Genomic DNA, 144179 nt, shown 5'->3' on the forward strand with positions numbered 1-144179 from the left:
GTTAAACACATATGTCTTCACTGTGAGGCAACCCCCCCCCCCCCCCCCCGATTTTTAAGTTTACAGTATTTTTTTAGTAGATCGCCTAGCAAGATCTTCATGTATACATAAAATCCTTGAGTTTTAGTAACATATATATTCTGTAAAGTTGCTAAGTCGTGATTTGAAAATACCGGGAGAAGGAGAACCTGTTTTCCTTTTGTAAGAATTTTATTCTGGCTCTGAAACACTTCTCAAAAAGACAGTTTCTTATATCTGCCCACGTTTAATTCTGGCTGCTCCTTTTTGTTGTGTCATCTTCGGGCATATAACACAGCATGTGGCACAGCAGCTCTCTATCTCTACAGTCTGAGTTCTTAAATTTCCATCACTGTCACCTTCTGCCAAGTTGTAGGTACTTTTCATAGATACTTTTTACACAAAACCTGGAGGCAGACCTCTGAAAAGTGAGTGATTTTGGCTAGTGAGGGAACATGATCCCAGAGGATAACAAAAATATTCAGTTTACCTGTACAGCTTTTTTATTTGCAATTGATTTATCTTGGTGTGATGCCTGAAAATAATATTCTTGTGAACCACTGTTGAAAAAACAATCACTTCTTATAACTGTTCATGGATTTGCTTTTTGCCTATTTAGCAAATTGGACTGGTTCAGCACAGGGTGAGACAAATGCCAGAGCCAGCACAAAAGACTGAGAGACATGACTAACAACGCTGGTTTATGGGTGTTTATGTCTGCACATGGCAAAGCATGTGGAATCTCTCCTTTTGGTAACAGCATGCCTTAAATCAGGTCACCTACCTCATGGAACTTTATCCTTTGACATCCTTGCCTGGCTCTAACCTGACTTGTATCTTCATGTTACAGGCATTAACTGTGCCAAGAGCCTTATCACTAGAAACTTTTCAGTAAAGACCTTTTTTTTTTTTTTTTTTTTTTTTTTAATAAAATAAAAGGAGGAGATAGAAGGAGACAAAAAAAGACATTAAAGAGTTTTCTCTATTCACCCTAGAATCACCACTAGTTTTCTTACTATGCTACCATAATCTTCCTGACTTGTAACTCAACTTGTGCACTTGCCTGCCAAGGTGTCAGATGCAGGATGTGTGCGATGCAAGAACACTGGCAGTGAGCACACCTGTGAGAGGTGTGCTGACACAACTGTGGGGAGAGGTGAGTTGATTAAGAAGCATCAGAGAGTCTGAGTGAGAGACAAACTACTGGAAAAACCTCTTATCTTCCCAGGGACAAATCTGCAGGGAGACAGGGTGCATGATACAGAGATTCCCTATCCTGTCTTTAATCTCCTGATCATGACTTGAGAGATAGGAGGGAAAGGGTGACAATTTCCTGCCTTGCACACCATTACTACCCCATCCTCCCAGGTGCCCTGGCATAACAGGTACAAGGCTCTGCAAGTGCAGCTGAACAGTAACAAGAAGGACTGCTCATCTAGGTCAGAGGTGTCACTGAGGTTAAGTCAGACTACTCCCTGCATCAAGACTGCTTCTATACAGAAAAAGAAATGTTTCATTGTCACAGGAGACTTTCTTCTGAGAGGAATGAAAAACCCAATATGCACACCAGACCCACTTCTTAAAAAAAGTCTGCTGCCCCTCAAAGCCTGTGTTAAAGACATTAGGAGGAAACTTTCTACTCTGGTACAGCCCTCAGATTATTAACTATTAATACTTTTTCAAGCAGGCAGTGATGAAATTGCAATAAGAAGTCTAAGGGCAATCAAAAAGGGAATTCAGCACCTTGAGAATAACTGGTTACGGGATCCGGAGTACATGTAAAATTCTCTTCTATTGTTCCAGTTGCAGGAATGATGGAAAAAACGGGAAGCAGATCAAGAGAATAACAGATCAGTATCTGAATCTGACCCTGATCAGACTAGTCCCTGGCAGAATTTTGTGAGTTTTGATCATCATGGTGCTCCCAGGCTTATTTCTAGTGAGCCAGTTTTTATTCCCTTTCCTCCTCAAATCTAGTTTAAAACTCCTTTAATATGGCCTATTAAGTCCTGAGGGAAGATCCTTTTCTCACCGTAAGACAGGTGCACCCCATTTGTCAGCAGCAGGCCTGATGATCAAAAATATTCCAGGGTGGTGTGCAAGTGGACATAAGCAGATTGGATTTTCCCCATACTAATTTGTGCAGCAGGGGTGGAAGTGTTAGAAACCATGGAAGCACCTGAGAACAGTCACACAGGAAATAGCTTTTCTTCTCCTGAAAAGGTGGCAGGATTGATAACCCAACTAAAATGCATCTACACCAATGGAAAACATTGTCAAGCCCAAAAATTACAGTTTAAGCAATCATAGAAAAGTGGTGTGATAACTTGCGCTTCTGGAATGCTGCAAGAAGTGTCTATAAACTATTCAGAATCAGCAGAGAAAGAGAGCCCTTTTTAGGAAGTGGAGGGGTTAGGGAGTGTTTTGACAACCATCTAGAGCTTGACAATAGTGATGAAAGAGTAAAGGATGCTTTCTTGACATTTGTTTTACCCTTTTCTAAATGCACTTATTGACTCCAAACTAAAGGAAGCTCAAACAGTAGGGACAACCTAATGACCCTCACACTTCAATAAATGTACTAGACTTGGAAAGGCACCTAAACAAAACAATATCAAGACAATGCTGGTATCAAAAAGTTTTATATGTTATTGCTATTCAGCACACTTCTTTCTAATAATTTGTGAGACTTTTTAATCTATCTGAAATGATACAGATTAAAACCCCAAGATACAACTGTAAAAAAACCCAATCCTCTGAGAACAAGTCATAAAATGGCCTGTTTCCACTACAGTCAGTTTCTATTACATTACATGAATATGTTTTTCCATTTTCTTAGTTTGACCTTTTAATGCATAGTCAACAAATTAATGTTATTATGCTTCTCTTTTAGAAACAGAATTAGAACTGTAGCCCTTAAAGTATTCGTCAATTTGTACTCAAATTTCTGTGAAGTAGAGATTATCCAGTATATCTTTTGCTTCATTACTATCTTTACGTATCCCACATGTCTAAGGAAACAACATAGTTAAATTCAGGTGAATACATATTATAAATTAGATCATCAAATCAAATCAAGTAGTGAATGCTAGGTATAATGCTTAAGTTAGCATTGGTTACAATTTTTTTTAATACAGTAAATGGTTAAACTAATTATTGAGTTAATAATTTATGAGTGCAATTAGTAAATGCTTTGATCAACACTTTTTATGTTTATCTCCTTGTTTAGAGCCTATTAAGTTTTAACAGTTCTTTATTATTAAATTACTTTTCTTGGTATGGAAGCTTTGCTTCCCATGGACAGGACATGTCAGTTTTTTCTCCATGTCTTTTCTTATACCTCATTTTACAAAGTTATTAATTCTGATTTCTTTACTTCATTCTCTTCAATAAAAATTTTAAATTGTGTTTCTATTGACAGTGAAAGATTTTTACTTGCTGCATTTCTAATTGGTTTAGGATCTTTATTTAGTTCTGATTTCACCTGTTTAGGAACTTACACTTGAGGATTGTTGATGCAGAGAGAATAATAAATTTAAATTGCAGGTAAGTGGAATATGTGTTCTAAAAATGGTCTTCTTATGGATGTTTGGTTACAGTTTGGAATACTTTGGAAGTATATTTAAATGTTCTTTCTTATCATAAAACAGCCTCAGTAAAAGCATACTTTATATGAAGTTGGGATATGAGAGATTAATTTTGAACACTGCCTTTAAGGCAAAACTCAGAACTGGAACTACTGATCCACAGTGTACCACCTGGAGGAGAAAAAACATCATTTAAGAATTTAAGAAGAAGGAAAGCTGAAGGCTCTTTTCAAAGATTAGATTAGATTAGATTAGAAAAGGAGTAAATTTTACTCTTCTGAAAATGGGAGAAAAAATGGTGAACTATACTTCTTCAGAAAAAGTCATAAAACATTATTTCTCCTCCACTGACAGCTGTGGTATATGTACATGGTGTAAATGTCACCGGACAGTTTATTGTGATGCCTAGTTCCATTCACATGAACTATATGGATACTATGTATACCTCCACATGAATTGTATTTATGGATACCATGTATACCTCCACATGAACTCTATGGATACCATGTATACCTCCACATGAATTGTATTTATGGATACCATGTATACCTTCACATGAACTGTATTTTTGGATACCATGTATACCTCCACAGGGGAGCAGGGGTCCACCTACAGCCTCTGGAAGGTGGAAGTGCCTGAAGGAGGCTGTGACCCTATGGGAAGCCCCCATGTATGATGAACTGACCAGAGCCCCCATGGTCTACAGCCCCCATACCCTGTCCCCCTGTGCTGCTGTGGGCAGGAGGCAGAGAAGATCAAGAACCTGAGAAAAGGGGAGGGGTGAGGAAATATTTTAAGACTTTGCTTTTATTTCTCATTCTCACTCTGATTTAACTGGAAATAAAACAAATTACTTTTTTCTTAATGTTGAATCTGTTTTGTCCCTGTCTATGACTGGGAGTGATCTCTACCTGTCCTTATCTCTACCTACGAGCCTTTTGTTACATTCTATCACTGCTGCCCAGCTGAGGAGGGGAGTGATACACCAGTGGACACTTGGCAATGCATGCCCTGGTCAACCCACTACAACTGTTAGAAGAATTGTAACTGTAAAGGAAGCAATTACATACATGAAAAATTAACAGAAAGTATCTTGTGGATACTTCCAAACTGGGGACAAAACACTGGCTTTGTTCTTTTTCAAGCCTAGGACTATCTAGAACTCTATGACGAAAAATAAGAGCATCCTGAAGAATTTTGGAATATATTCTGCATTTCTCTTAAGCATTCCTATGCTGTGACACTTCTAGGACTGTTCATGTAGCTTACCAGATTGTTCCTGTTAAATTGTCAGACCTTTTCAGTAAAAGTAGCAGGTCAGATCCTGTGTGAAATTGTTGGTGATAGAAAATTCTAAGAATGAAAATGGCTAATGGCTTTGAAACCTAAACATGCCTTCAGTGGGTACATGACTGGTCTTTGGTCTCATGGTCTCCTACTGTTTGGCTGCTCACTACTCACCTACTAAATACTGCTAATACTGAAGAATAAAGAATTACCAAATCCTAATTATTTGGAAGGAGGAAAACTTTCAGTCAACATTTGAGAGGGGGAAAAAAAGATTCTGTAAAGGTAAGAATATTTAATGGACTCTATTCTTCACTTTTAGTATTCTTGTTCTTTACATTTTTCAAAGTTTATTGTACCTAGTTAGAGGCAAAATGTCTTAAAGATTTTTGACTGATGAAGATATGACTGATACTTAAATAATTTCAGCAAATGGCATCTCCTTATGATAACATTAAAGGAAATATCTTATGTCATCAGTTTCCATTTATCACTTTAATTCCCAGGAAACTCCTTGCATCTTGAAAGACCTAGTAAGTTAAACAAGTTAAACTAAGGATCTGATTCAGAACACACATGAGTTAATGAGAAGGGATGTTGTCCTTTTCTTTGAAGAGAGAACTTCAGCAGATTTCAGATCTTGTCCCAAGTGACTACAAACATACTCCTACATCTCTACAAGGAGAAAGTTTATCAATGCAGTTCAGGTTGTATTTGAACAGCAAACATAGTGGATTTTTGTCATTTAATTAAAGAGAATATTATCATCTTGGCTTGCAAAACCTGGCAGATCAGTGAAAAACTGAGAACCTTGATCTCTCAAATCTTTCATCAATAGTTCTTTCATCTATGCATTAGGCCTTGCTGGTCTTAATGTAAATCAAGACATTATTTTTCTTTTTTGAAGAGAACATTCATGAAGCTGAATGTGCTGTATAATTTAAGAGTGGAGAAATCAAAGACAAAAACATCAAAATACATCTGTAGTCTATGGTAAGTGGCAGCAAAGATGCTAAAATGAGATATTTTTAAAGAGAATTTTAAGAAAAAATAATTTGGGTGTGGTATTCCAGTTTGCTACCAGATCCACTGTTAATAATGGGATATATGCATCTAAATAATTTATTTAGCTTTCATAACTTAAGAGTAGGCAGGAGCACATCTAATGAAAAACAAAAGGGAAGATGGACTCAGAGATGACTTGGAGGCTGCAGAGGTGTTTGGATCAGCTTGTCTGCTAAAGGCACATAGTAAGTATCCTTTGGACATTAAGCGAAGAAAAGAAAAAGGAAGTGTGTTCAGTGCAATAACTTTCTTTCTCAATTCCTCTATCACAACTAAAAATGTAAATGTAGTTATAAGAAAGCAAGTGGAAGTCTCGGAGTAGACATCAACGAAGTAGTTATATAGTGCTAATGAACTAATTATGATAAAAAGCACAAGTGCTGTTCTACCCTGAGGGAATGACATTAATCAAGAATTGCTGGCACTCAGTCATTTTTCTACCATATTTCTTCCCACAGATACTTGATTTCTAAGATTATATCTGTACAGATGCACAACTTAATGTTGTTGGAAAATTCACTATTATCCTGGGACACTCAGGTATACAGAAAAAAATAAAAATGTATGTCAAATACATCTCTATGTGACACTAAAATCTAGTGATGCAAGTCACATTCAAGTATCTATGCTAGACTGTATAACTTCTCACAGAGAATTAAATTAGAATCTAGTCTGCTGTTTTCTTTGAATAACAGAATATGACAAATATGTATATAGCAACTGCCTAACAAAAAATAACAGGTATGAATATTACAGTACCAAAGACCAGAATACTGAAAGTGTGCTAAAGCTGATCCTTAAGGCACGTATAGATGATAGAAAGTGATACATAGAAAAGGCCATCTAAATCTAGCAATCTATATAAAAATATAATAATATAAATAATATATAAAATCTAGTAATCTATAATCTATACTTGAATTCCTATCATTTGCTCACACAAACTATTTCTGTAACTGGTAACTGCCACTATGAGTTAACATCTGGTCTTAGATGGACCAGATGGACAGAGAGTTGAGACAGGTTTAATCCCTTTATGAAGATGGATAACTTTAATAGAAGGATTGTATACCTTGTCCATGGATGCTTGGAATAATAAAGACATTAGTTTACTCCTTCACGTTCCATTATGATGTCCTATCCAGAACACATTATGTGCAAAGGTACTTTTGGAGCTAATTATCACATGCTGTGAAGTTCATTTGCAGTGTTATATATAAATGGCTGTTATTTTTTTCTCTTCTAATTTATGTACAGATTGGAAGTGATCAGTGTTTTAAATTTATAAATTCTCAAAATTGTGTAAAAAATTGCAACAAATTGTCACTAAAGACAAGTCATCTCCTTGAACACCAGCAGGCCTGGGGCCACTTTCCTGTATTGCTTGTTCCAGTGCTTGACCAGCCTCTCATAGAAGAACTTTTCTCTAATATCTAGTCTTACCTTCTCCTGATATTTCTTATATCCCCCTTACCATTCCCTTGTGTCCTATCACCAGACATCAGAGAAAAGATCACTCCTCTCACGCCTCTCCTTTAGTATCTGTACCTAAGTGTTACCCTCAATGTGCTCCAGGAATTTCCTGGACCTCTTTGTGTCTGCTGTATGACAGACCCAGATAACCCCTGAGAATTTGAAGTCATCCGTAAGGACCAGAGTAACTGCTCTGGCGAGTTCCATTAATTCAATTTAGAATAATACATTGGTGGCATCATCCTGGCTGGCTGATCTACAGGAAACTCTCACAAAAGCATCTTTTTATTTGCTTTTCCTTTAATGCAAACACATTTTCCTTTCATGTGAACACAGTCCAACCCCTCTGCTCCTCCTGCCCCGCCTGTTTCTCCTGAAGGGTCTATAACTGCACATCCAGATCATCCATTGAGCTTTTTTATGTTTCTGCTCGAATGTTCCAAAGATATAAATCCTTTATGTGTACATTAATTTTGCCACCATCCCCAGAAATTTTGTACATCCTCCCTGAACAGAAAGGCAAAATCAAAGGCTTCATTGCATTTCAATTGAAATGACACTAGAAATATTTTTTGAAGCAGGAATTTTGAAGATCCATTTGTTTTTCCTACTTTATTAATCCAAAAATGTAATGAAAACTTTCTTACTGGTGCTGTGTATTGCCACAAGGAACATGCAGCAGCATTAGTGTATGAGTACCAGGTATTTTTGTTTTATCTGCTTTAATACAGATAAATAACCTACACATTATGGATAGATCTCTTGAATAGAAAAATTTACCTTTTAATTGCATGTAACCAGTGCTCCAATTAAGAATTTTTGGGTCTGAAGTCAGGGGCACAATGCCTATTTACACTGATGGTGGTGGATTCCACCCGAGGCATTAGGCAAGATCAGAATCAAGGGCTAAAGTGTGTTATTGAGAAGAATGTTTTAACGACAAAAGATACACTGACAAATGTTGACTGATGAGATGATACTGAAACAGAAAAAGCTGTAATTTAAAAAGATTTACTTTTACTGGATACCTACATATTTAAATCTGGTTTATTTGCATCGGGTTTTTACTGTATTGTATTCTGGGGATAATTGATATATTTTTGTGATTTCTTAACATTAAGAAATGCTTGCCTTGATTATATCTTAACAAGTGATTTTTTAACCTCATAAAAATTATAATCCTTACCCTGTAATGCCTGAAAAATGTAAGCAGTCCCAATGAAGTCAACAGAATAATTCATGTGGAACAAAAGCTATTCATATGCTTGGGAGTGTTAAGGTCTTAATTTTTTTGGATGACCTCTTATCAATAGTGAGAATGCATATAACTTTACAGTTAGCTCACAGTAGTTCTACATGGTTGAAAAATGTATGTCCTCTCCAGAAGTCAAAACCAGTTATAATAGGGAAGAAAATGGTACCTGATGACTATTCCATATTTTTATTCCATGACAAAACAAAGTAATTACATATGTTACTAGAGAAAAAGAATTTTACATGAATAGAAATAATTATTTTTCAAGAGAAAAGTGGATTAAATCATCAACGTGAATGCTCGGCAGCATTTCAACCTTTCACATTTTTCCTATTGACTTTAAAAAGGTTTTAGATTGAGACATGAATTACTTATCTCTTTCAGATCAAACTACATCAGAATTAACTCACACAGTTCCATCTTCTCCTTTTTTTCACCACAAAAATTCACCTGCAAGTATTGATTATATACTTTATCTAAACTTATAGTTCTATCATGCTTTGATAGAGTTGGCAAGCAACATATTAATATAAATACTATCCCCATAAAGAAGATGGGGATTTTTTCCCCCTAGTTTTCAGTAGTATAGAATTTATAGATTGACATAGTACTAAAAGTAAGGGTGAGTTTTTACCCATTTGCCCAGTTTTATGGCCATTGGAAAAATTAGACAACCATTGGCATGAATTAATGTAGGTGTAGTCTTGAGATAGGGAATTGGAAATTGTGATCATTATGGGCCTCTTAGAACATTATTTTTAAAATTTAGTTGTATCTAACTGTTACATACCTACAATATGTGCATTGACAATTTAATGTTTCTAAGATTTAATTAATTTATGATTTCAAGAAATTACTTGAGTATAGATCACAAAATTCAGGAACAAATTTATTAGAAGTGCTAGAAAAAGTGAGAAGAAAAAGTTAGAAGCGTTAGAAAATGCAGTGTTAGACCGTTTTATCCCACTGCAAAGTAGGAAAAAATGCTGGTATATTTTCCCAAGAAGGCCAAAAAGTTGGGGGGGGATGATTCCTTTGAATACTAGAATACTAGTACTACTTCAGATGGAGGATAAAAGAATCTTTTGGCTGAATGTTAAAAATACACTCGGTAAGCAACACTAATTAATTTTGGCAACATTATGTGCGGACACAAAAAGTAGTTCCCCTTGCCGTAATTGCTTAGGGTTATAATTGTTTTTTTTAATTTGGTTGGTTGGTTGGGTTCTTTTTTTGCTTGTAGGTTTGTTTCATCACAATGATCTAAATAACTGAGTACCTAATTGCTATCAAAATTTTTACAGTGGGTTGTTGGAGAATGGATAGCATTTTAATGGCATAACAGGAATAAGAGAAGATTGCATAGTTTCTTCAAATTCTCAAGGTTCTACTTTTGCTAGCCTTGCCAGAGAAAAAATAAAACACAAGCAACCAGTGAAATAATTGAGAATTTACTCTATACAACTATAATTAGTATAGAATATATGGAATTTCACAGAATTTGAAGAATAATTATAGTAGAGTTAAAGCTATCAGGATAAGTGTAAAATACATATTTATCAATATACAATGTATATGTATACCACAAGCAGTGCTACAACTTCTTGTTCAGATTTTGTTATCCTGAGCAGTGTCTTGGTAACTCAGACCCTCAATTTTTTCTTTTTTCCTTCTTGCATTCCAGACTGTGATGGGAAGTAAAATGCATACACTGCATGCTGCCTGAGCTTTTAACTACACTAAGAAAAAATGAGACACACTTCTCTCACAAAAGAAGTATGTTAGTTCAGGCACCTTGAAAGATTTCCTTCCTCCACTCTTCTACTGTCCTCCCAGCAGAAAATAACTTCCTATAGTTTCTTTTTCTTAACATTTATCTTCATTTTTCCTCAAATTCAACAAAGTCAAAAGCTTTAAAGAGTGACATCCTGCTCGACAGCTTCTATTGTCACTGTTATGAATGTTATTCTTTTTTTCCAATTTATCAAGTGACAAGATCAAATTTAATAGTAAATTTTTAATAGTAACAAAATGAATACAATCAAAGTATTGGAGATGACAAAGTATTGGAGATGAATACAACCAAAGTGCATATATTTGTGAATATACAAAATTTGGCAGTAAATAATTTAGTATAATTGAGGTTTGGATAAAGCATAAGCAAAACCGACCGGGGAGTGGCTCCCATTCCTCACGTACCAAAGCATCCAGGCTAACAATCCCACTTATATACTGTAGGCTACAGAAGTTTCTAGAAAACTCCTCCTAGTTTCTATTCCTAAAATCTACGTCACTGTGTGTACAGCTCATGCTCTACTAATCCTTTTGAGGGTCTTATTTCCGATGAAGGTTCGTCGTCTTCCTCAGTGACCGAGGTGTGACCCGCAGGTAGCGCAGGCGCCCTGTGTGACTGAGCAGATGTTTTCCATAACAAGACTCTAATTAAATCCCATGCTTGGAATCATCCCATTTTGGCCCATTTCAAGGTCGAAACTTTCTATTTCTAGATGCTGCTTGTCAGACCTACATCCTTCTACTATTCTTGTTTGACTTTCTTCCAACCTCCTTCTTCGACTCCCAACATCTGGAAGATGTCCTTTGTCCTGCCTCACCCATCTCCCCCCTCACTCTGTAACAATTATCTTCTATTGATCTAAATACAATTTTGTTAATATAATTACAGTTTAAGTATCACGAATCACATTTATCACATCATGAAGTGGACATTCACACTCTTTCGAAGCTTTAGGTATGCAGTGAAAATGAGATTAAATATCTTTATGCTGTGTGGGTTTTTTCTGAAACTATATGGCCGGGATTTTTTTTCCCACATTGAAAAACAAAGATATGAACTTACCATCAATTTAAATGGGAAAAAAACCCTTACTGTATTGTTTTGAAAAAGAGTAAATTGCTTACTCTTTCAAAAGAGTTGTTGAGAGTTTTTTGAGTCAGATGCACAGAGATAAATCTTCAGTGGTACAATAGCTACTATGGCTTTCTATACTATACTTACTGTGATGGAATTTCCATTTTTCTTAAGATAAATGTCTTGTCTTTTGCCTTTTTATCCTATAATATCATTCTATTTTTTCAAAACAAAAGATAACTGAAGCCCAAGCTTGACCTGTACTTAAAATGCATCTTAGAAATGTGCACCAATCTGATTTTTTAATGATCTAATAATAAAAATTCCTGCATTTTATAAGACCAAATTGCCTAGCAGCTGAAATGCAAAACATCAACTTAATGCTCTACAGAGGCCAAAAGAAAATTGGAAATTAAAAATAATTTGAAAATAATATGGAAAGAACCAAGGAGGATCATCCTGATCCTCATGCCCTTGATCTTGGAAAAGAGATATTGGAATTGCATAAGATTCAGAGGAGGGTTACAAGCATGACTAATGCATGTACCAGTTTCTTTGAACTTCTTTACAAGGAACAAAAGAATGAAGTGTGATTTTTCAGTCTGGTAAAAACACCCGAAACAAACCAAAGAACCCAGCTTCCCACCAAAAGAACAGTTTAGTAAGGGTTATGTCAGAGGCTGTGGAATCATTTGTGTCATAAATTGAGACAGGAGCTACATTTTCTGTACCTCCCCACTACAGGATGTTGTCAGTGCACAGACTTGACATGAGTTCAAACAGAACCTGGACTAATATTGCAAAAGAGACCTATTGAGGGCTATTACACAGAAAAAGCAAAGCAATTCCCTGACCTGAAAGCAACTGCTGACATGGAAAATACATGGAGGCAGTCTCATATGTGACTGCTGTGTTCTTACTAATCCTTGGGCAGTGATGATTTGTGTCCTTTGGACAAATAACAAAGATCCTGTGGAATGCTGTTCGCATTTGTTCTCATATAAAGGCCAAGTGCTGATTTCAAAAGATGCTACAGGCTTCCAGTCTTGCTACACCAGTCTCCACTGGTGCAGGTGGAAATTCCTCAGTACACTTTTTAATCAGACTGATGTTATCTTACTGTTAGAGTTTCTTCAGATGGGGTTTCTATGAATACAGAGTGCTTACAAGGTACCTTATCAAACTAATTTCCATAGGGGAAACCTTGGGAAGTATTGTAAAAGTCAACTTTTTTTTCAAATGGAAATTGGATGATACTCCTGGACAGTAATATATCTCTGTCTTCAGAAGAAAGAACAGTGGAGGGGAAACTAAGAAATATACGAGCCAATCTGTTCAGGGATCCACCAGCTGCTTCAAGACACCATATTTCATTGTCTCAATTGCTCATACAAGAGTATAAATCAGGATATATTTTACCTTAGCAACTTTTAGAGACAGACTACAAACAAATATAAAAATATGATTCTTAGTACTAGGAATTTGCTTGCATGATTTTGGATTGACAAAAAAATTCTCTGAAGTTTAACTGATCACAGTAATAACTCCATTACTGGGACATCAGCACCACCCCCCAAACAAACAAACAAATGAAAAAAATTACTCCAACCCCCCTTCCCCAGACAAGTAAACGCCCCCAAAACTCAAAGAAAACAAAACAACCTCCAAACCTATCTAATAACTTACGCATAGCAACTATTTGTAAAAATAAAAAAGCTCACATTGCATTTATCTTATCTCTCTACCTTTCCACACACAAACATTTTTTCCAGTACAGCAAGAGCTACCAGAATTTGTGGATTACAAATGCAAAGATTTTTCACAGAAACGCTGTTCATAGAAATGTCCTTGATCTTGTAATAATAATCATCATCCCCTGAGCTTAGTATTTTGCTGAATATACTATTATTCTCCATGAATAATGAGGAATTCTGTGAAAATACCCATGTTTTCAGCACATCATTGGCAAGCTTCCAGAGAAAATGAAATAATAGCAGCAACATAAAGCACATAAGCAGCTCTTAAAAACAGATTTTTATTGAATTAATGAAAAAGCAGTGATGTTAAGGAAGCCAAGCTATTTCAATCTTTATGTTCCATCTGATGGTAAAAATGGTTTCTGTTTCTGGATTGAGCAGGAAATCTTATTTTGTCCTCCAAATCCATGTGAATCCAATTTTCAGAAATTCTTACTTAAGAAGACACATAGGGCTTTTTAGGGTCAAAATTAGTGAAATAGACTCTTAAGAAATCAATAGCATAGATAGTAATATAAAGCCAAGAGAACCTCATTTTGAATGTGATTTAACAGCAAAGTTGTTTTTTTAGGTTCAGTTCTTCCTTGATTTTCTATCTGTAAAATAAAGTCTACTGATCTCAATTTTCAAAGAAAATGGAAAATACCATGATCAATCCAGTGCAATATTTATATCTGAAAAACCAAGCAAAAGCAATACAAATCTGAGCATGCATTTTACTACTGTAAAACTAGTTACTTACAACAGGAAAACATGATTTGAGTAATGATGGATATGAGTTGCTCCTCTTTAACATTTTAATGAGAAACACACATTCCCATTAATTTTCATAAGAGCCAGTACAGTTCATAATAGGATACAAAGCTTCAGAGAATTTTCTAGCTTCTACTATACAAAGACCACTTGGTCTAGGTAGCACAGCCATAATTTTGCCTTGTAGTTCTGTATCTGATCAATTACTCTATTTCAGGAAAAAATTTTAGTGCCAATGAGCAGAATGATATTGATTGGTCAGACAATTAGAAAGCCAAACCCTAATGTGACTAATGTACTATTGATTTTCTAAAGTAGCATTCGAACAATTAGTAACCTAGAGAACGGATTTGAGGGCAGAATCTTGGGTGTAACAAAGGTAAAAATCTGGATTCAAAGGACTATTTGTTGCTGCTCTTCAAGTGAAAAGATTGGGAAGAACTAAAAATATTGGCAATGCCAAAACATTAACCTTTTAGAAGCTGGCATAAAAATCAAGTACAATTTCTAGTGCAGTTTGTAATATATTAGCGAATACAGCACTTTAAAAACCTTGAACCTTACTAACTACTACTATTGCAGAATATCTTGAAACACATAGTTTATTTGTAGTTCCTTACTGTTACAGTAAAAGAGGAAAATAATCACAAAGATGTGATTTCAGTGGCTGAAAAAGATTGAAAAAAAATTCTTCTGGGTTTTGGTTTGAGTTTTTAAAATTAATTTTCCAGAATTACGGAGGCATTTCTAAAACATATCGAAAACAGCAAATGGGATAAAGAGAATATAAGGAAGCTTACACTGCTGAAAAAGGAAAATTACTCTTAAAAATACTCTATATTAATAAAAATCAATTTTTTAAAAAAGCCTGTATCAGCTTTAAATTAAAATAATTACAGTTGGAATCATAGAATGAAATCAATAGATTTATTTCTTAATATTCTGACAGAAGGGTCTAGTCTTATTTTCAAAATCTACTGGGAAGCTCTGCTTTAAAAGTGTTTATGAGACAGAAAACCTTTTCAAATGCCTCTTTGATTTTTTGCCAACAACTTTCCATCGTCATGTTTTCTTGTCCCTAGATTTTGAACTTTGATGATCACAATTATATTAAAAAGTATGTGTGTTCTGTTCAACCTCTTGGATAAATAATAAATTGATTACAATAGGTTAAGCCGGTCTATGATTAAATGCTTAAAACAAACAAAATCCTCTCTGTACATGAAGCAGGTTTAGATAAACAATTAGATCACTGATCACAATCTCAAATTCCAGAATTCTAGCATTTTGCCAAAGTGCCCCATTTTCTGTATCTTATCATGTGGTTCTTACGTGTGTGGCCTTTTCAGTGCTTTCATTTGACCTGACTTGCATTTTTTTCATTATACAATTTAACAGAATAATTCACCAGTTGTATGGAAACATATTTAGATGCAGTTGAGGGCATATCACCAATGAAGCTCTACATGTCCTTATGTCTCTTTTTTGTTGATGTTGTTGCTTCATTTTGTTTTGTTTTTGGTGCAACTCTGATTTCTACCAGCTTTTAAAAAGCACATTAGTATGGAGGGGATCAGCCTGATCACAGAACTTTTCCACATCTCTCCCTCATGTAGGAGTACTCTTGGTTATAGGAAGTTTTTCCAAAGAAAAATGGTGGTGGACAAACTGCTAAGGACTTAGCTTGACCAACAACTTCAGGATTGTGAAGAGAAAGTAACATAACATTTGTATGTGGGTCAGATGACATAAACAGCTGAAGTGAGTTACTGTTTTTTATTTAAGGTAATGACATTCTACCAATTTTTTATTGTTGTATGATGTATGAGATTGATATATTAAAGAAATTCTCTAACTGGTCATGTAACCATCCTTAGCAATGACAGCACTACACTATGAACTGCACAAGCCTCACATTTCTCTCGTGTGGTATTAACAAATCCAGGTTCTTTGCTGTGCTCTCTACATTCATGAAAGAACTATAAAATGCTCTTTGTGGTCCTAAAACTTGGAACCTACAAGTGGACTCCAGTCTGCAATGTGTAAGTCCAGACAGGTAAGGCTTTATCCTTCACATCAGCATTGCTGCCAAACTTCATGAACTTTAGAACAAATGAAAGGTACCCATGTTTGTTTGTTTTCTCTGTTTGTAGGCACACATTTGCAGCAGCCAGGAACAGATTCCCTCCACACTCACTGTGTGCCTCTCCACACAGCCCTAAAAGTTGGCAAAGTCCTGGCTTGTGACTATGTACTTTACTACGTCACAGTAATTTTTTTATCACATGCTGGTAACTTTTAGTCCAGAACAAAGAACTTAAACTAAAAGGTAATTAAACAGAATTTGGATTTACTGCAGCAGCTTATATTACAGCCTGTTCAGCTCTATTTTTAGGTGTTGAGATTTTCCTAGGCATATACATTCAGTTACAGGATCATGAATGGAAGAAATTTTAAGGGACTCTGTTTGAGAAACCACAGTGAGAAAAATAATTCTAAATGAGCTTGATTGGCTCAAATCCTATGCCAGTGAAAAAAAGACCAACATTTAGAAATCGATATGAGTTTAAAGCACAGGGCGGAAGGAGGAATCACATTTATTTCTTCCACATGAGTGAAATAAACAAAGATCTTAAGAAGCTGGAAGAGCTTTTAAGATGTGAAGGAACCAGGACAGAAGGGAAAGAGGAACTATAATACTTAAAAGCCAGATGTTATGTCTGTGGGTTTCTAGTGCAAGAATTTAATTTATTAGTATCCAATAATTAAACAGTTCAGCATGGCAGGGGGGAATAAGTTAATTAGAGAAACACAGCATAAATAAAATGGTGTAGGCTAATGGAAACAGTTGTTGAAATACTACCAAATGGTGAGTATTAAAATGAAAGCTGAAATATTACAGGGAACAAATTTCATGTCCCTTTTAAAATAAAGTACCTTTTAAAAAGAAAGAAGTTTTGGAAAACTAAGAGGTGTGGTACCTGGCAATTTCTGTTACTACGCTGTGTGTGCACGAATTGTCAAAGGATTCCATGAGGGCAATACTGCTCAGACTAGAGTTAAGCACGGGAAGTACTTCTTCCTTCACTTAGAACAGCATCCATATGTATACACAGCAAGTTATACCACTTTTTGGGATGTTCACGTGGTGGTTTTGGCTGGGATAGAGTAAATTTTCTCTGCAGTAGCTAGTATGAGGCTGTGTTTCACATTTGTGCTAGGAACACCATGTATTTAATATGCATATGGTTAATGTTGAGCAGCGCTTACAAGCAGTCAAAGCTTTCTCCGTCTGTTGCTTGTAGCTGCTTGGTTTCCTACCTCTATCATTAGCATGCTGCAGGTCCACAAGGAGCTGGGATTGGACACAGCTAGAATAACTAACCCCAGCTGACCACAGCTATCATGTGCTGTCATGCTCAGCATATACATCAGGCAGAAGAAGTAAGAAAGGGAGATGTTTCGAGTGATGGTGTTCATCTTCCCCAGTCACTGTTATGTGTGATGTGGCCCTGATCTCCTGGAGATGGCTGAACACCTGTCTGTACATGGAAAACAGTCAATTAATTCCTTGTTTTGCTTTGCTTGTGTGTGGCTTTTGCTTTCCCTATTAAACTGTCTTTATCTCAACCCACAATTTTTCTGGCTTTTAATCTTCCAATTCTGTCCCTGATCTTACTGGTGGGATAGGGAATGAGTGGCTGACTGGGATTAAACCATGATAATGCTATCAAGTTTAAGCTACAGCACGATTTTTCTGTTTTACGTACTTGATACATGGCATTGCCCTTGGAGATTAAAATTATACATAGCAATCATCCACCTTCTTCACCACTGCAGCTCAACTGTAATTCTAACCACCCCAAACTGATGCCTCTTTCTGTTAATTCCAACATGTGGAAGAGATCTTTCTCAGAGATTTTGCCTTATGCTCATCACCTAAATCTTAGAATTACAGTTTACTAAGTAATTTGTTTTGTTGAACTAATGATTATGAGCTAACTACTTATTTTTTTTTAATAAAAAATCATAACTTGAAAAATATGCTACAAAAAAAATCTGCACTTATTGTTAGGTTTATGAGAGTGCATTTAGAAAAACCAACGAGAAAATTGGGAAAACCAATACCAGTTAGTTGTGAATATGTGTCCATTTCTGATAAAAGTTGATAGGAAAATTCAGGACAATTGTACAAGCTTAACTTGTCACCACAGTAAAGCAAGACTTTTGTCTCTGCTTAGTTGCTTGTGAAAGTGGAATGCTTGTGTCCATCAGGATCCTGCAAAATTAACTAGAACTCAGTATATGCTCACTCCTCTTAAGAAGGATTAAAGCATCTTTTACAGAGGGAAACTGTCAGAGCAGAACACCAGCTCTCTGTACTGTCCTAAGACTGCATCATGTATGATGCTAGAGAAATCGACATTAATTGCCGGAAGAGAGAAGTTCTGAAGGTGAATCTGTGCTCCACAGGGTAAGCAAGGAGTTACACATTTCTGTGAATGAACGACAATGATGTTCCTGAGGCCTGCTCTATATACCAGCACACTGGCAAATACTTAGCATGAGAAAAGAGCAATTATCAATGGGCCCAAATCGCAAGATCACAGTTAAATGTCACCAAGATCCTTCTTAATAGGACTAACAGCACAGATTGCCTATGGAGGATTTTTGGCAAAAGTAATTCAATGTCAACTGAGACAAGGAAGTGAAGCTTGAGCAAATGACTTCTGAAAGGTTCTTGAAGCTATATTGCTGCTAATTCTCTTTTTCTACAAGGACTTGTAGAATGTTCTGGAATGTGCCAACTTTGCCTAAAAAATTATTTGAACAAGCAATAATCCAAGATCTGTCAGAACTTCCAACACTTATCCTTTGCATCCGCTCTCCTCCATATTCATAATAATTGTAAAACAAGTTGCTAATAAACTTTTAAAGTTATTTTTATGTATTCAAATATTAAAAAGGTAATACTTTTAGTTAAAGCCTTAGACCCTCAGCGGTCTAAATGATACTCAAACTTCAAGGTTTTAAAAATGCCACTCTCCTGACTGGAGAACTAGAAAAGAACCTAAAGATCTTCTCTTTTGCACGAGTGTTGGCACAACGTCTATTATGTAGCGTTTAGAAGTTTGTTGGTTTTTTTATATATATAATTACGTGGCAGGTCTTGCAGACATCAAGTGAGAGCGGGGTTCTGATTTCCCCGTTTCCTGCACGGACACCCAGGACAGGGAATGCAGGATGCCCGAGTGTGACGGGCAGGGTAACCTCACCCACATGCGGCGACAGTGCCGAACCAGCGGTGTGGCAGCTGCCAAGCGCACAAGAGGGGCAGAAGGGGGGCACAGCATTCCTGTGAAATTGCCAGGCGCGATCCGCCCGGCGACGAAGGGCGTTGGCATCAGGGGACTGTGACCCAGCAGACGATGGAAGAGGGCTGCGGCTGCAGGCGCCCCGTGGCTGCGGTCCGACACTGACTCAGCCGCCGCTGGGCACAGGGCAATCCCTGGAGGCCAGCCCTTCACATATTAAACAGGTACCTTTGTACCTATAAGGAGAGGCTTGAGGCGGGGTAGGCACTCAGCGGCCTCCTCTGAGCGCGATCTCTACGTTGTGAGCGCAGCAGCAGAGCCCGGCCTCGGCCGGCTCCCACCGGACCCCTCCGGACGCTGCCGCCGGAGCAGCCCCACCACGGCGCGGCCCCGCCCCCGCGCTGCCCCCCCGCGCCGTCATTGGCTGCCGGCTCTGCCCACCAGCAAGCCCCGCCCCCTCCCCAACCTGACGTTCGCTTCCCGACCCCCGAGTGGCCGACGCGTCCTGTCAATCACCCGCGCGAAGGGCGCGCGGCGCGTCCCGCCCGCCCGGGCGCCTGTGCCGCGGTGGGAAGGGGCGGGCGCTCGGGGCCGCCGCCGCTTCCCCTCCGCCTCAGAGTGCCGCCCCGGCCGGCCCCGCTTTGGAGCTCCGCGCCAGGGGCGGGGCGGGTCGGGAAGCTGGTGCCCGGAGGTGAAGGGCCGAACTCCGAGCCTGTGCGCCGCTCCCCGGTAGGTTGCTGTCCCCGGCCGCCTCTTGCAGCCGCGGCACTCGCGGCGGTCGCAGCACCTCCGTGGGCCGAGGCCTTGGGCTGCCTTTGCCCCTCTTTCCCTGGCGGCTGCGGGGCGTGCGGGATCCGCGGAGACCCCTGCGAGCGCGGCAGGGACGGAGGCAGCTGCCCGGCCGGGGCGGAGAGAGGCGGGGCCTGTGCGGGGCCGTGCCGGGCGGTGTGCGGAGCCGGGCGGAGCTGGCCGCGACCGGCGCTGGGAGGGCCCGTCGGCTCCGTGGGGCCGCGCTCCTGCGGGGCAGAAGCCGTTGCTGTGAGACCTCCGAGTGCCTTCTCCTGCAGGAGCTGCTTGTGGCCGTGGGGTTCCCCGTCTGGCGGCCGGTGTCTGTGCTGCTGGCAGTGGGTGGTCCGACCGAGCACTAAGCTCGGTTTGTAGGTACAAGTAGATTTGTTTTCCTGGTCTGTAGAAGCAGGTTGCTGGAGTGCGATTGTGCTGGATTAGCAGGTTAGAGGCAAACTATGCTGTAAGTGCTCTTTTATTCTTACCTTTTATTTTGCTTTTCAGGCAGTTATTTATAGGCACGCTCTGAACGCAGTGGTTTTAAGTTTGATTAATTAAAATCTCTAAAAGTGATATTTTCCACTATGGAACTCGGCCAGACATTATTTTCAGGCATTCCTGTTCATTTTACTGGTACACGCTTAATGAGTGTTGAAGCGATATGCAGTGTGTAAAAAGGAATTTGAATATAATCGAGGATTTTTTTTTTCTTACTGAATTTTGTAGTTACGATCATTTACAAGTGCATACACAGATACTGTGCATGTCCTTAAGCATGATTATAAGTGAAGCACACTGTTAAGCATATTAAGCCTTGCTGCCTGGGTTATGACTGCTTGTAAGGATAAACAACTTGCCTGCTCTTTATACTCACATCTCTTCTGAATCCACTTATCTAGTGAACGCATTTTATCCCGAGCTGCATTGGGATGTTCAAATCCAAGATAGGAGTATTGCTTTAGAGAGAAAACATGAAGTAGAAGTTGCTGTGCTAACTGTATTTTAGGAGATGTTTTCTCTTGATCTTAGTATCCTTTAGTCAGTTTCTTTTAATTGAGACGTTTCAACACTAAACAGTATTTGCAGTGGAAAAAGTGGCATTTTTGTTGTACTGGCCTGAAATGGAGAAATTACCTGGGAAACGGCAGACTATTTACATCATCTGAGAGTGACTTTCAGCTAATGAAATTAATCTTTTGCCACTGTGCATCAAATAGATGTATTGGCTTATAAAATGTAAATAAATTTCAGAATCTAGAGTACTAGTTCTGATACATAATGTTTTCTATAGAGCTTTTTCTTCTGTGTGATCAAGATAAATATATTCAAGATTAGTTAAGAGAATTAACCTGTGACAGGGCGTGTCTTAACCGTTCTGAAGCTGTTCTTCTGAAAAAAAGAGAAACTGAACCTACAAAAGAGTTTTTCCCTTGTCCAGCTTATTAATGCACAATTAACAAGACTGAATTTACTTTCTGTTCTAATTTTTTTCAGTTTTTAATAGTCTCATAGTTAAATTAATGGCATTATTAAAGGTTATGCATTGTGTCAAATCTTAGTGTTCCCAGTCTATCCACAAAATTTGTCCTAAGGAAATAGAGTTATTCTTGGTAGTTACTGTGCTAAATGGTTCTGTGATTAAAAGCATCGAAGTTACATGTATTTCTAGTATTTTTACTCTTGTCTTGAAAATCTGTTTAAAAAAAGACTAGGAAGTCTTCTGATGTTTAAGAATAATTTGGTGTAGTTATGTCTACAACAATAAATGGAGAAGTGTCAGTGGTTACTTTTCTCCAATATCTAATTAATAAAACGAACTTGCTAAAGATCAGGGTACTGATCAGCTGTGTTCACTGAGTTTAACTTTTCTCGAGCTGAACATTTTTTCTGTTGTAAACAAAACATAGTTAGGTCTCAGTCCTCAAGCTTTTCTTCTAACTTTTAAGTGATTTTTTTTTTTTTGGGATGTCCTACATAAAAGTAATAAGGAATTAAAACCCTCCACAAATCACAGGAATAACCAAGTTGTAAGTCTGACATACTGTTTCTTCACAGTTTAAGCTCACTGATCCAACTGCAAATTAATTCAAGGGTTTCCAGTCAATCCTTAATACCTCACCTGAAGTTGTGTGATCAAAATACCTGACAGTGCCTAAGGGAAGAGCAGAACAATCCTTTTCAGCTGTGGTCTGTGTTTAAGTGATCTAAAACTGACTGTGATTCTTTGGAGTCATTTAATAGTGTAAATGGAATGGTATGTTTCCAATACCAAACACCGGGCCTTTAACACTCTTTCAAAAGTGTTTTGAGACTTCTACATAATTGATTTCCCTGATCTATTGAAAGGTAAAAAAGTAATTTTGAAGCAATTGTTGTATGTTTTCTGACAATCATTTTTTTTTTATGCTATGCGGGCATTTTTAATGCTTCCTCAGTACTGCTGCAGAACCTATGCAATGAGATCAAGCCTGATGCTGCTGTGCTTGGTTTTTTTTAAGTGTAATTCGGAGTAGCCTCCTAAACTTTGTCACTGGAGTTCTAGAGGTTTGTAAGTAACAGCTGGTGAAGAAAAATGTGTTAAAGCTAAATAGTTGGTTAAATGAAAGCAGACTAGTGAGCAGGTAGTTAAAACCTAGAGTGATGATCACAGATAAAGGCAGTGACTGGAACATCTGTCCCTCCCTGTGATCTTAGGTAGCCACTTATAATTTAATATTTCCTCTTTGGCATAGGGAGGGTGTAGAGGAGGAGACACCAGGCACTGATCCATGCTATGGAATTGGTTTAGGTTGTGGTTACTTAGGGAGCTTTCTGAAAGCAGTGCCTTCAGAGGAAGTTCTGAAACTTAGGAGTAGAGTATGGAATAATTTATTTTGGTGAGATTTAGCTCACCTGTTGTATCTTTAGTTCTAATGTTTTATAGATGATATATTCATTAGCTTAAATATATAAAAAGGTTTCTTTCTAACAAAAGGGGCAGAGAATATTTTATATTAAATATATATGTATGCTAATAAATATTTGTGGTAAATATATTAAATATACAACAGTTTTAGACTATTACAAATGTGTTTATCAGTGTATTCTTCTAGGATGTTTATTGAACTGCATGCTCTGTATTTCTTACAGAGAACGTTTTTGACGTCTACACTTCCCTCTGTTCACCACCTCATTTGCCTGGTGTTTTAGACTTTTTGTAGGAAACCTTTTCAATTTAAGATAGATTAAAATCCTGGTTTGGCTGTTCAAAGGAGGATATTTACTACAAAATAAATACATTCTGTTTTCATATAGGTGTGAAAAGCTAAAACAGTTACCTTGCTATTTGTGCCTGGTATCCTGCCTTGTGCTGTGGAGTTAGGGATGGGAGGAGACATACTGATCAATCAGAACTGTGTTTGTCCAAATGTTTACTCAGGTAACTGTAGGTCACAGAAGCCCATGACACACACGCAAGTAAGATTTGCATATTCAGGTAAATTTTTTACTTAATTTGACTTCGTGTGTGACATCATTAATATAACTAAAACCGTTTTTCCTATGCTTTAGGATCTTCTCTGTGAGCTTGCTAGCCAGCTTAGCTTTTAACATGCCGAGACTTTGTAGTAACAGTTGTACTTAACTTAGTAATTTAATGTGATTTTCCTAGAATGGATTTTTTTTTTCTCCATATTCCCTGGCTGGTAATTTATATTCTTCATCAACCATGTGTTTCAATGATGTTATTTTCAATTAAGATAAGATTTGGACTATAACAAATGGAGTTTGTTGTTTGGATGAGGTCCTTTTCAGTAGGCCAAAAATACAGATGTCTTATGACAAGTGGAGCCTAGATATCAGTTTGAAATCTAAGTTTGAAGTGGTTTGTCACAACTTCTTGTATTCTCTGTAATTGTTCATTGAGTAATTTGTGAATTGCCATGCTCTTTATTCAGTAAACCATGTGCAATAAGAGAATGTAGATGGAACAGTTTGCAGCAGAAGCAGAGTTGAAGGTGGCGTTCAAGTGGCAATTTTGGGGTATTATGTCCTCGAAGGGATGCACTTCATGGGCTGTGGAACACCAGTCATTGTGGCTGTGCTGCTTGCTGTTGGAAAGGCCCTTCTCTCTAATATGGGGCATTCCCCTGCTCCATTTCTGGCTGTGCAGTTTTGTAGCTCCACTCTTGCTCTCCATCCTGTCTGTCGTATCCTCCACTGAGTTCATTCAGCTTCTGTTCCGTAGTGAGTTACAGAGTTTGTGAGCCTTCGGGTACTCTGAGTGAGTCATGGCTTCACTGAGGCATAGGAGTGCTGGGGGTGGTGAGCAACAGGAGCAGCAGGCAGTGTGCCACATGCAGTAGGAGAAGAGCCATTCTGCTAACCTGTCAAAGTTGTCTAATTGCATTTTGTCTTTTGCATTTGCATTTTGCAAATTTTGGACTTAGGTTCTATTGTACCCATAAAACTGTTCTTTCTGGTTCAGTTTGTCTTTGAGCTTGAGGTGCTAATTACCTAGTGAATGTTTGATCTATTATGTTTTTACAATTTTATTGGCTGCATTTTTGTAGAAAATGCTTTAAAAGCTTGGGCTTCTTGACAGGTTCCCTTCGTGATGCTGGAGGTGTGATTTAGTCCAGGACAGGACACTTCTGCCTAGAACAACGTACTATTTAAAAACTGTGTTATTATCTGTTGAAGAATCCTGTATCTTTCTATATTTAAGGCACTAAGCATTTTACATTTTATACCTTTATATTTGAATTTAATTGAAGTAGTTAACATGACTTAGTATGTTTCAACAGCTTTTTAATATAATGATATAAAGCAGTCCTTAAAGGCATTCAGTATTGCTTTAGAGGAGTTTTACTAGCTTATAATGAATAACATATTTCATTTCATGTAGTATTGATAATTTTGATGTCAGTTTAAATGTAGATAATGTCCATACAAATGCAGCTTTCTTAAATCTTAAGTAATTGTGCAGTAATCTTGGGAAGATGAAGTAATGCTATAGAGGCTGAAGTCAGTGACATGATTGCTTTAAGGGTCATGGGAGACATGGTTTCACTTCTAATCTTATTCATTTGTATTTTCTTAGTTGCACCTTGCAAACGCTTTCTTCTGGGAACAGAGAAGTTCGGTATAGAATGTTTTTTACTTTCTGTGGAAGATCACCTCGGTTGGCACTCATTCATTTTCTTGCAATGTTCCAGGAGCAGGTTGCTCAGGGTATGAGGTTATTAAAATGTCTGTGTAACTTTTGCTGATGGTAGGCTGAGGCCTCTCTAAATCTGGAGAAATAAAAAATGATGAAACTTGAATTTATGGTTAGCAGTAAAGAGGGAGGGCAGAATTTTTACAACAGCCAAGAGGAAGACAGAATAACTAAATTTGCTCAAGCTTTTGTCAGATTGAGAGATGTCTTTACAGAAATGCTCGTTTTTACTTTTAACTTTTCCAACAGTATTCAGTTTTGTTTGTTTTTATGTAAAACGTTGGTAGACCTTTAAGTAGATTCTGTTGATTGTACTTAGACTTTTTCCAGGAGAAAATTCAGTTTTTTAATGAAATGAGGTATTTTTGACCTGCAGATCTCTCATCTGCTGCCTATAGAAATGTGGAACTTTTAGGGGAGTTTTAACCGAGCTTAGATTGTTATGCCTGTGAAGATCAGTTCCTATAAGCTACATAAAAACAATTTAGTAGATAGATATTTATTAACCATTGTGAAGGATGTTACATGTTTTGTGGGTAGTAGCTTGAGAGCTGTTCAGCTTGCAACTTGTAATACTAGGCAAGCAATAGAATATTTCTCTTCACTGAGCTAGAAGGGAACATTTTCATGTGGAAAGAAAGAAGGAGTTGTGTGAAGACAGAGAGCTGAAGGTGTATCAGAGGGTGGCCTGGGAATGCTATGGAAATGTGGAAGAGCCCAGCAAGGTGAAAGTACTATACTACACTGGGGCTGTATGGGTGTTGAACACTAATCTGTAGGCAGCTAAGCTTAGCTAATGTTGATGCTTTTGAGGAATGATTTTTATATTAATCTTCCTAAGTAGTACATCAAGAATTTATTACAGACAAGTGCCCACATCAACATAGTGACATTTCCCATTTTAGTGCTTGAGAATTCTGTTTTGATTTAAACTCAGTGTCATTAAGTAACTGCTATCAGACCTTGACAAAACTGATGGCAACAGCATCAGGTTATTTTGTTCTCAGAACTTTTAATTTACATCGGATGATTCCATATTCAGTGTTGTTTGAATTTGCGTACAACACTGAGAGACTTGTTTTTTCCTATGAGTTCCATAGAAAAGCATTGGTTTAAATATGTTTTGTATTACTTCATTCAGTGATGAATCCAAGATCTTAACTGTGGCTAATGTTTTCCTTAAATTTGTGTCACTATGCATCTTATGCATTCAATGTGAAAGTGTCAAGCATGATTCCATTTGGTGTGGTGTCTGAACTTTATCTATACCTTTTTATGCCATAATAAACTTGTAGCTCAATAAAAAAATCTTTGCAGCCTTTTGAAGACTATTGAGCTGTAGTTTCAATTTAATTAAATTTTATATGTTTTAGGTATACATTGCAATGAAAGCCATGCAAGTGAGAGGAGAGTTGCAAGTGTATGTTGTAGTAAAATACTTGGAACTGCTGTAGAAGGTACCTGTCTAGTTTATGGAGACTATTCAGACAGCAGAATCATTTGATTGCCATGTAGTTTGTTATTGTTAGAAAGCCTTGACAGATTCATAGCTGCGAAACTTAGTCTGGAGACATTTTCCTGTACTGTGAGTTATCCCTTTCCTCACATGTAGAGTTATTAAATTTGAACTTGGCTCCTCTGTTAAGTTCTTGAATATGACCATGTGATTAAAGGTAATTGACAGAAGGAATTGTGCCAGAGAACTAAAAATACTTTTAATTTTGAGAACTGATCTTCACAATCACTGTGGAATGCTAGAGCACTTGATGTATTTTAGCCTACCCAAACTCTAATCTGAAGACAGAATTAGTGTCTTTTGGTGTCTCAGAAATGTTTTGGGTTTTTTTTTCTATATAGCACTGGCTGCTTCACCATGGTATGTAGTTTTGTCTTCAAATGTAGTTACAGTGCTAGACGAAATGCAGTACTCTTTGCTTTGTTTTCTAACTTATAAATGTATTAGCTTCACCATTTCTCTGGCCTAGCCTGAACCTTTCTCTTGTTCTGCTGTGATAGTTGCATGCTGTTGTAATTATTCATGTGGAAAATCGAAGCCTCCATTATGTAGTATTAGCTAGCCCAGCATTAGCTTTCTGTCAGCTGTGGACAGTATTGCCCATTTAAGTGTATATGGTTGTGGTGGTGGAAAGGTGAAGAAACAAATAATTGAAATATTTCTTAACCCTCAGTTTTTTCCTTTCTGTGCTCCTTTTTAATAAATCAGCTTTAATAGTGTCATTATTAGACTTTTAAAATTTTTTCCTTGTGTTGTGGCTGTCCTTTCTGAAAACTGACTTTCAGCTTTTACTCTGAAATCGTTATTATATGATAGCGCTAGAAGGATGAATGCACAGAAGTTTTAACCAAGTAACTGTATGCGCTTGTATGGAATCCTAAAGTGAAATTGGTAAGATTGTGCTGTGAAAGCCTATGATGAAGTGTAGTTCATAGATTAGGGCCAAACTTGCCTTCTAGATCAATGAGAAAATAAAAATGTTTATGCCGTGACCAGAGATAGCCATCTCAGCTGATGTTTGTTTAGAGTTAACAGAGATGAAGAGATTGCTTGGGGATCTTAATTGCTACATAAATTTGTGGAAAAATTTATTGAGTTGTCTGGAGTTAGGGTGACCCCCAGTACTGTACATGCCTTCTGATGTGACAGCATTTTGACCAGAAGTGGCAGTTGGTGGTGCAGAAGGATGCATCATTATTACTCATTAGGTAGTAGACTCAACTGACAAAATTAAGTGTACAGAACAGATACTGAATTTTGGATATTGGCAGCCCATAAATTCGTCCATGTGCACTGATTTAACTAGAATAGACTTCTTAAACAATAAAGATGAGGTAGGTTTTTGATTAGTTCTTGTACAGGTGAGTGGTTGATTAAATGTGTTAATAAAGCTGTTACTCTGTTAGATTTTGTGCATTAAAGGAGGATTATATGTGGCTGTATGTGGTTTGTTGATGAACTTTCTCTAGGGAAATGCCTATGTACATGAAAATTGAAATTTTTATTCTAGAATCTCAAATTAATTATTTTCATTGAAAATAGTGTGTGGTAGGTGATATGCTAAGAGAAAAATGTAATTTTTTATTTAATAGATTTACCACTGGAGATGAAAACAACTTTTTAGAAGGCTTGGTTATGTAAATTTTTGTTCATAAGAAAGATACTTGGATTTACCTTGACACTTTCAATTAGGCTGCTTCTTTGAGTGCCCCTCATTCATATGTATTTGTAGTTTGAGACTGTATATATGTAGACTTACATTCAGTCATCTAAACCCTTATTTAATGAGGAAAATCATATATATCTGTAAGAGTAAGCAAATACCTATTTTAACATAACTGTATTTTTTAGGAATGCTGATAGTGTAATTTGTACACCAAAATTAATAAATTCTGTTCTTGGTTATGCAAAACTTAGCTGAGCCTAGAATAGGTTGATATTACAGAAGGCAGATGTAGAAAAAGACTGCTGTGAGAACAGAACTGTTGTCTGAGTTTCAGAAATGAAAATAAGAATCTGTGAAAAACTGGGACTTTTAAGTAAAAAAGAAATGGTAATGTAGAACATACTTAGGATACAAACATTGTATTGTTGGAAGTTCTGGTAATGCAAATAAAATTTATGTGCACTTGTGATCTGTTAGTTGCTTTGGAGTGCTGAAGAGTATGAATCAAAATAAAAGTGTTTTAAGGCCACATACACTGAGAAATAAACTGGGCAGTTGAACTCCTGCATGATCTATTATAAAGAGATTTAATTTGCCTTTGAAATTAGATTATTATATTTGCCTTCTTAGATAAACACTCAGGTCTTCTGAAGCATAAAAAACTTGATGTGATCAAGAAGTAGCAGTTGCTTTGCATGTTTTCCCTCTTGGATGATGAAACTCTAGGAAGGATTCAAACTTACTATATTATGTACTTTTTCTCTTTGAAAGAAATGTAGCAAATGTGGGATTTGTAGTTCAGTATTTTGAAAGGCAAACAGACAGGGCAAGGATGTGGCAGTGGTTTTTGATGGCTTGAATATTGATCCTGCTGAAGATCTTATTTAAGTGCATTGTTACTTCTCGTATATCCTGTATGTTTCTTATTTTATTATTGCGGAGACAGCAGTCCTCCCATGTGAAGCTGAAAAAGACCATCCTTTTTTCTTGCATTAGTTCACATCTGCTACAAAATATTGGTATTTTTTAGGAAAAAGGATGTTGTTTCAGAGGATTTGCATATTCTTTTTACAGTGCTTCCAAGGTAATTGTTTACCTAATTGAAGTCAGAATAAATACCTAAGGAATGGGAGAATAAAATAGTCTTTGATGAATTAACTAACTTCTGAAAATATGAAGAGCAGATAATGCCAAGCTGTATTTTGTTTTTATGTTAATTTTTTTTTAAGCTATGAGAGCAGATGCCATTAGTCTTGGAATTCCCCTGGTATATGAAGTAGATTATATTGTTGAGAGCAAAATGAGTTACTGATGAGTAAGTTTTCATTATGCTCAGGTCATATAAAGAATACCGTCTAAGACTTGCAAAATGATTCAATAATGAGCAATTTTGATACAGGTTGTTGATAGCTGGAGAGAAAAATTGTTTCAGGAGGAATTTGTTTGTAAATGTTCTTTGTTTTTCAAAGCTGATGTCATGAGTATGTACCATCTGTGGAAGTTTTATGTATTGAATATGTCAGCACACTCATTTTGTCTTCAGTTTTGACTAAACTGCGAATGATTTTGCCTATTTTTTCTGCTTTGGAAGTCTGAAAAATGATGAAGTAATAATTTGGTTACATTTAATTGAATTATGCAATGAATCATTTAACAACTTTTTATTTTAGAGTTTGCTTAGGAAAATATTATACAAAAAATAAAGCTGTGGACATATTTATTTGTAATATAAGTCATCGCACAGTCACTTTTTTGGGTCATGTGAAAGTCATGGAAAGCCTGAATTTCTCTTACTGGACTAAAGGGAAAATAATAAAATCCACTCTTCAATCATTAAGTTTTTATTTTTAATTTAAATAAATATGGATCTAACTAAATCATATACAATTTTAGAGAGATTTTTCCAATTCAAATTCTGAAAACATTTTTGTGGTTAGTAACTACTGTCCTAAACCTTCAAGGGATCTTCAATTATGAGCCTATTTGCTGTCAATTTGGAATTTCATAGATTTCCTCTGTCGCATGGAGACGTATATAAAAATGAATGAAAATGCTGCAGTAATAACTAATCTAGAAAGAACAGCTTCATTTTTCCATGAGACATGCAAAAATAGCAGAAATAGTGCATTAGATATTATGATCTGACAATGAAGTTCTTGCTTTGTTTCAGATTTGCAGTGTGGATTTCAGATTTTCTACTGATAAGTATTTCTAAAGGACTTTTGTTGGTTGGAATCCTGTAATACATTTGTCCTGCAGAAAAAATATTTGTAACATTGAAATGATCATTGGAAAGTGAATGTGACTGTTCTTCATCTCAGTCGAAGACTGTAGTAGGTGAAGCATTCCATGAAAATACATGTAATGTTAGAGAAAGTCTCTTGGAAATCTGGCAGAGGCACTTTAAGCTTTCTCTGCACTCTTCTGGAAGATGTGAGGAGAAGCTGTGTTGCTAAATTGCTGTCATTGCCAACAATCACGAGCCCTAGGGATTAGAAGTATGTGAACAGAGACTTGGGAGGTGAGAAACTGCAGAGGTATAAAATGTCAGAAGGCTGAGTGAATTTTAAATGTCTTGTGCTGAAACCAGGGCTGTTCCTTTACTGTCCTTCATAAAGTAATAAAATATGCTGTGTTGGAAGAGGCCCACAAGAGTCACTGAAGTCCAAGTCCTGGCCCTACACAGGACACCCCAAAACTCATACTATGTGCCCAAGAGCATTGACCAAACACTTCTGAACTCTGCCAGGCTGGTGTTGTGAACACTTCCATGGAGATCCTATTCAGTGCCCAGCCACCATCTGTGTGAAGAACTTTCCCTGATATCCAACCTAAATTTTCTCTGACACAACTTCAGGGCATTCCCTCATGTCCTGTCATTGGTTGCAGCATCTTCATAGTTCTTCCGTTCACCAGACCTTGCTTCCAGTGGCCATACACCTCACTTTTTTTATTATTTCCTAGAGAAGATTCCTGCTCAGCCAAGCTGGCCTTTACCTCCTCTGCTTGACTTAAGGTGGTGCTTGAAAAATGACCAGACCTGATGGACCCCAACACCCTCAAAAGCATTTTCTCATGGCACCTTAATGGTTCTCTAAACAGCTTTAAGTCAACCCTTGTCATGCCCAGGACCAAAATTTTGCCGTCACTTTTCCTCCTGATAACGGAGATTTTAAACTCAATCACTCCGTGGTCACTGTGGCCAAGGTGGCCACCAGTCACTACTTCGTTCCTGAGATTCTCCCTGTTGATAAGCATGACATCAAGGAGGGCACCTTTTGTAGCTGGCTCCATTCGTAGCTATTTCATAAGACTGTCTAGATTTGAGACTGTTCTGGACCTATTTGTGCTAGCTGTGTGATGCTCCCAGTTAACATCTGGCAAGTTGATCTTCCTGGATGGACGAGGGCAGTTGTTTTGAAGATATCCCTTAGTTCCTCAAAGAGTAATTCTTTGCAATCTACCTATAGTAGACTCCTATGATGACATCCACATTAATTTTTTGTCCTTTAACCCTTACTCAGAGACTGCCAACCTGCCATCCCTGACTTCAGGCGGTATTCCAGCCCTACTGCTTCTCCTGCCTGTCCCTCCTGAAGAACTTGTGACCATCCAACATGGCACTCCAGTCAAGGGCTCATCATACTGGGTTTCACTTATTCCTTATTCACTTACTCCTTATTCCTTAGTCGCTTTAAGTGATGGTCTTCATGCTGTGTGTGTTGGTGTAGAAAGTTTTGGGTGTGATCCATTGTAGCTGGCACCTTGTGGACCAGTTTAAGGATCTCACTAGCACTCAGTTCCTTGAGTTTTGGCATACCATCCCAATGCTTATCACTGTCAAACGTGGTTATGTCCTTTTTTTTCTTCCAATCTAGTTTTAAACTCTATCGATTTTTTATTTTCCTCTGTGGCTCTTTTGCTATTGTATGCTTTCCTTAAAAGTAGAGAAAAATGTTAGTATGCTGATACTAGCAGTGATGTATGATCTTGTAATTACAATGTGAAGGTAATACTTGTTACCTAAGGGAACAATTATGGTTGCATGTTTCATTTAAGTTTGTCATTCCTGGGCAGTGGAATGTTCTATTTACCTACTTTAATGTTCTTTTAATTTGTTTGTTTAGGTGTAAATCTAGAACATGAAAAAAGAATGAGGTAGATAGTGTTGGTTTTTTTTAAAGGTGACTTGCACACTTGAGTATGAACATTGTCATGACAACACTTTGAAACATGAAAGCTTACATATAATTACAGTGGTGTTTCTGCTGCTGCTGCAGGATCAGGTATTTGAGAAAGGTATGAATAAAGAAGATGCTTAAATGAGCTGTTCTTTTATTCTGCCTTGTGTAGTGTCCTAGAGAATTGTTGCTACAGAATAGGGTTCTTATGTGTCATATAGTCTTCAGTAGTGCTCATTTTCAAGCAGAGATTTAGAAAGATGTGTAGATTTATAGCTCTAATCTAGGGATACTTGTGCAGGTGTGACTTGTCAGTCAACTGAAACCCTACTGTCATTTTTCTTACTTGTCTTCCCTGTCCCTCTCCGTAATTTTCATGCAGTCTCTCTGCAGTGCTTGGAAAAATCCATCAAAATACACCCAAAAAAATGAAACTTCTGGTAGCTATTGTTAATTGTGCATGTCAGTTACTCTGAAATTACTTTCTTCCAGTCTTTTTTTCCTTTTTAATCTGCTGTCTATGCAGATTATAGATCTAGAATATATTTTATAGTTGAGATCCAATTACGTTTTCTTCTATGTAATACCATTTTGACCTTTTTTTGAAAGCTTCTTTTACCTTCTCTTTCTCTTCATACTTGAACATAGTAATTTCACTCGTGTGATATTGCTTTGTCAACTTGGCTTTGCTGGTGTGTTTGCCGTTATCCTGGTATTTAATCATATCCTTTTTTGAACAATTTTTGAACAGTTATTTAAATCCTAATAGTATTCCCTGATGTTGGGCTGAAGTTTATAGTTTGTGTGCTCGTTTATGTAGGCAGAAATGAAAAAATGAAAAATAAACAGAAAATCAAGCTGTGATATGAGGATGGCATGTTTGTCAGACAGATTTCCCATAACTATCATATAGCAAGAAAATGATTTTGCAAATAATTTGGAATGCTTACGCTGTATGTATTCCTTTTGCACTTCAGATGATGCACACCTTTGAATGATGTCTGACTTCTGAGTCTTAAAAATTATGTTGAGTCTTTCAAACAAATCTACTGCATCTTCCTTAACAATCTAAGAAAACTAATGCAGTTTGAAAAACTGTACTTTCATTCTGTATCAGAAATTTTTACATGCTAAGTAATTGCAAATACTACATAAATATGTCTCTTTGCCTTTTGATGCTTCTCCTCTAGAATGTGAGCATTATGGTGAAGAAGAGATATTGCCATCGACATTATAACACTGTTGTAGGTAAGTACAATACAAATAAATATAACCATGAAAACTCGTGTTTTTAAGGTAAATACATCACAAAATACTGCACAGGAACTTCAAAATGAGGAAAGTCATAAGCGCTGTCCTTATTTTGAGTTAGTTGCATATTATTTTATTAGGGAAACGTAAGAGAATGCCTCTGTCCTGGAGAAACTGTGACAGGAATGCTTGCATGTCTTCCTCTTGATATGTGATGTGGGACAATATATGGGACTTGTGTTATTTGTTTAGCAGATATCTCATGAAAAGGTACTAAGTTCATTTTATGTAAGAAAGCTTACCTGTAATATACCTGGAGTATCTGTTGGTTCGACAGGAGGAAAGGGGAGGGCATAAGCTACTGTCTAATAGATTTGTCCATTTAATAGACACATTTCTGGAAATCAAAATTGATGTTGTTTATAATGTACTTGGTACACTAAAAATTCAAGGATTGTTATTGTTAGTTCTTTCTGAAGAAGCCAGTAAGATACGGAACATAAGTCTTCTTTTCTTTGGTACCTAAAATATTCAGTTGCATTCTGTTGCATTAAATGTGCTAATCTTCATTCTAAGAACTGAATGGTGACCTTGAAGTTCTACTTCAACACGCTTAATGTCTAGCTTTCTTATTTCTTCACTAGCTTTTGTAGCATAACGGGTGAGGGAAAATCAGCTGTTGCTTCGCACTGAGTCAGTTCCTATGAGATCTGTGGTTTAGAAGGTGACTTTAGGGTATCTAGGGGTGGTGCTTGAAAACCTGCAAGATTATGTAGGTGTCTTTTTCCCTTAAATGCTTCTGTCTGTACTGTAAAACACCACAGCTTTCATTACTTATTGCTGAAGTCTTTTTCCCTGGCATTAAGGAAGTCATCTTGGATTATAATCTGCATTTGTGTTTTTTGATTGCTCTCAGAATAATCCTTTCATTCCCACCTTGCACAGTATTGTGGTCATGTTTATTTGCCAAACAAATTTCCATGTACTTCATTGTTCATGTAGTAGGTTAGTCAGCTGTTAATGATTTTTAAATGTCATCTAGTTATAACCATGCTATAACTATGTATGATTTAGCAGATGCAACTGTTCATGTGACTGGCCATATTATTTGGTGTATTTTCACTACTGTCTCTTTGATTTTTGAAATTTTGTGGTAAGCTGTGATATGAGTAATAATTTTACTTTGTGAGAAATTGGCTTAGAAAATGGAAGTGTCTTCAGCTCAAAGTGTTAAAAATAAATTCCTGGTGACTACCTTTAAAATAGACTGTAGCACATGAAGTACATTTTTCCAGAGGGGGTTCTCTATTACTGCAGTGTATTCCCAACATTGAAGCAAATGTAGGAAAATAATTTTGGACAGGTATTTAGCTCATTGTTGAATTTTGCCGATGTAGAAACTTCTGAATTACGGGGTTTTACACCACTGTCATCAAATAGAAAACAATATCTGGTGTTCTTATAGCTGAGATTTCAAAACAAAAGCTTTCTTGTGGTTCTTTATTACAGTAGTAAGATAACATTGTTTTTGCTGAAATCCATGTAGAAATTAGTGTCTAGGCAATGATGCTAAACAAGGGAGAAGGGGAGCAGGGAAACAGATTTATGATGGTTATAGGGGAGAATAAGTAAATATAGTTTATTTTTACATTCTAGGAGTTACTGAAAGAACTCAAGTGTCCTTGCCATGAGTTTATTACTTGTGCATCTCAGAAACTGCAATTCAGAAAATACATTATATTTCTACAACTTCAATAACTGTGCAGCTTGAACATTTGCTTAAAACAGCAGATACTGTTTGAGGGAAAATAGATAAAATGCTTTCTTTTGAAGAGATGGCATAAGGTGAAGTGAGCATGTCCAAGCGTCAATTGTGTTTATTCAGGAAGAAGTTACATAGGGGTTTTTTGTTGCTTTTTGACAAATAACTATTGCTTGAAGTGTTGGAATTTTAGCACACTTCAGTCGCACCAATATCTCTCACTGTTACATACTAGAAATAAAATTAACCTTAAAGTAGTGCTTTTTATAGATCTGTAAAGCAAATGTAATTAGTTATACCTTAATTGTGTGACTAGTTGAAGGGAAAAGTAATTTTGTACAAGAATCTTAGTGTCTTGAATAACTTTGTTTTTTTCTTTTAACAGAATTTCTCTAAAGACTAGGAAATACCAGCAGTGGTGTCGTGCATTTTGGAAATACGTTTTACTACAAATACCACCAAGGCTTTGCAAACAGATTGAACATGCTGCTGTTGACTGCTTACTGACAGTAACCAGCTGGGCACTTCACTCATGATGTTTTCATTCTCACATTGTCCAGTTGGAATTTGCTTATACTGATTTTTAAAAAGAGGAATAAATCAAAGTGGAGTACCGTAAACTTGACATGGAAAATAAAAAGAAGGACAGAGATAAACCAGATGAAAGAATGGCACGGCCTAGTGGGAGATCAGGCCATAATTCACGTGGAACTGGTTCTTCAAATTCTGGAGTGTTAATGGTTGGCCCTAACTTCAGAGTTGGTAAAAAAATTGGATGTGGTAATTTTGGAGAACTGCGATTAGGTAAGATCCTTGTTTCTTTATTTCAGTTTACATTATTCAAGGCCATTTTTATGCAGTGTAGGCAAGAAAATTTCTGTATGAATACCGTGCAGCTCTTCAAACTGCTTTGAAGCTTCAGATGTGCAAGGCATATTCAACCCATCTTTCATGGTTTTAATGCAGCTAGTGCTTGATGATATAAAGAATCTGAATAGCAGGATACTTCCTGGGACTAAAATGTTTTCTAGCTATGTCCAGCGCTCTCCTAAGTTCAGTCAGTTTTCTCTGCCAATATACACCATGGTTATTGTAGCAGTGTTTTCTGACTTTCTGAAGCACTTTATTGAGGTATATTTAGGGACAGGTACTATAGTGCTTTTAAAACCAGTGAGCCCAGAAATTCTTTGGTTTCTTTTCTAATGTAGCAAGACTAAACATTGAGTTGCTGTTACACAGGGCAGTGAGAATCCATCTGTAGAGAAAATTTGGGATAATTCAGTTGCTCTAATTCTCTGCTGAACAGATGCTGAAAATCAGATGGTGGAGAAAGCACAGACTGAGAAGGACCTATTGAGTTTCAAAGAATTTGTGCAGCCAAGCTGGAAATGTTAGCATGTATTAACATAGATACTGATGGGTGTGCACTTCTGAAAGACTATATGTTTAGTTTTGGGGACTTTTATTTCCAGGATGGACGACATGATTAGCCAGCATTCAAGATGTCTAAGTTCAAGTATGTGTTAATAAGTACAACTTGACATTTAATTGCAGGAATTTATTCTAGTGTTGTTAGAAGGCTTGAGTTCAAGTGCTTCATGCATTAAATAGAGGTGGGTTTCAAAGTTAGATCTTTGAGAGGACAGTGGGCTATATAGGTGTTGCTTCTGTTGATCTTTGCTTGTGGTAGAACTAACACTCATTGCCCTTCAGACAATATTTGTGATATAGTGCTTGCATAAAATATATTTTTAATATAGTGCATTCTGCGGCCTGTCAGGATGTAAACAAGCTTAGCAAATTAATACTGTAGAGGAATTCAAGACAATATTGCTGCAGCTCTGACTTAGGACGCTAAATTTTACTGTCTCAGTAATAGGGACTCTTGTTATTACTATTAATACTTAAACAAAATTGTTACATTTTGACATTTGCAGTGTTTCATTACATGCCTTTGCAGTCCACAAATCAAGCTGCAAAATTGCTCTTCCTCACTTCCTAAACTTTTGCATACTGCCTTTAAATCCGAATTTTTGTTTCAAACCTCTTAATGAACTAAACAAACCAGAAGATTAATTTTACAGAAAGGCAACTGCAAACTAGTAAAGTTAATTTTTTGTCTGTTCTTTTGATCACAAAGTACAGAGCTGATTAAAAATTAATATCTGATTAACTAATTTACTTGCAGCTGTTACAGTGAAACAATGTATTTTATTTTAAATGCAATATTAAATCAATTAAGACTTACAGTTTGACAGTACTGAAATAAAACAGAACAAGTAAATAAAAGGAATAGGAGGAAGATTATGAGGCAGTGTACTGTCCTGCAATAGTTACCAGGATAAGTGCAGCCTTTCTCATTTTAATGTCTGTGGGTTTTGCTTATATTCTAGATATTTCAAATCCCTATTCATTGGGAGTTTTTTGTGAGGTAACATGTTTTAAATGTAAGTTACTGAGAGCAAGAGTTATATTGCTATTACAGATTCTGATTTAATTTTAAAATCTTTTTCATTTGCTTTGCTGCAGTATCAGGTACTTAGTGTGCACCCTTTCTACGAAGGTGTACACAAGCACTAAGTTTTACATGCACTTCTGGAGATGGTTTTATATTTTAAGCATGTATCCTGAGGTTAGACCTGAGGGACTTAAAGGAGGAAAAAATTTGTGGAGTGATGGAGTTATGCTCAGAAGATAAAAATTCAGTTGTGTATTGGGAGCTATTCTTCCACCTGAGAAGAAGTGGTGGTCAGACTTCAGTAGTGGCTTGTGGATCAAATGGGAAGTTGGCTCTGTGTAGCAAATTACTGTCTGTGATGTTCAGCCATTATCTTGCAAAGGACTAAATTGGTTTGGATATTGAGCTGCTAATTTTTAGAGTCTTCATTATACTTAAATTAAACTTATATAATTAAGATAAACTGATAAGCTAGTAAGAGAACTTGTTGCTGTTGCAAGTGATGCGTTACTCAATACCTGTTGTGTGCTTATGGACAGATGAACAGTGGTGTTATATATATATGTCTCTCCTGTATTTTAAAGAGACAATTATCCTGACTGACCACGTGTCCCTTCTAATGCTATGTCAGAATAAGCATGTCATTAGAACTTTTGAAACTCATCATCCAGCTATTTAACTGGATTTGTTACTTACTCAGAGTGGGAGATGTATATATATAAGAAATGGAACGAGCAGAGTTCCTACAAGAATTTCTATTAGTGTCTTATAGATTGTAGTACCATGCAAAGGCACAGAAACAACTTTAAACAAAGTACAGTTCTTATCAAAAATGTAGCTGATAATCATGATCATCAGATAACAAATACTTAGGGTGCCTGGATATCCACTCTAGTCCCTACTTCCTTTTGTGGGTCATATTATGGCATGCTGCTCATACAGATTTTGTGTTTGTTGTTTTGAAGCCCTCAGGTAATTTGGGTTAGGGTTTTTTTTTGTGAGGTTGATCCACTAAGCTTTTAATGCATCTATTTTTTAAAAGAATCATTAGCACTTCCGTCTTTGACTGTTGGTGTAACTCACTTGGTCAAAGCACGGTGAGTTTCCTGTGTGGGCCATTCACGTAAGAGTTGGCTTAATGATCCGTGTGGGTCACTTCCAAATCAGAATATTCTATGATTCTGTGTAACTCTCTTCACAGGGAACTTTTTAGACTTGGTCTATGTCTTTTTGCTATTTAATTTCTTTAACTAAACAGAGCTAAACATAGGAAATTCAGACCTGAGTAATTCTACTGAGAAAAAAAGAGGATTAAGAATAGCATACGCTAAATGCATTTGAAGATTGTAAAGAAACAAAAAGTGTTGAAAGTGACAATTTATCCTTTATCTGCTGTTTTTTAATTTTACACCTATAAAACTTGTTTAACGTTTTAGTCATTGTATACAGTTTGAAGTGATGCTTATTGAAAAGTTCTTATCCAGTTACAGACTCTCTTTTAAAGTAGTAGATGCATTTTCCCATGTGATGTAAGCCTCTCAGTAATGTTGTTGTCCTGTCCTAACTTTTAGCTTAGTAAATTAGATAATTTACTAATTATCTAGGGGAAAAAAAAGTCCGCAATTAATTAATTAATTCTAGTTTTAATTAGTGGCTGATGTTTGAAAATTATATGGTAATTTAAACATACATTTCAAAATTGTTTTCAGCAATAATTATGAAAATGTAGAATATAATCTTCTGATTATTGTGATTTACCAATTTTCCAGCTTTTTTAGTACATAAAAATACCACAAACTTGGTGAAATATCTGAAACTCACAGTGAAATTTCCACCTCTTACAATATTCAATGAATAAAAGTTTTTAAAATAAGGTATTGGACTAATAAACCTATATATCCTAAGTCACTGCCAGAACACCTAGCACCTTAGATGAAAAATGTTTTGAAAACTTTCTTGATATTTAAATGGCATTTACTTGGAAAGAAAAGCCAGTGTCTCACATTCTTGTTTTTATTCTTTTTTCAAGGAAAAAATTTATACACAAATGACTATGTGGCAATTAAGCTGGTAAGTTAATATTTTTTAAAAAGATTTGGGATGAAAAACTAATAGTTTTTTTTTCTTTTCATATGTTAATTGTTTGATTTCTTTAACTGAAACCTTTAATAGTTTTGTATGATTTCATTGAATTAGATAAAAGCAATTAGTGATAGATGTAATTGTATAGTTTGGCCATATTGAGTATTTAATTGTTGTCACTGTTTTCAAGGCTAACTCTATGTTTGCAAAGTCAGTGGTAGTTTAATTCTGCTTCAAGGATGTGCTCTGTGGCAGTCATCTTAATAGATTCTTTGTTGTCCAGCAAGTAGAGGAACAACAAACTTACTGTGAATCTTAACATCAGGTGACTACAGAGAAACTCCGGAAGTTCTTCAGATTGCATGTGTTTTAATGCCCCCACTCCTGCCCCCAAGTATTTTCCATCTCTAATTGCTGGTATTTACACATCACCTTGGTAGACATGTTTTATTTGCAATGCTGTGTAATACGTTAACTTCTCTTGCAAACATGATACTTTTGGATATTATGTTAATATGTCATTGTTTGGCTTTTTCTCAGTCATCAGAACTACTATGGTAAGACCATAATTTGCTTCTGTTTTTTTTTTTAACTTCTTGGTAAATTATGTTTTTCATTACCGAAGTCTTTCATGATGAAGTTTCACTTGGTTACTTTTTATCACTGAAGGACTTGCAGGACTCCAGTTAATTTCTTGTTGCTGCAGTAGCACAGAACTTTTTACATAGCATAGTATGGCTTCATAAAGTGAAAGGTAAACTCTGGGAACGGAAATGCATGCCTATAGATAAGAAATCTGAAAAGTATTACAAACATATAATAAACTCCTGAAAAATACTGATACTACTCTCCTTGCTTTGGGAAATATTTATTTTGGGAGTAATAAAAGTTTTTAAAACAGGCAGATTGTGACTTGAGAGAGCAACATCGGATACAGTTTTGAGCGTTATTGAGTATTAAATCAGATTTACACTCTTTTTTTTTTTTTTGACATTTCTTGAACTTTTTCTCTGTGTCTGGTGAAAGTTGAAAATAGTCTGAGAATTCTTCTAGTTAAAGGCTGTCTACTACAAAGCACATGTAGAAATACATCGCAAGTTAGTGGGGTTTTTTTAAAGCATAAATTACTTGAGCATGTAGAGCAAGAGAACTTCTTTATCTGATTGGTTTTGGTAAAAGCATTTTTATTACATATGCAATTTAGTAAGCTTGGCTACCATTTCAACCCATTTCAGCTGTCTCAGATGATACTGTTCGTTGGTAACATTTACTTTTTGGTTTCCAGATACCTCAATCTTAGAGCTGCTTGTTTCCAGCTGAGTAAAAAACTTAAAGTAACTTAGTTTGAAGTCACTAAAAAAACCAATGTATTTAAATATATCTGTAATTTATTTCTAGTGTTGAAAGAACTCTGAATATGTAGTGGACTTTTCCATTTGTCCTCTTACATTAGTGGCATGAAAAGCTATAATGTCTTTGCAATGAAAAACAGTTGAAAGAATCATAATGAAAATCAACCCTGGAGCTTGCATCATCATAGTAAGATAAAAATACATTTATTATCAGGTAGAACTAGTGGATTCTTTTAATATGGTTTTCCCTTTTTTTTGTTTCAGTATGTATTTCAGACACATCCTTATTTCCAAACTGGAAGGGATTTGAGTCACAAGGTTCAGTCTGCTAAAAGCAGCTGCATCAAACTGTAGGATTTATTTGGATTTTGCATTTTTTTTTCTGCTGTTCTCCTATTTGAGACAGTGACAAAGCTATTTTCTAACAGTTACAGGTACAGTGGCATATCATCCTTTTCCTTTTTAAATGCAAGCTTTTGCTTTCTCTGTCACTTTTATTTTTGTGCTTTCAGAGCACTTATTAGGCCTATGCTTAGCCCTTGTTTTGTTATTATAAATGAGACACTCTTAACTTCCTCTCTGTTTTGTACCTGTTGTAGTTCAAGTTTAGCCTTCCTGAATGGGGATACTTGAATTAAGTTTGTTTTATAGTGTAAGTAACTACCCCTGGCAGATGTAGTTGTTGTAATCTCTCCTGCAGTATCCTAAAATTGTATTTGCATTCCTCATGGTAGCATTCCATTGTTTACTTACTGTTGTCTCATGAACAGCAAGACATCTCCTGTGCCAGATGTTTTGTGTATCAGTGATAACCATATACTCTAGCGCAGGAGGACTGTGTGGGTTTCTCTCAAGTGCAATGAATGGCTGTGTTCATACAGCAGCTTTCAGGAATATTTCTGATGTTAAAAGTAAGTGTTTTTTACAAGTACTTTTTTGACTCAAACTGTTTATTTTTAATTAATATTTCCCTTGTGGACAAAATTATATTAGCACATTCCTGATATGGTGCTTAGGGCAGCTTCAGGACTTGTGTAAAAAAATAACTTAAACAATTTTTCTTTGTGAGGTCTGAGGGTTGTACAACATATGCATTTTAAAGTATAGTGTATATAAGTAATTGCATATTTATTTTGGTGGAACAGCTACCTGTTCTAGAATCTTCCTCTTAATCTTAGTTCATTATAACCTGTTCTGTTGGGGGACATACTCCAGTTTGAGAGGTCAGAATAGACTTTTTTAAGAGCTATAATGAAACTCTAATGAACTGGGCTTTTACCGGTTTGGTGCTGTGTAGTGGTATTTGTATATTTCTGCTGGTTTTCTAGTATACAAACTGATTCCTTGCAATCAGGTAGTTCTTTAGCAATAGTTATTTGATGTGTAAAAGATCTACCTTTCCTGCTCACTTCTTCTTATTGTTAGATGTACTACTTTTATTACATGACCCCGTACTTGACTTAAACCTCCTATTCACTATTCAACTTTTCCTTCTTTATTATTTTTCCCTTTCACTTATTTCTCTGCTGCTCAAACTTACCTCCTCTGTAGATGCCTAACCACTGCCAAAAGACTAGCTAAAGGAATTTCTGCTTGAGCATGTCATGACCCAACAGTAGGGGCCATGATGTTCATTATAAATTCCCATCAGGATTCAACAAAGACACTAGACGTGCTTTAGGGATCTCTTTTTTTGTGTGATTACCTTGTGGCTGGCAACCAGTCCACTATTTATTTTTAAAAAGTGTTGGCTAACAAGCCCTCACATCTGAAGACTTCCACAGGTGCTGGGCAGCAAGCCTGTAATTTTTACAGTACACTTTAATAAACTCTCAGTTCCCTCAACACACTACGCAAACGTGCTGGCTCACAAATCACAACATTTCTACAACTCCCCACTCCTGCAATAAACTTCATTATAGAGTATAGAATAGAAAGTGATAGCCTTGCTTTGCCCAGACAGAGGGAGAAGAGAAATAAAAGCAGAAAGGAAGAGAACAAAGAATGTCATCAGTCCTTAGATCCTGCCTCGGTCTCACTGTGTGGCTGGTCCAGAGCTGAAATTGTGACACAGTGAAAGAGAGGAAAAAGAGAGCAGGGGAGCCCAGTCTGCTTCCTTTCATAGTTAACCTGGTACAGCCTCTTACATGAATGAGATATTTTTGTGCTGTTTGATGCCCTCCTTCAGGGAGTTGAGTGCAGGGTAGGGAAGTGAGCACAAGTTTCCAGGTGGAGCAGGGAGTTGGCTCAGCACTGCACTTCAGGGTCTCAGCAAGATCCTCTCTTTCATTCACAGTTTTTCTGCCAGAGCAGTCACAATTTTTGAGACAAAACATGGTTATGCAAGGTCCTCCACACCACCACTGGCTCAGACATTCTTTACTATTGGTTGGGCATATGGCTCATCTTTGGCTGTGGTGATCCCTAGGTATTAGAGAGAGGGCTAGAAGAGGGAGGAAACAGAAGACAGTACACAGCTAATTATAGTTGCAAATAAGGTCTATGCTCATCATTAAAACCAGAAATCCCACCAGCATTACAATCCCCATTTGTGTCACTTTTCTCACCCCATGATGTAGAAACAGAAGAAATCTGGCGTCCAAGGCTTGATTCATTGAACTAGTTCTTCGGTTGCAGTGTTTGGAATTGTTCAGCAATCTGGTTAGCTGCTTCCTTCATCTTTGCTCAGGCCTCTTCAGTTGAAATTGTAGCATTGTGGATGGTGACAGAGCACTCCCCTTCAGTGAGGCTGAGCATCCCACGTAATGCTTGTTCAATAATGAGTATGCTAAAGGTACATTCATCTCTGAGAGGTTGTTAATTAAATATTGTTAGGACAGACACTGCATTTCCATTTCCATCTTTCCACCATGGTATTCTACTGTTAGGAATAAGATTTTTCGTTTGAACTCCTCCAAGCCAACCCCAAAGGGGCTGTATATTTTGTCATTCTTCAATTATAAGTGTCAGTAAGATTTAGGATAATTATTTGTGGCAGGCTAATTCCTGCCATCGGGTACTACACTGAAAAATATTCAGGGTGTTGGTCCTGTTACAATTGTAGCAAATACAAGTACGTCTATTCAAAGTTGTAATACCAAGTATGAATCCTGTTTCAGGGGAGGTCTTCATGTCAAGTGTTACAAGTGGCAAACATCAGAGCAAGCAAATTTACAGGCAACTGAAAGAATCTTAATTCCTTCCCGTGTGAAGCAGGGTGTGGTAATGCAAAGCCCTTGGCTGTTAGGCCTCCATATTCTCTACAGATTCTTGTAATAGCTCCCAAGCTAAGTTGGAGTCTTACTACAATAGTTCTTGTTTAACAGGATGAAGGTAAAAGAACAAATTGCTGAAACATCTGGAGTCAGTAGTGCTAGGTACAGATTATAAAACAACAGCAACATGCAGTCAAAATGCCTGATTTTAGGATCAGTCATTGCTTTGCCAGGGTTCTTGTAGGAAAAGAAAAAGGGAGAACGCCTTGTCCTAAGCCAATGGTTGAAAAGAAGGTACTATCCACTGGTGTGACCACAATGCTCTTTAACATGGGCATTGGTAGCTATCCACAAATAGCTGCTGACAGCCTTCTTATGTCACTGCTCCAATAGTGAAAAATTCTGCTGAAACTGATTGTCTTGGGTAGTGCTTAAGTTTAATTTGATCTCTGTCTTTCCTTTTGTGAAGGATACAATTGATTCAGTTTCCTGTGGCCCATCCCTGTACCACTGGAGCAGTAAAGTGGCTGCTATTGTCTCACTGGGTGGAACTGGGCTTGGGTAAATACCTGAACCACTGCTTTAAAACCGTGTGCTTTTGCCTCTGCCTAGACTAACAGCTTCCACTTGGATTAGTCCAACCTCCATATTTGAGATGAGCATAAATATAGCATCTTCCTTCTCCTCATTTAACCTACCCTGCAGTAACTTTGATATTTTGGTTACAGTATACAGCACTATTTTGTAGCAGTTTGCTGACCCTGTCCATCATCTCTGGTTCCAGTTTTAACTAATGGTCTAGAATCCAGATTCTGCATCCTGCAATTCCTCATTAAAGATTCTCTCATACACAGCCTGAAGCTGTGCCTGAAGCCTGCCAATATGACTGTGCTCAACAGCAAACAGCTCCTCTGCCCTCAGCCTCTTTTCCTGATTGCTCTCAGCAGCAAGCAGCTCTGTCTCCTGAGGCCTGCTCTCCAGGAAACCTCTACCCTTTGACCAGTTGGCAGCCCACTGGATGTGGGACCAGGACTATAAGGATCATTTGCCTGTGTGAAAACCTCAGATTCTCAGTATCCCTTAGGCTCCTCTCCTGCAGCTTCCTTCTACAGCAACTGCTGCCTACACTTTCATCTTTGCTACAGCTACTTCTCTGGCTCTTCTTCAGCTGCCTTTGTCTCCTTGCCCAACACTCCTTGCCTTTTCCTTATCCTCATCCCTCACTGCTTTTGATTCCTTTACTGGGTGAGTCATTGTCTTTGTTTCTAAAAATCTAGCAGCTAATCTCGCCTCTTAATTTCCCATATTAGTTCCCTATCTGAGCCCTTGGGTAAGTCTCTGTACTCTCAAGGCCAGCTTCGTATCCCTGCTGTGGTACCCAACATGTCTCTCAGTATTTTCTCCTGCTCTGTAGCCTTGCAGAGCTCAAGGTATAGTAATTGGTTAAGGTCTCTTTATATACCCAGCAAAGATTCCAATTTTGCTCTTTTATCTTTCTCCATATCCAAACATCTCTATTAAGTGGTCACCTAAATTTTGTGGATGTTTTTATAAGGATTCAACCAAGACCTTCAAACGTTTTTGCAAATGTTTTGCAACGAAATTTTTTAGTAATTTATTTCTCTTGCTATCTAAACATTTTAGTAAAAAGAAGTCTGTGTCATCTTGCTCTCTGTATGAACATTTTTGTAAAGAGACCAAAAAAACCAAATTTTATAGAAATGTCTCTCTCTTTTTGCTCTCTATCTAGACATTTTAGTAAGGAGTCATTAATATTTTTATCTTTTTGTGTTTTCATCAGCCTGACACACAGTACTCCACATTTGAAGATGAGCATAAGTCATACTTTCCCATAATGGGAAAGGGATCCATGCTTGACATTTCCTGCGCTGTCATGTCCTGCTCCTCCCTGTGCCTGATCCATCCTGTACCGTCAGAGATGGAGATATCTGAGCCCATCCCAGTTAAAAATAGCTTAAGAGCTGTTCAGTCCCTCTTAGCCTCATGATTCCTGTCTGTGATGCCATTGGTAGGAGTGTGATATTTGTTGTAAATTCTTACAGGTCTAAAGGAAGCCACCAGGCCACACACTAGGGAGTTCTTGTACTTTATTGTACAGTTGCTATAACTCTGGAAACCCTCACTATTAGACTCAAAAAGTGTTGGCTAACAAGCCCTTCATTTTGTATAGTAGAGGTAAAAAATATGGCCGCCGTGCTTTGCCCAGGCAAAGCAAGGGATGAGAGAAACTACGGTGGAAAAGAGAGAGAACAAAGAAGTTCTTCATCTGTCGATTTCTGCCATTGGTCCTCCTGCGTGGATGTCCAGAGTTGGAATAGTGAAACAAAGGGAAAGATAAGAAAAAAGTGAAGGAGGAGGCCTGATGTGCTTCCTTTTCTCGTTAGCCTGGTGCTGTCTCTTTTGTAAACAAGATTTTCATGCTGTTTTGTTTGCACATCCACAGGCAGCACTTGGAACCTTTCTCTGGGAAGTCAGCTTAGGGGGGGACTGAGCAGGAGCAGGAAGCTGGCTCAGAGCAGTGCTATTCCATTTCCATGGGACCCTTTGTTTCAATCACACTTTTCTTGTCATAATAGTTAGAATATTTGAGACAAAACATACTTATGCTTAGTCCTCTATGGAACTGCTTCTGGAAATGCATCAATGTTTCTTTGGGTGAAAGATAGGAAGTTACAAAGTAATCAACACTGCGTTTTAAACTGTAATCTTTAATACACTGATTCACTAGTTCAGTCTTAAGATCTGAATTCCTAAAATTATTAGTGAGGGGTGTGTGTGGAAAGAAAGTTGTGCTTCGGTTCAAGGTTGTAATGTTTTTTCTCTCTGTTTTTTTGTTTTTAAGGAATAACCATGGTTTAGTGTCACACCTTTTCAGAATCCCTCTAGAATGTGTAGTAAATCCAAATCTAGTGCAAGTCTGTTTAGTAGACTGATCTTTTCCCATAACAAGGGCCTACCTCTTAAAGAATTTTTTCATGAAAATGACTTCTGTTTGCCATTTCATACAAATGTGTAAAGCAGACACAGAACATAAAGTGAGAGGAGTTCTCACTGAATTACTGAAACCATGAAAAGTATGTAATAACAAAATGTTTATATTGGGCTTTGGATTATTAGACTTCTTGTACATTTCAAACCTTACAGTTCAAATAAACTGCCTTTTCAAAGCCCCTTTTTAACAGGAAGTAACTTGAAAATTGAAGAGTATTTTATTCCATGTATTCCATGTGGGACAAAAATAATTGTAAAAAGAATTCATAATAAACTTGAAACTTTCACATTTCAGGTGTCTTTTTTTGTTTTGTTTGAATGTATAAGCATGCCACAGAGGAAAAAGGGGGTAAAAACCTCTCTGGTAAACTAAGGAGTGGTTGTTTCTGTCACTCAGGTAACTGGGGCTCAATAAGATGCACATTAGTTCTTTGATGGCAACAAGACCTCATGTTCCTCATTTCGAGAGAAGTGATCTTTTGCAGGGAAAATAATTTGTCTGTTTTAATAATGGAGCTTTGAAATAATTAGATGTGAATGTAAAAGCAGTGTAAGGAGGGTTGTATACAGAGCTTTAAAGATCCCAGAATGATTCAGGATGCTTCAGTGAAGACTTGGGCTTATTTAAGTAAAGAAGATGTACTAGTTTCTTTTGGCCAGAGTAGAAGTTGGCTTCAAGCCACTCTGGCATTAACATGATGTTAGAACAGTTATGTATTCTCAGGCTCATTTTTAGATGGTGAAATATACTGAAACACTAGTGAAACTAAGGAACTATGATTTGCCATGTCTTTATTTATTACTGAATTTTCTTTTTAGACTTGTAGATACAGTAGTGTATTCTTCACTCTTACGTTATGATGAAAGATTACATTTAACATTCTTTTGTCTTGACTTATCTTTTTCTGTCCTTTCTCATTTATGTGTAGTTAGTGCAGTCTAATAATACGGGATGCATACTAACAATATTGCATACTAACGATATGGGAGTGGGATGTGAGAAATAAAATAATTGTATGCAAAGAGGTTATTGTGCTTGCCTTTTTACAATCTTTTGTTGAACAAGATGATGTGTTCCCTTTGCATGTTTGGAATGCCAGGAAGATATCTGAGCCTTCTTACAAAAATGTGTCAATTCCTAAAGGCTGTCATTCAATGAATGAACTACAAGTACATATTGCCCTTTTTTTTTCACTTTTACTGGAGGGGGTAAAAGTATTTAATTGTCTCTTTGCTGAACGAGGTTTAGCTTCAGTCTTTGGCTCTGTGTAGTAGTTTAGTAGATGTGTTTGACTGTTTAAGAATATTGCTTTCTGGAGATTTTTCAGGAGTGTTTTCTGCTGATGGCTGGGACAAGCAGCATTCATGAAAAAGAGGGTGTGTGTATGTCAGAAAGTGGAAGCTATTTCTTTTACCTATTTTTTTTTTTTTTTTTACTCTAGTCCTGTAAATTTAATACATACAAGCTGTTTTTCATTCTTCTAATGGGACCATGTTACAACCATGAGAGGTTAAGTTGTAGATTACCATCAGTTGAGACAAAACTGTTTAACTGAACAAACTTAAACTTCCTATAAGCTATGTTTTGTGTTATTGTAAGCAGCAGACATGCAGAATTTTGTGGACTAAAATATTTTCTTCTTAGCTGACAGAATCATAAGTTTTAATTAGGCATTATGTAGAGTGTGTTGTATTTTGTAACTAACAGACTTGTATACTACAAGCAAACTAATTGCTAAATTTTTGTTGTTTCCTAAAATGTTAGAATATTTCATATACTTCATAGTGGGTTTCCTTATACCTCTGAAAGCTGAGTACTAAAGGTTGATAGTTGATCTGATTTGCTTTGACTCATGTTTACACTAAGTGTTTTTTTAGGGAATATCTTTCTTCAGTACTTTACCATAAATTTAATATGTCCTTCTCATAAACTAACAAGACCTTTGGTGGTCTTGCTTAGTAATTAATTTTTTAAATAATAAACCCTTGCTCATTTTAGAGAATTCTTGCACACTTCTCACATTCTTTCAAAGAATACAATGTTTGGTTATGCTGATTGCTCTAGAGAGTAAAAAACATACAGTAAATCCTACTTGTTTTTTTTCAGAAACTGTTACATTAGTCCTTTACTTTTAGGCATCCTGGCAAGGTCAAATGCATTAGTGTTCACTGTCAGAGACTGTCAACAGTATCAGTTTTTATTGCTGATAACTGTATTAACAGTTACTATGTGCTGCAATTCTAGTAGTAACAGAATTAATTTCCAAATTATCAGTGATGTGTTGGAAGATCACAGAATTGATTAGACTGGAATAGACCTCAGAGAGCATTGAACACAACCTCTGACTGAAGACCACTGTGTCAGCATGTCACTCAGTGCCATGGCCAGTCTTTCCTTAAACGCCTCTGGGGATGGTGACTCCACCACCTCACTGGGCAGTCCATTCCAATGTCTAAGCACCCTTTCTATGAAGAAATTCCTCCTGATGTCCAACCTAAACCTCTCTGCGTGGAGCTTAGTCTTAAGATTATGTTGCATATCTCAAGAAAAAAAGCTTATCTTCTAAAGGATGCCGTAGGAAATTATTTCAAGAATCTGATGCTAAAGAATCTTTTCTTTACAAAGGGAGATACTCAAGAAGTTTGGGTTTCCATTTAGGCTGCATGTGTGTTCCTCTGCTTAATCTCATGTCACTTCATTTCATTCTGCAAGACCCTGACCCACCGACATGTTGAACACAAAAATAAGATTTCATTAATATGCGTAAACTACAAACTTATTCTGGGGCTTTTTTTTGCTTGTTTTAGATTTATAGTTTGGAATGGCATTACTTGATTTCTACTAAGCAGTTACTATTTGGTGGAAGGATTTAGTATTTTTTGTGAAGATCCTAGGATGAGACTTCATTCTTTTAAAGGTCTGTGGAGTATTAGGTATTTGGAGGTTCTTTTCAATCTGTTAGGCTGCAGCTTAATGCCACTTCCTGAGAAACGTGGGACATATCATCCACATGCTTTGGAGAAACATACTATTTTTTTAGCTCTTCCATCATGTGTCTGTTATTTGGTTTGCCAGTTGAACTCTGCTCTAGTGGAGGCAATACAAGTTGTAAATATCTCTATAAGCAGTGGTCTCACTTGAGGGAGGTTTTAGTTTTCTCAGTTTCTTAATTGCCATTTCCTAATTTCAGAAGAAACTTTCAAACTTTCTGTGTGGCTTGGAAGCAGTAAGGCTTAGTTTGGCTGGTATTAGGTTAGTGTATTAGTTTTTAGGCTTTGTTTTAAATGTTGTTTTTGTTTTTAAATCAGGAGCCAATGAAGTCGAGAGCACCACAGCTACATTTGGAATACAGATTCTACAAGCAGCTAGGATCTGGAGGTAAAAAGCAGTGTAATGCATTTTACTGTGATGTAATCCAAGGTCAATTTTTGGCTGAAGTTTTCTGGTTTAGAGGTGTAAATCTATTTAATAAAGTGTTCCTAACTACTTAAAGCACAAAAAAGCCCCAGGAGTTAGTTGACTAATGTATAAATTCCAGTATTCTAACTTTTTTTTTCTATTCTATAAAGTGTATGTATGAAGTCCTGACTATTTAATAAATCCTACCTATGACAGTATTTGTCTGCATACAGGTATACCTTAAACTAAGTAATCTTAGACTATTCTCAGTACAACTCTTTGAAAAAATACTGTAGCTCTCCAAACTGCTAATGTACTAATCACATATTTTGAATTAAAGTTGATGTGATGTTTAAATAGCTTCAGATTTAGTTTTACTTTACTTCACTTTTGTTGATGCAGTGTATATTGCTGCTTACTAGTTTTGAATCTCTTAAATACCTGTAGGAAAAGTTTAATGAAGCTTAATGCAGTTTAATATTTGAATTTTTTCACGTCACTCCCCTTGGTGCTTTTACACCCAGAAGTACTCTTACAGTCGTTGCCTGAATGATCCAATTGTCATCTTTTGTTCTGGTAGGTGAGCGATACCTAAAACATCTTACATACTTTTTGCCTTTCACAAAATCACATATAGTCAATTAGGAAGATTTGAAGGTTCTTACCCTAGTAAAGTGAGTACAGATATTCTCTAAATCAGCTATAACTTAGGAAAAAGAAGTCTTTTGACATCCTTTCCTTGAAATTATTTCTAGAATAGGTAATGTAATTAACTATTTTTCCCAATTTCTTTACTAATGTAGAAGTTTATTTTATGAGTGTACTAGTAACAGTGTTTTTCTACACGTGTGTTCAGGGGCATTTTAGCAAAGGCAGCCTGGAATTTGTAACAGTGATTTTAGTTTTGCTTAAACTAGAATAAAATCCTGTTTAGTATGAAAAGTTATCTCCAAAATGAAATACACAATGGACATGCCCATGCAACTTTGATTTTGTTACCTTGAATGTGTGTGTATTATGATAAATTTTAATACTTTTTAATTACTATTTTCACCTTTTTCCTTAAAATTTGGGATGATATGCTCATTACTCCACTGACTGGATAGTGTTTCTCAGGTAGCTTTCAAAATTTCATGCTACTGTTTTAGAGACTATATTACTTTTTTAGAGACTATATCTGGTGAAACAAAGTTTTTAATATGTTCAGTTAATATAGACTTTTTTGTTGCTATACTATGAGTGCTTTGCAACTAGGAATTTTTAGAGACTTCTTTTGGCAAAACACAACATTGTCAGTTTCTTTTCCTAGATGGAAAATGAAGTTGCAGATAGGCAGTTAAAATTTGAAATCTATATGCTTGCTGTTTGGAGAAGGTAATCAGAGTATGGTGTATGGATGTTTTATTGTAAGTAGTTATAAATTGTCAACATACCATACACTAGCATTGTGAAATAGCTGATGAGTAGAAAGCTGAGATCTTAAGTGCTTAACTAATGGGGCATGACAGCTCACAAGTTAGATGCATTATCTATCTGTGGATGTAGAGGTGTAACTACCTAAAATTGCAAAGGAGCTTTGTAGTGGAGGTAAGAATAAAGCTGTAATTTCTAGTTCAGACTGCAGAAATTAGGCAGTTCTTCTCAGAGGTAGGAACACTTACAGGAGTATTTCTTGGGAAAATGTCTTAGTGGGTGTAACTATGTTTTAGTTACTGAATATGTTTTTATTTACTGAATAAGACTAGGAGCCGCGTTTAGTGTAAGAACATAGTCAAGTCAACTAATATTCTGCTTTGCTTCAGATATCATTCAATCTTCTTTAGCCTGTTTGCTGGCAGCAATAACTTTTATCTCTTTCTCTGATGCCTTGTTGAAGTACTGAAAGGGAGAGTCACCTCTGATTCTTGGCATGAAGATGAGGTGAAAATGCAAAGATAGAGCTGGTGACTTACTAAGCATCATCATTATTTATGAAGAACTTTGTTATAAACCTCTTTTGTTTTTGCAATAACATGCTTTTATTCAAAAGTAAAAGCCTCTCCCAGCACAGAACCTTGAAAGCTCCTTTGTGTGAGACTTTCTCAGGCACTCTACTTGGGGCTTATTTTAGTGGGTTTTGTGGCAAAGGCTTATAATGAAGAAAGTAATTTTCTTGTTCCTATCTACAAAGAAATTTAAAAAAAGATTCCCGATTCCTTATCTTCTGGCAGAAATCTCTTTCTCTGTATTTTTAGGAGTTGGGCCCTCAAGCTGGTGAAGTTACATGGCCTCTCATTTTCAGAAAAAAATTTCCAGTATTATGTAGTTTCTATTCTCATGTAATCAGTGACAGTTGGTTTTAGTTTTCTAATTTTTTTGTGACATGCATGTTTACTGTCAAGCATGGATTTAAGTAATTTTATCTCATGAACAGTTGAAAACATAGCATTGGAAAGTTGATCCACCAAGTGATGAATTCAGGAAGCAAGTATGTAAACCTCCTATGTAAAACAGGAGATAGCAAAAAAACCCACCAAGTGTGTCCATATAGACAGTATTGCTTTGTGGGCAGTGGTGGTACTTTGATCAGAGGGAGAATAGATTGAAGGGAGTGATCTTCAGTATGCAAGTTGCAGAAGAGTCTGTCCTAGGAGATATAAAAATAGCTGCCACTGCTGGGAGAAATTTGAAATATAGTAATTATGAAGATAGAAGGTTTCTCTGATATACAATTATGCACCATACTAGGAGTTTCAGTTGGCTGAAGCTTTCCATCTTTTAAACTTTTAAAAATCCACATTTGGAGGCTTTCTTACAGTGAAGTAATCTTTTCCATAGCTGCTTTTGTTTATTCGCACAAACTTGTAGTAATTTGGATGATAGCTTTATAACTGTGTGGACTGCATATTTTGTATTTAGTTGTACTAAATTGCATTTCCACTTGTTCTCCTCACATTCACATGTATACTTGTATATTAATAGCAAGTGGTTACTGAACTATGGTTTCAGAAGCAATTGATGAAAAGAGGATTGTACTCCCAGTACTCCTTCCCAGTCTTGTAAGCAGAACCGTTATTTTCTATAAAAATCCCATGATTTTCGCGAATAAGAACTACAAATTCGACAGTTTATGCTACAAATTGACTTGCACTTGGTGTGAAATAACCTGAAGCTTAAGAGATAAAATTCCTGTTGGCCTTGTGAAATCCCATTTGACTTGGAGGTGGCAGGAGGAGGAGGAGGGAGAGGCATTAACATGTGAATGAATATTTCTAGAATAACATTAGGTTATTTTCTGGCAATATTCTCCTGAAAGCAAATAAAGAAAATATTATTGTGATTGCAGATTATTTTATTTTCAAACCCTTTTAAACAGAGCATCTTTATACTTCCTCTGATCTGTTGTTGATGAAAAGAGTAGCATTTTGAAATTGTATGTTTTCTTGGTATTTCCTTATCTGCAGCGAGTATTTGTATACTAAATCTGTTTGTTTTTTATAATATCCCTTTTTCTTGTTTTTTTAATGACCTTGTAGCTTGGGTTTTTTTAAAAATATATATTTGTATTATTAATCTCTGTGCTAAGTCATGCAAAATGTTTTGTGTCTTGAATGCCATGAAGATGGAAGGCATTCTTGACTGAAAAAAGATCAGAGAGTTCTTTTATAGTTCTGCTTACTGAGAGAACAAGGAGAAAATAGGCATGAAATATGATAGATGTGCAGTTTTTATACACAGGACTTTGGAGCTGACAGTATTAATTCTTTCTGTTTAACAAAAAGTGGTTTTGTCTTGCATGAATAAGAATTAACATTTCAAAACTGTATTCCTTTGGAGAGGATCTGCTAATAAAGAAGGCTTAACTGTAACTTTACTCTTCAATATGCTCTTTGAAATGTCTTTGAATGTGCAGTAATATGTAGGTGTTTGTCAGGAAAATAACGTGAAGAATCTTTCTTAAAAAGCAAATACTTTCAGTGCTTTTGGGCTTTTTGAAATGTTTTTAGTTTTTTAAGGAAATGAGCCTCAAATTTATTGAAAGCAGCTTTTAAAATTAATTTAATGATGTGGCTTGTTTTAGTCTCATCATTATTTAGCTTTCATTTAGGTTCTATATGCATATAGAGATTTTAATGAAAATTGGTTTTACTTTTCTCTGATAATTTTGTCATTCAGCAACTATGAGGGTGTTTTCCTCAGGAATTTTGAGATCATTAGTCAGAATGCAGAAGTTTCCAGTCAATTGAATGAGGAAAATATGGATGGAATTTAGAATATTTTTGCTTTTTATAAATTTTGTTTAATGTGTATTTTCTTAATATGCCAGTATGAGTTACAAGAAAAACTGCTATACTATCCTAAGTGCAGTACTCCAAATACAATGATTGCTGAATTCTTACCCGAAATTGCACGAAGGCTTTTAGAATTAATAGAAAACAGTTTTATTCTTTTTATTGATTTTTGAATTAATCTTTTATGCTATCAGCCTTTCTTTGCATGATTAGAAGGTAAGGTGTAGGTGTATTTCATGCACTGTGCTGTAATTTAACTGACAGGTATTTACAGTATTTTCCTTTTGCAAAAAGGACTCTGTAAATGAAAGAAGTTACGTGTTTTTATGTGTTGAAGAGTGTAAAATCTATTCAGATTTCATAGTCTCTTTCATTGTCTGTTTTTTCTAACCTCTCTTAATATATTGGTCATTATCATAATGACTGGGAGCCTTTGCATGTGAATATGAATTCTTTTGTACTAACCTGACAAGTGGAGCAAAAGAATGGCAAGCAGCTCCTGCTGATTTAAGTGACCTAGTAGAACTCGTTTGTAATGCTGCTGTTAGAACAGAGTTACTTAGAACTATTGTTGATTATAGCAGTGCGGGGTATCTATTACTAGATGTTACCTTTTTCATTTGAGGTAATTTTTGAGGTCACAGATCTGTTCAGCAGTGAATTATCCTACTGGTGAAACTGCTGTATTATTATTTCAGACAAGGCAGATGCTCGGTATTGTAAATGAGTTTTTATTTTTCTTAACTTTTGTACATCTCTTCTTTTAGCTGAAATCTAGTTAACACTTCCACTTGAAAAATGGAAGCCTGACACTTTTCTTACAGAGTGACTAATGTTGACCAGTCAATGTATAGGATATATTTGCCTACTGTGGCAAAAGATATTATATTCATGAAGGTCATGGCCATTGTGAAATGAGTGCTAAGTGTTGCATTCTGTACCTGAAACATTGTGATTTGGTACCAGCATTCATATGATGTTTTCTGTATTGCTATCTAAAAATGCAACTTTTGGTTTTGGATTGTGTGAACCTGCCTTTGAGACAATGGAATCATAGTACTTGGACAGCTGTAAAGACATAATTATTGTTGGATTAGTGATTCAGAAAGATTTAAACGTGGGCATAATGTGGTTTTGGAAGATAAAGAAATATTACCTTACAGTAAGGGGAGCCTACTCACCATTTTCAAGTTAAGCTCAGTAGAATATTTATTTTAGCATTTAGAGCATGTCAGGATTTGCAAGATGGATAATTATATTTTGGTTTGGGAATGTAGCAAAGTGAGTTTGAAATACTTTGAATTTCTGATTTTGAGGGTGGCAGAGTGCCTTAAGGGAAGAACACTTCTTTGTTATGAGGTACCTTATAAAGAGTTTAATATGGGCTAGTAGGTCAGACATTGCTGTTTATAGTTTTCTTTTTTGTGTTGGAAATGAGTTTGATGGGCTGAAGGCCAAGAATGAGGTTCAGTACTTCAGTGTTTAGTGCTTTTTCCTCTAGGTAAACACACAAATATTTAAGGTGAGAAAATGTGTTTCCCTCATTTAACTTCAGTTCAGGCCAACTTTTGGCTGGTGTGTGTGAGATCTGAATGTTCAGTCACAGCTGTTAGGTTTTTTTGTGCAACTCTGTTCAGCATATGGAATCCGTGCAGCAGATTTTGCCAGTGAAAGACAAGCTATCTTTTGTATTTAAGATAATGACAGGTTACTTTCACTGTCACTGTGACCCACTGGGAGAAGGCAGTGAGATCTCAGATTGCTAGAGATATCATCCCTAGGTCATCCCATCTGAGCCATAGCCATCTTGCCTTCCACTTTAGCCTCTGGGAGAAGAGGCAGCCCAGCATGATTTCCTTGTGGTGTATCAGCATCTGTGTTGTGCTGTAACTCTTCTCAAGACAAAAATTTCAGTATAATAATTTCTTAATTTCTTTCTCAGTTGGTAGGCTGCAATGCACTTTACTAGATTGATATAGCAAGTTTCCTTGAATGTAGTGCTAGAATAGTGCTAGAAACAAACCACTACAGCTGGTTTGTCAGGTGATTATTTCTGTTCTTGGATCTTCTAGAAACAATTTAAAATAACTTATCTTATTCTGTGTTTTTCAAAATATTTTGGGATTGGTGTCTGGCTGCTATTACAGGATAAACATGAAGATTTTTGAAAGTGAGTTTGAAAAGATTTATGAGAATACTTGAATGTGACATGTACAGCTATATTAATTGAATGTTCCCACTACTTAGTCAAAGCACCAATAATTTACTGAAGCTTCAGATTTTCAAGTATTAATTTCTAAAACAAGAGTGTTAGGTTTCTAATGATGAAAGACAATGTATATTGAGGACAATGTCTGGCTGTAAATTACAGAGTTAGCAAGTAAGTCAGTTCAGGGTAGTCATAGTTTACATATCTAAGTAACATTTTATCAGTTCTTACAGATACGTCTCCTTGTCTTACTTCATATCCTTTCTATACATCTTGCTAGCCATCATTCAGTATAAATGCAAAGTGAGTTTTATTAGTAACTTCATGTAAATATTGCTCCGAGCTTCTAGGTAAGTGCTGTGAATTTGCTCTTAAACTGACGGCTGTTCCTTTTGGATTTTTTTAGTCGTGCTGTCCTGCTTTATTACTTCCATTCTGTTTTGAGTGGCAGGCATTATTATGCTGGGGAATAAACAATAAGCAGTTAGTTGAAGTGCTTGGTAATCACTATTAAGTATAAAAATCCAAATATGCAGGTGATCTTAGAAAATAAAGCTCTAAACTTAATTTAAGAATGTAGTATTAGAGCACTTAAACTGAATCAAATATCAAATCTCTTGACAGATGAGGAATCTGTTCATAAGCGCTCTTAATTTGTGTACTGACTTCTGCTGCAGTTGTGTTGTGAATTGTTTGGGGAGAACTGCCTCGGTTTTGAGTTTTTGCTGATATGCTTCCTTTAATAGGAAGGTTGAGGTGCTCAGTTATTAATGTGAATATGCTAATACTTAGTTTTATGTGAAAAAATGATAATACCTAATTTATTTTTTAAGTGTAGTCCAACAAAAATTATAAACATGTCCCTTGAAGTTTTTCTTGTTTTATGCCAATTCTTTTCTAGGATTTAGCTTAAGGACATGTACAGGAGTTTCAGAATTTAAAGCAGTTTTTCCCCTTAAAATAAGTGCAAGAGATCTGCTAAGAATGGCAGCTGCATAATAGAGTTACATGATAATGCTTCTGAGAAACAGAAGTTACTGGCCATAGGAAGCCTGGTTGTATGCAAGAATGTATATTGGTTTTGTATTGTTACATCACACAGATTTCAGAGATTGTGGGTGTTGTGAGACATACAATAGATAGCTGTAATTGTGAAAGGAAGCTTGATAATACAGTTCCCTGAATAAAGTGAATGTTAGATAAATGGAAATTTGATTTGATAATGATTACAATAAAATACATCTCTAATTCTGTTTTAGTAGTGTAAATAACTAAAGAAGATTTTTTTTCCTTTGAAATAGATACAATTTTATTACTGTTTCTTCTTTTTGCAAACATGTTCCAAATGTAGTCTAGGTGTTGTGGTGATAGAGTGTCTCATTCTACGTTTAGAGTTTTGTAGTTTGTGGCTGATCATGATTTCTGTAGCATTAAGCTGTGTTTCCAGAGACTGTGTGACCTTCTGTGTATGCTGCTTTGGTTTAAGTCAGGGCACATTATCCTGAGTTTTATAATCACTTCCTTTGAGAGGATTCAAACCAGATTCAGTAGACTAACTAGGGAATACTTGTGTTTGTGGCAGTTTGTTGATTTGTATCCTTGACAAGAGAACCGGTATGAATGTGCTGTGAAAGACAACTGTTACTGCAAATCTTACAACTAGTTTAAAGGATATGGCTTGTGTTCAATGAATTGCCACATAGGGAAATTAACACTTCAGATAATAGGCAGTGGGGTGTAGGAAGCTGAATACACGACACCAGGATCTGCAAGAGCAGTCTTGAGTATTTTACTGGCATTTATGTATCTGATTTAACAGACTCTAAGCAATAGGATATAACGCAGATACCATCAGTCTTTTTCTTGACCGGTTTAGAGAAAGCTCTAAAAGGAAATTGATACTACAAGAAGCTGAAAAACACTGGAAAGCTACTTACTAGCTTAATAGCTTTACAAATTCAGACTGTATTGTATGGAGATACAGCACAAAATTAAGTCAGTAATGGATGAGGTTAAATGCCAATGGTATTGCTATTGACCTGTGGGTTACATATTCCTTTGGCTGTCTCTGCTGCCTGTTTATCAAGTTATTTTTTTTCCTGAATGAGACCACACACATACAAGCTATGATGTAATATCTGTGTCAAAGCAAATAGATGGATTTTTTCCTTAAGATATAAGCGTGTATTTGTGCTAGTCATATATATTCCTCTAGATAACTGGAGTTAACAGCAGTCTCAAGCTTAAATCAGGTTTAGTGATGAAGTTCTTGAAAAAGACAATGAACAAGATGGATAATGATCCCTAAGCAGAAATCGTTTAGTATTTTCTTTATTTTAAAGAGGTTTGGCAGATACAGTTTAATCTACTAGTAATGTTTTCTTTATTCTAATATTTTTATCCTTTCGTCATTGTAGAGGAAGTCAGATCTGTCAGGTTTAAAAGCTTTCTGGACATCGAGTGAAAATTAAACAGTATAATCCATAATAAATCTAAATAACTGGTTTGGTGGCTCTGCTTGTCCCCCGTCTCCCTTCCCAGTGGACAATCAAGTACTTTTGAAGTGCTTGGACTTGATTTTGGAGACCAGAGGTGTACAGCAGTAATGTTTTAGGTGGATAATGAAAGTTAACTTTTATAGAAGAAATAGGCATACAAGTGATGTTCAAATTTCCAAGTCAAGACTTCTGTGATCTTCTTCAAGAGTAAAATTGAATTAAAATCATACTGGCTTAAAATAGATTTACATAAAATACTGGCATAAAATAGATTTATGACAGGGTGGTCACCTAAGTGTTGTAGATTGCTTTAGTCGATTGAGCCCATTCAAATGAAAGCATTTTATTTGTCAACAAGTATAAATATCTAGGGATACGCAAATATGACTTGTACCTAAAAAGAGCATTCTATTTTCAGAGTTTTAAACCTAGAAAGGGAAGGTGTTTAATGTTAAAGTAACTCAGTGGGAGTATGTGAATCTACTTTTTTGGCCATAAGCAAGTTTCTTCAATGGAAGAGAAGGAAGTTATATGTAACTTCTAGTGACGTTTGTGTGACAAGCATTGAGTTCTGCTTGTAATTGGGGAGGGGTACTACTTTTTAAAAGGGATTTTTGAGGATGGGGAGAAGATCTGTCAAGGTACTAGAAAGGATTGAATGGTAATCAAATTAATTATTAACCAAGAAACCTAAGACAAATGACTTCTTTAAATTCACAGCAAGATAACTGGGATGAATCTTAAAAACTCAAGTATTTCCTTCTTTTGTTCTTCAGTCATTTGAGCTAGAGTAATTCAAAATGGAAATAAAATGCATCCTCTTAATTGGTAATAAGTATTGGAATATCTTGTCAACACAACAGGAGTTTCTTAAATTTCTAAAAATCAGAGTTTCTTTGTTTTTAACTTGAACAATATCTCTTAAAGGTTTATGTAAGAGAGCTTACATTTATCTCTCTGGGAGAGAAAGCCTCATATACGTTTTTATTAGTAGTATGTTGCTTTCTGACTTCTGAAGATTTAGAGATGGGAAGAAGGAATTTTAGTAGCAGAATGATACTTGCTTATTGCTTTTAAGCAGAACGGCTAAGAGTGTTTGATTAAGAACCAAAGCCCCTAACTTCTAGTACTTTGAACTGTTATTATCAAATTATTTTATCAACATAGGTAATTTTAGACAGGATGCTTCATATGCATTGCAGAAGTTATTACATGTTAAACACAATTTTGGGACGTTTTGTAATTCTCATCTAATCAGAAAATCAAGTGTTTTAGGTATCCATCTGGTAATTCAGGATGATATTTTTAAATTGAAAAACACTATCTCGTACCATATTCTGATACAGGGTGTAATAGGGTCAATGCTGCTTCATTAATGGCATTAAGCTACTCCTGTGGAGTCATTCTGAAGTAGGTATGATTATGCATTTTAAGTATATTAGAGATGGGTGTGATGATACATATCAAAAAACAAATTGTAGCTCAAGTCTTCTGAAAACTGAACAGTTGAACGGGATTTTTGGGTTTATTCTTTAAATATTTTGACTTGTAGGGAAAGGGGTTAGTGAAAAACCTCTTAAAAATGGTGCATTCGTTTGATGTTAATTTTGCTAAAACAGTATTTTTAATTTTCTTTTTTCCCAAAACTGTAGTGAATACAATTACAAATTTGTGCCCTCAATGTGCCCCTACAGTAAGGTACGAAAAATTGAAGGCTTTATGTACTTCACAAGACACTCAGAGTTAGAATTACAGTTGACCTATAGAGAATGAAGGTGAAATCCAGTGTTTCATTAAGGTGTTCTGAAAATAGGTTTGGTCCTTCTGTGTAGTGCAGTATGGTAACATTGGACAATGTAGAAAAAGCTCTCATAAAAAGAACACATTTTCAGAGTATTAAATATTTGGAATAAATGAAACAGAGGATATGTACTGAAGAATGAGAAAACCAAAAATCTGGAATAACTAGCTTCCTTAAATAAACAAAATTCTGCTGAATGAGGAGGGTGTCCTGTGCATGTGAAAAAGTACAAGATGAGTAGAAACACTGATATCCAGTTATTTTTAATTAAATAGACAGGCAGTGCCTGTTGCACAAAAAGGAGGAAGTAAAATTGGATCATAAGGCTTTAACTATTTATATATGAAAACTTCTGGATTGCCTGTCTTCCTAAGGCAGGTGTTCATTTAAAACTATGAAGTCCAGACTGAATGCATCATTAAACTCTTGGGTTAATTAATCTCTCTTTGATTTTTAAAAGTTTTTTCTCTAGATAATAAGGTAGCTTTATTCCTAAAGGTAGGAATAGCCTTAATTTAAAAAGTTTAATTTAAGTGTATTGTTTTGTACAAGATCTTGCTTAAGCCTTTCTTCATAGCATTTAAAAACCCTGTTTCAGTTTGTGATTACAAAACTTAATAGAGAGGTTCTAGTTTTAATTGTTTATAAAAGTCTTGATATCTTTCCCAAGTCAAATATATATTAGTTTAATTACATATTTGTAATAATTTTTCATTAAATGTTTTATGATTAATTATAGTCATTAAATAGTAAATAATAATTTCATTAAATATTTTGTTGTTATCTTCAGTATTTCTGTTGTGTCTTTTACCTGTAGTTTTCATGAGGTTTATTTTTGCTTTTATGTGAAAAATGTCTTTTTAACTTAAGATCAACTCAAAATTGGGTGGGAATTTTATTGCTATACTTGTTAATCTTATTTAACCTCTTATCATTACTTTGTAATTTTATTTTACAGATGGAATACCTCAGGTTTATTATTTTGGCCCATGTGGCAAATATAATGCTATGGTGCTAGAACTACTTGGACCTAGTCTGGAAGATTTATTTGACTTGTGTGGTAGGACATTTTCTCTTAAAACCGTTCTTATGATAGCCATACAGTTGGTAAGTAGAATAGATGTTAATTTGAGTGTTCACTAGAATAATTAAACCAGTCTTCAGTGGATTAAATGCTTACTTAGGAGATTTGCACTTCTCATGTTTTAAATTGGTGTTGGTGGTATTTGAAATGTCTGTGATACAGTTGAAGCAGAAATACTCTTACATTACTTTCATTTACTTTGTTCCAGTTTTTCGAGTCAGTTCATGAATGTAATTACTTGTGGCTTCTGGGTTTTCATCACAACCTAAATCATAAATTTTAGTTCAACATACTCTTTCAAAGAAGAAAATCTTAAAGAAAGGAAAGTAATTTTAGCCCACACAACCAGTTGTATTATGGGACTCCTAAATAATATAAATATCTATTACCTGGGCATTCTTATAAGAAAGGAAACAAACAAATTAAAGATTACCCAAATCCTTCCAGAAATTATAACACACAATTATTAATGAAGAATTATTCTCTTTTTTGAAGATTTCCTTATTTGGTTCTGACTTAAAGGTGGGTGGAAGTGGAAGGAAGGACAATTGAGGCTATGCATGTCTACCAGACTTCCACTTCCATAATAGTGATACTTTTACCTGTGATGGTTAAAAATAGGTGTTTAAAACATGACTGTAATTGTGTAACAGGCTTCCAACTACAGACATAGAGACACATTGAACTTATTTACAGCCAGAATGACCAAGTTCTTTTTTTAAATGCTCAAATCCTCACAAGTCCAAAGATCAGCTGTATTTAATACTTCCTGTTCCTTTCTGAATATGGAGATCTTGATAGAAAGCAGTCCAGCTAAAAGGTACTTTATATGCATAGTGATGAACATTTAGTGCTTCTCTCATGTATATCTTTAATATGTAATAGATCTACATCAAATTTTGTTGCCTACTGCTTGATGATGTAATTTCTGGTTTTACTTTTAATCTACACAAAACATATTTGTGCTGGCTGCTTTGAGAGATGGAAACTTCTGTTATGTACAAGATTCATGACTAATGTCCAGTGTGAAAGTTTCCAATGTGCCAATTGGTGTATCTGCTTTGGAAAAGTGTACAATTTTTATTGACTTTAACTGGGAGATACGTTGTTAAGAACAATTGGTCTTAGGATATTAGGAGGGGTGGTCTCTTCTACTTATAAAGCCAATATAAGATATTTAGATTCTAACATATTTTAATGTGGCAATCTGAAGCTTAAACCAAACTCCCTTGTCTATTTTTCTTTTCTTTGATTGAAGATTTCTCGTATGGAGTATGTCCATTCAAAGAACTTGATATACAGAGATGTAAAACCTGAGAACTTCTTAATAGGACGACCTGGAAACAAAACTCAACAAATTATTCACATTATAGACTTTGGTTTGGCAAAGGAATACGTAGATCCAGAAACAAAGAAGCACATACCATATCGGGAACACAAGAGTCTTACAGGAACTGCTAGATACATGAGTATAAATACACATTTAGGAAAAGGTATGTGTGCTTTTTAGGTACAGAAACAGCTGTGATAAACCATAAACCATCTTGCTTTCAAGTTACAGCTTTTCTCAATCATAGTCATTAAGAACTGCAACTGTTGTGTATTGTACAAAATATAGTTTGTCCTTATGGAAATACTGTTCATGGGAATGACCTTTTTTGAATTTCTAATTGTCATGATCATGTCTTGGGAATCGTCCTCTTTGTCAGCTATCCTTAAAAGAAAGATGAGCTGTATCTTTTTGTAGCATAATACCTTCACAGTATAAGTATACCATGGCAGAGTGAAGTTTCCAGGAAATAGGTGTGTTTATGAAATACAGAAAAGTCAATAGGTTGCAATAACATGGGTTTTCAATGCTTCCTTGCTTTTCTGATCTCTTTGAAATGTGTCATAAAATAATAAAGTAGCTTAGAGATAATGCCATCATTTTTATGGTGCTTACACTGTTAATAAGGCTTTGTCGGAGGTGTTAAAGGTTATGCCAGAAAGCTAAAGAAATTACAAGATGTATATAAATATGAAAGTTGCTATTATTGAATTAATAAATTCACCATGAAAAAGGGCGAAGCACTCAGATCTTTGTTTATTCCAGCTATAGAGATTCTAGAAAACAATTAGTTTTGAATTTGTGTAAGACAGCTGCTTCTCATGCATGCTAATCAATTAGGTTACTCTTTGAATTGGTCGTAAAAATGTTGCACAATACTTACAGTTTAACAGTAAGTATAAGTGTTAATACAGCAAATGAGAAATCAATCTCGCTTCTCAGAGAGGAATAAGGTGCTTTATCAATAAAGCAGACCCCCGGAATCACTTAGGTTGGAGAATCCTTAAGGTCATCAAGTCCAGCTGTTAACCCAGCACTGCCAAATCCACCATTAAATCATGTCCCTAAGCACCACATCTACAAGGCTTTTAACATACCTCTGGAAATAGTGACTCAATCACTTCCCTGGGCAGTTTGTTGCAATGCTTGAGAGCCCTTCTGGTGAAGCAAATGTTCCCAATATCCAGTCTAAACTTTCCTGTAGCACAACATGAGGTTTTTCCTATTGTCCTAGTCCTTGTTCCTTGGGAGAAGAGGCCAACCCCCATCTGGCTACACCCTCTTTTCAGGGGTTTGTAGAGTGAGAAGCTCTCCCCTCAACCTCATTTTCTGAACACCCTCAGGTCTGTCAGCTGCTCCTCATAGGGTCTGTGCTCTGGACTCTTCACCAGGTTTGTTGCTTCTTAGTGGGCATACTCCAGACCCTCAAGTGTAGGGTTTGAGCTTTCTAAATCTAACTTTTGAAACTCAGGTTCTTCAGATAAAAGAAGCATTTGCTATATTTTTCAGGCATGAGTGTTGATGTCAGCTTAGGGTGACTGTTAAGTTTTTGACACTGGGCTTTCATGTCCGCTAGGCAGAATAGACTTAGGATTATTATAAAATTTTCAACAGTGGCATAACAACTTTTAAAATCAAATAAATTTTTTATTCCTCCTTAAATAAGAAGATTGCCCCCAAACATTTTAAGAAAAGTAAACCAAAATATAAAAATGGTAATTACTTGAAGAACAAACTGAATTTTGATTTCATGTCTGATATTAACACAGGATGTGTTTATTTTTTCTAATGGTAACTTGTTCAATCATAGAATGGTTTGGGTTGGAAAGGACCTTAAAAATAATCAATTCTGACCTGCTTGCCACAGGCTGCGGCACCAGGTTGCTCAAAGCTCCATCCAACTTTGCCTTGGACACTTCCGGAAATTACACATCCACAGCTTTTCTAGGCAGTGTGTTTCAGTGTCTTGCCACTTTTGCACTGAAGAATGTCTCCTGAACATTTAAGTTAAACTTACTGTCTATCAGTATAAAACCACTAGTCCTTGTCCTGTCACTACATGTCCTTGTAAAAAGTCCCTCCATAGCTTTCTTGCAGGCTCCCTTTGAGTACTGGAAGATGCTGTAATGTCTCCCTGAAGCCTTCACTTCTCCAGGCTGAACAGTGCCAACTCTCAGATTGCATTCATAGGAGGAGCACTGCCTGAATGTCTTCATGGACTTGATGAGGGCATGTCCTTCTTATCTTGGGGACCCCAGAACTGGATGCTGCCCTACAGGTTGCACCAGTGCATAGCAGAGATATAAGAATCCCCTCCCTTTCTCTACTGGCCACACTGTTCTGGATGCAGCTCAGGACACATTTGGCTTTCTGGGCTGTAAGTGCACATTTTGGGGTCATGTCCTGCCTCTCATCCACCAGCATGCATCAGTCCTTCTCAGGGTTGCCCTCCTTTCTCTGCCCAGCCTGTATTTGTCCTTGGGGTTGCCCTTACCCAGGTTCAGGTTCTTGCACTTTTCTTTGTTGAAGTTCATATTCACATAGGCCCACCTCCCAAGCCTGTCCAAGTCCCCCTGTGGCAGCCCCTCCCTCCAGCATGTCGACAGCACCACGCAGCCAGATGTCATTGGCAGGCTCTTGATCTCACTCTCCATGACTCCAGCCAAGGTGTTACCCAGTACGACCCTTCAGGAACTGGTCTCCACTTGAACATGGAGTTGTTGACCACAGCTTACGGTGTGACAACTCAGCCAATTCCTTATCCACTTGTTTCATCTGTCAAATCAGTGTCTCTCCAGTTCAGAGACAAGGATAGCCTGTGTTACAGTGTCAAATGCTTTGCAGGTATCCAGATAGATCTGACCTATAGAGAGTAGTCCTTCATTTTGCCAGTCCCTGCCCTTGTCTTCTGTGGCAGGAGTGATGTGACTGGAATACATGCCAGAGAAGACGAGGCAAAAAAGTAATTACAAAAAGGTAATTTTTTGCCTCAGCTTTCTCCATATCCCAGGTCTCCTGTTTCTTTCCGGAGAGTTTTTTTCCGAGTTTTCCTTTTGTCACCAACTTACTTATAGAAGCTCTTCTTGTTGCCCTTGACATCCCTGGCCACAATTAATCCTATCAGGGCTTCAGCTTTCTTAAGCTGATGTCTGGCTGATCAGACTATTTCTCTTTATACCTCCCAGCCTACATGTCCTGGCTTCCCTTCTCTGTATGCTTGTTCTTTTATCTTTGGATTCATCCAGGAGTTCACTCTTCATCCATGCAGGCTTTCTCATGGTATTTGCTTGACTTTGTAGGAAGGTATTGCTCCTGGACTTGGAGGAATTCATACTTGAATATTAACCAGCTTTCTTAGGGCCCTGTTTCCCTGCAGAACTTTATCTAATGGTACTCTGCCAAGCAGATCCCTGAAGTGGCCAAGTTGCATCTGCTGAAATTCAGGGTAGTGAGCTTTCTTTTGCTCCTTTTTCACTGCCTTCAGGATCTCAAACTCCTGCTTTTCATGAGCACTGCAGCCAAGGCTGCCCTTGAGCTCCACATTCCCTACGAGACTCTCCTTGTTGGTGAGAACAACCTCCAGCATGGCACATCTCCTTTTTAGCTGGTCTGTCACTTGGAGAAGGAAATTACTATCAAGGATAACTTACTGGATTGCTGATGCCTTGCTGTCTTGTCACTCCAAGAGATACCAGAGTGATTGAAGTCCCCCATGAGGACCAGGACTTGCGAACATGAGGTGGTTCCTGTGTATCGGAAGTCAGCTGTTACAAATGAGTGTTTGAGATTGCTTAAAAAATCGTCAGCGAGGGTATCAGTAAAAACCTGATTTAATACTAAGCAACAGCACAACAAAGTTCTTTGCAAGATTCACTGTGCTACTCACTAGTACACCAAGGAAAAAGGGAAAAAACCCAACAAAATCTAGTCAAAACAGAAATGAACTGACAGCTGTCTAGGGCTAGGTGTGTGTGACAAGTGGCAAAAGGACAGTGGGGGCAAGAATAAAAAGGAATACAGCCTGAAAGCTTATCAGCACTCAAAATTATTTAACCTTAGCTTACACCTTAACTTATACTTTAAACTTAACAATTCAACATAGGAATAGCACTTAACAGCATTTAACCTTACTTACAGGCCTAATTTACTTTGATATCCAAGATACTCGAACATCTAAGAGAGGAGCATTCCTCCCAGAATTTGCTGTAGCGTGTATGTATGTTTATGCACTCAGAATCAGTGCAAGGTAGCTGTGAAAAATTGCACTCAAAGGCAATGAAATACTCTGGGTGCTTTTGCATTTCTTCATTGTGCAAAGAGATGAGCTTCAAGGAGGGGAGCATTGGCCCATGATCCCTTTTTGTTCAGCAGTCTTCTGAGTACAGCAAACTTGAGAGTTCATGTGCTGTGAGAGGTCCCGCTCAGAAAGAGGTTGCTGCTTACAGCTGCTGCAGTCCAGAAGAGCTCAAAGGCTCTCATTTTAGACCACTGTTAACAGGGTTGCAAGAGTGGGCTTTAGTCATAATAATGTTTCAGCTTGGCCACAGTGTGTGTTGGCACACTGCCTTTGAAAGTGTGAGAGCAGGGATGTTATGCTATGCAAGAAAGAAGAACAGTTTCCAAGGCTGTTCATAAAGAAAACATGAGCTTGTTAGACCCTAGGTGTTCCTGGGAGCAGAGTGTCTGATAAAGTCAAGGAAAGCTGAGCCCAGGTGCTGCTTGTCAAGCTGAGACCTAATCAACTTTTTTCAGATCACAATGTGGCCTGGAAGGAGTGGAGGAGAGATGCACCACCACAAGGACTCAGCTGCTCAGTCTTCCTGGTTGGGGGGCCTGTGGCCACCTAACCCTGCCCTCACATTAATCCTTTCTCAATAGCTCTTGGCCAGCTCCTCGTCCATCCCCAGACAAAACACCATGCACTCAGCTGGCTGTTACTATGGAGGGTGACACTGCCTCCTGGTTTCTCTTGCCTCTCCTTCCTAAAGAGCCTGAATTGTTCCATTCCAACAGTTGTTTTATGTTCTGTGATATTCCTCTAAAAATGTAGTATATTTTTAAATTCGTGGAGTGAGATGTACTGAAGGTCCTCAAGCTCTGTGTTTGTGGAGACAATGGCATATAGGATACAGTTCGTTCTGAAAATAGTGGTAATTAGACAATTTTTAGGGTAGTATTTTTAGTTTGTAGATAATTTCTTGAGCTGCTTGAATGGTCTGACAGCTTGTAAAAAAAATGTTTTCAGTAAAGAGGGAGACTCTCAGGTTCACATTCTCTTATAAGTTACTTTTGAATGTCTCTATTGAATTGTAACTTTATCTGTTATTGCATATGAGTAAGTAAGGATGTTGCCCTTGAATCAAAAGTATGTTTTAGGATCCATAGAATTTAAGACTATCGTAACAAACGTATAGCTAGTAGAAAGACTTTAAATGTGTAATCAAAACTTGCTCAAAATCACCAAAGCCCACTCTTTTAAGGTTATATAGGAAATACATAATTACTGAACATCCTGTAGACAATAATCTTTTGTTTCAGAAGAGACATTTGATCAAGGATTTCTGATAGTTTTGTGCCAAGCTGGGAGTTTGTATATGGAATAGAAGGTATTTTGTCTATATGAAGAATAATGTGGCTTTATTCAGAGAGCAGGAAATACAAATGCTCTGCAGCCCTTACTAGGATGTAGCTGGTGCTCTACCTTTCAATAAGATAATTTCTCTTAGGGATAAAATTACTCTGTGCTTCTTCTCCAGTTCACTTCATTTTCAGGAAGGGAAAGTGAGATTCCAGAAAGTCTAGATTCTGACTGGGAGGTTAATGAAAACAAAAATCTGCATCTATAAAAGTCCTGCAATTTTCTATGTGTGCTGGATATGTAAATTGGTAATTATTCTGGGATTTCCCTAAATTCAGAAGAACAGTGTGTTAACATGTTGTCTAAGTTGTTTGGCTACAGAAAGTATAGTCACATGGAATTATAACTTACTCTAATCTGGCCATCCGTAATGGTCTCCGGGGAACTACCCATATCCTTGATTGTATTGGTATTTTCATGATAGTGCTTAATTATTGCAGAGGCAGAGGTTAGTTGTTGTACAACGAATGCTTGAAACTCTTCCAGGAATGAAGCAAGTCTACTCTTAATATGAATAGAAAGGTGAAATGAAGCCAATTTCTTTAAAGAAGTGCTTATCCTCAAACAAAACTTGGAGAGCCCCATTCTTACCTCTAGTACATGTACTTTCTTGTGACAACTATCATAGGTTCTTGATTTGGAATTGCTTTTGTAGGGGCCAGGCTCCTTTTTAATCTAAACCATCCACAAATAATTCTGTATTGGATATTAATAAACTTCTTACTGCAAGAACAATAAACATTTGATCCTAAAATTTTATTAGCCTAAATCCTGAAGTTTTTCGAGTAGCTAAAAAAAAAAACAACCAACCCTTCTGCATTTGTAGTAGATTTTTGTAGTGATGGCTCTACAGGACATGCAGCAACTTTTACTTGTCATTGGCCCAGTGATGCAGGATGAAGTCTTTCCTAGACCTGGGTTCCCCTCTAGGAAGTTCAGTGTTGTCCTTCTCATACTCACTGAATTATCTATGGACTTCAGGACAGAATTTTAGCTGTCTTAGATAAACACTTTTCCCTGTGTAAGTTAACCTTATAAATCCACAGTTATATGAAACGGTGCCTCTAATAAAACCAATAAATAACTCTTTGCACTCTTAATTAAAGATATAAATGAAAATAAGTTTTGTTTTTTTTTATTTTCAGTCTATATTGTTCTTAAGACTACAGCATGGCATACAGTGTGATAAAATTATATGATAAAATTGGCATGCAACTTCTTTTTTATGAACCAGATCCATTAACTTCAGGATTCATTATTTTGTTCAGGAAAAAAGGCTTTTCCCTTATATTATTAAATGAAATCCAGTCATTTTTAGTAAGGCTACAGGCTCTGGATTTCAAATTTATTTTTATTAAACTTTAGTAACTGACAGTTCAAGCTAGGTAATTACTTCCCATCTGCGTATCTAACGATGTCCTGTTCTTGTTAATACTGTGTCTTCTGATCCAAATAGATAATATCTTTCTACTGCTAGAAAGAATCAATACCTAAACTTTCTTTAGGGAGCTGGATGCTTAGTAAAGACTGAATGTCTGTTGTTTAAACTGTGTTATGGTTACTTAATTGTTTATGCTAAAAAAAATAATTTCTGGGGATAGCCTGCTGACAGCCTGTTTGAACTGAGATACTTGTCTGTAGTTTATGAGCTAAATAAAAAATATTAGTTTATTACCAATTTAGGTAGCTTCAGATGATCTCTTTGAGAGAGAGGAAACCATGTGCCCTAAAGGTTTGTTATGTATTTGTTATGATTGTATTATCTTTTAGGCAACTTATCCTCTCAGTCTCATTAAAATGGGATACAATAGGATCCTTATACATCAGCAGCCTTTCCTCCAGGTGATGCTTGAAATCCTTTTATCTTCCAGCTAGTCCACTGGCTTCCAGATATTTTTTTTCCTGGTTTTGGGTGTCCTTCTTTGAATAATAGCAATATTGTCTTTGGGTTTCCTGCTTCTCAAGGTGATCTTGAAAATTTCCATGGGAAAGGATATTTGACTACTGTTTCTTAATTACTCCAGAGTGATCAGTGAAGAACTTGTGTGGATTCTAAATAACAATCTCTGTCACCCAAATTAAAACAAACACAAAATCCTTTCCCACAGCATGTTTTTGAGGGCATTGTAAATTTCAGTGTTCTATCGTAGTTCCCCGAGAAATTTCTGTTGTGCTACAGAAATATAACCAACAGTGCCCATCTTATAAAAAAAACCAAAAAACAACCAAACAAAACCTCAGCAAAATAACACTTCAAAATGCCTTAATTTGAAATAATAAAGATGACAAGTTTCATAGATAGACTGTCTGAAAAGGAGCAATTGCCTCAATAAGGTGCTATTAATTTGATTGGTTTTTTTAAAGGAGAAAATGTTAATTTTTCATTAGCATAATTTGTAGGACTTAATTGAAAGAGAGGACTTACTGTCCCTTAGGAAAGACCAAATGGAGCTTTCCAGTAACTTTTTGTGGGCCTTACCCTAGTGTTACCCATAGATGGACCATCTTTTGCACACTTGTAACATTCCTGTATGCTTTGCTACCGTCTTAGCACTCATCTGCCTTATATGAAATGTGCTGCATTGCACAAGATGTTTGTCAGAAGCGCTACCCCTGAAGTACTGATTTTCTGCATGTTCACCCACCACATAAAGAACACAGGATTTCTGCCAGCACCTGTACCTAATGTTGCTTTCACATACTGAAACATGTCATGCATAGAGCCCTGCAACTTACTCCTGCTTACTTCTTAACTGAGGAGATTGTATCAGGATAGCATGTGGTCAGCAAGTGGGATGTTGGAGGGTTGGCAGAGAAATTCAGATAGGACCATGTTGTCTGGAGGGCTCTCACTGTGAGACAAGTGGCAGCATTGGACAACAAGAGTGGAGAAGTGAATACAAACAGGAAGAGTGTTGGCAAGGGAATTGGAAACATGGAAATGAGTGAAGGAGAAATGGCTGAAACAACTTTTTATGGCTGGCAGATATGTGATGAAGTGAGATGTAGCCTACATGTTACCACCATCCCTTTTTTTTTGGTATTTTCTTACTCATTTGATAATATGTGTTTATTCAGTGTTCAGATGAGAAGATAGGGCCAGAAAACAGAGTAGTAAGTGCATTGTTCTATTTATATGAAAATTAAAAATTGTTCTTCAGATGCAATATGTTTATGGCAGTATTATGTGTTGATCAGATCAGAGCCAGGTTGGATTTGTTGACTTTGCTGTGTTTGAAAAATCAAATTTTTTTTCATTTACTTTCCTGCTCCATTTCTCTTGTCATCAAAGCATAGTGATTTTGTTTTTTGAAATACTGAGTAGAAACAATGTTAATACTTTGTTTTTCTTTCTTGTGTCAGAGAGAAAGCCAAATTTAGAATTAAATATTGCCTCTTACTACAGTACATAATACAATGTATAACATTTCTTTCAACAACAATACGGAATGAAGTCAGGTGGAAATGAAAAGATTTGTTTTCCTCTAGTAATTTAAAGACTGACTATTACCTTCTGTTTTCCCAAGAATGACAGATTTAATATAAGAAGTACATGAAATGTACTCTGAAAACTCTGAATACATTGTGTTTTCCTTGTTACTTTCGTTTTTCTTTAACCTTCTGTGAACTTCTTGAAGGACTGCCACTGCTTTACTGCAGATGAAAAATTGTAGCTTTGGTGAGCATTGTGTTCTGTGAAAGCCCATAAGCCACCTAGACTTGATAGCAGTCTGTATGTACACGCTGCATTCTGTTTAAATAGTAGTACTTCTGAGTCTTCTTCAATCTACCTTCTGCTTATCTCAGAAACTCCATAATGGGTCCCTGAGGAAAACAGTGTCTTCTCCGTGATTTTGTAGAGGAAAAATTAATTCTACTGAAGCTTTCTTAAATTGTTTCAAGTTCAAAAATAATAGATAAAAAAAAGTCATAATTAAAATGCAGTTTTAAGTGTCAAATGTGTTTTAGAATGAGAACGATTTCATAACAACAAGATAATTTGCTTAAAGTGTTGTTGAAATGTGTATACTTGCAGTCTGCCTCTGCATTTTTTCTGGGTTTAGTTGTGTTCTTAAGGCAGTCCATAGTACACAATAATGCCCCCACATGCTCAGTTTGGTGTAAAGTACGTTACACCTAACAATTATTTTTATATAATTTGGAAGCTAGTCTTTTAAATGTAATGTAAAATTACACAGATGGAAGTTTATAATAATATTTGCATTTTGTTTCAGAGCAAAGTAGAAGAGATGATTTGGAAGCTTTGGGTCATATGTTTATGTATTTTCTCAGAGGAAGTCTTCCATGGCAAGGTTTAAAGGTAGTGGGCTTTGATATCTTCCTTTGTCTTACTTTCAGATCATCAGCTTTTATTGACATGTTTGGGGTTTTTCTGAATGGGTGTCTGTAGGCTATATAACTTCAGAAGCTTGTTTGTTCTTCTGTTATAGGCAGATACATTAAAAGAACGTTACCAGAAAATTGGAGACACTAAAAGAGCAACTCCTATAGAAGTATTGTGTGAAAACTTCCCAGGTAATGTCTGCTCTTAATAAAAAATCTCGTGTATTAATTTATAAAATGAAACTGGCATAGGTAATTGTTTAATATCTATGTTTAAAATAATGTGTGTAGTAGGTGACAGAATCTCAGAATGGGTCAGGTTGGAAGAGACCACAGCAGGTTATGTGGTCCAATCTCCCTGCTCAGGCAGGGCCGTCCCAGAGCACCTGGGACAGGATTGTGTGTCCAGGTAGTTCTTGATTATCTCCAGTGAGGGAGACTACACAGCCTCTTTGGGCAGTGTGTACCAGTGCTCAGTCACCTGCACAGTAAAGGACTCGATCCTTGTGTTCCCGTGGAACTTCCTGTGCATCTTCCTGTGCATCAGTTTCTGCCCGTTGCCTCTCCTCCTATTGCTGAGCAGAGCAGTTCCACAACTACCCCTTGGATATTTATATATATTAATCAGGTCCCCTCGCAGTTGGCTCTTTTCGAGGCTGACCAGCCCAGCTCCTGCAACCTTTCATCATATGAGAGATGCTCCAGTCCCTTGATCAGCTTAGTAGCCTTTTGCTGGACCTGGTCCAGGAGCTCCATGTCTCTCTTGTGCTGAGGAACTCAGAACTGGACACAGACTGCGAGTAGAGGGACGGATCACCTCCTTTGACCTGCTCTTCATAATGCAGCCCAGGATGTCACTGGCCTTCTTGCCCACCAGGGCACACTGCTGGCTCATGGAGAGCTTGTTGCCCACTGGATCCCCAGCTCCTTCTCCACAGAGCTGCTTTCCAGCAGCTCACCCCAGCCTGTGCTGGTGCCTGGGGTTGTTCCTCCCCAGGTGCAGGACCTTGCATTTGCCTTTGCTGAATTTCAGAAGGTTCCTCTCTGCCCATGTCTCCAGGCTGTTGAGGTCCTTCTGAAGGGCTGCACAGCCCTCTGGGGTATCAGCCACTCCTCTCAGCTTTGTGCTGTCAGTGAAATTGCTGAGGAGACCTCTGCCCCTTTTTCCAAATCATTGATGGTTAAGTTAATCAATACTGGGTGCAGATAGAAGAATTATCCTTTGAAGCAGCAGTAAGCTAATGCTGTTGTTCTACAAATACAGATTCTTCTAAAAGAAACATTAAAAAAAATACTATGTGTGTGCTTGCAGTGATCGACTAGTCTGCACTTGTGTCTTCACACTGAAAATTTTGCAAGCCTTTTCAGCTGAAATCTGGTGTCATACTTCTCTTAAAAACAAGCTGAACAATATTTAGAATAACTTGTAAGGTTCATGTATCACTTCTAGTTCTCTGTAAGTTGAAGGAGAATCAATGAGGTGTTGGAAATTGGAGAGAAGGAAATTAGATATTTTTAAAAGTAGAGATAAAGTGCTTGGAACAAGGGATATGTATGACATGGTCACGGTTTTGCCAAAACATAAGTGAACACCTTGGAAGGTAATCAAAATGTCATTGATAGGCAAAGTGGACTTTGCTGAGAGTAGCTCATGATAAATGAAAGGCAATCCTGTCCACAGCAGGCCTTGTGGATACGAGGCTGATGCTTTAAGTTGTATACCCCTTTCTTTACCTTTCTTCAGTCTTGTCTCTGTAAAATTGATTGGAAAGAAAAAGAAAGCAGAGACATTTCTCTCCACAATTTTTTGCACGCTGTGTCTTAGAATTGGAACGTTGAATAGAAGATCTCAACAGGTAACATGAAGGAAAAATTAGTGGAGTGTCACTTGCTAGGAAATGTTTGGAATATGGTAGTATATCTCAGAATATGGTAGCATCTCAAAGAACATTATTAAGTAACTTTTCTTTCTGGTAATTCACAGATTCATGGTGAAAAACTGTTCAGGTTTTATGGTGAGAAGTACAAGTTGCTTTAAAATGAAATAGGTGATGAGGATTTTTTTGAGTTCCATTAAAAGAGATAACAGCAAATATATATATTTCTTATTTATCTAGAGGAAATGGCTACTTACCTACGTTATGTAAGAAGGTTAGATTTTTTTGAAAAGCCAGACTACGACTACTTAAGAAAGCTCTTCACAGACTTACTGGATCGGAAAGGCTATGTGTTTGATTATGAATACGACTGGATTGGCAAACAGTTGGTGAGTACAGTTCAGCTGTTAGTAATATAATGGCTTTTTTATGATCAGTTCTGAGTTTCATAAAGTATGTGCATCTCAAGGCTGCTAATAGAGTTGTGAACAGCTGCTGTTACAAGCCCATCTGCAGATGCATATTCTAACATTATTTTTTGGCTTGAGTGCTTCATATTCAGTCTCTTTCCAAATGTGCTCTTAATATCAAAGTACATCTCTGCTGATTCCAAAATGAGGTGGTAGAAGTTCAGATTGTTTTTTGAGTTGAAGGAACTTAAAATTATGCAAGTAACTGTCATAACTGCATATATTTTGTTTTTTCTCCCAGTAGTTTTAAAATGTAGAGCTATAACTTCTCTGCATATGAGGTATACTTAAGATATTTATCAGTTCAGGAAGCACTGTTTATGTAATTTAAGAAATGGTAGAAGATGGGATTTTCTTCAGCTTCTCAAATTTTTCACTTCTTTTTATTATGTAGGGCAGGCAGGGCTAATATGCGTATGTTTGACTAATTTCAGATTATGCCCTTCACTCTGCAATTCTCTGTGTGATTCTTAAAGAATTGTAGCATTTATTTTGTTGCAAAATATTTTTTTCAGTGTTTAGCATTAAAAATTACTTCAAGCCTTTCATCAGGTTTCATCAGAATGTTGTAACTCCTAATTGCAGAAAATATCAGCCTAAAGTCTTTCAGAAAATTATTGTATGATAATACTTAGAATTGCTACTTCAATATATTCTGTAAGTAATGGTTTGCTTTTTTTGTTGTTAGCATTAGTAAATATCTAGTGAAGCTTCTGCTTTAATCTGATAATTTTGTGTTATTTGAAACTGTCAGATTTAAAGATTATTTTCTATTACAAACCAGAAACTTTTGGTGAGACTTAGAAATTTATTTTTTTTACCAGTTGCTACATATTATTTATATTTGTAGCCTACTCCAGTGGGTTCAATACATTCAGACCCTGCAATGTCTTCAAACAGAGAAGCATATCAGCACAGAGACAGAATGCAGCAATCCAAAAATCAGGTAAACTGCTCATGTAAGATTATCAGCATTACTATGTCTTTTGTCTAATGATTTGTGCTATGTTTTTATTAGAACTTGAAAATAAAGTTGACTGTAGGTTTTCTTTGTTTTCACTTTTAGTAGATCTTTGTTAAATTCTGCATATATAGAGATACATAAATATCTTGTAAATCTTGTTTGTTTGAAGCTATGATGCAGTGCAGTGAATCAGTAGTGAATTTTCCGCCTACTCACACTTTATTTTCCATGTCTCCTCCATACACTGTATCCTCTCTGTCAGTTCTAACATGTATGTATAACATTTTCACTTTTTTTTTTAAACCAGCCTAATGACTTGGGTGGTAACAATGTTAGGAATTCAGAGCTGTGTCAGTTTACCTAAGCAAAATTGGAGGGTTGTGTTAGTGTGCTTTTTCTGACTAAGAATTTGGAGGTTTAGCTGCTTCACCTCTGTATAAGAATTTATATGAAGGCATGTGTAAGAATGTTGATAATGTGGAAGTGCAGTCTATATAGGGATTGAGTGTGTAGTCCTTCTGTGCTTTTTAAAAATAATATGTGACAATTAATGCACAAATTATTTATCTTTAATTTCTTTTTCTTCTTTTGCATAAATTCTAATACATTCAAAAATTATAGTCAATAGACCATAGGGCAGCTTGGGACTCACAGCAAACCAATCCACATCATTTGAGGGCTCACCTGGCATCTGACAGACATGGTGGCTCTGTACAGGTATTTTCTGCTTCTTTGCATGACCTAAATCAGTTGTTTTGCATTACATAATACTACTTTCCTGTAATGTATCTAGTGATTCATGTTTTCATGTTAAGATTGATTATCAGTAATGTTCAGAATGCTGCTGTTATTTATTACTTCACAGTTCAGTTGTTAAACTGAAAACAGGTGCTGAAACTATGGAACTTTTTGTTGATGGAATTTTTCTTGCATGTTTCTTAGTAAAAGTCTTAAAACAGTCGAACTATCTTTTTTACAGAATATATACTTACCTCAGTGCAAGCAACTGAAGTTTAGACTTCCAGTGTGTCAATTATATTAGCAACTAAAAACCACTGAACTCAGTGTTATGCAAGCCATGTTTTTCATTCCTTAAGTAAACATCAAATTAAAATGCTATCTAGTGATGTTTGCTTTAACTTCACTCCTTTATTCAAACAGTAATTGACTAGAAAAAATGTTTCCAGGGAACATTTTCTAGGAAATAACACAAGTAGCACTAATATTCCTTACTGTTAATATAGTGTTGTTTTTATCCTTTTTCCTCACAGGATACAGGCAGTCTGTCTGAGTTCAGATCATTTAGATCAGTTGAGGCTAAGCAATTGCCATGTGAATAAAAGCACTGTGCAAAACGGCAGCCATGGTCTGTGCCTTTGAAGATCGAGTGTTAGGCAGCAGGGTTTTCTCGTAGTTGACTGGTTTTTGTTGTGGAGTGGTCATGCTTTCTTATTAAAGGCACTTACAAAATCACATAGTATCTCCAGTTATGCTGTGACATAGCCCCTGGCTGTTGTCAAATTCCCCTTTTTTGCAGGGATATTAACTGAATCATACTGTTTGTTAAATGGGTTCATTAGCTAGCTACTTCACTAGCTTCCTGATTGCTTTCAAGGTGATGAATACTAGAAGTCCCACAGAAAATTATTCAAAGGAAAAGTTGAGTCTAAGGTGTGAAATTAAAGTGTATTTTTTTCTGTGATGTTAGTGAGCTATTGCTTGTCTTTGAGATCAGTTTTATCAATTCTTTCTGCAAGATATGAAAATGTGTCAGATTATTTTAAAATGATAGTGAAATGTTTTTAGGTCAGTGCTATTAGTTATCTGTAATACTACTGCTAATGTCATCTCTGAGGTTCTTTTTCTAGGCAGTTGTTAAAATGTACTAGTGATTCTTTTCTGGGACCTGTTAACATCAAGGAGACTGAGTGGTGGTGTTGTATGTGTTTGTTAGCATATATTTGTATGCTCTTAGTGATAAGTTCAAGTGTGAGCCATTGAGGTTTGAACTGGTTTGTTCATTAACAGATACTATTCTATTTTTTTGTATTAATTTATCCCAGACCCTAGGCTGCTGTTCAAAAGATCCTAATGTGCTTAGACATGTCTAATTTTACTTTGTAGAATCAGTTAAACTTCAAATAGTAATAGGAAATTGAGTTGTAAAAGGAAGACATCCCTTCTTCCACTTACTTCAGTCCATTTTCCTAGTTCATGCATACTTATTAATGATCAACTCATACCTTCCAGCAATTCATTCAACAACTTTTGTGCCTTTGTTTTCGTAAGTTTGCCTCACTTCTCAAAATGTCAGTTGTACAATACTGAATTATTTCTTTCTCTGTATGAGCTGCAGTCTGCTTGTGCACTCATAAAGACTATATTAATCTGTTCCATTACTTTTTTTCATTGCCTCTTTTCTCTTTCTGTTTTCCCATTGGGGGATTCTTTAAAAGGAGATTAGATTGAAAGATTGGGTTAAAGAGTTCCCAGTAAAGTACTTAGGAACTGCTTGAAAGATTTTTATATTTGATATAAGTTGTTTTGAGTTGCAAGATTCCTCTCCTTCAAGAAGTCAAGATAGTAAAGTTAGATGAAACAAATCAATTTTGTTAAGATTTTGTAAACTAAAAAGGCGATGTGATGACTTTTATTCTTTTGTCTTAACTGAAAACTTCTTGAAGGTAAAATAAAGAATTATGTAGTATCACTTACGAATTACTTAGAGATGTAGACTGCCTTTATTTTTTGAGTGGAGAATTCAGTTACTGAGATTCTTAATGGAATGAAGGTTTTTTTTTCTATGTCTGTTTCAAATTTTTGCAATTTCTTGTTGTGATCATAGTAATGAAAGTCAGCAAAATTTGTTTTTCATGTCAGACTTTCTAACTGATTTTTGAATACAGCAAGTAAAAGATCAGTTTGCCTCCTAATCCAAAACCAAGTATAGAGGCTGAAGATTTACTGTTGCCATTTAGGGAACTGGTATTTGGGCTAAACTGTGTCTTGTTAGAAATGGCCTTTATCAAGCTTCCAGAGAGCCATGTATCTAAGAAATCATTCTGTTCCACCATTAATGTGTCATTAATGGCTAGTGGGTGGAATTTTTGTTTCTTTACCTCATGGCATAGAAAGTATCAAGAAATAACCAGTGATATATGTGCTTCTTTGTATAGGTGCTCTTCATATTAAACTTTGAAAGAACTGATTAAATTTGAAGAAACTAAATTTAAACCAGGATAAAGTTATAAAAATGCTTGAAGGAGTTTTAAGTTTTCAGTTTAGTGGTTATTCTCTCACTTGAAAATAAGTGATTAGCTTAAGTTAATCTTCAATATTGCGATACTTCCAATTTGAAACTCTAAAAATATTTGGTTTTTGAAACCTAATTGTGTTACTATTCAGAGAAGAATGTTCATCTACATTTTGTAACAGAATTTTTAGGTGCAAAACCATAGATATCCTAATTTTTTTCTCTATAGTTGTATTCAAATCTTCTAAGAGATTAATTGTTTTCATCATTTTTTCATCAGGCTGTTGATTTCATCAAGGGAAATCCATTCCAACTTGCATCACAAGTAGAGAAATTAAATTAAAAGTTTCTCTTAAAGCAAACTTAGTTCCATGTAGCTTCTCTCTTCTCTAGTTTTAGCTTTTTATGTAGATCTACTGTGGTGAATTTTCATTGTGGCTTACTTGTGGTAGATTCTGGACACAGAATTTGGTGTAACACTCCTTTGGTGCATATCATGTCCTCTGGGTGACGTTTTCTTGCTCAATTCTATTATGTTCCCGTATCTTCCTGCCTGTGTTTTGCAGATTTTTGAGCTGATTGGTGTATAGTTGGAGAGGAGAATGTAATGATTTGCCTTACTAAACGCTCTTTTAGGTCAGATTCCAAAGTACTTTACTAATGTAACGTGAAATTAAATTCATACAGCTGTAGTCTTACTGACAGTGGAATTGAAGCCTTCTTCCTATCTCTTGTACTCCTTTGTATGAGTCTTTATTTCTTTCATTTTCTTCATCAGTCGTGAGCTCCTAGAGCTGCTTTCGCAGTCGTAGATTTGAGTGAAACTCAGGACATTTGTGGTCCTGGAGAAGCACGACTGATGCTGTTTTTTGGATTTAAGCTACTTCTACTATATAGGCTTTGGTTCACTTATGCTTTCAGTGGTCATAACACTTTTCAGAAAGAAGAACTTTGTTCCTCCCATCTAAACTTAGTCATGCAACAGACAGTTATACTTCACAGTATTTGTTTGTATATTTGGTGAATGTGTATGGCTGTATATGTGTGTGGGAAGGATATCTGATACCCTTGGTATCTGTCAGAGAAGCAGAGATTATGTTATTGACCAGAGCAAGGTAAGGCAGTCTTTTGCTATGTGGTGTGAAGTTTTCAACAAAGTGCTTCAAATTCTCTTGAAGTCAAAGTAATAAATCAACTTAGGAAACAAGCTGTTTTGAAAAGAGATTTATCCAGCTAATGGAAACCATTGTCAAGAAAAACTGAGTTTGAAGTCAGTTTGAAGAATAAGCTGCAATAAGCTTTGTTCTTTATTACCAGATTGACCCTAGCGGAGGGTGATTTTGGCTCCTTTAAAGATGAAGTCAGCTTAGATTAGTGCAGCACATTCATAATACTTAAAATATTACTAATATAGGAAGGACTTTTAGATACCTACTTCCCTGTTTTCCAATTCAAATGAAGATGTGTACATAGTTAAGTTTGATCTCTTTTTTTGAATATGCTGTCCAAGAAGATACATGTGAATCATTGAACAGGTGCTCCTGGGAAATAAGTGTGAAAGAGAGTGTCATATAAAAGCCCCAGAGGTGCTACAATTGGGCAGTATGTTTTGATGTCTGTGTATAAGTCATACATTTTTTCATTTCCTTTTTTAAGGAAAAGTGAAGAAAACAGGAGTTCTTGCAGATGCTCCTGCAAACTGTCACCTGTTTTTTACAGCTAAATTGTACTGTGTTTGCTTCCCATCCAGAAAGGGGCATATACTTGTCTTGGTATTTCTTGGTGTACCCTACTTCTGTTTGAGTAAACTGAAGACAAAGGCTTTTATTTCTCATCAACCACTCTTAACACAATCTTGAGCATGGATCTGACATTCTTTTTAGAAAAGTTATTTTGAAGCCTAAATTATGGAGCAGAAATCCTGCAGCATTAGGGCTGCATGCAAAGTTGACTACAGTATCAGTTGGGTGGCATTGCTGTACATGGATTAGTGCAGGCTGTAGCTGTGGTTAGTTTTATAGTTTGGCACAGGGAGCGTCAAGTGAGCATGACCCCACCAGTGTTCCCTCCCAAATGTAACCATTCTGTACTTCTGTGCTTCCTTTGGAATCAAACTAATTTAATTTGCTGAGCAAGGATTTTTTTTACCCTTACATTACTATGACTGCTTCTGTCTTAGTTAGCATATACTTCTGATGCACTTTTCCACTCTGGGTATTTTACAAAAAGCAATGAAATGACCTTCACAGTAAGATATCTGGTGAGGTGGTTGGGATAATACTATATCCCTGTTAGTAAATATTTACAATGATGACAACTCTGAATATTGTTTGTCTCTGTAAAACCCAATAACTAGTAAACCAGGATGTTTGATTTGATTGATGCCCTCCCCAACATTTTAAGGTTTGTTAAAGTACAATTCCTACCTGTTTCTGTCACTGAATGTGAAGTGCTTCTGTCGTGCCCAGTGATATGAAACTAAGCTTAAGACACCTAGTTGAAACTCCATTTATTTGCTTATCATTGCAGGGATGAAGTCCAGTGTCCCATGATTCCTTCAATTATATTGACTAAAATTTAAGTAGTTGGATTCCTACAATCTCACATATCTTTTATTTCATTACAAGCCTGTGAGATTTTTGGCAGTGGCTTGTTTCCGTAGTGAAATTTGAGAAAGGAGAATACTCAGCCTCATGCCGGCAAAGGGCATGGAAAATGCCTTGGTGCAGCGAACTTCTGAAGCACTGTACTTAATTACAATAGGAACCACAAAAAAACCCTCAATAGGCTAGGCTCTTAGCTCTGGTTTTAAATAGATGAGACACAACTGCTATAATAAGAGGAGAGCTTGGAAGAATGAAGGAAATAATATTATAGTGGTGATTTTCCTTCCCTTTCCTTTCATCTACCTTAATCTCTGACCATCAGGTAACAGCTGGTAATAATCTTGAATTATGGACTACTCTTAGTCTCTATAACTGATTGCTTATAGGTGTTTTCTGGAAGCTTTTATATTATTTGTCCAAAATTAAGTGTTTTATGCTTGCTGCCTTGCCAAGAAGTTGCTGCTACTTAATAGCTACTAGACCTCTCCATGATGTCAGTCAACTCTTAAATGAGTCAATTAGCACTGTCAGTAGCTCTGATCAGGTAGGTGCTTGTCTACAGCCAGTTAACCATCTTCCTTTGTGTATTCTGTGGGGTGAATAACAAGCCTCTGGAATGGCTCCATTTGTCATGCAGGAAAATTGACTGATTGAGGAGCTGAGAGAGAGAATATTGGGTTCCACTTGGTTTAAAGTCCAAACAAATATTCCCAGAGAACCACAGCTTTTACGGTGATTTGAACATTCCACATAGAAATTTGGTGGTAAACTAATAGGAATGAAGATTAATTTTTTATTAATTTTTTTGGCAGTAGATGTTTTTGTGTCCTAAATATCAGACACCATCTGTACACTTAGGTCTAGAAGACAGCCTTAGTTTTCCCCTTTTCTGATGAGAGTTCTTGGACATACAACTGAATCAGGTCTTCCTATTCAGACTGAATATAAAGAGCTAAACTAAGAAGCATAAATACACTGAAGGGGCAGAGATAGGGTTGGACCGACTGAATTGGTATCGGAAGAATGCTTAGTGCCTTTCCTTAAGGCTCTGAAGAGATGTGGGGGAAATTAGCAAACGGCATCCACAGAGTTGCTGCTTTGTTTCATCCACTCAATTTGAGTCCATCATGTAGAGGTCAGTTCCACTAATAGATATGAAAGGAAAATTACAAGAGCACAGAGGTGCTGGAATAAAACTTGGAGAAGATAACTGGAATAAAAATCACTATGGAAATAACAAAAATTACTGGTTTTTTTAAGCTATATTGTTACCTTAGGAATTAACAAATATATGTCTGGCACTAGTATAATTTCAGGTCTTTCTTGTTATTTCAGGTAGTAAGCTCAACAAATGGAGAACTGAACACGGATGACCCAACTGCAGGCCGTTCAAATGCACCCATTACAGCTCCTGCAGAAATAGAAGTAATGGATGAAACAAAGTATGTCCTTTTCATATTCTTCCGATCTTTTGTGCTCAGCTGCTTCAATATTTTTCTCATATAATTTTTCAGAAAATATTGTCTGAACTAAATAGCTGTTGGTGAGGAACAAAACTACAATGCTATACTTAATTTTGTCTTTAAGCTTTTAAATAGTAGAGTTCCTATACGCCTTTAATGACATGTCTTGCAATGCTGGCTAGAGAAGCGCATGCATTTTTGATATTTCAACTCACTTTGAAATATTTATTTTAAGATAGTGTTCTGACTACCAAAAGCCATGTATGGAAGATGTGAAATTCTTCCTCTGTATTGTATTCTGATTCTCTTTCTTTTCTTACTTCCTTTCTGTATAGCTGCCAGAAAGTGTTGAACATGTGGTGAGTTATACAGCACAGGCAGGCAGAAATAGCCCCAGGAGCTTTGTTCTTGTTATTGGGTTTAAAACTAATTTCAGAAAACTTAAAAATAAAATGTCTACTTAGAAATGACAAAATACATTTTAATTCTGTGAAACAATTAACTGTTTTTACAAAACGCCCCCTTCAGGAGCTGTTCTGCCTGCTTCAAATTCTGCTTGCTTTTAGTTGTGTAGTTTTTGATATACTTTATGTCAACCTTTTTAATGGGTACTAGAATATTTTTTCTTACTTTATATTCTGTTTGAAAGGGAAGGCGTTCTTTTCAAATATTGTAGCATTCAGCTAGTGTATTAACATCTAGAAAATAACTCGCATATAAATATGTATATATATTTATAAATATTTATATAATATAATATAAATAATATATGATATGTAATATTTTATAAATATATATATGTATATATTTTTATATATACATGTATAAAATAATGTTTGAACTTTTCCAGTTGTCTCTATTAACAAAGTATTTACCAGAGTATTAGTCTATGACAACTTTCTATCTAATCACTAAAACATAACTTCAGGGTTCCTTAACATTACAGTGTATGAAAAAGAAAAATATTAAGATCTGTTACCATGAGAAAGACAACTAATGTTTATATATTTCAGTAGTAAACTTAGACTTGCAAAATAATACAGAAAAATATTCTTGACAGCTAAAGGTAGTATGAATTCCAACATGTTTTGTTTTATAATTGTGCTTGAAATAGGATTTTACAAGAGTATGGATCTAGTTTACTGTAAAATACAGGCACACAGGTCTGAAGGATACATTAGTAGTAGCAGAGCAATTTAGTAGCAGCCATTTTTCTAGAACCCATTCTCCTAACTTTGGGGAAAAGGGAAATTTCTCAAAGTGCAATTTTTTTTGAAGCAATTGTTCTGCAGGTTCTGCTTTCCATACGTAAGCCTTTTTTCCTGTGTAATTAAAATTTTTGAGTAGAGATGTTCTGTAGGGCTACATTTTTGCAATGGTTTTCTCTGAGCACTGAGAAAAACTAAATTCTTTGCTACCATCTTTGTGGAGTATAGTATTCTTTTACTGCCAAGAATACAGTTCTGTTTATATATAAACAAAAAAAAATCCAAAAGGGCAGAGATATTCATAGATTGTCCATAGATAAATTCCCTGTCCCCACTCTTCAAATAAGCACAGTGATAATCTTCCTTATGCTTAGCTCACATACACGCAGAAAAAGATTAAATTTCTTGCACTTGGAGTAGTGCTTAGCACAATTAAACCCATTTTTAGTATCCCTACTTTACTTATCTGCAGAATGTTAAGAGAATTCTCAGGAGCCAAGATGCTCAGCTGCTTAAGTGTGAAAGTTTACTTCTTCTGATTTGAATTCATAATGGACAAATATTCTATTGTTATATGCTATCCTTGACCTTTTTGGCTTACTCTTAACTGGTTTTGTTACAGACAAAATAACTAGTCTCAGTGTCCTACTCTTTAGGTTGATTTTCTGGATTTAGAGTATGTAACACTCAAATTAGTGTTTAAGCACGGTCTGTTTAAGCTGAAGTTTCCTCAGTGACTAGAAGTTTTTTTGTAGTTTTTTATATTTTGAAGTTGTTTTATATTTTGGCAGTAACTAACATGCATACACTCCCACTACTCTCACTTCCTCTACAGCTTTGCTATCAAACATCAATGCATAGGTACACATATTTTTTCAGAAAGAGCACTTTAGAAGATTTAGATTATTTTACATTTTAGCATGGTAATTACAAGCCTAATATCAAGAGGGATTTAAACATTTGTTTATAAATTTTACACTGTGGAATAGGTTAAGGGATTGGGATTACTTGTATCCTTCATGTCTGTGACATGGATATTTTCAGTTTTAAGGAGACATTGTTCTCTCAAAAAGACTCTTTGTGCCTCTTTCATAATCTTTTTGTGCCTCTTTCATAATCTTTTCTCCACCTGAAAGTATGAACAAAACTAACCTGTCTTGCTCGTATCTTCTGTTTGTAACATTTCCTCATACTCCAAGAAAGGATACTTGAATCTTATTTAGGAATGCGTCACTCTTTGTTGTAGATGTTTTCTTAGTTTTAGAAACTTAGCATGACTATATCTTCATTTAAAAGATTTTAAAAGGGTGCCTGTCATGTGGGATTGCCCCCATTATGTATGATTTTAACTATAAACACAAATGTAATTTGGCTGAATATTAGAGCTTCTGCCACCATTTCAGTGAAATCCTGTAAATCAGAAGGGATAAGTTTGGAGTTTTTTTCTTCAGTAAGGGTTTTAGTGTTTTGGGACATTTAACCAACATTTAATAAAATATTTCATTGTTTGATAAATATTTATATACTGACATGCAGCATATATTCTAAATCTTGTGCTGTGTCATTTTCCATGGTGGTTGTGCAGCTAGTATGACTTAGCAGTGCATGTTGTGTTTTGGCAATTTAGGTGTGTTTGGCTTTTTGTTTGTGAATGTCGGGGATAGAGGAGTTGTTAGTTCGGTTATTTTTGTTGGTTTGGCTTTTTAGAAAAGTTGCTTTCCTGCCCTATTTCAGTTGTTACTTACTGAAGTTGTAAAGCAAGGAAAAAACAAACCTGATCGCTGTGCTGCCCTGACACTTGGGGATCTACAGACCTATCTGTAATCTTCTACAGATGCTCTTTCATTTGTCACTGAGCAATTAACCTCTCTTTACTGTTTGCCAGCCATCAGAACAGTTGCTTCTATGAAGCATGTGTGATTTGGATAACCAAAAGGCTGTTCTGTGGGAAGGCAGAGAAGGGCAAACAAGAACTGATTATATGATCTGTTCTTTTTGCATCTTGCATCTCTTTTGCCACTTGAAACACTTGTTACTAATGCTGTAGTAAAGTCACGTGCTGATGGCAAATGTAAAAACACAGCTATCTAAACACAAATGACAAATCAAGTTGCTTTAGAATTTTGGCCCAAGGCATTGTTCAAATGGAAGGAAAGGTATTTAATAGGAAAAAATATATGATGATGTCTTAAGAAGGACAAGACGTGTTCAAAACCATAATACTGGGATTGCTACCTCAGATAATACCTCAAAGGTCACTTTAGATTGTACAGGAAAAGTGCAGTGTTTCTTGCATTTGATAGATTGCCATTGCACTGCCTACTCTAGAAATAGTAAACAAATAAAGGTGAGCAGTCATTAAATGCTTTATTTAAAAAAAATCCTAGAAGTAGAAATTTAAAAAACTTACCTCTTCTGTATTTTGCATGCATATTGAATTGGATAATACATTTGTGGTTTAATAGTCCTTAATAAGGCACCTATCTATAGCTTTAAATACATCTCTAAGTAATGTAATATCTGTATTATGTACAAGTGACAATAACACCCTCTAGCGACAGTATGCTTAAGTACAAGTCTGCATTTCTGCTATGAGTTATACTCATTGAGAAATCATGCACTATGAATCTCTAACAAAGGGTTATGTTTCTTTCATAATCCCATGTAAAGATGTATTTTAAAATTACATTTATTTGGCCTTGGAAGCCAATTTGAAGTCTAGCACTTCTAGATTAAAAAAGACACAGTGTTTCAGTGTAGTTCAGCTCAGATTTCCAAAACAGTTCTATGGTTTACAATTCATAAAATTGGATGTTAAAAATTTTGGATATGTTATATATTAATAAGATACTTATTTTTCCCCATCAATTAGAAGTTTTCAGTATTTAGTGACTTCTCCTTTAATTGAAATACAGTTGAATAGTTTTTATAATTTAAAAAACCCAAAAAAAGAAATGTTAATAGAAATTATACTCACTATACTAGTATTATGCAAACTCCAGATGATCAGAGGATTAAAAAAGCAGTGCTTTATGTTGGTTAAAAATAGAACTCTTGAATTCACCATCGCATGGTGCCCTTTTTCTCTGGTTGACTAGAGAAAGTAGCAAACTAAATAGGCTATGCAGAAAGAATAAAAGTGTCAGATTTACAGCAAGGATGAGTTAAAATTTTCTGATAAGGAAAGCAAGAAAACCTAATGTGTCCTTGAATTGCAAAGAGCTTTTAAGTAGTCCTAAACATTTAAAAACTCTGATCCACTTGAGTTGTGGTCTATATAAGCACAATTTATTTAAGGAGTGAAGAGTTAAAATTCTAGATAGCTGTTCTAGAATATAAATTAACTGTCTGCTGTACCTCCATCTTCCTACTGTTACTTATGTAACCTGGGTTCTATACATGCTAATGTTATAAATCAAGACAGAATTTTTCTGTGGGCTTTCCCTAAGGCATGCTAATCTCGAACAAGTATAAAAGTGATGAACCATCACAGTTGAGGGTAGGATTTTGTCATCTACAGGATCATAGGATAATTAATGTGGAAAGGGAGGAACATTGTTTTGCTTTGATACAAGACGTATATAAAATACTTGGGGTGAAAAAAGAATTAAACTAAATTGGAGTTCGTACATCTACAAGTAAATTCAAAGCTTAAGCGATAATGAATGTTAGTGGTTATAGGCAGATGCTAAAAAAGAGTTAGTAGTTATGGAGGAATTCTAGTTACAGTCAGTGGCTACTACCCTTCAAAACCAATTATAATTCTTCTTTAAGAAGTACTTTAAATTTAGTAAATACGGTATGATACTTCTGCTAGCTGTAAAAATACTTACTTATGTAGTTTCCCCTATGGAATTTAAATCTTGGGCTTCCTCTTCATCAATAACCAATGTTTTTTTCTGCTGAAAGTTATGTAACTCTCAGAGCAGTTCTGGTCTGCCTCTGCCCACTGCTACTTTTTCAGTGACTGAGCAACAGGGTGCCTTGGATATTTTGAGAAGGTAACTTCTGTCTCCCCTTACTTTGGATGTTGTTCTCACCCTCTGTAGAACCTCATTTTTAGACCCTTGTTCTCCCTAATTTTTAAATGCTTTCCCCATTTCCCATATTCCAAACTAAATTATCTGAATTCTTTTTGAATTTTAGTGATATAAAATGCTTGGTGAACTTAAGGATGTACTGATCAAGGGTATTGATGCAGTACATTTATATTTTTACTATTGCTTCATAGCTTAAGACTCTTCAGTATATAGCATGGCAAGTGAGAATTCAATAACCAAGCCCCTCCATATGAGGCAAGCTATTAGAGTAGACAGCTTGCATGTTCAGTTTTGATCACACACATTGCAAACACTTTAGTTTGAAGCTTTATTTTTAAAGGTGTTATTCGGGACCTGGAATTTGCTTAAAATAAGCCTAACAGTACACTTAAAATGAATTTTTTTGTGTGTGTGTGTTGTTTGTTGCCTCTTCAGTTTATTTTCAAAAGTACTTTCTGGACTTCTGCAGTCCGTCTGTATATTATCTATATCTAACTCCCTCCAGCGCTTTCATTCTGTAGTGTTCTTTCAGGTACTTTCAGATTGTCTCTATCTGCAAGTAAAATTCACAATGTTTGTCACTTTTGTTTCATTCATGTAGTATGCAATAAAGCCGAAGAGAGAATATCAGTGTTCTTTAAGCTGTGATTTTTCCCTGTAGTAGTATTATCACAGCACTGGATCAGAACATTAATTATACTGCTCATTAACATTTTCTTCTAAAATGTCTTGTGGAATAGCCTTGGAGAAAGTTTTTCCAAGTTCTGGTTGGCAAAGGAAACTCGAATTGTTTTCTTGTTTTAGCAACAATGTCTTAAGTGCATAGTTTAGGTGACACAGTCATAAGCACAAGCTTCTATTTGGCATATTACCAGTTTTTTGTGAAAGAGTACTCAGGTAATGTTTTTTATTCTTACAAATGCATTTTTAAATCAGCCTATAATACTTGTGGTTTTGATGCTCTCATCAATACTCCAAACTGAATAGCAACTTTCATTATAGCTTTTTTAGTTTGATACTTTTTTTCCCAAAAAAAAGGTGAAATGTGTCAAAAATATCTCTACTTCAGTTTCTTTCTCTAATAAATCAATGGCCTGCAATAAAGCTTAATGTGTTCTTTGTGGTGCTGGCTATACCTGAGCTATGTACTTCAAATGAGACATACAGTAATTAGTTTAGTTTTCTGGTTTCTTTTTATATCATATGTAATTCATGTCACACTTGCAGGTGCTGCTGCTTATTCAAGCGGAGGAAAAGGAAAACCATCCAGCGCAACAAATGACTAGAACCAAACAGAACATGGGAAAATGCTTATTTGTTCAACTGTTGTCTTGTGATCTTAAAAAAACCCCAACAACAAAACCCAAAACAAAAACCTCCATAATAAACTCATTTTCCGAGGACTCCCTGAGAAACAATATCATGCCTCTGTGCTTTGATTTGGTTCTTCTGCATCCATTTTCTGTTTCTTTAATTCATCTGTTCTGAAAGCTTTAAGATATTGTCAAATAGGAGTGCTTCTTTGACCATCAGCATATGGACCAATGAAATTATAGGAAATGAGCAGTATCTTGAGTAAAACTCAACTTAAGAAGTATTTCTTCTTTTGTAGGAAGTAGTAGCAATGTCTTAGATGAAGACGGATGTCATAAATCAGTTATTTGAGTTTGTAGCTGTGTATCTAAAGCAATTTTCTTCAAAAATGAAGAAGAAAAATACAGGTACACAAACATATTGTGAAATAATAAAATCTTAAGATTTATTTTATGACACTTGCATTGTCTTTCTTCTTTTGCCCTCAGTATTACTAGTTAGTCAAGTTGTTAGCCTAGTCAAATTGTCACTGTCTGGAGATATTGGGGATGCTGGTTTAGCTGTTGACAGTTGTCAAAATGCTGGTGCTATTAACAGAAGGGATTTCTAGTATCCTCTCAGTTTGAAAACCTGCTTTTATTTTGCTGACAATGAAAATTGCAATACAGTAGAAATTTAAGAGTGTGCAAAGAATACAAATGTTTGTATAATATAAGTTGTACCTCTGGTAATTTTAACAAGACTGAATTACCTTCAAAAGAGTTCTACAGAGCACATCTGGTATTGAATCTGGCTAAAGTGGAATAAACATTAAAGCCTGTATGTTCACTAGGGTAGTTGATGATTGACAGTATCTTTAGCTTGAAAATATGGACGTGCCATGTAAAGTTAGAGGTGTATTATTTTGCTCTTTAATTTAGAAAAGAAACGCAATGGAAGTGAATTAGACTTCTGCCTTCACTGCATACTAGCTCAGAGCATCCCAAATTTCCTGCCTTTTTTTCCCCTGGAGTTTTCTTGTCTTGCAGTGTAAGTTCCCTAGTATCATAGGATGGCAAGGATATATCAGATGCTTCTTTACAGTCTGATTAAGTGCTTGCAATATGAACAAACCAATAGTTCTGTAGGCAAGGCAGCTCATTTTATATTTTCTTCTTCAGAGAATATGTTTATTTTAAAGCCATAATGACGGAGTTGTGGTTTTGTCATGTTTAATGCCAGTTATTGAAGAAGGGCTGTGGAAGATGGAAGTGACTAGACAGATTTATTGACCAAAACACAGGTTATCTCTGTTTCTTTAGAATTGTTCTAGAGCTAAGTAACATTTTTTTTTCTTTCCACAAATGTCTTTTGGCATATGTATTTATTTTTAGTCTGTTTTGTGGTAGCATTTAAAATGTATATAAAAGCAAAGGTACACCTTTGAACTAATCATTGCATTTACAAGGGTTTTAATTTTATTTTGTAATTTATTTTTCATTAAGAGCCAAAAGTGTATTTTATTGTTTGGATTTTGTGCTCATATGTATACTTTGATTGTTGTCATTATTACTGTTCACGCTCTTAAGTTTTTGTTTTAGAAAACCTGAACTTGGCCTACAAAAACACAACTGTGTAACAGGTCATAAGTTTCCACTCCACCAGAGTGTGTTACTGATTATTTCAGATTCATGAAGTTACTTCTTTGTTTTTGTTTCAGCTGAGAAATAGGTCACTTGACCATTCTCTTGTGAAAACACATCCTTCTTTGTAGTACTTGACCAAATCTGTTGCTTGTACATGTGGTATGTGTATTTCTCATACACCTGATGAGTTTTATTGGAGGTTTTTAATCTCTACCATGTTTGTATAATCTGAACTCCATAGCAAGACAGTATGAATATTATGGACTTACAATGGTTGAATATATAAAAGCTGTTTATTTACTGAAATTACTAGCAAGGCACTTGCTTTCAGTGATTTTTTAAGTGCTTGATTTTAATGCAGAAGGTTTTCTTCTAGTAAAGCAGTTGGCACTAATGTAGATATGCCAATATGATTTGCATTTATATACTTTTTCTTTCTGTCTACAGTAATGAAGTAAACAATGGCTGGATGTCTAAAACTGAAACACATCCCTGTTTAAATGTAAGAAAAAAAATAAAGATAGTTTTTTAAAATTTGTCTTTTTTCCCCTTTCCTACAGTCTTAGATGAAATAATGTTTTAAGGTATGCTGAACAAATTTAATCTCTTTGGATGGCAAGGAATTTGAGAGCATGATTCTCATAATGCTATCTTGACTTAGAGTTGTGTTTGCTTACTTAACAGATGTTACTGTTATGTGCTGTACTAATAACAGCAATGGAGTGAGGAGACCTCAATGCACACATTTGAAATCTAGTCATGGATTAAGGTTTATGCTGTCTGTACCACCTGAAAAAAGACCTGAAGAGATCTTGAAATGTGTGAAAAGAACATGTTTTGGTTAGAAGAGGCACTTAACATCTAGTCCAAACACAAAACACCTCTACCTCCTCCCAATGTGAGTGTGGAAATGTTTCACTGGATCAGGGTGCTCAAAGCCCCATCCAGCATTTGAGTGTTTCCAAGGATGGGGTATCCACAACTTCTTCAGGCAACTTGCTTCTGTTGCTTGTCTCACTACCCTAATGGAAAAAAGATTTTCCTTACATCCAGTCTAAATCTACACTCTTTCAGTTTAATCTGTAATTTCTTGTTCTGTCACAGGCCTTGGTAAAAAGTCTCCATGTTTTACACTGCAAATACTGAAAGCCTGTAATAAGGTATTGCCAGAATTACCTTTTCTCCAGGCTGAAAAAGCCCAATACTCAGCCTTTCCTCTTAGAAGGGGTGTTGTCATTCTCTCATGATTTTTTTACCTTTCCTGGACCTTCTTTAACAGGTTGCAAGTGCACTGCCGTAGGTTCTCACCAGGACAGTGCAGAGGGGCAGAATCCCCTGCCTCCCCTGCCCATGCTGCTTTGGATGCAGCCCAGGCCATGGTTTGCTTTCTGGGCTGAGTGCACTTTGTGGTGTCATGTTCAAATCCTTCTCTGGTCTCAAACCCTTCATCCAGTCTCTACTTAGACTGAGGGTTGCCCTGGGCCAAGTGCAGGATTTTGAACTTGCCCTTGCTGTCACTCAGAAGGTTTGCATGGGTGCACTCCAAAAGCTTGTCAAGCTCATGAAGTACATAAAAGGTAGCTTTTGATAAAGGTCCATTCCTAGTCTGTTGTTTGCAGCTAAAGATAGTCTGATGGGTGAAGTGAAGATTGGTGGTGTCTTGGTCACAGTTGATAATGAAGATGTTAAGTTTAAGATAGTTGGCCCTATGAAAGAAAATGTCTTTAGAGATACTACCAGGATTACAGAAAAGCAGGCTTTTGGCTTTCAAGGGTGTTTGGGTCCAGGCACCCCAGTGGACTTGTGTACAAGGAAAAGCTGCTGAGTGATGTGGTTGGAGGCGGTCTTGGGCACAGAGATCACAAAATGATAGAGCTTTTGCTTCTCAGAGAAGTGAGGAGGTGGGTCAGCAGAGCTGCTGCCTTGGACTCTGGTGGACAGACTGTGGCCTTTCAGCTTTATATCAAAACAGAATTGTATAATATGGAACATTCCTTTGATCAGTTCAGGTCAGTTGTCCTGTTATGTCCCCTCTCCAGGTTTGCCCAGCCCCAGTCTGTTGTTCGTGGGGGTGCAGAATCTTGGGGAGACAGTGCTGATGCTGGGCCAGGGCTGCTCAGAGGTAGCCAAAGCACCACTCTGTTGCCAGGACCTCACCAGTCACTGACACACAGCACAGCAAGGTGGGGGCTGCTGTGGGGAAAATAAGCCATCCCAGCCAGACCCAATACAAGTAAACTTGCATTCATCTGCAAGAAGGCTGCAAGGAGGATCCAGGGAACCAACAGGCCTGTCAGCGTGACCTCAGTGTTGGGGAAGGTCGTGAAGCAAATAATTTTGATTGCCATCACATGGTAATCACATATAGGATAAGCAGGGGATTCGGCCCAGCAAACACAGGTTTACAAAAGGCATGTCCTGCTAAGCTCGCATGATCTCCTTTTTTGACAAGGTGACCTTCTTACTGGATGAAGGAAAGACTGGATGTTTTGTGCCTGGGCATTAATGAAGCCTTTGACACCATTTCCTCTGGCGTTCTGCTGGAGAAACTGGCTGCTCATGCTTGCGTTGGTGTACTCCACACTGAGTAAATAACTGGCTGTGAGGTTGGGCCTAGAGAGTCGAGGTGAGTGGAGTTACATCCAGCTGGCAGCTGGTGTTACGTGTGACCTGGACTAGGGCATTGAGTGTAGCCTCAGTAAGTTTACAGACAACACTACATTGGGCAGGAATGTCGATCTGCTGGAGGAGCCTGCAGAGACCTAGACAGGCTGGATCAGTGGACTGAGATTAATTGAATGAAAACCTTAAGGCTGAGTGCTGAGTCCTGCCTTTACAATAATGCTGGGCAGAGCTATGTGCTGGGGAAGGAGTGGCTGGAAAGGTGCTCAGCAGTAAAGGACCTGAGGGTGCTGGTTGACAGCAGCTGAACGCAAGATAGCTGTGCCCAGAAGAAGGCATCCTGGCCTCTACCAAAAATGGTGTGACTAGCAGGAGCAGGGATAGTCCCAGCAGGACAGTCACCCTATACAGGGCATTGGTGCGGCCACACCTCAAGTCCTGTGTCATTTCTGGGCCTCAGTTCAGGAAAGACACTCTACTGCTGGAACCAGTCCAGAGAAGGGCAATAGAGCTGGGGAAGGGTCTGGAGCACAAGTCATGTATGGACTGGCTGAGGGAGCTGGGGGTGTTTAGCCTGGAAAAAAAGGCTCAGGAGGATCTTTGGGAGTGTAAGCAGGTGGAGTTCAATGTCTTCTCCAAAGAAATAAGTGACAGAACAAGAGGAAAGGGCATGATATGGCACCAGGAGAGGTTTAGTTTGGATATTAGGGATAGATGTCATCTTCAAAGGTGTTCTTAAATGTTGGAAGAGGCTGCCCAGGGAAATGGAGTCACCATCCCTGGAGGTATTTAAAACATGTAGATGTGGTGCTTTGGTACCTGGTTTAGTGGTGGGCTTGGCAGTGCTGATAGGGATTGGGCTCGGTGATCCTAAAAGGCTTTTTCAACAGAATTCTATATTAATGCTAGGAATAAAGTACTGTTATACTGTATTTCAAATGCATGAAAAGCATTGACTGGCCATTGCTTGGACATGAAGAGCCATAGATAAACAGTCGTCCTGAGGATCCCTGCTAGAAGTTTGTTTTCCATATTAATGCCCTCTTTCCATGGACAAGAGGGATTGAAGACAAAGTTCTGTAGAGTTCCCAAGAATTAGGTAGGTAATAAGTATACATAAATTACTCCAATTTGATTGATAAACCTCACTGTATGGACTAAAATCACAGCTGGATTTAACAATCTAAATTCACTGAGGTAAAGCTTAATTTGAACAGTCTCTTTCATGTTGCAGGTGAAATAAGTCCTTTGTATCAATGACCACTACAGAGAATGTCCATACCTGTTAATTCTGCCACCCTGTTAAGCATCAATTTTGTGTAGTCCAAAAAGCTTCTGCTACAATGAATGGAAAACCTGTCAGTTTTGCCATGTTCTTGCTTTTTTGGAGTATCAGGATTATCTTCCACCTGCAGTTTCTTTGCAGGAAGCTCTGTGAGCTCTGTGTCCATTTTGGAAGGGTAGTTCACTTCAGAGTCAAGCACAGATGCTATAAATGCACTTGAGTGGGTCCATATGAGCTGCACTATGTGGCAATACACTGAAAGTGAGCGGATGAGGGAGAGCACTGTTTGAAGCTCTCTGTGCTGTCAATACCTTCTTCACTTAGGAGACTTTGGCACTGTGTGCGGCCTGGGATGCTCTGATACATGAGGTGAGTGTCGATTTGCATGTAAAATGTTTGTAAACATAATTTATTTCTGAACTGGTTTTGTTGTTGGGATTTTTGTTTGTTCATTTGGTTTTGCTATAAAATAAATATAAGTGAAAAATCTGCTGATTCCTTCCCACACCAAGTGGATATTCTTGCTCACTCCTAGGATTTATCTGCCCCATGTTGGAGCCCAGGAGCTGAGAAAACTGGAGGGTGGCACAATCTGTTTGTCCTCTGCAGAAAAGTACATTTGCAAGTCTAGTTTTCAACACCTGGCTCAAATGGTGTCTGCTGGTCTTGGTCAACAGTAATGGTTTCTTTGCTAGGAGTGTGTTTCCACCTTTTAGCCTTAGTTGAACTCATGCCCCTACTTGGGTTTGATTTGATATAACTTTATACAAACTTGGAAGGCTCTCACATTAGATCCTAGGTCTGTGATTCAGCTGTAAAATGACAAGACAACTGAAAAGAGTTTGTTTTTTGGATGGTTTATTTCCAGATGTCTGGCAGTCTGCTGGCTGGGTGCCTGCTGGGGACTCAGTCCATTCTAATGGGTGCTGGAGTCCTAGCCTTTTGCTTGCACTGTCAGGGAGGGCCGTTTGGGAGTTGTAGCCTGAGCATATAGCCAGAGCAGACAATTTTACCAGAGTGGACAACCATGTAAAACTGTGGGTGCTCAAAGGGGTGCAGAACAACCCCAGGGACCTGCAGAGCTGCTGCTGTGTGTGTGTGAGGACCTAAAGACCACAGCTGCCCATCTGAAAACAGTCAAGGCCACAGATGGAGCTTGCTATAAGATGGATCACCCAAGCAGGAACTTGAGATAAGCAGAGACAAGAGAAAATTACAACAGAAAGATGCTAATTCCAAGGCTGATGGAGGTAAGATTTGGTTAACTCAACCTAGTTAACATATCCAGACAAAAGATTTCCACTCTGGCAAACTGTGAAAAAGGAAGCAGCTACTCATACATATGCCACCCCAAATTATAGGAGCACCTGCTATTACCATGCAGATACCTGGAACTTGGACTGTATAAAGATAGTTCCCCCAGAAGAATGACTCCAGGATGCCCCCACTGAGAGGCCCAGGGTGAAGACGCAGCAGTGGGACACTGCTGGAAACGTGGGTGGTGACTGTTTTCTGCTTGATCTCTTTCTCTCCTCTGCCCCACTCCTTTTTTCTATTTCTTTTTTCTATCTTACATTTACATCTAAAAAAACCCCTTATTGCTGACTTTGGCACATGGTCTCAGTAGCACCTTAATTCAGACAGAAGCATCTCTCATGATTTGGACCATAACAGCACGAAGCCCCAGGTATTGTGTGCAAGGTGTCCAGCTGTTTTCAGAAAGGTATGCCGTGACTTAGTGAAGGAGCAGAAGCAGCGTGCTGGAGCTTAGGTTGGGCGTGGCTGTACTGGGGGGATAAAAGGAAGGGGCCATGAGGCTGGTTGGGAGCGCCCGCCCCTCCCAGCTCTTCTGGGGGCAGTTTTCCCTCAAAGCCAAGCCTGCAAAAATGTAGCTGTTGGTCTTCTCTTGCAGATAACTACTTTTTTGCACCTCTTAAGCAGGTGGGCGTCATATCTCTTGAAATTAGGGTTGTAGGAGAAGAGTAACTAAAATCTGCAAAAGCATACAAGATAGTTGCCAGCCTGTGGAGACACCAGGATAGGAGAACTGAGCCTTATGCTAGTGAAAGACCAACATGTGTCTTGAAGAAGTTTAATAGGAGTTTGAAACCTAAAGCTTAGGCTGACCAAACGATTGTGCTAGGTTTCTGTTAAGTAGTGAACACCCTTAAGAAGAAAGAGAAAAGAGGAAGAATTGAATCTCTGAACATTTGCTGTCCTGCTCCTCTTCTCCTTCAATAGAGTACCTGTGGTACTGTTCAGCTCAGTAGCCTGGGAAGGAAGGGCAGTGTCTGTGTGCTGAGAATGTGTGGGCGGCCAAGGTTTGTCCCAGCTATTGCAACAGTAAGTAGCACAAAAATTGTGGCTACCACTTCAGGAGATTTCTTGATGTATTTGGTTCTTTTGGCAGCCATGACTTGCTAGAGGATATACTGAGGAAGAAGGTTTTGGGAAAATGTTTCTGCTCTGGTCCGTCTTTCATGCCTTCCCGGAAATTATTTTCATCCTTTGTAGATGCTAAACATCAAAAGATGTTCTGTTTACTCTTTTGTCTCATCCTTAAGGAAAGAAGTTGAGTCTGGAGCAGCAATAGATGATGATCCTGTTCCTCTCACCACTAAGCTTAGGCTGGAGCCCTGCTGTTGCTCAAAGTAACTGGTGTCTGTGAAAGTCTACCAAGAAGTTTGAAGTATCCAGGGAATTAGGCTTAGAAGGTTGACATATTCCAAAAGAATTACCATTTAAAAAGTAAATGGGACTTTTTTCCCCTGAAAACTATGAGGAGACTGTGTCCTCCTGATGGAAATTATCTCTGCCTGCTGAAAGTTAAAGGCTGAGGCTGAAATCCAAACAGCAGCACTACGGCTGTATTTGGGTTGTATTGCCAAGTTTTGGTAGCGGGGGGCTGTGGGGGTGGTTTCTCAGAGAAGCTGCCAGAACATTCCCCCATGTCCCACAGAGCCAGTGGGCTTCAGGACACTGCTCGCTTGGGCTGGGCTAGCCAGTGACTGCAGCAGCACCTCTGACACAACAAGCTGAGCAAGGGGAAGAAGTTTTTGTGCAGGAACAATTGCAGCCAGGGAAGAACAGAGTGAGAATATGTGGAAGAAACAACTCTGCAGACACTAAGGTCAGAAGTAGGAGGGGCAGGAGGTGCTCCAGGTGCCAGAGCAGAGATTCCTCTGCAGCCCCCGGTGCAGACCATGGTGAGGCAGGAGGTACCCCTGCAGTCCATGGAAACCCATGGTGGAGCAGAGATCCACCTGTAACCTGGGGCGGATCCTCCACTAGAGCAGGTGGGTGCTCAAAGGAGGCTTTGACCCTGTGGGAAGCCTGCGCTGGAGAGGGCCAGTGTGGCCCCGTGAGGAGAGGAGCCCACGCTGTGACAGGTTTTCTGAAGTGACCCTGTGAAGGACCCACAGTGCAGCAGTTCATGAAGAACTGCAGCCTGTGGAAGGACTCATGTTGGAGCAGTTCATGGAGGACTGTCTCCCTGAGAAGGGATTCCTGCAAAGGATCAGGGGAAGTGTGTGATGAACAGACCATAGCCCCTGTTCCCTGTCCCGCTGCACTGCAGGGTGAAGGAGGTAGAGAATTTGGCAGTGAGGATGAGCCTGGGGAAGATGGGAAGGATTTAAAGTGAATTTAAAGTAAATTTTTTGCCATTTGTGCAGACACAAAACTCATATTATGACTGAATTAGTTTTTGAATGTTTTTTGTTTTTTTTAAACAGATTTCCTGCTATGGGTGCTAAAATACCATAATTTCGGTTGTACTGTGATGTTGCCACTTAAAGTGAACATTTGAAAGTTCTTATTATATGTGATTTGGAATAGAAATAAAATATGCTTTCTTGAGGGATACCATGAGGAATTGAATAACTGCTTCAGAAAATGCCCCATTTTGTAGCAAAAATGTTTAGCTTAAAAAAAAACTGCAAGCAAACAACAGGCACACAAAACCCCCAACCTAACTCATCTTGTGTTAAATATGTTAAACTGTTGTAAATGTAGGCACCCTAGTAACATTCAGTAGATGTTTCATGTAACTAGTCTACAAAAACTGTACATTTTTTATTTAAGAACTATCCTATAAATATTTTTATGTACATATTGTTGATATTATTGTTTTAAATTATACACTGGAGTATTTTCTACATGATAGAGCATTGGAAACAGAGCACAAATGATATCTACACATTTCAAAATACAGAAAGGAAAAGCAACCAATGTTTTTAACCAGAAAAATGCACTCAAATTTTCAGAAGCTGTCTTTTCATGACAGCAATATCTATTGATCTGAGCCTTCAATACCTATGGAAGTGAGTGTACAAATGTGTAATGCAGAAATTAGCAGAGTAGTTATGGCTGGTGCATACTGATGACAAGCTAGATACTGAGGCACTAGTGTGCAGATAAAACTGAATTAAAAATCGACCATACCTTTCATCATGGAACTAGAGCTGTGCAGTTATTCCTATTGATCTGATTTAATATGAACATGAAGCTCAACAGCTTATAGATCTCTTTGGGATCTTTTCTTTGCATATGCCAAAAATGTAAGATTTTGCTGGTGGGGTAAGAATACACAAATGGAACTCAGACAGGCCTGAACCTCAGTGTTTTGGTCTGGTTTGTTTAGTTTTATCTGTATAGCTCAGTAAGTTTTGAATCTGTGTGTTTGTTGATTTTTCTTCTATCTGTGTCATATACATAAGCTATTTTCCTGACCTAAAAGAGAGAAAACGGAGTTAGGGGAAAAAAAGAAATTTGCAGAAATGCTCTACTATAGATGATTATAACAAGGAATTTAATGATGTTCCACAACTGAAAAACATGATACATTGCATTTCCTTTCATGTGAAGCTTGGTGTGACCTTTGTTGTTGGAAATAGCAGGAAGTATTATTTCTGCAATGAATATACTACACTTTCAGTAGTTGTGAAGCAGAAAGCTTAGCATGAATAAATACAGAAATAAATTGTCAGGTCACATTTCAGCGAGAGTTCATGTTAAGCAGTAATATAAATGTAAGAGCTTATGGAGAAATTAAATTTGTAATATAAAGATCAAACTGCCTATGAGAATCTTTTAAGGAAATCTGTTGTACTGAAAAGATTACAATTTTTGTTTCAATAGACAGTAACATAGTATGACAATACTAGAGCATTTCTACTGGATAAATGTGATATGAATTAGGATCTGATTCAGCAGAAAAACTTAATCTGCTTCCACGTGGATGATCTTACCATACAAGAAAAAACTTTCTTTTTTAAGAATATGAATGCTGCTCTTAGATCAAATAAAATAAAAATAACCAGTTGTCACAATTTTTAACTTTAGAGTACTCAGGAATTGAGCTTTGTAGTTGCTGAAGTGTTTTGGTAGTTTAAATTCAAACATTCCTTTTAGCAGAGGTAACATATTCACATGTGGACATCACTGACACCGTCTTGTTTGTGCTTGCTTCTCTTCAGTGATGTCAGAGCAGTGGCAGAGATATCACAGTCTGTGAATGAAGGTGCAGAGCTAAAGGTGCAAAGTCAGTTTGCATCAGCAGATCACTTCTAGTCCATGTGTCATGTGGAGATAGAAGGTTGTCTGGATCAACAGCTGTGAAGCTTAATGAAATAAACTAAGATGACTTATCAGAAACCACAAGTAATCTTAACAGAGGCAAATGATTGCAAGGACATTTCTAATGAAATGTAGTGATTTTTTTCAAATGTAGTGTTTCCAAATACACTTAATTTCATATTAAGAGTGAAAACAGGTAAGGTTTTGAAAGTCACACTGCAAGAACATCCATGTCGCAGCAGACTGAATGTGTATTGAGCAGTCTGTCACTGTCAGTGTTGACCATCAGATGCCTAAGAAAGAGTGTGAGAAAAGGAAAGATTATACTAATATTTCTCCCAGTAATCAACTCTCTCAGCATTATTTCAGGAACGTTCTCAGTCAAAAGCAATACTTATCAGTTTAATAACCTCGCTGAGTTTTATTTTTACTTTGATTAAGTTGCCTGATTGCTTTGTGACTTGGCGTGTTCCTCTTTTGGACACTCGATGAATGGGAAGTCTGGCTGTTAATCTTTCTATATGAGTTCAACATGTAGGAATATTTAGATAAGTTCTCAAACAGAGCTTATCCAAAACTTAGTTTTGGTTTGTTGGAGTTTTTTATTTAGTTTGGGTTTTTTTATGTTGTGAGATGGGTTTTGTTGCTGTTGTTGTTGGTTTTGTTTTTGATTGGGATTTTTTTGTCCTTTTGTTTTTGTTGGTTTGGGTTTTATTTAACTTCTGAAAATGTGCACTAGCACATGTAGGAAATGAGTGATATGGAAATAAATGTAGGAAATAACTGATAATTCTGTGCAATAATTGCAGAACTTGAGAGGCTGATAATCAGAAATGCAAGCTCATCAAATGCTATCCCTTAACTGGGATAGTTTGCTGGCTGTAAAACATCTCTCTCTGCTTGTCATTGTGCTGATGTTACTAGAATTTTTTGAAACTTACCTGAGACTGTCACTGAACAACTCTAGCTGGTCAAAGTCCATGTGTTTTCACACATGTTCCCTCTGTTGTTGTGGCATGGCAGTGGTCAGTGGTAAGGAAATTCAGAAACATCTCCAACATTAGTTAAATTGGCAGGTTTTAACTGTAGTCTTGATTGCTCCGGCACATTAACTTTTCCTGATATATAGTTCTGAATACTTTTTAATGTTTATTTTATGTTCTAGGCTTTGTGGTTTTTTGTTGTTGTTGGTTTGGTTTTTTGGTTTATGTGTGTGTTTTGTTAGTGATTGTTGTAAGTTTTAATTGCTGTTCAGAATGTGTTGCAGTATTTCACAATGTCAAGGAAAATAATCTGAAATGGACAATTGCTATCCTTTTCCTACTGGGAATGCTTGTTTTGACATCTGGCATATTTTGTCTGCACATAGTTTCTAATTTTTCATTTCTGCTTACACGGTGGAAACCAGGTAGATTTGTCTCAAATTGTCATGTTTTCGAACTTTCAATTGTCAGTGAAGGTTGCGATTTCTGAGCAGCTAATAAATGAGAAAATGTAGTCTGTCCAGTTGCTTTCTAATTATATGCATCTCTGTTTAAAAGTCCTCAAGGCAGAAATTAAAAATGTCAGTGTGACATCAGTTGTGATCTCTGAATATATTAAATAAAAAATATTAATGCTATAACATATGCACCACATTTGTAGAGAGTTTGATCTTTTTTGTAGCGTTCACTCACTGTTTAGCCACAGGCTTTAAAAAGTGAAGATTTACTCTGGACCTTTTTTCCCCAATGTGTATTCTTGCTTTAAGTATTGAGAAAGCTTTTAAATATCTTTTTTATCATCTAACAAGTATGCCCTCCATTTCCTTTTAAACAGCAATGTAAATTCTCACTGTAGCTAGAGAAAGTGCAATTAACTACCCTTATGTATACATGTTTGTAGTTAATTCTAACTTTATTTTGTTCATTTTGTGATGCTATTTTCCCTTAGGTTTCCATTTCTATTTCTGTACTCATTTTAGCCTGTGTATTCATTGACAAAAAGGCTTGTCTTGTTTTTACTTGCAGTGTAAAGTACCATGCTGCAGCATTAATATTTCAGAGGAAATACTGTCTTCTGACACTATATGTTCAAAATCTCAGTTAATAACAGAATACAAGGTTTTTGCCCACTGCCTTAATATCATAACTTACAGTTTATGAGCTGTTTACTACAACATTAGGCACATGAAAGCAAAATTCTGCAATCATAATAGCTGGCTTCACTTAACGCAGTCTGCTAACAAACAGCAACTGGCTACTTCAAGTTTATGGTTGTAAAACTCTAGAGAGCATCTAGTAATAATGTAGCTTCATAAATGTTGTATTGGCTGCTTGCTTATTATATGTTTGCCATTGACTATGTATGATCCTTCTGTGGGTAATGCTTGTAGCAATCTGGCTGGTGATGGGTAAAATTTGCAGGTGTATGCAAAATGCTTGATTTAGAGACTCCTGTCTTGAAGGGGAAGATACACTTCACTGCAAGCTATCCACACAGAAATGATGCACAGAGAAAAGCACTGCTGAGCTGACTTGGATAATCTCACTATTTCACAGACAAACCAACTAAATAAAACAGTTCTTTCCTCCAATAACTTCTCTAGTGGAAAACCAGATGCTTTCTATCACATATCTCCATATTTCTCATTAGGCAAATGCTGTTAGAATGTTTTTTTAAACATTCTTCAGGCAAAAATGTTTATTTAAGTTTCTCTAAGGAAAGCCGTATAACCTGTTTCAGACATAATTCAGGGTTGTTTGTTTTTGGTTTTTTTTAAAGTAAACTGGGCTTCTATTTCTCTGACACCCGAAACTTGTGGAGTTTAAATAATACCTTAAATTATGTGCCTGATAAAAGTACAGGTAGTTGGGTTTTTGGGGGGGGCTTTTTTTTTTTTTTTATTGTATGCGTGAGGAAGCTTATTGTAAAAAGTGACAAGAGACTTCTTTCTGGGCAGGAGGATGAAACGTATTTACGGATATTTCGAGTGATTTGGAATATATGACAGACATAAGCTTTGGTCCAAGAGGCACTGAAAGAAGGAATCCATAACCTTTCCTGGTCTTTCTTTTCCTTGAGGCGAGGATTGAGCTGTCGTGGGGTGTCTGCGGCTCTGTCACTCCTCTGGCGGCAGTGGATGGACCGAGCCTGGGGAGCTTGGGCAGTGCTGGAAGAGCTGGATGTGGAGGAGCTGGCGGGCGCTCGGCCCCGCAGGACAAAGGCGGAGCAGCTCACGGGAATCCTTCCTCGCTGGCATTCCCGCTGGCGGTGCCACTGGATGGCAGCATTGGATACGCGGTGACACCCGGCTCAGCCTCGTTTCACATCAGCCGGGCAAAAGATTGATAGCAATGCAAATGTATTTATAACCACTAGAGATAGCCACCTTCCACCCCAATTAGCCTTTGAATTGATTTAGTGAGAAAAACATCTATTATGGAATAAAAGTCTTAGTGATTAGTGTTGCATTATTTCACTACGTTTGAAATAGCTCTAGGTAAGAGGGTCTTACAGGCATCAATAAGCTTTAATATTATAAAGTGCTTTTAGGCTACATCAGAAGCAAATTGCAGGTCGATGGTTTGTTTTCTAAGTTAAGTATAACTACAGGTACAGTGGGTGTGCTGGGACTCTGTGGCATTTACAAAATCTAGCTTACAGAAATTTCCTTTTCATTCTTTTATTTTTAAGACGGATTATTTCACTGATCACAAAAACGTACCTCTTTCTGCGAGCTAAAAAAATTAAGTATGTTTTGAAGCTGTCTGATTTTTTTTTTCCTATATTTCCTTCTTCCCAAATGCAGTTTGCTACAAAGAACATGAAGCGAGAGGAATGGTGATGATTCTTTCTCTGGAGTGTGATTCCTGGTGGTACATCAGGTACATCCTGACGTCTGACTGGTACTGCTAGGAAAGGACACAGGAAAGAAGAAAGTCCTCAGCTTCAGCTGAAATTATTACAAGGGGTTGGTATGGTTTAAGGCTTCTAATATAAAGACCTAATTTACGTCACATTGAGTTTCAATTATATGTTGAAAATGTTATTTATCTGAGAGGCAGAATTTCCTGATATTTGATATTACTGTGCTGTTTTTGCTGCTTTGCAGCTATGATGTAAATTAGCTTCCTTGCTAAGGAGTACAATGTGAACAAACAGCCTTTGAAAACAGAACTGGAGCTGTAGCTGGATGCTTCCCGATTCAGATTCTGCACCTCCCCCCTTCCCCCCTTCCCCCCTCCCCCCACTGTAAAATCTGTGCAATATTTGGTTTCTATTTATGTATTCATTTGTGTTTATATAAAGGATGAGGCTTAATGAAGTCTATGCAGTCACAGCGGGATAAACCACTGTGAGATCAGATGTGGCCCTGTGCTATGTCTGAGAGCAAGACTTTCGAGAGTGTTATTCTCTTCATTGTTCCTCAGTTCATCTTTATTTAATATATAGCTTATATGGGTAACACCATCCTTTCAAAATATACTGTTAGCATTTTTAGTTTTTGGGAAAAATTGCATATTGTTGTGGTTTTTATGACGATAGAAAAATACTTTATGCAATCTAGCATGCTGGTTTTGAGGGCTCAAACCACAAAGACCACCTTTCTCCCACTGCCCACAGCAGCTATTGTGGCTGTTTCAAAGCCTAGTCTGAAATTTACCTGAATTCCTAATCAATGCTTGCATCCAGATGGCAGAGTGTCTTTATTTATGCTGAACAAAGATACCTTTCTTGGTACAAAATTTTAAATACATTTTATATGTTTGTATTTATAGTTTGCTTTCCAACATTTAAACAAAGAGTATGGAGACAAAGAGAAATGATAAAATAAGAGAGAAATGTTAGCAATCTTTGCCAACAATATCTTTGAATACACAACAGGACTGAAAGGCTTAAAATCTAGAATGCCTTATAAAAATTGGAAAAAAAATCAAAGGGAATAATTCTACTTTTAGTTTCTTTTGTAACCCTGTTTTGGATATCTACAATGCACTGCAGCATTGATACCAGATAATACAATGATATCCTACTTAGTCATGGTGAAGCATGCTTGACGATCAATCAAAAATCAGCTGGAAGCAAAATCTCCTGAAGGCAGTGTGGATCTGAAGGGATTTGTGTGTACATAAGTGCGAGATATGCAAGCTTTCAACATAAATGGCATACGTGAAAACTACGCTGGGATTTAAAATATATATTGTACATTCTGCAAAATACTTGCTCTTGCTTAGCTCTAATTCTAAAGAAACAAGCAGTATGATAAAAATAAGATCCAGAGAGCTAATATTGGCATTGATTTTTAATTTGCACAAAAGTTATTGCAAATATATATCAGTGTCAATTAAAGCAGTTTCATTGCTTACAACATATAGGAAATCAGATTCCATAATTACATTTGCCATGCGGATGGTAGCAGTGTTTCCAAGGTTCAAAGGTCACTGACAATTAGCATAAGATTTAAAATTAAATTACACTAAATATTGTTTACTATAATTGCTTGAAAATTTGACAGGAGAGTATGAATGTTTAAATATAAAGAATATATTCTGGCAGCAAACCTCAGTTGTCTTTTTTCCCCTAAGGTTTTCATTTTCAGATGTTTAATTTTGCATTTGGTTCATAGAAAATAGTGCATGTTCCACCTAGGTAAGCAGATAGAGCTTATTTACCGTAAAGACAAGACTTCATGCAATGTTTGTAGCAGTCTGGTAACATGACAGTGTACATAAGATTAATAAAAAGGCAAATGTAATAATCTGGAGCTGGTTAAACGTTTCAGTGGACAGCAGCAAAAAAAGTCAGTTTGGTCATAACTGCAGGATACTATTTGTATTTGTTAGACTTCATGGTCTGATTTTTCCCAACAGAAATTTTTAGCTCAATTTCTTCTCCAATTGTATTATATTTTTAGTGGTTAAAATATATGCATATGTGAGTTCAAAGTTTAGTAGATGCTTTTCCAAGGAAGAAAATATTAAAGTGTGAAGGCCTTTCTGCATGGGCACAATTTTAAAGCGGGGATTATGATAACAGAAAGAAGATTTGAAGAAGAGACACTGCTTCAATTTTCTCCGTAGATACAATTTGAACATTTATAGAACTATTTCTGCAGCAATTAATGACATGACACCACCATGAGTATGACACTGGGGAACCTACCCTGGCTGATCTTTGTCTTATGCCCTGATTGGCAATCTCAGATGTGCTAAGAAGATCTGCACAGCCAGCTGAATATGGGATCTACCCCTTTATATAGCTGTGGAAAAGAAGTGGAATAGACTTGGGCCTATTGTTGGAAGGTATTGCTAATGCTTCTTTAAATAAGGGCAAGCTGTCAGCTGTGCTCAGAGATGTGATGGTTCAGCCACTCACGGTCTGTGAAAATGTTGCTTGATGCTAATGCTTTCTTTGATGGTTGTCTCATGTCTGTGGGATTGGATGATGTTACAGTCTATGGTATGTGTTGCTTAAAGTTCCTTATGTCAAGTAAAAAACATGGATATGGCTGGAAGTTAGTTAGTTTAAAATTAGCCTAAATAACCAGCCACTTTTCAGAAGATGGAAACCTACAAAAGTTCACTTGAGTGAAGTTTCAGACTGTACATAAAACTGTAAAAAACTATATCGCATGTCCAAACTTTTGAGAGAGGCAGAAATGTCACAGAAAATGAAAAACTTAGATTTCTTTGAATGCTTTTTTTTCATTCATAACAGGTGAGAGTGTTATGACAGATATGCAACATTTTACATATGCAAGATGTAAGAACACTTTGGTTAAAACTTAAAAATGCATAGTAATTTTTTCCACTTTATGGAACATAAGAAAACATGCCTTGAACTGAAGAACAAGGCAACACAACATTATCTGAGTTAGAGTGCTGCATATTTCTAGGGGTATGCATAAGGAAAGTATTAATGGATTCTGCAAGAAATAATCCACACTTTACAAACAAGGTTATTGTTTAAGAGGCCATGTGGAGGGCAATTCTGACATTAAGAGAACACAGGTGAAAAAATAACATGCTTTTAGTCCAAGTTATTATATTAATGAGAAACCAAACTCTTTTTCAACTTCTGGTTAAAGATCAAATGTGCTTTATTTAGGCAATAAGGTGTCTTTCTATTTCCTGTACAGGAAAGAAGGGTTATTTGTAGAAAGTATTCAAGGATCAGCAGTAAATGAGTTTGAAGCAAAGGTGAAGCCAACTTTCAAGAAACACCATGAAATTGCAAACTGGTGATGACACTACACATGAAGATCAGCTTGAGGTAACATACCATCAAGACTGTAGTCCAAAACTGGCAAAGATTTTTTTTTTGTTAAAGCTATGTTGGTTTTAGATGATTGTTCTAAAATTATAAAACCAGAACTTTAGACTTTTGTGTATATGATTTCTGGATCAAGATTTCTGGAAAGTAAATCAATTGCCAATGCAGATAATAGGTATATGAATATTATATGGATTACTTGAATTGCTACAGCATGTCACATTAAAAGCTGTGTTAAATGTGTGCACACCCTACTGCTGTGTGAAAAAAGTTCCAAAATGCATTACACTTTACAAAACACTTTACAAATTGTAGGGTAATCAGTTTATAAAAACAAATGTAATAGAAGATTTTTTTTTTCTGCATGACAGAAGATGTAGGAAAAAACAAATGTTAAGTCTCCAGCCTGAGAATGGGCTTGAGAAGAACAATGCAGAGGTCCTTTAAAGACTTGAAAACGTAGGATGATTGAATCAGATATTGGTTTTCTGTTAGTTTGTTTGTTTTTGTTGGGTTTTGTTTGTTTTTTTTCTTTTTTTTTTTGTGTTTTTTTGATTATGATTACTGTTTATTCTTTTACCTGAGAAAGAAGTAAAATTATTTTTTGGTTTAGATGGTAATATTTAATCAGCATATTCTGTGCTGTATCTCTTGAGAAACACACAATTCTCAGTTGCCCTCTCTCCCTTCTTTCCATTAGTATCTAAAACTTTTTTTCTTTTCTTATGATACGTGCTTTTACTAATCAGCTCTATTGTGAATTTTATTTAATGACCAGAGTCAGTAGCTAGTCTGAAACTAGAAGAATGTCCTAAAGTTACAGAAACACCTAATTTTTTTCATCTGAAAACACTGAAACATACCTCTAAATAAGAAAAGTGAATGTTTATGCTGTGCCAACTGCTCTAGGAAATTTGGTGGAATTTGCTATTATAGTTGGTATTTATATAGCCAAAAATATATTGTTCTATATTTGAATTTTTTACAGCAAAAGTAGTATATGCCTTCTCGGTTTTTGTCTGAGGAATGTTTTTCAGAACAAAGGAAAAAAAGAGCTGGATTTTACAATAGGTTTAAAAGAGTTTGAATTTATAGAAATAGTTTTACTGTATTCACTGAAGCAGCATAGAAGAATAACACTGAAGATTTAAGATCTCCCATTTTATCTATACCTATTTTTGAGAACTGGAAAAAGTTAGTCTGCACCTAGTACACAAATAAGGTAAACAAATGCAATCCCTGTAATATTTATGCATTTTATTTAAAGTAAAAAAAGTACCGATTCTTTAGATATTTGTTTTTGTATGCTTACTGTTTTAGCATTGAGGCTGAAGAAAACCTTTGTTTTACAAGAAGTTTTTTAACTGTGAGAAGTTAAGAATAGTAAGAGGAAAAACTGAAGTAGAAATGAGATGGCTTTTTTTTCCCACTTTTTTTTTTTTCTGGTGTAGAGAGGGCAGCACTGTAATGTATTCCAAAGATCTGTTGACTCCTTGTCAACTCCTGATATTAAACTTTTTCAGTTGATGTGATTTGTACTGCATAAGTTCAAAATTCCTAGTAAATGGCTTGCCATGTTTCAAAGATCTCCTAGAAATAACAACTGAAATGAAGGAGAAAAAGCTTGTGTGTTTATCTTGGGGTTATGTTAAGAACAATAACTATCTGATGTACTTCATTGTTGAGAGTGTTTAGAAACTGGTTTGTAAGTGACAGGAATTCAAGTGGTGTGAGCCATTATCAGGACTGTCACATTGTGGGCATTCTCAGAAGATACAAAGTGTAAGATCAATATAGTGATCAAAAAAGGTTAAAATGAATGATGGGAATTCAGAAGATAAATCCCACTAGATCAGGCTTTGAGCAACCTGGTCTAGTGGGAGGTGTTCTTGCCTGTGGCAGGGGGGGTTCAAACCTTTATGATGATCTTCAAGGTTCTTTCCAACCCAGACCAGTCTATGATTCTATGAAATAAGATTTCAAACTGAGCAGGAAGATGATGATGCACCTCAGTGTTGGATATGTCTCCCAAAGGCAGGAGACTCTGCAAGCAATTGCTATATCAGAACCATTTCTGATTATTTTTGCATTTTATCGATAAGAAAAGGACTCCTGCAGTAATGTGTATTTTCCAGGAGTAGTTTATCCAGTTGTAGAAATTTCATGGACTTAGGTCAAGCAGGGATAGCTGATCCCCATTTGTGCATGTTTTGGTTTTCAGGCCTTTTGTTTGAATTTTTTCCTGAAATGTTTCGGACCTTGTTATAAAATAGATATCAGGAGATGCATCTGTTCACCTCTGTGGGCATAAGAGACGACCTTGGGAGTTCCAGCTGCTTTGTATTGCCCAAGGTCACAGATAAACATCATGGAATATAAGCACAGCACAATATGGTAATTATATGACGTTTTATGACATGCAGACAAACATTAAGCAGTCCTTTTCCCAAGTATTATCTGCTCTTACAAGCTATGCCATTCCCATTTTATAGATAGGAAACAAAAGCTGTTAGAAATTAAATCTCTGTAATTCTCTGGTGTAGGCCACACTTTGAGTATACACTGCTTGAATCTAAAGCTTCAGCCAGCAGTTCTGCCTCCACCTAGGACACAGGATAGTTTGTGTTTTAGTGGCAACATTAACAGATACAATGGCATGTTGTAAATGCACTGTAAAAAAATATTTATTTAAATGAAACACTGAAGCTCATTTCTCTTTCTTTTTTTTCTTTCTCTCTTGAAAACCATTTTACTTTGGATGCCAATTATTTATTTAATTAATAAGAGTGCCACTCTCACTATTCCTGTTTAAAGGCTAGTTAGCCAAGGCCCTCTTAATACATTGAATAAGGCATAATTAGCAATGAGTCAATATATTTTTTAGTTTAGTTTTGTGGTTTTTTTTAACTGGCTCTTCCAATTTGTGGAAATGTAGAATTTGTTTCCATGGTAACTTTCAGACTTCAAGGCTTGTGGGAAGAAGACTGGTAGGTGTATGATTTAGATTATACTTGTTGGGTTTTATTGTGTTTTAAATGTGTTTAAGTTGAAACAATTTAGAATAGTGAGATTTGGAAGGCTTGACTGTAATATTTTGCTAATGTCTTTGTTATTCTCAGGTAGAAATAATTCCAATGAAAATTTGACTCAGACTAGATTTGGTGGGGTTTTTTGACAATTTTAGATTTTTTAATGAAAAGAGCTTATTAAGCAATAGTTGCATTTGTGTACTGAAATGTTATTTGCATGCTGCTATTTCGAAAAAAATCACCCTTTATTTTAGGACAATGGACCTTTTTATGAATAAATATTGAACTTGAGGCTTAATTAAATACCCTGTGTTTATTGTTATTAGTTCTTTATTTAAGCTGTTTTTTTCTTTATTATTAATTAAATTGTCTAAATTACCAACCCCTGAATATTCTTACACCATTTCCCCTCAAGGTTAAAGTAATCTGAAGGAAGATCTTGAAATCTAAAAATAGTGCTGCAGGCCAACAGTGATTTCAGTATTATTAAATACAAATGTGAACCTGTTTTTGATTGAGCTTAAACCATACTTTTTATACAATGCGAGTATGGTTACTATCTTCTTAAACTTGATTTTCTTCTCTTGTAGGCATTTTTAATACAAAACCCATGTAGTGGTCATCAAGATCGTGTATGTATCTATGTAGAGCTGGTCTTGAAGGCAGGCTTCAGTTCATCTTCATTCAGGAAACACCTTACATCTCTAGTGTTTTAATGTTTAATGAGTGATTTCAAAGATGACAGGGATTTAGGGTTCAAGTGTGGACGTATGTGGACTACGGGTTATTTTCATTATTCTTAATGTAAGAGATTTTCTCTGACCAAACAACTTCATCAGACCCAAATGCAGCATCTGAACTGTTGTAGTAGAAGAAATGTTTGTTTTTTCAGTAGCTTACTTTTCTTTGGTTAAGCTAATTTTTAATGGTTTTCTTTAGCTTTCATAAGAAAAAGCTTGTACTTAAATGCATCTGTTTGTGGTTTAGAAAACATTTATTCATAAAACTGAAAGCCTTGTGAAGAGTAAGAAAACATAACATATTAAGATTTTGGAAGAGAAATCCTTCTGCTGAGAAGGATTTGGCATTGCCTGGAGTTAATGACTCATGCAATTTTACTTCTAATTTTGTTTGGATTCTCTCCATAGAATATCTTTGCTTTCCCAGGTTTTTGCGGTCATGAATATGCATGTGAATCTACAGAACGGGTAGCAAATCTGTCCACTTGCTACTGAAACATACCAGATTGGGACAACTAATAGACAACTACTTAGATAGGATTAAATATGCCTAATTGTATGTTTTGGTGGGTTGATCTTGGCTGGATGACGAGTGCCCACCAAAGCTGCTCTATCACTCTGCTCCTCAGCTGAACAGGGGAGAGAAAATGCAACCAAAGGTTTATGGGTGGAGATAAGAACAGGGAGAGGTCACTCACTCATTGCTATCATGGCCAAAAGAGACTGGACCTGGAGAAAATTGATGTATTGCCCAGCAGCTCAGAGTGGAATAATAAGAAGTAAAACTGAAACTCAAAACAGATTCCTCCCACCTCTTCCTTGTTCCTCAGGTCAGCTTCATTCATATTACTTTACCTCCTCCACCCCCGCAGTGGAGGGGAACAGGGGAAAGGGCTGTGCCAGTTCATCACACATTGTCTATGCCTCTCCTTCCTCCCACACTTCCCCTGCTCCAGTGTGGATCCCTTCCAGGAGGTGTAGTTCTTCAGGAACAGGCTACTCCAGCATGGAATCCATGCGGGGCCACCAGTCTTGTCAGCAAACCTGCTCCCATGTGGGCTCCTCTCTCCATGGCTCACAAGTCCTGCAGGAGCCTGCTCCAGGGTGGGGTTCCCACAGGGTCACAGCCTCCCCCAGGCATCCACCTACTTTGGAGTGGGCTCCTCCCTGTGCTGCAGGTGGATCTCTGCTTTCCCAGGGACCTCCATGGCTGCAGGACACAGCTGCCTCACCATGGTCTGCACCACGGGCTGCAGGGGAATCTCAGCTCCAGTACTTCAACACCACCTCCTTCTTTTTGGCACTTCATTATATGTTTTAGTAGGCATGGGAATATGGTGTCAAAACTTGGACTGGATGATCTTGGAGGTATTTTCAACCTTAATGGTTCTATAATTCTGTGATTCACTGACTTTGGTATTCACAGGGCTGTTGCTCTCTCACTCTTCTCTGACTGCAATTGCTTATGCACAATAAATTCTTCTCCTTCTTAAATCTGTTATCCCAGAGGTGCTGCCACTGTCACTGAGGGACTTGTCTTGGAGGAGGTTGGCATTGGATCCATCAGGCTCGAATACCGCTTCTGGCTGCTTCTTCTGGAATCATGGAATCACAGAATCAACTAGGTTGGAAAAGACCTTTGAGATAATCAACTCCAATTCTGACGTAACACGTTTGTATCAACTAAACTGTGGCACTGAGTGCCATCTCCAGTCTTTTTTTAAATCAGGGACAGTGACTCCAGCACCTCCCTGGGCAGCCCATTCCAATGCCCATCCACTCTTTCTACAAAGAATTTTTTTCTGATCTCTAGCCTAAACTTTCCCTGGTGCAGCTTAAGACTGTTTCCTCTCATCCAGTTGCTGGTTGCCTGGAAGAATGATAGGACAATAGGAAGATATCAGGCATGGAAGTGAAATTTGGTATGATGTACTTGGAATGAAAAGTAATAAGTTGTTAAGTGTTTGAGTGTTTTTTGTTTTGTTTTAGAAACATCAATGGCCTTCTTTCAAGTTCTGTTCAAATTCTTTAGACTTGAGAAACACTTATTACTGCAAATGCGTGATGTGCTGTCCCCTTTGCTCTTAGAGTAGGGGAAAAAAGATAATTCACATAATACCGTATATTTTGTGTCAAAATCAGTAGGTCTCTGAATCAGATCTCTGAATTTTCAGCATCTCCCCATCCAGTGTTATTTCTTCTCTATTCCTTTCCTTTTTGCCCTCATGTTAGTATAGCACTAACTTTTAAGGCAAATTAGTTTTCATTTTACTGTTCAAGTAGATGGAAAAGGCAGCTAAAAGAAATGAGTAATTGACTACTGTAACAATAAATTAACTGTCAGACTTGATTCCTTTGTGTCATTTGCTTACCCTAGAAGCAAAGTACAAATACAATTAAGAGAAAGGAGGCCGTGACAAAGATGGTTAGTTGCAGACGTTTCCAACTTATGAGTGAATAGTATTATTTTGTGGTTATGAAAAATATTGGTAGATAATGATTTTTTGGGTGGATAGTCATATCTTAATTTACTGAATGCTTAAGGGAAAGTCAGAATCCGAAGGGTTTTCTATTGGTGGTGGGGTTGTTTGTGCTGATGTTCTATTTTTATTGATAGATTGAATTTCTGGGAGAAAGGAGGCTTCAATATAAGCAGTGGATTCTTTCAAATTGAAAAATATGAAATGTGGTAAAAGTTCCTGGGGACCCAATTGTGAATAATCAGTAGCAGGAGCTCTGCTTGTCAGTAAGACCCAGATTTGCTTCCCTGTAAGAGTCTATTGGTTCTTAGGGCCTAAAAGAAGCAAATGTTGACAGCAGTGCTTGAATCAGTGTGGTGTTTTTTTACTGCAGGCATGTTTTTTTACTTTGCAGAGGCATAATGGTCATACTGTTGTATAAGTTTCTCTGTTCTTGTCATACATTAGATTTTCCAGGTGAAAAGGACTTCAGGCACTTGACTGACACAACATTTGCCCAAGAAATTGCATAAACAAGTCGGAATCTTCTTCAAACAATTGCAAAATAAACTCACTTTCTCAATAAAAGCTTGCTGCTAGTAAACACTTCCATGCTATTGTTGCACAAACAGTAATGGATCACGCTGTCCAAGTTTATGTCATGTTGGTGGCAGATGGCACGTAATAAACAACCCGCTGTTTTGATTTCTGCATGCTTTGATTGTTTGTCCAAATGAGCAATAAGTGTAGCTAATGTTTAGGCTCCAAAATATCTTTGACTGTGAGTGGAGAATGCTTCACTTGCTCTGCTGAAGCAGATATTCTCTATTCTTGTTTTCCTGTCAGAGTTCACAAAACAATGATACCCTTGAAACAGCTGCAATATTTGGTTCTCTGACCGCTTGACAGTATATTAGGTATGTGCTAATAAAGTATTCAGTGTCTCCTGTCAAGGCTAGAAGGAAGGATTAAGTCAAGGACACTTAGTTTGCCTAGTCTGCTATTTCACTCTTTTCTCCTTCTTCTTACTTCCAATCAAGAAAAAAGAAAAAATTACCTTTTATTCTTGTTCTTTCTGAAATAACACCCAAATCTATATTTTAAAATGTCTTTGGATTATCCTGACCCATTCTTTTTCTTCTGCTTTATTCCAAAATCAACGAACAGGGAAATTTAATTGTACTATTATTTGACTTCAGATAAAAAATTACCTTGTAAAAGCCAATTCCAGTTGGTGCTGATGTGTTTGCTTTTTGAAATATCGAACATATGAATGTTTGATTGCTCAGGATCAGATTGGATGTAATTTCCTTGGCTTCTTTGATCTTTAAAGACAGCAGGAGTCTACCTTTTTGAATAGCACTTGAATATAGGTTAAAAAAGGAAAAAGAAAAGTAGCATGTGTGAATATCAGGGCAAATTATATCATTATATCCTGAATGACATGCCTTGGTATTACAATGCTAAGCTCTCTGTTCTCAATAAATAGAGTTATTTAATTCAAATATGTGTATGAAAATTGCCATTTGTACGATTTAAGTCATGACCATTTAACTATTGTAATTGGAATTGATTGCCCAAGTCTTTGTAACTCGGTTCCATGGTAACAGTTTGGATATTAGTGTGCTACAATAAAATTGCCATGACTACACTGACTGAAGCCTTGATCTTAAAATGAACTTCACACGAATATGGGGATTTGCACTTGTCTAATCACTGGCATTTTCACACCCTGTTGAAATTAGCGTGCAAAACACTTGGGCATGGGCAGGAAAGATTGCTGCTCTGAAACACTTAAATCTTAATTACTCTGCTCAAGGGTCAGATTAAGGTGGTTTTTTGAATAGTTTTGTATAAAGTTAAGAAATTTAGAAATGGCTAAATTGAGCATTGAGCTGGTGTTTGTGTTTGTAATAAGTAACAACTGAGAGCTAAACAGGGAAAACCTTTTTTCCTAATATGAATGAACAAGATTTCTGAAATCCATAGACTTCCACAGACTGTAGATAGCCATTGATCGAGCCTCCACCATAGCAAAATATGCACTTCAAGTTTTTTCCAAAGCTGCTATCACAGGGTCCTCAGAGATCTCACTTTCTGACATTCAGCTCAATTTTACCTGGCTAGGAAGGTGAGAGATTAGTTAAAGATGGATGAATATACAAAAATCAGGTAATTAGAATCTAACAGGAGTCTTTCAAAGTGGCGCTTGGGAGGGCTCCTAAAGGAGACAGTTACTTCTGAAATGTTGATTTACCACTTCTTGCTCGTGTCAGCATTTGATATAGGACATCGTATATGATAACCCCAGAAGATGGAATAGGATAAAAATTTAAGCAGTCATTTAATAGATATGTATGATTAGGAATTGTTAGTTAGTTAGGTCAAGTTATCTTTCCCTAGATTAATGCAAGCACAATGGCCATGGGGTGTGAGGTACATGAGTTAAGCTGGAGCTTTGTATAGGCAAGCATTGAATGAAACAGCTTCAGTGTGAAGTTAACAATAAGATTAATTTTTTTGGGTCTGTCTTGGTTTAGAGCATGACAGGCTTGCATCTGACTACCTTATATAGGTATTGGGCATCTTTTAAGACAGGAGGGAGAGATGCAGCTTTAGAGAGACTGATACTTCAAAAAGCCTGATTGAGCAGCCTGAAAATGGAGTGATATGATTCCTTCAAAAGGAAAGCTCCTACTGGTAAGAGCTTTGGTTGGAGGAGAAAGACTGGTAGAAAGGCTCTGGGGGTGTGTGTGTGTGTATTTCACATTTGTGATTGTGATGTTATGATGCACAATTCAGTGTGGTGTTAAGCAAAAATAAGTGAGCTAATCAAAGTCCTGAAAATTTTATAGCTGCATCAATAGTGCTTAATCAGTGCTGTTGAGCCAGTTAAGCCTTCTTCTCAGGGTGAATACAATTACTGCAAACTGAGCTACATTCTCTGGTTACCAGTATTCTCTGCCTTGTAGGTATATACTCATATACCTAGTCAGATATATCAGTATACTTATGCAGGGTATACACTGGCATGAAAGATTGCATGTGCTTGATAATGAGAAAAAGATCTTGTCATGGGAATAACGATTGAGAAAATAAACTATTGAGCTGAAGAAAGACTCTCCCATCCCATCATGCAAAGACCTTCAAGAGAAGGTTAAGAGAATGTTAAGAGCAACTCCTAAGAGGTTATTTGTATGTTTCAGAAAATTGATTTAATTCCCGTTTCCTCACTATTTAATTCTAATACAAGGATCTTAAAAGTTTTATTTGACTGAAATAATATCCTTTAAATTGAATTTCTGCAATTTATGAGCTTGTTAACCAGATTCACTTTTTTGAAAATTTCCAATCTGACTCAAGTCAGTGTCACCATTTGAAGTAATGGTATTGCATATGAAATAATATTTTTAGATATCCCCAAAGCCTCAGAAGCTTTACTGTTAAGTGACTTGTTAGCAGAATGTCTTGTTGGCTGGTATAGAGTTGCTCATAATACTTTTAGATTTCCTGTTGAGTTATAGCTTATACTATTAATAACATGTAGAAGAAGAGAATGAAAAAAAAATTGAAGTTATTTCAGAGGTAGTTGGTGAAGTGATGACAAGCTGATAACAATTATCACTGTTGTTACTGAATGGTAGCTGAAAAAAAGTTTCTTTGAAATCCTGTTTTTTCACCATTATCTGGAAAACACTATTGTCTTTGGGGCATAAAAATTAATCTTTCCGTGCATCAACACAACAAAGTGCTTGCCAGGAGTAATAGCGGGTCAAGATATTAACAGTAAATAAAAGGGAATATGTAAATATTTGCAAGTAAAAACCCCCAACACTCTTTACAACATTAAGTGAGATTGTGCATGGTGTTAAATCTCATTGACATATTATGTTGAAGACAAACTTAAGTGATTTTCTCTGTTCAAGTGAACATAGGGTGCTGTTTATTCAAAAAGGCTGAAATCTTTTTGGACTACAGGTTTACACTGTGCAAAGGCTTCAAATCAGAGATCAAACTGTGCTTTTCCCTTTGCTGGGATGCCATCAGGCAAATCTTTATGCTTAGATCACGGGAAAGGGAAGAGGTAGTCTTCTGCACCTAAAAGCTTCTTGGGGAGTTTGGTATCCATTGCCATTCTTTGCTAGCTGACCAGAGCTCACCCAGCCTTTACTCACTAAAGGCCTTTTCCCAATCCAAGAAGTAAGAGCACAGATTAATGCAAGAGAAAGAATTTTTTTGAAAGACAATCAGCTAGGTATCCCATAAACAGGGATCCTTCAACTTTCATGTTGAGAGCTGAGATGAATATCTAGCCATCTGGTTAACTTTAACTTTGGAAGATTATGTTTGGGCCTAATTATTTTCTCTATCTCCTCCAAAATCAAATTAAATTTATGCAGCCAGATATACTTTGTTAACTCAAGATTTTTTAACTTTTTTTGTCTAGCTGATCAAAAGTGATAGGAAGAATTCAATGAAAAGCTGACCTAGACCTTTCAAAGTCAAGGACTCCTTATCCTCCTATCACAAGTTATAAGCATTTTGCAGAGAGGAGGGAGGATTCCTTTTGAAGCAAGAGGAAACAATTTGTCAAGACGATTTCCAGAAGTCCTCTTAGTTTAGCACAACAGTTTGACAACAGCAAGGTCAGTAACAGTGCCTTGCCAAGTGACTCTGCATCTACTCTAGTTGAAAATGAATGACCAATTATGGAAATTAGTAATGCAAAACCTAATGTCTACAGTGTGTAAATACATTTTGGCTCAAGATAAGATAGGATGTGAATATAGAATGCAAAACTAGCTCAAGCTGAGTATAAACATGCAAATATTTAGTTTAGAAAGAGAAGCAACAGGAAAGTTTAGTAAGGAATGGAAAATCAAGCATTGCTTCATATCATTCTGTACAGTAAATTTATAAATATCCCATTCATATTTGTGAATGTAAACACTTTCCAGTGCTGGATAATTTTACAGTGATTTTCTTTTTAAATTTTAGTCCTTTATTTTATCAGTATTTCAAGCACAAGGAAGTTTGATTCAAACCTTGTCAGTAATTTTTTTCAAATAACAGGTTTGACAACTCAATTTTCCTGTTACTGATTTACTTTAAGAATTTTCAAATCACCAAAATGTATTTGTTATTCCTGTGTTTGTTTTGACCCATATTTTAGTTGTCAAAATGCAAGCGGATTCAGAGTCTTAGTTACATTTCAACACAGTAATTGCTAAATCATTTAGGAAGGAGGAAATAAAAACGTCCCATAAGCAGTTGTTATTATGCATGTGTATTTTAATATCTGATTTTCAGCATAACCTTAGATTACAATGCAGGTTAAATTTTCCTTGCTGATTTGTAAGTATAATGTAAACTCTAGGCTCAGCTAATGATATTGCAATATAAAACTGTTCTGTTGCAAAGTAAAGACCTTGCTTAGCACTGCAAAGCTCTGAGTTCATTTCAATGTGATCATTCAGGCGCTATGGAGGGATTATGCTTTTATTGTATTTTGTTTCATGAATACATGAATGAATAATAAGTTCAACAAACAGGAGTTCCCTACTGGCTATCTCAAAGAAATAATTTTGCAACATGTTATGAATTTCAATCAATCATCCTCAATAGTCCTTGTCCTGCTGAGGTCTGTGCATTAACAAAGTCAGCATTTTGGAACTATTATAGACAGCTTGAGATCTGATCAGAATGTCCAAGATCAGGAAGTTGAAAAGGAGTGCTAGAAAGGAAGCATCCTGTATATATTGTATATTTTTTTGTACCTACCTTTCCACACTTTACAAGCATTGATTGTGTTGTAGTTGCATGTCCAGGACATGTGCTTGTTTTGTGTGACTTCTCTTTCCATGAACTATTTCCCTTAAGAAAGAAATGAAAAAGTAAGGATAAACCATAAATGTATATACATACATGTAAGCTTGTATGATTTTCTGATTCAGAAAAAGCAGGATGAAAATGCACAAGAATGTGGGCTGTGTTTAAAAGAGTACTGTTTTATTCCATCTCTGGAAATTTATCAGTTTATAAGGTTAGGGTAGAATACTAATTCATTTAAATTTTGATAGAAAGAATAAGCACATTGATAAGAAGGTCAGAAGATTTGCATGTAGGATGGTATCAGTATCAAAGTATTATGTCTGATTTGTTTTATCTGTTACAATAACTAGTAAAATAAATAACACAATACCTGATAACACAGTACAATGTATGCCTTATTCCTGGAGCTAAGTGTCCTGTGGATGCATCAATTAAGAACTGAAAAAACCTGAAGTGTTTATAAGATTTCTGAAATGAGAGACGGGGGGAAAACAAAGATCCATTCTGATGGAATCCACACGGTAGTATAATGCATTTAATTCTGTGCCTTGTCCCAGCTTCATCCTATCTCTTTTTCTGAGAGGGGCAAAGTTTTTGTCTCTCTTCATTCTCTATACTTCCCCCTGCCTTCCCTTTCTCAAGTTATTACTGAAATATCTTTCTTGGTTTTTGTTGTTATTTTATAAGAACAAAACCTACTTACACATCATAATTTTGCTTAAAATATATTTTTGCAAACTTTTGTAGCTATTCTTAAAAAATCCCTTGCCATGTAAGTACCAGGCTGTAACTCTGCAAGTTGAAAATGATGGCTTAGCCTTTACACTTGTCAGAGACGAATAGTTATGCCAACAAGTAGTTATTTGGCAGCTTGCTGCTCTTTACAGGTTGTTTGCTGTCCTCAGCTGGTAACTACTGCTCTTGTCTTCTCTTATTTTACTAATAAGTGAGTGTGGGACACAGATCTGTTCTTTAAACACTTTTATAGGATCATAGAATAATATAATTTGGAAAAGACCTCCAAAAATCTTCCAGCTCAATGGTTAATCCAGCACTGCCAAGTCTAGCCCTAAACTATGTCCCTAAGTGCTGTATTTACATGTGTTTTAAACTGCCTCCAGCGATGATAACTCCCTGAACAGCTTGTTAAAGGGCTTGAGAACCCTTTTAGTGAAGAAACTTTTCCAAATATGCAATCTAAACCTATCCTGGAGACACTTGAGGCTGTTTCCTCTTGTTCTGTCAGCTGTTATTTGGGAAATGTGTCTGATCTCCACCTTGCTGCAACCTCCTTTCAGGCAGCTGTAGCAATCAGAAGCTTCACCAGCTCTGTTGCCCTGGATTCCCTTGAATACCTGAATGTCTTTCTTGTCACAAAGGGCCCAGAACTGAACACAGGACTTGAGGTGAGCCCTCACCAGTGCCCAGTACAGTAGTATGGTCACTTGTCCTGCTGGCCGCATTATTGTTAATACAGGCCAGGATGCCCTTGGCCTTCCTAGCCACCTGGATACAGATGGCTTAAGTTCAGCCACTGTTGACCAGCATCTCCAGATCATTTTCACTTGGCAGCTTTTCAGCCACACTGAGCACTGCCTGGGGCTGTTGTGACCCAAGTGCAGGATCTGGTGTTTCACCTTACTGAACCTCATCCACTTGCCCTCAGACATGGATCCACCCTATCCAGATCCCTCTGAAGAGCCTTCCTGCCTTCCAGTAGATCAACATTCCATCCCAACCTATCTGCAAACTGACAGAGGGGGCACTCTATCCTCTGTTTCATCCAGATCATGGATAAAGATATTAAAGACTTGCTCAATACTGAGCAACACAACCATTGACCAGCTGCTAATGGGATGTGGCACCACTCACCTCCACTCTCTGGGTGCAGCCACACAGCTGTGTTTCACCCAGTGGGTAGTGCTCCTGTCCAAGCCATGAGCAGCCAGCTTCTGCAGGAGTGTCGTGGGAAGTTAAGCCCAAGTACACACATCCATAGTCTGTCCTCCACAGGCTTTCTGTCATCCATTAAATGAGTCACCTTGTCATAGAGGGAGGTGAATTTGGTCATTCATGACCCACCTTTCATAAACTCCTGCTGGCTTATCCTGATCCTCTGGTTGTCCTGTTATGCTGCATAATGGCACTCAAGGTGTCTGCTCCAGGATCTTCCCCAGCACTGAGGTCAGGCTGATAGCCCAGATCAGTCCCTCCTTGTAGATGGAGGTCATGTTTGCTAATCTCCAGCTGCCTGGGCCCTCCTCTCTCAAAGTGTCTTGGCAAGCACTTCCTCCAGCTACACCAGTACCCCTTAAGCAGGAGACGTCAGTTAAATTGGATGATGAAAATGTTGGCTTTATTTATAGGCTGTGTAACACTTGTGTGAGAATGCCAGGAATGGAACTTCACGTGAAGACTGTCTCGCCTTTACAAATACTAACCTGAGCTCCACTGACAATACTCTTGTCTATATTTAAGTAATAAACTGTGAGGATGGCCTTAAGATCTAGTTCTAAAATTTTGGTTCTTACGCGTAAATACTGCTAGTTTTTTGAGTTCCTTTGTCTCATCTTAGGCACTTTGAAAACCTGTGGGTGTTTGCGTGGAAATGACCTGGCAGATAAAGCATTTAAACCCGATGTTTTGGATGTTCACGTTTGGACCTCCACTGAAGTATTTGCAAAGTGGTCCTTACAGGTGATACGGTCATACTGGCTGAATAATGAGTAGAGTGTTTGTCCTTCTGATATGGCTACTTTTTTTTTTTTCTTGCTTATGTTGTAGAGTTGATGTTTTGGTACCTTCTTGGCTGAGAGCATTATGGAATCATGAAACAAACATCAGTTACTGATACACTGATTAATTTTGTCTTGTCAAAATTGTCAAATCCTCTTCAAAGTGATTGTCACCACCTCTTTGATTTGGCACTCTGTTCCATATACAGGCACTGTTCAGGTAAATGATGTCAGATAATGCTTTTTTTTCCCCTCTGCCATTTAACTCCAGAAGATCTACTTTGGCTTAATTGGTGATCAGTCAATTTTATGTCCTCATTTCATGTTCTCATTAAATTTGTCACCTGTGTCATTCCCCTTAACTGTAGAAAAAAACCTTGTATTCTTTAATAATTTTGGGAGCTGTTTGCAATCTTATTGTTATCCTTTTTGCAATATATTGACCAAAACAGGTAAATTATATCCATTGCAGTGTTGTTAATGCCAGAACACATTAATCATTGTAATAGGATTTTCTTCAAAGAATGTCCTTCCCTTTGGTCATTTCTTAGCCTTGTTTACTGATAAACTCCTCTGTTCAAGAATAATAATTTCTTCCTACTAGGGAACAAAGATGATATATGCTGGTAGATAATAAACTTGGATGTTACAAAAAACTGCACACACACCCACTGGGTGCGCTTTGATTTTAACTGCATTAGAAATATCTTTTCCTCAATTTTACATGGCTTGTATAACTCCATAGTAGTGGAGGAAGAGCTACTAGAAATATGGGATACATTTACTGATTGAATTTGTTTCTTCTCCTATGTAGACCATCTACAAGGAATCACATCTTAACATTTTTCACTCCTTTTTAAAGCACTAGCTAGTCACATAAGTCCTTGAAGAGTTGGGCCCTTCTCTCTATAAAAACTTCATTTGCCCCAGAATATTTCAGAATTCTCTCACATACTTTGAGATTTGAGCACCTTCTTGGCACATGGATTAATACTGCCTGCACTTATTTTTTCTGTTCAACAGAATAGAATCATAGAATGGTTGGGGTTGAAAGGAATATAAAGATCATCTTGTAACAAACTCTCTGCCATGGAAAGAGACACCACCTTCCACTAGACCAGGTTGCTCAAAGCCCCATCCTACCTGGCTTGAACACATCAGGGATGGGACAGCCACAATTTCTCTGGGAACATGTTTCCCACCAACATCATGGTCAATAATTTATTAATGGTATCTAATCCGAACCTCTTCTGGGAGTAGGTTTAAAATAATTTAAACAAAAAATTATTTAAAATAATTCTTTCTTGTCTGTCCCCATATACCCTTACAAAAGATCTGTTCCCATCTTTCCTGTAAATTCCCTTCTGGAAGGCCACAATTTGGTCACCCTGAAGTTTTCTCTAGGCTGAATGACCTCTATTCACTCAGCCTTTCCTCATAGCAGAAGTGTTCCATCCCTCTAATCATCTTCCTGGCCCTCCTCTGGAATCACTCAAACAGGTCAATGTCCTTCCTCTGCTGGGGACCCCAAAACTGTACACAGCCCTCCAAATGGGCTCTCACCAGAGCAGAGGGGCAGAATCCCCTCCCTGCCCTGCTGCCCACACTGCTTTGGATGCAGCCCAGGACACGTTTGGCTTTCTGGGCTGTGAGTGCTCATGGCTGGGTCATGTCCAGCCTCTCCATCCACTGGCACCCCCAAGACCTTCCAACAGGACTGTACCTTGCACTTGGTCTTGTTAAACCACATGAAGTTCCCATGGACCCACTTCTTTTCCAGGTCCCTCTGGATGACGCCTTTTCCTTCAGGAGTGCTGAAGGAACCACTCAGCTTGGTGTCATCTGCAAATTTGCTGAGGGTGCACTCTATCCCTTTGCCTATGTCATTAATGAAGATATTAAATAACACTGGTCCCAGTACAGACCCCTGAGGTCACCACTTGTCCTTGATGTCCACTGGGACTCTGAGCCATTGACCACTACCCTCTGGAGGTGACTATCTATCCAAGTCTCCTCGGGTATCCCATTGACTGTCTCCTTGAAGAGATGGAAGTTTGCTTTGCTAAAGTTCAGGGACATATCTTTACTTGACCTATAAGCTTGAGGACTGCAAATTCCACCTGTCATCACTGTAGGCCAGGCTGTCTCCAATCTTGATGTCCCCAGTCAGCTCACTTACACTGCTGACCAACAGATCTAGAAATGCATCCCTTCTGCTAGGGCTATGTATTCCATGACCTCAGAAGATATCCTCCATGCCTTCCAGGACTCTCCTGGTTTGCCTAGTCCTTGCCATGGTAATGTCTCAGTACCTTATGTAAAACTAAGTGCATTGTGCTGCTGCATTGAAGAGCTCACAGCCTTATGGCTTTGCCACTGAATGTAATAAGGGCATTAGTGTTATACCGGAGGAAGGAGCTGAGAAAAAAGGAGATTAAATGACTCTCAGAAAGGAATCTGTAATAAAATTATTTAAACTGGACAGAAAAATCTTCCTGAATGGGGCAATCTCACAGCCCAAGTATGCTTCAAATTGTTTTCCCTTAGAAAAAAAGAACCAAATACTTGTTGGCTGTAGGCTCCCTTTTTAACCACTTGATATAACAATTGCTTCTGGATAATGACCTGGTGGATTCATGCAGATAACTCCTTTTTTGCAAGGTGCACAGGGTATGCATGGGGCTAATTAGATAAAAATACCTTTGTGCACTGATAATTTTTGAACTCATCTTCAGGTTCAATGAATTACATATTTGTTTGTTTTTGTGGCTTGAGTAATCCATCTATTCTTTTTCATATCTGAAATGGTTCATACTAAAGCTTTCATAATACCCTTCAGTTTCTGTGTTAAATTGATGTTTAAATTGGAATGAAAGTAGGAATCTTGGCAGTTTAGATAATTTACTTCATCTGGTGGCCAGCTATGTTAACAATCACATCATATGCCAGCATTTACACTAGATGAAAGAAGTCCCTGGGGCACTAGAACTGAATTTTAGAAGCACAGTGAAAATACAGTTATGGTCTTTGTTTCATTGTTTTATTCTGTAAAATAGAAAATGATTTTAACTGGAATTTTTAAGTGTTAAGAGTGTAATGTAAAGGTTATGTTGAGGCTAATTTGGGTGTATTTGCCTTGGAAGCTGAATGACAATTGATCAGTATTCTGGACAGGAAATGTTCAGCACAATGTCAGCAAATTATGTCTTTTTATTCTGATGTATCAAGCACTTGGAGGAAATGGTATATTGTTAGCATATGAATAACATCAAAGCCCCACACTGCAAGATGTATTTCAGTCTTCTGGAATAAAATGCATGGCCTCCCCTTTATTTATTTAAGTTCATTGTAATATAGTGCATGCTTGAACCTGAAAGCTATGTCTTATAAAACATGAACAAACTGAATTTCAGGATTCAATTGCTGGTGCATGAGTGCATATTCCATCAGTTGGCAAAAAAATTTGTAATATCAAATTGGATTCCTGCTTGAAGAGCAAAATGTGTTTGATTAAAAATAAAGTTCTTGCAGGAAAATGGTGTGTGAGGTTTTTTTTTTGTTGTTTTTCAGTTTTTGGTTTTTTTTTTTTGAGCAATTCTCAAAGAAAGCATTTACATCTTCTGTATTTCCTTGGCACTAGTAGTGACTAGAAGTACCCTGCATGAAAAGTATGAATTTAAACAGTACATTACCTCTGAGGTTATTCTGATTTTGCCTTCGCTATTGTCTCCTGTGATTACATTTCTTAAATTAAACCAAATTAAGAAAACAACCAATAGTAAATACCAGAGATTTACTGTACTGCTGTTCTGAAGGAATATGCTTGTCCTCCTTTTCTTGTCCTCTAATAAGGAAAAGCAAGCACTCTTTTAACTTACTGATCACCAGAAGAAATTCTTCTAACTTGAAAATCTCAGCTATAATGTGAATGTGGGATAAATACTTGTTTGGCAATCTTTCACAGACAAAGAATTTTCAAACACTTTAACTATTTAGTCCATGGTTTAAAAGCTATAGGTAAGAAAGTTTGTTTATAGTAACCATCAACTACTTATTTACAGACGTTTGGTTTGGAAATTTCACTATTTTTCCGTAGTAACTTTGTTGACTGGCAGCATAGAAATGCCCTTGTAATTGAATGTCAGTATAAATTAAAAACATTTAACACCAGTATGAGACTGGTAGAAATTGGTGAGGTTCCTCACTGATTAGGAAATTTTCAGTATTCTGAATCTGTTCCAGTTCACATCAAGGACGTGTCTTGCTCTGATAACTTTGTGTATCAAGCTGATTTTGGTTTCTCTGCTTTTTAACATTGCTTACTACAGATTTCCTCTTATTTTAATTATACTTTTTAAAATAGCAAGATTATGTATTTCACAACTCTCCCGGCACTCAAATTTATTGTTAGGAAGTTCAAAAACCATTGTACCTGAAAAAACTATGTTATTACTATGCAACGTTTCCAGCATTAGAGGCTCCAGCTGGGTTGTGCTTTGCTGCCCTTGCTCAGCAATGCTCTGAGCCGCCAGAAACACCTGAGTGCATGTTCCGTGTTGGGTCCATGAAGAATAGCACTGTTGAAATCAAGGAGACTGGAAATGTTTAAGTGCTTTGATGGACAGGGGAAAATAGTGTTCTTCACTTAAAATGACAATACAGATTGAGAACTGAAGGATTGATTTGTAACCGGTTACTAAAAATAGTGTTGCTTACTCTATCATCTAATTACTAATTTGAAACACCACTGAGATACTTAAGAAATACTTATTAAATTAATATTTTGAAAGAAAGTATAGGTTTTTTTTTCCTAAAACAGTTATTGCATGATGCATACAACTAGACACTTGTAAAACTAAACAACTGGTGTAGTCTCACACGAAATGTCCAGTTCTTGTTTTATGCAAGGCAAAGAGAGTGAAAGAAAGAAAATTAAATATGGAAAATCCATCAATTTGCTGTGCACATCAGTTTTCTGCCCACATCAATTTGCTGCCTTGCTTTAAAATAAAGTTTTAACAGGCACTTTTGTTTTCCCAAGTATTTCTCCATCATTTAACTGATGAAGATATAATAAACTTTTTTGATTTTTTAAAAAGGACACTTGGGAAAAATAGTTCCTTGAAATGAATATATAATTTTAAAGGGTGAATCAGCCAACAGTCTGATGACTGCATATTTGGGATTATTTCTGGTTTTACTGCAGTTAAACATGTGCTGAAGATTTAAAGACATCCCAGGTGGTCTAAAACTCTTACCACCCAGTCTGACTTTGGTTTTAGTATACTATAAATATGTGTCAGAAACCACACATTGTTATTAAGCAGTGCTGCAGTAACTCTTAGAACTGGCAATAAGTGAGTAAGTCAGTGGAAATGGTGTGTTAAAATGAATGAAAATAAGACTAATAGACTTATGCTTTTAACAGAATAGCTCCCCATCACAGAAGCCCAGCTCTACCTCTATACATCATCTGTTTAGGAAAGATGTGATTAAAGATAATGCTAACTGACTGTCAAGTGTTAGCAACACTTGAAAGTCACATGAAAGCAACAAATAAAAATACACAAGATAAATCCTCTTTAGAATTAGAAACATATAATATTATTTGCCTTGACTTCCAGATCATCAGATTTGTGGCATAGGCTCCTGAAAGAAATGTATAGGTATTTTCAACATGATCTTGAAAAAATGCTAGAAACAGTTTTGGCTTTAAAAGGGTTATAGGCTGTTAAATAGTTATGCTTCCTAACAAATCCCAGTCCCGGAAACACCTGTGCTGAAGAGGTTTGTACAGATCTCCTCTGAGAATTGGCAGAACACTCCAATATTTGCTGAATAAAACTGGGATGAAAATCTTTCCAATTAATTCTTAAGGCAATTTCTTTGAGGTATAATGCAGCAACTGTCATAGCATTTCCAAAAAGGAAATAGAAAAAATACTGCAATTGAATTACTGATAAAATAAATGACGTAGGATGAAAAGGGAACTAAGGACTTGTCTGCAGAAGAAATACAAATAAATGTGCAGATTCCTTATGCATTTTTAGTATACATCAAAGATAACTGAAGGAAGAATTAAGGATTAGAAAAGGTACATAGGGTTACCAAGAGCATCTACACTTTGCTGATGGAAATGTGTATTTGTGCTAAAAGTTTACAGAAGAGAAGGCGATGAAAATATTTTTCACTGAGTTTGGAGACCAGTTTCTGTTTACCATTTGTTCAAACCCCAAAGCTGGAGGAAGGGGGAGACAGGAGCAGACAACAAAGATAAGGATGAGTTCATACTACCTAATTTTTATGTGTAACCACATTCCAGACTCCTCGTCCCTCAGTGTTCACTTGCTCACTCAGAGGGAAAAGAGTTTTTCTTAAATTCTGTTGAAAGCGTGAAAAACCTGAAGGAGACTGCAACCATGTTAAGCTTGTTGGTGAGGAGTACCTAACAATCACCCCAAGGATTCTGTATTTGTTGCAGTCATTCATAAGATCTTTGAACTATTCTTTCTATTGGTTCCTGTTATTTGAACCAGCAGGAGACTGAAAAGGACAAGACTGTAACTTACTGATGTGTTCAGAGGGCTACAATCTTGTGAATTCAGTTTCACGCTGACATGAAGAATAGGAAGAGAAGAGCAGAGTAGCAGTACAATATATCATGATGGTATCAAACCTCTGTGCTCTGGATGGTTTGTTTGATCACCTTTTAAAGGATCTGTAATTTTAACGTTATTGTGAACCCCTTCTGTAGGTCAGTTGAAGAGGACTTCTGTCCTGGCTCCTGCCCTTCTTATCCTTCACTGTTATCCAAAGGCAATGTATTTTTTTTGGGAGTGAAGCTAATGAAAGCAAAGCTCTAACAGGGAAAAAGGCAGTGAGAAGTTGGGAAGAAAATAAATGAAATATAAAACTACTCAAAGGTTTCTTCCTTTCTATTATATTATAGTTAAAAATTGTATTACTTGTGATGAAAGATCTGAGTAGGCTTGCAGTCTTTCCAACTACCTGGGCCTAGGCAAAATGAAAAACACAGACTTTTTTACAGTGTTATGATAATTTAATCTGAAATTGTTCGTAAGAGTAGAGTGCATCACAAATTGGTGCTCATTAATAGAGCTTCCTTTAGATTCCAAGTATGGCCTTTTCATTACTTTAATTTGACTGTATTCACATCAATAACCTAAACAAAAGGTCATGAAGAAAAGCAACACTGAATCACTATCTCACTTCTAAATTCTTGGCAGTTTACTGTTGTCATGTATTGTAATCTTGGGTCTCAGCCTTGCATAGAAACCATAGCATTTCTCTATATAATCTTCAGGTGCACTAGATAGTTCAGGGCAGGCAGGGGACTTTAATTCCCAAATTGTGAATATTTCCATATGGTCACCAAGTCACTATTGAAGACAAGATCAAGCACATAGAAAAAAGATTCAATAGTGTAAAATTGTAATTATTCTGAAGACTGTTTTTGGCTTTACTGTATGTACTTATGAATAAAAATAATATTCAGGGAACCTTAGACTCATTGTACTTCTGCTAGTCCTGAACTTTGCTTATGCCAAAGCATAGCTCAGTCGTGGCCATATTAAGAGATATTTTGAGTTTTGTGATAGTCATAAGATATGTGCTCTTTGTAAAGCATTTCATTAAAGCATTTAGCTGGGTTAGTCCAGGGCTGGTTAAGTTCTTCCTGTGGTTCTTACTTGTGTGCTTGCATAACTATTTCTCAGTGAGGAACGTTAGATATATGACAGAAACCTGAATTTTGACTCGCAAACTCTATCTGCAAGTCATGATTTTACTGAATGGAATTTAGTTGCTGCACCTGTAACTACTGTCTACATTTTATTTCTGCTACTGGTGTCTAATGGACAGGTTTTCCAATAGAATCAATCAATAATGGGACAAATGGTAGTAAAATATGTATTGTGATCTTTCCCTGTCAGTCAGTCCTGTGTACTAGGAATAAGATGTTTGTTGGTGCATATCACTTGCAATTCTCATGTGACCTTTTATAAGTTTATTAGTGTTATAGGAATATAAAACATTTTATATTTTACATTTTAGAAAGCATTTTAAAAGGAGGTCATATTTGCTTTGCAGGTAATTGAATTGGTGTCATAATTTACTTTTTTATTCTCTTTGAACTTTTCAGTTAATATTTATTTCTCACATGCACCAGTATAGAGGTGATGGTGTGCTGTCTTGGAGAATTGGAAATATGGGGTTGTTTATATTGAAGAAGAGAAAGTAAAAAAATTTTCCTCAGATATCAGGTATATTAGCACTAACTACAGTCTAAGGAGCAATGACTTCTTTTCTATCGGTTTTCTTTAATGGAGTTTGCTATGGATAGCTAATAGTTTTTTGTTTGTTTGGAAGCTTTTTGTAGGTTTTTTAGTTGCTAGTTTAGTTTGGTTTTTTTGTTCTCGTAATTTTGCTTTGTTTTGTTTTAGTTTTTGCTGGATTAAATTCCTGTCTTACTAAATCATTAAGGCTGGGTCCCATAGCCATGAACTTACTGATTTGTGTGTGTGTTAACAAACAAAAAATGCTAATCAATTACAGAAATTGGTTTGATGACCTATTGGTTGCTTTTCTGATAGTTAAATGACTTTCAGAAGGATGATTTTGACCACTGGCTAGTTTGACAGGTACATTTTGATACGTCTTCTTTTAAATCTGCTTAAAAATTTTGAGGGAAGTGACTCAGTGACTGTAAATTTTGGAAGAGGTAAGAAGAAATGTTGCTGAAATAACAGTAAAATCCCTATGTATCAGGTAACTCACATCACTATGTATGATGAAGTAGCTGAGCACTAGATTTTATTGCATGCAATATTCTATGAAAAGTACACCAGTAAAAGAGAGCCCTACTCTGTCAGTTAAGGTATATATTTCACTACTGGTAACACATACAAAATGCAGGAGCTCAAATATTACAACGTGGAAATTAATATGTATTGGTGATCTTCAGACAATGGTGGTACTGTGTCTACCAAAGCCTGGAATTTCTGCTGTGAACGTCCATAAAGCCAATTGGTCTTTCATGCAACATGCCTATAAATCAGTGAGGTTTAAATCTTGAACACCTGCTTATTTGCCTTGAGAAAATTCTGTAACATTTTAAACGTCATTTTATGACACTGTAAGTAATGCCTGCTCTAGAAACACTTGGAAGAGCCATTAAAGTTATGGGTCTATCAGCATTTCATTATAAAGCTTGATTTCAAGGAGTTTATAACTCAGCCATTTGAAAATGCATTTGACTGAAACTTGTTATGTGACTTATTGTGTTTTCTAGTGTTGGACAAATTATTTCAGGTGGTCTTTTTACTTGTAGGAGGAGGAGTGGGCAAAGATTGTAGATATAAGTAATTTTTCTTACAGAAAACAAACTTTAAATGTAGTTGGAAATGGTTTTTCTGATTATGTACTTTGAAAGATCTTGTAATATGAACTCGCAGTTGTTATTGTCTATATGTCCATCCTTAATGATTATAAAATTTCTTTTCAAAGGGAATTTTAGGAGACCTTATTTCTTGCTTTTGGTTTTAGCAAATGGTGTTATGTACTTTGTGTAATGGAACACGAGACTGAACTTTTAAGTTAGGGCTTATAATGATTTTATTTATAAACACCACTGTTGTTTTAAAAAGATATATCAAGCAACATCTTTATTGGCTGCCAAATACCTCAGTGCTATACTTTGCTCACTAGCCATCTGATTCTTGATGGGAGATTGAAGGGTGACATGTGAAACACACAGGCTGACTTTTTTGAGGACAACAAATCAGAACTAACTTTGTGAAGGAATTGGTTAACAGTGTTTTGTGAAATTGAACAAAAAGAAATGAAACTTTTCTTACTGCTATTTTATAGAGTGTATATAAAGGTAATGTGTACCTATTTGGGAAGATGTGAAAAAGGGAATAGTGGAAGAAACAGCTTTGTTCTGAGGTGCTGGTAAATATTCTAAACTTCAGAGATAAAACAGCACTTGAAATTCACCAGTAAACTTACTGAGAGTGGTTGTTAGTCCAAGATGTAAGCACTATATACTACCAGCAGAAAACACTGTTATGTCAGTAGGCTATTACACTGTATGCCACCTTCAGTATCAAAATTATCTGGAAATCTGTTTAAGGGTAGAACAAAAATTCATTATATGGGGATTCCTCACCTGAAGCATAAAGAAAAATTTTCATTTTAATAAGATATTTAGTTGTACTCTTATGGCTTTATGTTCTTTAATATGATATGTTGGCAAATGACCCTGATTATGCATGAATGGGAAGCCATTTTTAATTTAGTTTGGTGAAAGTTGATTTAAAAGTTGTTTAGTATTAATTTTCTCTTTCATTTGCTCTTTAAACTTAAAATCTGAGTAATTACAAGTCAAAGCAGATATTTGATCTTTATGCATGAAAGTGAATTACTTAAAGGATACTATGAGGATTTTGCACTCCTTAATGGGGACAGAAGGAATGTGAAGGGGAACTGGTGACTTAAGTTGACCTAAATTTATGTTTGAATTTGGTCAACTGGATGCAGAGCTGTAATTCAGCCAATAACATTTTGCCTTGTTTTAGCTTCCATAGAACACATCCACAGCTTACAAAATCAAGGATTAGGGAGAGGCTTTGATACATGTTGTGTCTAATATCAGTTCCTGTAGGAAGTTTCTGGTAAACAGCAACGTAGGCAGTCTGCATATCAGCTGGGACCTCATTCCGGATTGAGAAGATGTTTCATTTTCTCCTTTGTGCAGTATCAGAAGATAAAGTTCCAGTACAAAATAATAGAGGTGTGTGGGTGGATACATGTGTACATGTTTATATGTATTTCTAGGTAGTATAGAGCTAAATTATGCATAGTATAAATATGCCTTGTCTGTATAATGCAATTTTTGAGTATCTTAGCTCCTTTCTTTCTGAGCTATTTTTACAGATGACTCTGACCATTCATCCAGATTTAACTTTACAGTCAGCACCTAAAGAGGTTGAAAACAGAAGTCATTCCTTACAGGTTAGAGATTGCTTGTGTTTTTCTGTACTAGTCCTATATTTTTGGTAGTCCAACTGAAATCAACTCTTATTCACCTGTTGTACCTAACTGTCATATTGTTGTTTCTAACTGTCATTTTGTTGTATGATGCATTGATTACAGAGATTATCAAGGCTGTAGAACAATGGTGCCAGTTCTTTACATGCCCTCTATAACCCAGAGTCCTGTCCATTTAGAGACAGGAATGCAGTGTTTCTGCTTCACTTGGCCTGTGGTGATTCTGCACTGCACAGTCCAGCTGAGCTTGAACACGAAATTTGTCATTGCTTCCTGATTAAGGAGATGCTCTAAATGACCTCCAGAAAGCTGTTTAGTCCTTTATCACTGCGAACTCACTGTTTGTCTGTGCAGGGTGTACATAAAGTGAGTCCGTGGGAACCAGATCAAAGTAAAGGACATTGAAAGCACACTGGCATTTCCATATTGACCTGCACTGCTACAGGGCCTTTTATATACCCAAAAACAGAGATGTGTACCTCAGTTGCCTAGTGAGTGAAATACAAATTTTATTTATTTATGTATGTAAAAAAACCCCTCTTACTGTAAATCATATTTTAATCCAGATCATGACAGCCAATGTATGAATGACCTCAAGCAAATGACACAATTAACATTTAAGTGATGCTAGGTTAATATCCAGGGTTAGACTGAAGCTAATACTCCTGTTAGGTACAAGGCTAGCAATAAATTTGTGGGAGAGGGACCTTAGAATTTCGTGGGTTTATGACCAACACAGTTCTAGTTTTGGAATGTGTTTTCTGATCTGGGGCTTCTGTTGCATTGATCACCTTTGCTACCATTTTCTATGTAGTCTCAGAATCACAGAATATGTCTGTGCAAAAGTAATGAAAACATGTAACGATAACTAGTGATTTATCCTAGCAAAGATTTAACTGGTTGCTACTAGCAAGCATACTTAAAACTGGGATTAGAGGCTTAGCAAAAGCATGAATGCATAGCTAAATATATATCAACTGCTTAGTGTTTATTGCCACTAGCATTAGAGCATGTCCCAGACAGAAAGCATTATAAATTCCCCATTACACTAAATGTAAAGAGGTCTTCAGTGCTGACAGTGATTGCCCTTACATACACTTTCTTCATAGCTCTTCCTCATTTAGGAGGAGGGAGAAGAAGTAAAAAATGCTAATTCAGCATTCTGTAGTTGGTTATATGACATTACAGTTGTTCTCATTCTTACCCAATGAGATTTTCCTTCCTGTATTTAAGAAAGACAATTATAATATATTTGATGCCTACCCTTCTAACTTCCTTCTAAACTTTTACTCCTAAATCATCTTCAATTAATGATTTTCTGTTCAGTCACCAGGCACTGAAGTATCTTGGGCAGAGATTGTTCATTTACTTTTGTGGGTCTGGAAGTGAAGTCATGCTCATCTACCATGGGCTCCAGACTGGAGTGTCTGCTGTCACTGCAGCTCCCTCAGTGCAAGACCACAGTACATTCTAGCTGTATTTTTTTCCTGAAAAAGGTAAAAGGGAGTGGAAAACTAACCAGTGTGTCGGTGGCTAGGAATGACATGGTTTCTGATCGGGACATGTATAGAGGTGAAATACAGATTTAGGTGTCTGAATTTATAATTCTTGTCTTTGTGCCATAGAACGCAAGATGAACAGAAATAATAATGATAAATGTTCTGTCATTGTCTTGCCATTGACTTATTCTCTGTAAGAGTGGAAGGGAAAAGACACATCACTAATTGCCAATTAGGCTGACACAAGGGTAAAAATTTCCAATGGCCAATGACATATTCTTATCTATTCTGCTTTCCATGTTTAGAAGCTCTTAGTATGAAGATTCACTTTTGAAAGCTGTACATATGAGCCAGTGCTTGGTCCTCAGCACCATTTACTCCTTCTGCAAATATCAAATTCCATTGACATGGAAGCTAAAGTCCCTGTGGCAATGATTCATTGCAGTTCCTATTTTCCAATACCTATAATTTTGCTGCCAGCAGTTTTTATCTGATCCTTAATTATAAGGTGAGTGTTTACACTCCAAAATGGAGCAAGTCAATTATCATGTACCTCAAATCACTGAGCAGCCTTCACTGACATGCAAAACTGATCCATTTTTGGTAAACCTTTTTCCTGAGATTGGAGTGTAAAAAGTACCTTCAATATCCATCTAAGTGAAGTGTCTGACTACCCTGGTTAAGGTTCTCCTTTTCTGTCATAAAAAATCATCTGACTTCAGTTCAGACATTTATTTGTCAGCTAACAGTTATGCCTCATTTTCAGAAACATTAAGAACAGTCACAAATGGAAGTCTGAGAAGGCTACAGAAAGATGAGGGAATGGACTGTATTTATATTTTTCCTGTCCAGCATAAAATTGGAAATGCTTCAAGTCAGCACTTTAAACAAAAACCCTATTTGGAATGGTGATGTGCTCAGCAGCAGCTCAGGAAAGGTGCAAATGAAAATGTACCAGATGGCAGAAGTTGCTGAATACTGAATTCTGAATTTACTTCATTGTATGCATATGTATTCACAGGTCATTCTATCATTTTATAAATAATGGAGGAAATTACTTATGCTTCCTTACATAGCACACCAAGAACGTGGAATAGTCATTACATCATCTGACTTTCTGAGTGCAAAGTACTTTAATAGAACAAATGTGCCCATGGGAGACTCCCACTATATATAGGCCCTTTTAAAGGGTTTTCCAGTTGCTTTTGCAGAAATGTATTTGGGTTTTTTAAAGAAAACTGTGATTTATTTTGAAAAAATACAAACAGAGGCAGTAAAGGTAGGAACAGAAGACTCAGTTCTCACTGTTAAGGGTAAGACATGCACAGGGTAATGCAAAATGGATAAAGCATGCATAACTTGCTGGGAAGATGATACAGACACATGAATGCAATGTGTATGCAAAAATTGTGAGGTCTTATATGTCATCTATGTACTTAATTCTCTTAATTCAATGAATACTTCTAATTGTGGATGCAGAGAACTTATCCCTACTGTTTTTCTTGCCAAGTGAAGTACTCAAAAAATGGCCCAGATGAGCCCTGGTAAAAGCCATTGTCTATGCTGGAGAGGAAGACAAAAAAAGCCTCAGGGACATAATGTACTAAAATGCCCAAATTTCTTTTCATCCTTACTCATCTTAGATGGCTTATCAGGAGGGTGGACGAAGCCCTACTCTGCATCAGGTACTTGCCCCTCTTTCTGCTCTTTACACCCTGCTGAACCCTGAGACTCTTCCCTCCTATGCCATTGCAGCTCCTAGGGCCATAGAGGGAAAAAAGAAGGAGTCCTTCCCATGACTTCTCCATCGTGGAGCTCTCAGGATGGTGTTTGTGCCGAAGGGACAAGCAGGAGCCCCAAAGAGAATGAGTTCAGACATTTACTTGGCATCATCATTGCAACTTTGTGCAAGGTAGCAGTAGGCAAAGGGACTGACCTGTCTCTTCAGGATGGCTTTTCTTTCCAAGGACCAAGGTATCAGCTGGCCCATGCTGTGGTTTGTTGCTTGGAGTGCTGCACTGAAGTGTAGCAGCCCTCCACTGCCAAAGGTGCTGGCTGCCCTCCCTGCAGGAGCCGCAGACACTGGCTGGGAAGGTGACCCTGCAGAAGTGTGAGTCTGACAGGGTTAGTGACAAGCTCTGGGACAGCACAAGGAGTGACAGTGTGCAGGTGAGGGCTTTATGTCTGCTCCAAGATGCACCAAATCTAGTGGAGAGCATTTAAAGTGCTTGCGCACTATCACTCACAGCATGAGGAATAAACAAGAGAAGCTGGAAGTTTGGGGTCAGTTTCAGACTTACAATGCTGGCTTAACTGAGACTTGGTGGAAGAGTCCTGTGGCTGCAGTGCAGTGCTGGGCAGTTACAGACCCTTCAGGAGAGACAGGCAAGGCAGGCAGGGCAGAGGGCTTGGACTGTACAGTGTTTGCAGCTGGGAGTGACATGGTTGAGAGCTGTTGGGTAAGGATTAAAGGAAAAGTGAATAAAGTAGATGTTGTTGTGGTAGTTTACTATAGATCAGCCAGCCAGGCTGTTGGCAGTGATTTACTAGTCTATAAGGACTTAAACCCCTGCTCTAAATCAGTTGTCCTTTTTTTGCTATTACAGACCTCAGTTAAATTCACTCTTCCTTCTTTTTATGAGCCCGTTTTAAGTATTTAAAGGTCACAATTAGGTCTTCCAGGAACCTTCTCTTCCCTAGGCTGAGCAACTCCAATTCTCAGCATTTCCTCTTCCCTATAATCATAGTCCTGCCTGTGGTCTGGACTCGCTCCAACAGGTCCATGTCCTTCCTGTGCTAAGGATGCCAGAATTGGACACAGCACTCCAGGTGAAGTCTCACCAGAGCAGAGGGGCAGAATCCCCTCCCTCCCCTGCTGCCCACACTGCTTTGGATGCAGCCCAGGACATGTTTGGCTTTCTGGGCTATGAGCACACATTTCCAATCATGTCTAAATTTTCATTCACTGGCATCCTCAATTTATTTTCCTTCTCTGGTCTCAAACCCTTCATCCACCAGCCTATACTTAGACTGGGGATTCCCCTGGGCCAGGCCCAGGATGTTGAACTTGTCTCTGCTGTCTTTCAGAAAGTCTGCATGGGCCCAGTCCTCCTGTACAAGTCCAGACGTCCATATAGAAGATGACTTTTGATAAAGGTGCTAAGAGAACTGAATAGGGAAAGTGCACTCCTAGGTCTGTAGTTTCTAACAGGAGGTGATCTTATGGGTGAAGTAAGGATTGGTGGCTGTCTTGGCCACGGTGATTATGAAGCTATAAAGTTTAAGATAGTTGGTGTTTTGAAAAAAGCTGTCAGCAGAGATGTTACTAAGAGCAGGCTTTTGGCTGATCAAGAACTAGTTAGTAGGGAATCAGCTTTCAAAGGTTTCTGAGTCCATGAATACTGGGGACTTTTTAAGAGCCACCTTTTAAAAGAGCCCAGGAGAAGGGAATTCTGATGTTTGATGTGCAGCAGAAGGCTGGGTAGGCTATACAGGCAATTAAAACTGAACTCTGGATACTGATTCTGAATATTATGTGGAAAAGAAACTGTATGGACTTTAAAATCCTGAGCAGGCTACACAGGAGGATTATAGAGGTGCTATTTGCCACTAGGGAGAAAATTTGTATGATGAAAGCTCATTTGGAACTGAAGTTGTTAAAAAAAGTTAGAAAAAGAGGCTTCTAAAGGCATGTTCATGGTAAAAGAAGGGCTAAATAAAAGGTTGGTCCATTACCTGATGATGTTGGTTTTCACCTCACTAACAGGGGTGAATGAAGATAAAACTGAAGTTTTTCATGGTACCTTTTCTTCTATCCTTTTTCATCAACAATGGGTTCTGGAACTGCAGGAGCTGTGGGTCTGAGCACGACGATTGGGAGAGGGATAGACTCTCAAGTGTTTATGCAGAATTTGCTGCTGCAACCAATTGTATGTATTTCTAAGGGCCCCAATTGGATTCATCCCAGGTTACCAAAAGAACTGGGCATTGTCATTGCAGAACCTCTCCCAGTTATCAGTTTTTGGAATCTGAGAAGTTCTTGTCCCTGTTGAGTGGGAGGTAGCAATTTTCAAGAATGGCTGGAAAATTGACTCTTGTAATTCTAGGTTTGTCACTCTCACTCCAGTGCCTGAAGAAGATTATTTTGGGAGCTGCTGAAAAGCACTTGAAAGACAATACAGTCATCAGTCAAAGGAAATAATAAGTTCATGAAGGGAAAGTCATGCCTTACTAACTTGATATTCTTTGATGACAGTTTTCTGCCTAGTGGAAAAGGGAAGATTGTGGATGTGGTTTGTTTGATTGTTGTATTTTATTTTATTTTATTTATTTTATTTTATTTTATTTTATTTTATTTTATTTTATTTTATTTTATTTTATTTTATTTTATTTTATTTTATTTTATTTTATTTTATTTTATTTTATTTTATTTTATTTTATTTTCAAGTTTTATTTTGGTTTTTCATACTGTCTCTCAGAGAATCCATCTCTATAAAATTTCCAGCACACAGCTGGACTTATACATATGATGGCTGAACAGCTGACTGACAGACTGGGCTCAAAAAGTTATACTATTTGGGATAACATGTAGCTGATGGCCTGTCAGTAGTGGTGTTCCCATCAATTTTAGGTTTAATTTTGAGGCCAGTTCTGTTTGGTAGTTTATTAATGACTTGGACAGATTAGTTGAATGCACAGTAACTAGTTGCAGACAGTATTAAGCTAGGAGGAACCGTATGCTCAAGGTTACAGGGACCTTAGAGATAGATCTTGATAGATTAGAATGCTATCACCAGCTATGTGAATTCTGGCAAGAACAAATGTCATATTCTGCACTTGGGAGGGTATAATCCTCTATATGTATATAGTCTGGGGGACAGGTGGCTATAGCCTTGCAGAAAGGGATGGGGGTTTTGGCTGGTGGTTATCTCAATATGAGTCAATGATGTCTCCCTGGAGGTCGAAAGGGCCAGCCATATCCTGGTGCATTGAGCACATTATAGCTAAGTGGTCAAAGGAAGGGATTGTTTCACTCTATTCAACATTGGAGTGGTCTCACTTTCAATACTGCATGCAGTTTGGGGCCCACAGTGTAAAGATATGAAAATACTACAGTATGTCCAAAGAAAGACAACAGATATGGTACGAGGAGTAAAAGGCATGAGTTATAAGAAGTGGCTGAGGAGACCAGGTTTGTTCAGCTTGGTGAAGAGGAAACTGGCTGGTGCACATTGCAGTTACAACTTCTTCACGAAGAGATGTGGAAGAGGGGTGCTTATCTCTTCTCTCTGGTGTTTAGTACTAAATTTCATGGGAATGACTTAAAGATACTTCACTGGAAGTTCAGATTGGATATTAGTTTTCCAGATTGGAAGGGTTCTTCACTGAGGTGGTGGCCAAGCACTGGAACAAGGTACCCAGAGAAGTGGTCACATCTGCAAGTCTGTTGATGTCCAAGAAGTGGTTTTACAATGCTCTGAGAGATATGGTTTAATTTTTAAATTGTCCCATGTGGAGCTAGGAGTTGGACTCAGTGAACCCCATGAGTCCCTTCCAACTCATGATATTGTAAGTACCTCTACTGCACTGCCTAATTTGTAATTGAGATTTGTGGACACAAAAAATGCATTTTCTTTTTCTGCTTGCACCTATGTGAAAAACTGCCTTTATTTTGCTGTCCTTGAAGTCACTTAACTCTAGGGATTGCATTCTTTTTCTCCAGGGATATCCATTCTTATTTGACCATTCTTTTCAGGTTTCAAGCCAAGCTTTGAAATGTTAATATGTCAGTCGTTTCTGTTCCTTTGTGGCAGAACACTACTACACAAGTGGCTTACCTTGTTCAAAATTACTTTTAAAAAGCACCTTAATCCTTAAGGCTGATTTTGAGTTAGAGTTTGGCAGTGAAACCATACATTCATAGTGCTGAGGTTTTGTTTGCCGATTTTGGTGTGAAAAATTGAGACACTAACCTTCAGTGGCTCATATGGGTAGGGTGTTGGTTTTGGTGTTTTGGAGAGGCGATTGTGTGTATGTTCACATGTTCTTGTGCATGTGGATGCAGATGTTCTGCTCTATGCCTCTGAATTTTCATATTAGGAAGTAGCGTATTTGAAATTCTTATTGAAAGGGAGACACTGATGCTTGGGTTTGATTTGGCTTTTTTTGGTCAAATGTGGATTTATTTATAACATATAGATTCAGATTTGAAGTAGGACACTTGAGCACTTTTTATATGGAAAGACATTTGTAGTGATGGGAGCACTAGAATAGGATTTCTCAATCCTGATAAACCTATTCATTGATTATGGTGAGATAAACCAGGCCTGGAGGTAGTTTAACTGGGTCTTAAGGATCTCAGTAGGTGCAAGACCTCTTCTGCATTATGGAATAGACTTTGACAGGTCTCTGAGGGAGAGGCAGTCTTTGAAATACTCTTTTTAGCTTCTCTCTACACCAAGAATATGACAGCTGGTGACTAATTGTAACATTCCAATTAAAACTGCTATCTACTATATTGCTGTTGTGTACTTAGCTATGGCTACAAACCAGTGATTTTAGGAAAAGGCAGATAGAATAATATGGCTAACAGTCCTTTGTTTTCATTCATCAGGGCATTTGAAAAGTAATTCTTTATTATTCCACAATCTTAAGCATAAATGCAACCAGCCTCTTTTTTTTCCCAGTCATGAAAGTTGATTGGCATGTTGCTGATGATGTAGTGAGGGATAGGAGATGCATGTGGTGCATTCAGGATCAGACAATATAGCTTCAGCTGACTTGCTTAGCCAAATTAGGACCATGCATATTCTTTCATTTCTTATG

General features: G+C 37.0%; 1 protein-coding gene and 1 long non-coding RNA gene across 19 annotated transcripts; both read left to right on the forward strand.

The window, feature by feature from the left end:
* Positions 1 to 19935: 19935 nt before the first annotated feature.
* CSNK1G3 (casein kinase 1 gamma 3) lies at positions 19936 to 93786 on the forward strand. Of its 17 annotated transcripts, XM_088156673.1 has the most exons (18): positions 20052 to 20108; positions 32069 to 32193; positions 32729 to 32843; positions 33916 to 33973; positions 36124 to 36542; positions 40226 to 40266; positions 51167 to 51236; positions 62995 to 63143; positions 64379 to 64613; positions 74324 to 74409; positions 74540 to 74624; positions 76550 to 76698; positions 77630 to 77725; positions 78365 to 78460; positions 84938 to 85044; positions 85401 to 85424; positions 90183 to 90274; positions 91541 to 93786. In XM_088156673.1, exons 5-17 carry the CDS (start codon positions 36365 to 36367, stop codon positions 90238 to 90240), a joined length of 1374 nt encoding a protein of 457 aa, XP_088012799.1. In that variant the 5' UTR covers positions 20052 to 20108; positions 32069 to 32193; positions 32729 to 32843; positions 33916 to 33973; positions 36124 to 36364; the 3' UTR covers positions 90241 to 90274; positions 91541 to 93786. The 17 variants fall into 17 exon arrangements, 14 of the variants coding, with proteins under 14 accessions (XP_088012797.1, XP_088012801.1, XP_088012804.1 ...); XM_088156672.1 differs by having other exon boundaries at positions 32069 to 32843; XM_088156671.1 differs by lacking the exons at positions 32069 to 32193; positions 32729 to 32843 and having other exon boundaries at positions 19936 to 20108.
* Positions 93787 to 106961: 13175 nt separating this feature from the next.
* Positions 106962 to 117873, forward strand: LOC148219739 (uncharacterized). Of its 2 annotated transcripts, XR_015799550.1 has the most exons (3): positions 110023 to 112977; positions 115267 to 115681; positions 116687 to 117873. It is a non-coding gene; the product is annotated as an uncharacterized LOC148219739 (long non-coding RNA). The 2 variants fall into 2 exon arrangements; XR_015799549.1 differs by lacking the exon at positions 110023 to 112977 and adding an exon at positions 106962 to 109990 and having other exon boundaries at positions 115267 to 117873.
* The last annotated feature ends 26306 nt before the right edge of the window (positions 117874 to 144179 follow it).

The sequence above is a fragment of the Sturnus vulgaris genome, chromosome Z (genome assembly GCF_052056855.1).
Source record: "Sturnus vulgaris isolate bStuVul1 chromosome Z, bStuVul1.hap1, whole genome shotgun sequence".
NCBI classification, from domain to species: Eukaryota; Metazoa; Chordata; class Aves; order Passeriformes; family Sturnidae; genus Sturnus; species Sturnus vulgaris.

Bases quoted from the DNA above. Each gene is read 5' to 3' on its own strand.
- CSNK1G3 (XM_088156671.1), top strand. From the start codon at position 36,365: ATGGAAAATAAAAAGAAGGACAGAGATAAACCAGATGAAAGAATGGCA. The intron at 40,267-51,166 runs GTAAGTTAATAT...TTTTTAAATCAG, and splicing joins ACTATGTGGCAATTAAGCTG to GAGCCAATGAAGTCGAGAGC. The intron at 63,144-64,378 runs GTAAGTAGAATA...CTTTGATTGAAG, and splicing joins TTATGATAGCCATACAGTTG to ATTTCTCGTATGGAGTATGT.